At 33.4% G+C, this 144,179-nt stretch overlaps 3 protein-coding genes and 1 pseudogene across 3 annotated transcripts; 2 read left to right on the top strand and 2 right to left on the bottom strand.

The window, feature by feature from the left end:
• The window catches only part of LOC133172243 (von Willebrand factor A domain-containing protein 7-like), a 14,650-nt pseudogene extending 178 nt beyond the window's left edge, over nt 1–14,472 (top strand).
• A 140-nt stretch (nt 14,473–14,612) lies between these two features.
• On the bottom strand, nt 14,613–40,169 carry LOC133171720 (uncharacterized). The gene is made up of 13 exons (XM_061306507.1): nt 40,078–40,169; nt 38,598–38,715; nt 37,949–38,119; nt 37,147–37,329; nt 36,440–36,681; nt 36,066–36,254; nt 35,521–35,714; nt 35,139–35,294; nt 32,660–32,962; nt 16,865–16,942; nt 16,358–16,431; nt 15,652–15,889; nt 14,613–15,508 (listed from the first exon to the last, which is right to left on the bottom strand). The coding sequence occupies exons 1-13, from the start codon at nt 40,167–40,169 to the stop codon at nt 15,252–15,254; spliced, it is 2,295 nt and encodes a 764-aa protein (XP_061162491.1). The 3' UTR covers nt 14,613–15,251.
• A 4,160-nt stretch (nt 40,170–44,329) lies between these two features.
• LOC133171717 (cytidine deaminase-like) lies at nt 44,330–51,817 on the bottom strand. Its single transcript, XM_061306505.1, has 5 exons — nt 51,738–51,817; nt 50,546–50,668; nt 50,229–50,340; nt 48,802–48,859; nt 44,330–46,187 (listed from the first exon to the last, which is right to left on the bottom strand). Exons 1-5 carry the CDS (start codon nt 51,766–51,768, stop codon nt 46,056–46,058), a joined length of 456 nt encoding a protein of 151 aa, XP_061162489.1. The 5' UTR covers nt 51,769–51,817; the 3' UTR covers nt 44,330–46,055.
• Nucleotides 51,818–64,182: 12,365 nt separating this feature from the next.
• On the top strand, nt 64,183–137,363 carry LOC133171718 (nucleolar complex protein 2 homolog). Its single transcript, XM_061306506.1, has 17 exons — nt 64,183–64,269; nt 64,407–64,773; nt 65,492–65,620; nt 65,729–65,840; nt 66,071–66,243; nt 67,912–68,022; nt 68,599–68,712; nt 69,060–69,248; nt 69,451–69,590; nt 72,811–72,922; nt 131,741–131,854; nt 132,102–132,203; nt 132,607–132,750; nt 133,699–133,812; nt 133,918–134,042; nt 134,623–134,703; nt 137,068–137,363. Exons 1-17 carry the CDS (start codon nt 64,196–64,198, stop codon nt 137,321–137,323), a joined length of 2,457 nt encoding a protein of 818 aa, XP_061162490.1. The 5' UTR covers nt 64,183–64,195; the 3' UTR covers nt 137,324–137,363.
• The last annotated feature ends 6,816 nt before the right edge of the window (nt 137,364–144,179 follow it).

Below are 144,179 nucleotides of genomic sequence, written 5' to 3'. Positions count from 1 at the left end.
GAACCTACCATACCAACAGTCACAAGGACAAAGTAGAAGAATATTTCAAATCGGGTAACATCAGTCCTATCCTACTTCATTTATTTATCTATTTATTATTTTTTTCCAAAACAAGACACTGTTTGAGTTTTAAAAATTCTTCTTGCAGATAGTATGGGCTTGTCACACTTTGAGGGAGTTGTTAAATACATTGTGGACAAAGTAAATTTGGCACAAAGGCAATATAGTACCGAGGCTTCTAGAACAATGAACTGTGAACAGATTTTATCAGGTAAATCGAGATGAAAGAGGAACTGTATGTAACAAAGGAGTCGAATACATTTTATATACCATGAATAAAAGCTGAAATTCAAACACTGTATTAATAGGATATATTTACATTCATTGGATAGTTTCTCATTTATTTTTAATAAATACCACTTCCACTTTAAGGAATCTCTAATACTGCCCACTAAAGATTCCATGACAGTTTATACTAATAGGGTGATCTGCCCTTTGGTGTAAAATGGAATAAACTGAAATCTACAGTAAATATCACAAATTGAAATATATTAAAGTATTCTTAACATTATATTAGCTTAAGATAATGTAACTGAAAACGCCATTTTCATGTTTTTTTCACAATGTAAGAAAACAGCAGTGATTTCTGTTAACTATAATACTTCATTGTCTTTTAATCTTTTTCCTGGAGAAATATGGCAGGTGCTGTATGTTGAAAACGAACTACATAGACTCAGTATGTACACATTTAAGTAATACAATTTTCCAAAAGTCCAAAAAATATTTTTCATAGATGTTTAGAGCTTCCTTAATCAATCCATTAATGCTAAATTAGTTAGAACCGGTTTTTCAAGGCAGCCTGCATGTAAGGGCTCTTGGAACGTCAATAAAAGATCATGACTACAGAATTTTACTTCATACGATTATGTTTATATGTTATGGAATTCCATATACGACAGCCAACTGCTTACTGCCAACTGCTCACTGCTTACTGCCAACTGCCACACATATTTGAATACATTTTCATATTTATATTGATATTTATGTGAATTTTCATAAAACCAGGCGCGGATCCAGGAATTTTTTTTACAGGAGGGGCCCACCCCAGTAAAAAAAAATCCAACCCAGAAATTTCTTGACAAGAAAAAAAAAATAACGTAAACTCCTTTCCTAAACGTGAAAAACCTATTTCGGCCGGGGTGTGTGTGTGTGTGTGGGGGGGGGGGGGGGGTTGACATCTTATGCTTCATATCTATGACTTTTCATATCAGCTTAACGCGGATCCGCGTTTTCTAGGGGGGGGGGGTGTTCCAAGGTCACTTTTAGTTGGTTTAGTATATACACTAAATAACTCTATAAATTTACAAATTCCAGGGGGTGGTCCGGACCCAACCCCCCACCCCACCCCCTAGATCCGTGTATGTAAAACATAACTTATTTGGGAAAACAAAGAGATATAAATCTTTAATTTGAGAAGATATTTCACTATAGAAATTAACGGAAAATGGAAATTTATTTTCAAAACATCTTCCCCCGCGAAACAACAAATCCTTTTTTCAGTTTTTATTCATTTCAAAGGTTTTGTTGTCTTGTTACCAATTTCAAATGAGATAACAAATAAAAAATGTACTTTATCACTTTATCAATCTCAAATGTTGAATTTTACATAAGTTAAAACATACGCTTCAAGATTTAAGAGTCATTTATCCATTTATTTGAAAATGGTGATATTTTCAGTCTGATTTCAACTGATAAAATTTTCTACCCCCTTATGAAAGGAGTTGTAAATAAGAGCAATTAACTTTTTGTCACTGGTTTTTAAAATTAGTATTTAATACTAATGAACTTTTCTTTGCATTCAAACAAGTTTTAATGTCCAAATTGCCATTTATATTAAATTAAATGGATGGAAAGTGTAGGCGGGAATCGCGAGTTAGTGTGCGTAGTTCTTACAATTGAATAATAAGAAAAGTTGGCGGATTTAGGAATTTTAAAACTGTAAAGGCTAGGAAGGAGTAAATCGGAAGAAGGAGTATTTCGTCTTAAAAACAAAACATTTAATTTCTGCATTTCGTTGCAGGCAAATAATTTGGTAGCTTTTATTGACGCGGGTAAGGGGGGGGGGGGGTCACATACGACAAAAGAACAAACTTTTAAAAGCGTCTTGATTAACATTTGTTGGTATATGTATTTATACTAGAAATATTACTGAAAGTTATAATAACAAATAACTTTTGCCTAGTTTAAAATATCTAGTAATATCTTTCGGTGTTTCTTTTTACCATAGGAAAAGTATCTATGTGTGGGGATTTTTATATGGGTCATATGTTAATCGTTTTAATGGCTAATGTTTGATCTGTTAGATCTGTAAAAACATTCGTGGTGGTAATGGTGGTGGTGGTGGGGGGGGGGGGGGGGCTAACCACTAAATTTCCAACATATACTATATACAGTTGTTCTCCCTTACGGAAGCGTATTATGGCCACGTAATATTTTTTTTCAAAGTTGGTAATTCCAATTTTCAAGTTGAAAATTCCAACTTTCAAGTTGAAAATTCCAACTTTAAAATTGGAAATTCCGCTTTTCCAACTTTAAAGTTGGTAATTCCAACTTTAATCTTGGCTTTTTCCAACTTTAAAGTTGGTAATTCCAAGATTAAACTTGGAATTACCAACTTTAAACTTGGAAAAGCCAAGATTAAAGTTGGAATTTCCAACTTTAAAGTTGGAATTACCAACTTTAAAAAAATATTACTTGGCACTAATACGCTTCCGTACTCCCTCAATAAAGACGCCTGTGACTTTTTTATAAATTGTCAAGGGAATTATGTTGGGTTCTCTGCCCCCCTCCTCCCCCCGCACTGAAATTGCTTTTCCTTGCCTGAAATCAACTGCTTTTACCTAGAGTAAAAGGCCTTTATGATTTTTATTAGTATTTCTGATATAAATGCATATACCAAGAAATATAACCCAGGATCCTACTAAAAGTCCACCCCCCCCCCATTTTTTCTGACGTTTATACGGTAAGCCTTTAATACCCCCCCCCCCCCAGTCAAAAAATCTATTGAATTATTTCCCTGCAAGGAAATGTGAGAATTAGATGTATTGTATTTAAGAGAGAATACTAGTACTCTTTCCTCCTATTTATTCCTTCACTGCCTTCACAGTTTAACGAGGTTCGCTCCTGAGCTTTTGAGCAAATTTTTTATCTTAACCTATATTTCAAAAATTCTGCATAATGTTTTAATTCTTACAATAAATTTGGATTCTACAATGCCAATTTAACTATATTCAGTTAAAACTCCATGATTAAATTCCATACTAAAAGCATTAAGTGAGGAACTATATTTTGTGGCGGAAGGTTTTTGAGAAGAAAATGATCATTTTTTCTCTTTCGAAGTATTTAAAGTATGCTAAGTTTGGATTCCTATTTTTACATGCAGTCTGCACACATAGTTATTTTGTGCAGTGGACTGTTATATATTGGTCCTAAATTATCTATTAAATAAACTGTCATTAATTCTATCATCATATATGATAAATATAGCAAATATATTGTGATCATGAAGAAAAAAATAGCTCTAATTTAAGCTTAAAATTAGCACTGTTTTAGTAATATCTAAAAATTAACTTCACAGACCCCCACCTTTGATTTTCTTTTCTGAATATATACGATACCTTTAACCATTCTTCTTAAATTCAGTAAAATGTCATTACTTTCAAATGATTTTTTGCTTGTTAAATTTTTAATGCCAGAAAAATGAAAATGTTTGAGTGCAAAAAGGTCAAATAATTGAACATGCGGAGTAATTTGAAAATTTCTTCATTGTCACAAATTTTAATGTGTCTATTTAAGATGAAATGAGACTGTTTTTGTCCCCATTATTTATTTGAACAAAAATTATTGGAGTAGAAACCTTAAAAATTGATTTATATGTAAGACGTACTTACAGTGCAAAAAGGTCAAACTAAATGCTCTGTAGCGCCAAAAGAAGCGCATTGACCCCCATTTTTTGATTTGATTTTTAATAAAGCTATGTGTATAAGTTCTAAAAACATACTTGATAAAAAATTCTCATTACTTTTGATGGCAGGATCCAACCTCCTTAAAAATTCCTGAATCCGCCAATTTTTGTTATTATTGTAATCTATCATAGGATTTATTCAATTAAGCATATTAAAGATAATAAAACAGGCAATATCATCTATGAGCAGTGGCAGTTGGCAGGAAGCAGTGCGCAGTTGGCAGTAAGCAGTGAGCAGTTGGAAGTAAGCAGTTGGCTGTCGTATATGGAAATCCATAATATGTAGACATAAATAGAAACAGTAAAAATTAGAATATCTTTCTTTGTTAATGCGGTATGAACGGTTGCAACCATTGCAGGAAAAAAAATACATAACCCGCTTACGTGGGTCATATATGTATTTTTTCTGCAGTATAGTTGCAACTGTTAATTCCCACATTAACAAACAAAGAAAGCATTTTATTATATTTAAGGATACAAAGCACACAAAAATTGATGCATGGATTGATATATATTTTTGACTGATTTTGAATAGAAATGACATAGATAATAAATTCCTAAAATATAAAGAAATCGTAAGTTTTCTTTGGTACTGAAATATGCGACTTTGTACCGTTTTCTATGTAATTGTATACAAAATTTTGCACACATTTTTTTTTAACATTGTCACAAAATCTAACAAACGTTTTACAATTACTCTGGCAAACATTATTCAGGTCACCTATATGAATATAAATCTTTAAGATATATTGCTGATTTCTGAAAAAAGTTTGTGTTATTTATCCTTAAATAACTTTTAAATATAGATGTAGTAAGTATAGATTTCTATACACATACACGTAAGTAAAGATTTTTTTTTTTTTATCTTTTTCACTTGACTGACTGAGTAAACTACATGTATATATGAAATGCAGTACATACAGTGTACCCTCTGTTTATTGCCCCAGGATAAACTGTTAAATATTAGACCATCGTATTTCTTCAACATAGACTATTAGTCAGCAAAGAATATCCCCTGGAACCAACAGGAAATTGCCACTACTCACAAAGGATTCATGGCACAAGGTTTATCATAAAAAATAGAATAGCCAGGAAGATTTATGTTGAAAACAAAATCCCAGATTTTGATTGCCATCTTATTTTGTATATGTAGGCATATTTCTTTTTCTTGACATGTAAAAACACATTTATTTACCCAGTTAAATTTCACTGTTTAAGGTAATTTCTTGCTCCAGTCCCTGAAATTCAGAATAATTCAGACCTCACAAGCCCCGCCCACTGATTGGGGACCAGTTCGGGATCTGCTGGGGGAGTATTTGTATACCATGCAAGAGTTCTACAGTAACACCAATTGGGTAGAAATGTTCGGCAACACTAGTTGTAGAGAGTTAGGTATGAGGCATACATAGGTTTTTTTTTAATCAATGATACAGAGTTAATTTTATTTTAATATTATCGTTAAAATAAAATTGAATAAATTTAAGTTTTCGTTTAGGTGTGAAAGGACAATTGCATGTGAAAATCTCAACAAAAAAAGAAGCTACTTGTTTCAACTGCAATTATTCTAGAAATGCGTATGTTTGTTTTGATTGACATCGTCCTTTTATTCTTATTCACTTCTTCCTTTGGAATTTTTTTTTCAACGGTATACTAGTATAGTCAATGATTCAACAGGACAGCATGTCATAAAAATATAACTTTACAATCTTTTACAGCCTTCTTGCCAGTTCTTGTGCTAGAAACCTTATACAAAACAAACAGCTTACAAGTGGTTATACATCAGACCAAACCATCGTCAAACCATTCCGTATGTAATTATCTCTGGGATTTTTTTTTTTTTTTTTTTTTAAATATTGATAAAATTCTTTAAGATCCACCATTCCCTTCACTCATATAAAAAATTCTTTAAGAATATAAATATAAAATTTACTTTAATGATAATGATTTTTTGAAAAGAAATTTAACTTGTAATTCAGATGTGAACAATTTCAGCATACATGTACCTTGCAGTGTAAAATTCATTAATCGCAGTGAGAGTTACCTCTCTTATTAGGGGGTCAATGAACCTAAATTTTTGTTTAATACAAGAATTATAATAAACTATTTTTAACAGAAAACTTTCCTGCTAATACTGGTAAGTGTAGTCACGGTGGCCCTAACGATGACTACAAAGATGTTCCCGCGACAGGTGGCATCAACAAGGAGACTTCCAATCCCGAGTTATCTCCCCATTATCATCTGCATCACGTCGCAGGCCAGGCGGCAGTTCAGGCGACATATGATGTTTTGGTCGGAGAAGGTGAATATTTGTGTATAAGAATTAAATGTACACCAATTATTTATAAATAATAAACGACTGTCTTACATTGGCATCACTTTGATACGTAAGCAATATTTGAAGAACCAATGATATATTGAACATGTACATTGTCATCTACATGTAGTACCATACATATTCCAAATGCTACAATATGAACAAGTACTAAACACATTCCAAGTGCTACATATAAAAACGAACTCGTAAATTTACTTACCTTGGTATTGGCAATTTGCAAAATTATTTTGTTTAAAAAATATTCTGATTGTACACACAAGTACTCTGAAGTTGATATTAAAAAGATGCTTGAGTTTCTGATTGACAATATCTTTGTGGTTTTTGGAGACCAGGTCTCCCAACAATCTATTGGAATTCCCATGGGTACCAATTGCGCCCAGTTATTAGAAGACCTATTTTTGTATTCATATGAAGCAGAATTTGTTCAAAATCTTATACTGAAAAGGAGGAAACACTTGCTGTGGCCTTCAACTCTACATGTTAGACGACGAATTGTCAATTAACAATGGTTATTTCCATTCTTATGTCGATACAGAATATCCCAGTGAGCTTGAAATAAGAGATACATCTGTTTCATATTTGGATATTTTACTTGAAAAAGACGTTATTTGTAATTTAACAACCAAGCTTTATGATAAACGTGTTGACTTTAACTTTTCAATCGTCAACTTCCCTTACTTATGCAGCAAAATACCTTCATCACCTGCATACGGGGTTTATATCTCTCATATGAGGCGCCGTTTTGGTATTTACTGCCAAAAAGTGATATCACCTATTCGAATAGGTGATATCACCTATTCAATTGGTGATATCACCTATTCGAATAAGTGATATCACCTATTCAGCTTCTGAATAGGTGATATCACCTATTCGAATAGGTGATATCACTTTTTGGCAGTAAATACCAAAATGGCGCCTCATACTCTCAGTTGATTCGATACGCAAGAGTGTTTCTAAAACGAGGTAAGTTATTGACAAACAAGTTGATGAAACAAGAATATCAGCAGTCTCGTTTAAAGTCGTCATTTCGTAAGTTCTATGGTCGATACAATGACCTTGTCAGCAAATACAATTTATTATTAAGTCAAATGCTGACCGTTTTTCATACTAATTGTTAGGCAATTATTTACACACTGAATTGTCGACGGATTTTTCCGTTATTTCCCGATCATGACAAGGAGCACACTGCGGGTGTGACCGGTAGGCAGGGGATGCTCACTCCTCCATGGCACCTGATCCCACCTCCGATGTTTTAGAGGTCCGTGTTTGCTCTGCTCCAAAATTTGTATTGATAAATGGCCTTTTGAGCTTGAATACTGTTCGTTATCTCCATATATTTCATACTAACTCGAAAACCACATTCCGGAGGGGGGGGGGATTAGGGGAATCTAAACTTCTTTCAGTACCAATTTTTTTCATACCCTACTACATTACCCTCATTTGACTATACTGCAACAAATAGTGTGGGGGGGGGGGGAACCGGCCTTTCAATGAACTTTTTCAATAATAAAAAGTTTTAAAGTTATGTTTGGAAAAAAGGGGGCAGGCTTCCTGGTTCCCCCTTATGCTACGTTCCTGATTATTACCATTCATATTCCAAGTGCTACAATATGACACACATCATTTCTTCACCATCACCCTTGATTGATTGCTTTTGTTGTCATTTCAAGAGTATTTAATGATAATGGCTAAATACCCCAGTACTACTTGTATTCATCCGGTAAGTTCATAAAGTTGTCTGTATGATTATGTCAGTCACGAGCACACATATTGTTTCTTGGCCACATTTTTCATGGCCTCAAAATAATAAGAAGATATACATTATGTTCTTTACATATTACATGTATACTGTGAGAAACTTTCAGAGATTTTTTTGTCGAGTTTCTATTTGTTCCAATTTTTCCAATAACTAGAAAAGACATCTTCTCAGATTCGAACTCATGACCCTCGTAAAACAAGGCAAAAAAGTTTTAAATACCAGCTGTAATCTCAAACCAAACTGTTAATTGTTCATTAAATAATATTTCGAAATTTGGATGTATTTTAGACACAGGCCTGTTGTCTATGATTGGTTTAGACAAAACCCTGAGTCTACTAGGGATGGACTATAAAAATCCTTGTTATAGCTGTCTGTCGCCCGCCCTGTCTATTGTCTTTGTGATAGACGACACGGGATCCATGAGTCAAGAAATACTGGAAACAAGCAAACGTAGCATCTCCATCGTCAACCAGGCTCAGGGTTCTACTGCGCCATTCAATTATATCTTGTCAACTTTCAATGATCCAGGTTTGTTATGTACGATACTGTCAACCACATGAAACAAATCATAAAAGTTTCAAGTCAAAAAGCGGATTGACAATCTTTATTGGGATTGAACAGTAAGATATGCGTTTATTTTGGGAGTTTTACAGTATGACACACCTATAGCAAATACGCTTAAAGCAAAACACCTGATTTAAACAATAAAATGTTTTCATTGGTTGTTCGTACGGGTATTAATGTCGCAGCTGTTGCAGAAAAAATACATAACACGCGTAAGCGGGTTGTGTAATTTTTTTCTGCAATAGCTGCGACGTCAATTCCCGTACTAACAACCAAAGAAAGACATTTTGTTTATATTTATCAGGGTTAGAAACTCCCTAAAATTACAACTCGCAAATAATTGCAAGTACCAAGAAAGTGAACTCGCAATTTTATAAGACTACTCGCAATTTTCATATAAAGTTAAATTTATATAAATTAAATACATGTAACTTAAGGAAAAAGTAACTACTGTACAATGCACAAAATACAACTACAGTGTCACTGTGGCTTTTATTTAAATTACTGATTTAAATCAAAAGCATTGTGTTAAATTCTGTCACATTATAAAATTTTGCTACATTTCAATGCAAAAAAAATTAACTCGCAAGTTTTTGCGAGTTACCTAATTTTTAACTCGCAATTTGGGAATTCTAACTCGCGTTTTGCGAGTTGTATATAGTGAATTTCGAACCCTGATTTATATCTGTATAAATAATCATTTAAAGTAGAATTAAAAAGATTAATTTTTGTATTATTGATATGTACGTCATAGTACGTTTCATTGATGGAACAGGTACTGATCAAGAAATCTGTACAGGTGATATGCCTAGTGTTGTTCATGAACTGATAAACGGCAATGGTTTTCTTTAGAAATAAAGGAGAAATATTCGGTGGATGTAAATATTTTATGAATTAAAGCAATAACTTTTCAAACAAAACATGCAAGATAAGAGTATAATGAATAAAAGGGATTTCGAATTAAATGAAACCTGAAAATAACTAAATTGGCTGGTACTGTGGAATTATTTTAATTCGTAGGGGTCAATGTTCGTGGGCAAGCAGAAACGTTTGTTGTTTCGTGGGGACGTAATTTCGTGGGAAGCTTGTATATACAGAAGATTCAGTGAATAAATATGTTTACAAAAACAATTGTTCGTGGGGATGTAAATTCGTGGATAAGAGTAACATACGGACATAGATGATTTCAGAGTATACCTTGAGATTTGCTGTAATCATGTTTTGCTGTAGGACTCTTAGAATTCAAAAGCCTAAAATAAACCATGAAAAAAGCTGGACAACCCGATTTGTTTATTCAAGAATTATGTTTAATATTTATGTCTTTTTCTTCTTTTTTTTGTATTAAAACATAGATGGTATTTATTCGTATTATATGACAGAAACAAGCCTTTTTGTGACGACAAGCGGCGACGAAATGAAGAAAAGGTTGCAGTCGCTGAGGGCTAATGGAGGTGGGGACTGTCCAGAAATGGCGCTCCACGGAATGATTAATGGTAAGAAAGCGGAATACGTATTTAGTAGTGTTACAAAAAGCCCATGAAACTGTTTATTTGACGTATTTGTACAAAATATATTTCACAGCCATGAAAATCGCCCAGCCCGGTTCATGCGTTTTCTTTTTTACGGATGCTGATGCCAAGGACCCTGAACTCTTGTCTGACGTCATACAACTGATAAATAATCGAAGTCTCCGTCTTCTACAGTTTCTGAGAGGGAACTGTTCTACTCCTGCATCTAGTGGCAGACCCCACCACCTGACGAGAAGATCTACCTTCAAAAATCACGATGTTCATTGCATACCCAATGCAAGTAATCGCCATTTAGGTAAAAGAAAGCGCTGAAAGTACTTTCTAAATTCTTCTTAAAATATTGAAAGTGGATGAGATGGGAATAAATATCAACGAAGAATGTAATCAGATGTGCAAAATACAATGTCCCGTGTGCAACGGGATGGCCCATGTACTTCCTGTTGTCATTGTTGCAATCATCAGTAATGCTACCGAAGCTTACAATAGTCTGGTTCCCGCCCCCGCCACTCCGTTTTTCACTTCGTTTCCCAAAACGAAGTGAAAAACGGAGTGGCGGGGGCAGGAACCAGACTAAGCTTACACATAAAAGAGCCATATATTGCATGCTCCATCGCTGCACTGGTGTATATCAGTAAAGGCATGAAAAAGCATTACAAAATTTGTATAATAACCTTAAAACAATATGTTCATGGTGATTCCAAATGTGCAAATTTAACATTTAATGATATTTCTTCTCATTCAATTTGATTCAATAACGTGTTTGATTTTCCAGTCCTCATTTATATTAAACTTTATCTACCAAAGGAAGAAGAAAACGCTCCATATCTAGGAGTATTTTTGAAAAGATTGCTCTACAGACTTCCTCGCATACGATACAAACTTCACATTCCACTATAGGAAGTATCTTTGGTCAAATAATCCAGGTATGGTTGAACACTTCAATATTATAACATTGGTTGACGAGTTTAAAAGCAAAGCATCAAAGATTTTTTTCTGTTAAAGAAATTGCTGTCGTAAATGTACAATTTACTGTATGAATTTTGTAGACATAAATTCTATTGTTTATTTAAAAATTAATTATAAGTCATTAAAAGTGCTACACTTTTACCGTAGGTAATACGCTTGTCAGATCTATTCCATAAATAATTATATTTGACTGAAAAAAAAATTCAGATATATTAAATTTTCAAAATATGATTGCAGGAAAATATGAACATACAGACACTAGGCGTGAACTCGTTTGATTTGGACGGGGACCCCCAGTCTTTCCCCGTGGATTCCTGTCTGTCCCTGTTCACAGTCAAGCTAGAGGGTTATGGATGTTCTAATGTCGCTCTAGTCCGCCCCGACGGTGAGTCAAAATATTATTCATTTTTAGGTCTTAACAATATACGAGTATACAGTAACAATACTTAAAAGAGAAAAAATACAAACCACAAGCTTGGCAGTGTGGTATCATTGTTACTGATAAATTTTTAGAAGCATCATTAAACCAACAATCAAATAAATCAATATATTCTGTATGTTTTTGCTGTTTCTAGGTTCAAACCAAGTTTTCACGGGAAAATCATCCAAAGACATTATAGACGGAAAAACAACTATTCTTTCTGTTCATGTAAGGACCACATTTCTTAATTTTCAGAAAAAATTCCGTACAATATTGTGTAGATTAAAAAGAAATGTGATCGGCGATAAAAGAATCATTCATTTTTCAGAGTCCTTCTTATGGTATGTGGCAATTGAAGAATTTGGATAAAAACCATTGTCACATCACCGTCTCAGGAAGTGGATCTATTGACTTTACGTATAAAATAATGGAAGATGTACGAGGAGTAAAATATACAATAAGTGGAACTAGTCCTGTTGCAGGTTATTGACCCACAAAAATTATGTACAGTCAAACATCGTTATCTTGAAACCGAATGTCTCGTATTCTCCTGCACGTTTCAGTGAACGTATAGTTAAATATAAAACAAAAGTTAATAATTTTCACTCTTTTTCATTCAGGCAAAAAGTACACGTTGAGTGTATCTATAAAAGGAATACCTACAAATCTCACAACACGTACCAACATCACAGAAATTTACCTAAAGAAATCAGATGGTCATTTGATTGCGTCACTTCCTGTGACAGATTCATGCAGAGGTACCACAAGATCCCTGTTCACGGAAGTCACCCTGCAAGAGGTACTGTAGTAATCAATGAATTTAGGAAATATTTAATGAAATATATATTGCTGTGAAAATTCAATTTTTAAACTGCATTGTACACATGTTATTTTATTTTTATTTTGGAAGCCATTTTACGTAGGAATCAAAGGAATGGTTGGCTCGGAAATAATGACTCGAGAAGATCAAAATATAGTGACGCCTATGAGGGGAACAATTGAATTTGTTCCTTCCTCCGGTAAATAACGACAGTTTGAAAATGATTCCTTTTTCCAATAAATGTATTTGGCAGATTTAACATCATTGCTTGTATTCATGAGAAAAACTATTTATATAGATATAAGTCTCGTAGTGAGAAAATGAATAACCTATACACTAATTAACAGATTCCAAATTACAATTCTTTCTTCATACTATTAAATCCTCCAAATACGAATTTTTTCTTCTGGTCTGTATTTTATGTGTGCAGAAAATCGTATAATTTACCAAATCAAAGTATACTTCAATTATTTTCGTAGACCCGCTTTTGTACAACCAAAAGGTTGCAGTGAGTGTTAGAGTAACAAACGCGGGAATCTCTAAGCAGACGTTCGAATTGTCAGCGACAGACACCGAGGGATTTCTTTCTGACGCAACCAAACACGTGACCTTAACTGGAAACGAGACGAAGACAGTTGATTTTCATCTAACAGCTATCCCAACTGCAACAAATACGTTGGTCTTTTATTTTCATTTCCAATTTGAAAAAAAAGTTATAATTTCATAAGCAAGTTAAACTGAAAATGATCAGTAAACAAATTTATTTTGACATGTAATTGCAAACTTTTATATCAACGTAAGATAGGAGAGTATTTGTCGATAAAGTCAATGCCAGCTATCATCCTTTCTTTTTGAAGAAAACTCACTGTGACTTTGGGAATTGAAGGAGCAGTTTCCAAAATAGAAAAGCATTTAATGGTGAGATAAGCCATGATGCATGAGTTTATAAATGTTGTCTTTATGTATTTTCTCCCAATGTTTAATTTTCTAACAATTGGTTTTTCTTTATATTTGTTTGGTGTTTTCATGTTCGAGCTGGACTGTAAACAAAGAAGCTTTTTTGTAGCTTGGATTTTTCCACATGTTTTCTTTCGTTAAGGTTGCTACTGTAAACCCCCCAGATCTTAGAGTGACAAACCGCTCAGAAAATTGTGAAAAAGAGAGCATGAACACACACAACTGTTCTTATCAAAACTGGGAGGTGGACATCTGTGTTGTCTTCACTGCAAACATGACTCGTCTGTACCCGGTATCCTCTGATGTAACATTTACATACCACCAGGATAGCCGAGACAAAAATAAATATCTAGCTACAGTCAAGTAAGGTTAAGGAGTGACAAGCTACACTGTTAAATAAACAGCAGGTTTTTATTCCTATATTGTTGCATACATCATATTATTTGTTTTAAAAATAGGGGTAACTGTTGTACATATCAGACCTCAGTTATCGCCCTGGATTCCGCTGGAAACGAGAAAACTTTGCCAATAAATTTCTCAGGAGAGCGCAAGTTTATCGTGGAGGTAGACATTAACGGGAGCAGTAAGGTATATATCTGTTATATCACACTTTCAGTATTCCCCAGGAATCCAGGTGTATCATTTTATACCATAAACATCTGCGTTTCACCTAGATTACGTCAGATACTTATTTCCAAACAAGCAAATTACATGTATAACTTGTGATTACTTAGAAAATTTGAATTTTTATAAAAGAAAGACAACTCCTTTTGTATTTTTTAAAATGGTTAATTGATCAATGATAAAAGACTTTGATAGTTAAGTGATAATTTATTTATATTTTTGCAGCAAACCGATAAAAGGAAACTTCAGTCTAAATCCAATTCTTCTACTGCATGGATAGCGATAGGTTCTGCTTTTGCCGCTGCTGTTACTGTCGGTGCAACTGTACTTGCAATCAAAAAATATAAGTCCTTGCAAAACAAAGTTGATTCAGAATTGCTGGATATCATTTCGGGTCAAATGCAAAACGCCAACTCTGACAGAAACAGAAGAAAAATTTTCACATCGTTTTAACTACTAGTGATTTGTCAGTATCTTTTGTCATGGATGATAAACAAATTATAATATGTTATAGGATACATTTTATAAGATAATCTCATTGAACAACGTTATTTATATATTTAATTGCTGATTTCAAAAATACATATTTAGTTAAAATATATTTAAAACAACATTGTGTGTGTTTTATTTTATTGTTTGCAACATATCAAGCAACACTTTACAATAATAGAAATACTAACTTCAACATCAACAAATAATGTATCAATATAACTCATAATGCACATGGTAAATCAGCAAGCACTGAATTTGACGTCATCTATATTCTGTTTATAGCGTATTGTATTAATATACGTGATTTGTTCAGAAAAGCATATTATGAATAACTTTGGAAAGGACTGACAATTTCCTATTGACAGCCAGCGATCCAGTCTGATTGTAACTCTGTAAACTAAACTTTCTTTAAAAAATTTAATAATATTATCACTAATATTCTTCCATGCTTTTCCTTTCAAGGAAAAGTTTACCCTTAGTTATTTGCATATATAATGGAATATTTCAGTGATGCATACCATATGCAACTATAATGTATAGTTCTTTATTTGTTAAGATGCATATAATATGGCACATCAAAATGCATACAACGTATAAAAATAATAATAATAACTGGTAAGGCAAATACGTTTGAAAGGTTACTCAAGATTAATATTGCACTAATTGTAAAATGAACAAAATAACAGTATAACACCCCGAGTTAAATTGTGGTGAATGGACATAGATGAAATGGGGAAGATATTTTTTTATAGATGTTTATCTAAGTTGTCTCGATGTCATCATCAACGTCCGTTACTGATTCTTGTGAATTTGATTTCATGAATAACCACTTAAGAGATGTAAACGCTCTTGTACATTGTTCCATTCCGTATGTAAATTTCTGAGTTTGATTTTTTGTATCCTGTGTCGCAGCACCAGTTGTGACTTTCTTCGCCGGAGTAGATCCTAACTGAGAAACTAACCAGTCAAATGCTTCTTCGATTCCTTCCCCTGTCTTTGCAGAAACGGGAAATAAATCTAAAAAAAAAAATGAAAGAAAAATAGATATTTAAAATTCTTGTCCCTTGATAGTAAAACCATATTCAGGGAATAAGTTCCCCAAGTTATCGAGCAACACCTGTCATTTTATTTCAAATAAGATGAAATATCATTTTACGTACTCCAAACCCTTTTCAGTTGATTCAGCCTGAGTTTTTCTGTGATATCCTCCATAGTCATGACGTCATCAAGATCAGATTTGTTGGCTAGAAAAAGATACACCGTCTGGTTCAGTTCTGGTGACAGATTGGCGGGAAGTAGAATGTCGTGATATAATTCGTCCATTCTTTCTTCGTCACTCCGGTCGAGGACAAATATGACAGCATCTGTACCTTTGTAGTAAAATCGAATCAGTGGCCGCTGTAACCAAAAGAAAAAAAATCAAGATTACGTTATGATTTAAAACAACAAGCACGGATATCTCGGTTTGACGTGTTCGCATTGAATACTTTGTACAGTTTTTCATTGACTTCGGCGCTTACCCTGATACAAAAAATAACGGGTGGATAGGTGGATAACTTTGCAAACTTGATGTCGATTTCTCATTATCTTAGTTAATAATGCTTGTATAGTTGTACAAATTAAATCTCTACATTTCACTTCAAAATCAGCCTGCTTTTTACTCCCTACTTAGTGACTCTGTTCTAAGTAGATCACTTCAAACACGTTTGTGGTTAGACGGCATAAATTGTAGGTCCAAAATGATTTTTAGACCCCGATTTTACTATCTTGAAGCAAATAGATAGTATTATTTAATTAGATACACGAGTCCATGTGGCAGTCTCCACCCTGCGTTCCATTTTCCCTCTTCACATGAATTGTTCTTACCATTTTCTCTCGACAACCAACGTCCCATGCCGTGAACCTTATGTTTTTGTGTTGTATTGTCTCAACATTGAAACCTAAAAGAAAAGGATATACTCAGATAAATGGTTTATTTTTTAAGAACTATTCTGATGAATTTTAAAAATAGTAAGAGGAACACTGGCGTTAAATATGTATACAAACGGAATGTACTTTACTACATGATTCTACATCACGATGTCAAGCCTTTTGTTAATTCCTAAAATACTAGTACTTAAGACACGTGGCCAACATAAAAATTGCATTAAATTTCTTAGCTTGGTGATTTTAACATCCGCGTAACATCCGTGAGAACATAAGAATAACATAATTTTGGATATTTTTAGAAAACTATACATTTTTATTTTTCTTGGTGCATTCTTACTGGCCTTTCCGACATATTTAAATTTGACAAATAAAACTCTTAAATATGATAATTTTCCCAAAATGATTTTTATTTGACAAAGTAAAATATGCCAAAAAGGACAATACCTATAGATGGTAAGGCATCTATGACTTCTCCCAGTTTTATTCTGTACAGCAGAGTAGTCTTTCCGGCACCATCCAGTCCTGAAAATATAAACCGAAATGTTGTCTATGTCAAAAAGTAGGATATCAGTGTTTCAATCGCATATGTATGCATTAATTAATAAAAAGTGTATTTTTTAAATAATTAAGTACAGGGCTCCTGCACATCGATTTAATTCGAATATCTAAAAAATGCAAACCGATTAATTTTCTTTATTCATTAAATAAAATCGAATATTAAGTGTCAAAGTAATATAAGATTTTTTAAGATTTTCAGACTTCAGTCTAATGTTAGCACTTAAGATCATTTCGTTTTCGATTTGTAAAATACAGTAATGAATATCTGCATGCGTAATACTTGTCTACTTGGGTAGTTATTAAGTATATAAGTGGTGCTTAATACATATGTAAAGGGCTTTTTTAAAAAAGCTATGTGGGAAAACCATATCTTTCATAACCTGTTGCCCTATTTTACTGTTCATAAATGCAATCTAAGCAGGCATGGGGAAATCGGAATTATAATCAATCTAAGCAGACATGGGGGAATCGGAATTATTATCAACTAAGCAGACATGGGGGAGTCGGGATTATAATCAATCTAGGCAGACATGGGGACATCAGAATTTATTATAATCATTTATCTGCTGTAACCGATTGAATGTTTTCAATCAGAGTTAATCATAGACAGACATTAGTATCAGGGGGCCCGGGGGATGTTGTTTCTCTCCCCCACTTTTTTGCAAGTACAACGTTTATTTTTCCTATAACCCCCCCCCCCCCCCAAATGGTACGTGCCTGATAAAATTAGCAAAAATCTTGAAAACACGGGATTTGATTACTCAGATACAAATGCTTGCATGAGTACTTTTCGAATTTTCTCCGAATTATTATTTTTTTTCCATTTTGCTCCATTTCAACAATTGTTGACTTACAGTGTAATTCTTTTGCTCATTTCTACAAATTATCCATTTTTATGATTTTTTTTTTTAATATGACTCTCTTTAGTACGTGCCAATGTACGTATAAAATATTCAATATATCGGTATGCACTTCATCTGTATCATTATCATTTTTTAATCTGTTTTCAAAATACTGCAGCATTTCAGTGCATGAATTTTATGCAAATCCTACTTCATTGAAAAAACAATGTGGAAAATTCGTGAAAATTACTTCTGTACAGAATCCCTAATCTTTGATATTTTGTAAGATTTGGTAAAGTGAATACTACAGCTTCCAGGTTAAAAACCCAACTTTAGTATTGTATTTGTTATTATTTCTTCAATATTAAAAAAAAGTTTTTCACAAAATGTTCTGTAAAATACTTTACTTAAAATAGTTTTGTTGTGACTCTTTTCAGTTAGTTCATAGCAATTTATCACAAGTAATCAATTGTTATCAGAAGGCAATTATGATTTTTTTTTCTATGGTGATCATTAATTTAACCTATTACATGTGCTTTTAAAAATCATTTAAAATCATTTTACCATTAGTTCAATCAATTATATATTAAAAATAAAGTAATCGTAATTGATTACATTTCAAACTGATGTTGTACCACTGATGTTGGTGTGAGCGAAATAAATGAACTTGATAAGAACTTGAACTTGATAAAAACCCATTCGACCCTGCTCCTACAATTTAACTTTACACCTATCAGGTAAATCCATTGTACATGTGTTACTCGTGAGAGAGATAATATTTGAATGATATTAATTAACAATACATGAATCTTGACTGGTCATTGTTTATTTATTTAATAAAGGTCTTTCCTTTCTCGAAGTTGATTAGAAGTGATAACATGTTTTTGCCCCCTCCCCTTTTCGCAAAAGTGCGGGTATATTAATGAAAGAAGATAGGCTTTCATATTTCACATGTATATTACTTGTAACAAGACCTTTCAGAATGTACAATAATTTTTGACCTCTTGACCTTAACCTTTGAGTTTAACCTATTCCCCCCCCCCCCCCCCAAAAAAAAAACAAAACAAAAACTGTGGTAACAACTTTTGAATGAGATAAGAAACGGCTTTTATATTCCACATGTGCATTGTATATGACATAACCTTTTCAAATATACTTTGATTTTTGACCTCATGACCTTGATTTTGAAGTTTAACCTACTTTTCAAAAATGTTATCTCTAGTAATCTTTTTGAATGCGAGAAGATAGGCTTTCATATTTCACATGTGCATTACCTATAAGAGTACCTTTTCGAATATATTGTGATCTTTTTACCTCATGACCTTGACCTTAAAGTATGACTTTCTTTTAAAAAAAAATAACTGAAGTAATAAATGCACCTTTTGAATGCGCGAAGATTGGGCTTTCATATTTCTTGTGTGCAATACACGACCTTTCTGAATGTACTATGGATTTAGACCTTGACCCTTAAGTTTTAAACTTGAAAAGACAGGGTATTTTCGTAATTTTACACGCGCCTTGCCTATGTCAAGGTCTGTACAAATGTACTATGATTTTTTTTCATGACCTTGAAGTTTGACCTACTTTTCAAAACATATAACTTGGTTGTAACATTTATACCAGAACATATTATTTCAAAAATATAAAACTTCTTTTTAGCATGATGTACAGACAGATAGTTATCAAATGGCAGTTGGTTCATTGCACCTCAACCAATAACACACCAAAATCGGGGGTACCACCATTCTCTGAAATTTCTTGTTCAGGAAGCGCTATAAACTTTGATGAAAAATAGTTTTAGGACTTTGAGAAAATATTATCATAAGAAGGTGTACATATTGAGTTTATCCAGTTCATTTTCAACATAGGGTACCGGCCATATTCCTCCGAGAAAAATGTTCAAAAACGATGAAGTATTCGTGGACAGAAATCACTGTTGTACTTGCAATGGGAAAACACGTACAAAAAATGTTTTCAGTTACTTTATTTTAGTCCATAATGATGCTAAGAATGCTTTAATTTTTATCAGATTATGTCATTTACTGTAGATTTCCTTTTATTCCATTTTATGTAAAAGGGTGGATCACTCTAACTGTATGAAACTACCATGAAGCTGGAACTCTTCAGTGAGAATTGTTTAGAGCTTCCTTAAAAGTAAATATAAACATATATACAGTGTAAATCAAAAACAAGTATTGATGTTTTCTTTAATTAACCAGTAACATCATACATGTATAACCCATAAACAGCAGAAATAATGTATATTTAGATGAATGTATTGCTTTTATCAAACTTGGTTGAGCCAATGCTTTGTTTTTTGCCGAGCATTGTGGCTTTCAATTATCTTTCGGTTATTTTGATGGCAATATGATTCATTCGTCTTACTGGTCTTTTGTGATGCATTCCGTGGAAAAACAGCTGGTGCTTTATACCTTGTGTAATAAAGCTCGGTATAAGAAAAAACAATCTGGGGAATAGATCTACACACTTTCTCATAAAAGTTCAAGAACATGTTTATATCATTCCTCAGAACGGCCACAAGCATTTTGTCTGAATAAAAACGAATGCGATTTTAATATGTATTGCCACTCTTTTCTTGCGAGAAACGATATCGATATAGCGGAATCTGTGATTATTGCATAATTTCCTTTTTATTTCATAAAAAATAATTTTTCCCAGCTGGTATACGAATGCGAAATGAACATTGAAATGAACATGGGTTATAGACAAGTCACAGAAAATTCTGTTAAATAAACGATAATTATGAATTTACCATTATAACATCAGTTCTTAACTCCACATAAGACGGTTAATGTTGAATCGCCATTGACTTTATAGCCTTGTTCTCAACAAATGGAGCTAAAAATTCTCAAACGTTTTTGATAGAACATAACTCATTTCTAATGATTACTATTTTTATATAATGAATGTCTGGAGCTTACAACTAATATTCAGAGAAAGAAAAAAAAAAGATGATGTACAGTACTGCCATACAGCAGATGAGCAATATAAGAATGGGATGAGCATATGGATAATTTGTTGTGAGCCTAATCTTTTATGTACACCTGATAAATGAGTGTACATTAATTGTATGTATCTGAGTCTACTGCACAAGCAATAGCAACATTCCAGAGACACCAATTAATCACAGATCAATAACTACAGGCTCAGTGAAGCTACAGAGAAAATATCATTTCAAGCTTAAATGACAAGAAGAAACATTCGGACGACTGGTGATGGTGACATTTAAGTATCATATCAAATACTTCTGTACTGGTTTTATAATATACAATGGGATCTTGTGTTTCCTCTCTATTATCACCTTTTTTAAAACACAAATCATAATTAGAAAGTACACAATTCTTCCTTGATAAACTTTATAGGGATACTGCATTTATAAATGATTTACATAACCAAAACTAGAAAACTTGTAGCATTTAATTAGATATTTTAAAACATATAAAATATGAAATAAAATACACATGCACTTTGTAGAAATGTGATTTGTGTAAATATGTGCAGGGATCCTCAAAAGTAATAATATAATGAAGCTAATGTTCATTACTACATACCCTTTACCTAAATTTCAGTTTTTGTTTAGATTAGAATTGCAAAAAGAAAATTTAAATAAACTTTCATGATAAAGTATATAGGTATTCAAGACTCATATAAGCATCATTTTTCATAATGTCATGATGAATCATATGTAATATTGTATTACCAATTATAATTTCTTAATCATTGAATAAATTATAAAACGTACTCACCACATATCAGTATTCGAACATCCCTCGTTTTAAACACCCGTGTCCAAATATTACCCATGAGAAATATATTTAATTAAAGCGTATAACACGCATCGCTATTCTTTCTCATCCTTCCCCATGCGTGTGTTGGCATTTCTAATGTAAACAGAGATGACGTGTTTTGTATTGATTACATGCTTCCGAGAGTTTTGTTCGAGAGCAACTTGAAACGGCGGGAAAATTCAATAACAAGAGTTTGTCATCTGGTTATGAGTGTTGCAAGTAGCTGACAAAATTTGGAAGTATAATAAATTTACCGGAAAAAACAACAAAAAATCAAAACAATGTACGAGAGAAAGAAAGATCCGTTTCATTTTGGATACAGTAAAACTGGGTTCGGTTAAATAATGATTTTTTTTTTATGAATATCCTTGGCTACTTATCACTATGTTCCTTATACAGATAAAATGAATCTCACTTATACGGAAGTAAAATTCGAAATCCCAGTGACTTCCTATAACCGAGTTATACAATTTTTTTTAACCACTTTTAAGAGCCCTCTATACACTGCACACTAGAGAGTGTTGACTTTGTGGTATTTTTATGCTGATAGACTGATCTGCCCTTTGATCAAGAATAAGATAAATTGAAATGTACAGTTTATTTCTTAATTTGTGATCAAGTCAAGCATTCATAACACTTTAATAGGCCAAGATGAATAGATAAAACACTTTATTTGCAGGTATTTTGCCCACTTAAGTAAACAGCAGTGATTTATGCTCATCAGTACTTCATTGTCTTTGAACATTTTTCCTGGGGGTAAATGTGAGGCACCCTATGCTGAAAATGTGATAGATAAGCTCAATACTTACACTTTACACACTATAATTTTCTCAATGTCCAAAAAATATTTCCCTCTAGTGTATAGAGGGTCCTTAAACACTTTTTAAATTTAAACTTTTGAACTGCTGGATAAGAGCTATATTTTCAATGATTTTTGTCAATTATTGACTACTGGTGGATCGAGGCCTAACAATCCAGGGTTCGCCAATGGTCCAGAACAGAGCCCCGTATGGGTCTAAGGAGCGAAGTCACAAAGTTTTGTTCTTTTTTAGAACAGTTATGCGAGTTATTCTAGCAATATTTTTTGCACGATAAAAGCAATAACAAACAACAAAATTCTTTACTAAATTTGGGGTCACGAAAGGAAGCCTTTTTCCTTTAAATCGCCACTTTTGACAATGTTCATAATTGTCGTGATCTGAGTTTTTTTTAGTTTTCAAAATCGTAATAAAATTGTAAATCAGTTGAGAATAATCTGAAGTCAATCATGACCTTAGTGTTGTCAATCTTGACACAAATGTTGCATAACTAGCACATCAACACATATCCTACGTCACTGCATCTTCAACGTAACGTCAATCTCCGTTGCAGAGGTGTTGTTCGTTCTTCTCTGAGCCGATAAAGGTCAGACGACACGATCCTTGATATATAATTTTTCCCAAGAATTTGTCATTGAAGTACTTTAACAAGTTTCCTCACAAAAAATTGAGGTACTTTACCATGCATTTGTGCAAGATACCAGAGGGTGGCGTTTCCTATATAATCCTTTTGGTAATCTTTTGAATTGCCAATTTTACAATTTTTGGTTTACTTATTTTTTTTAAAGACATTTTGTAAACAATTTAAAAATCACAAGAGAATGGCAATTATGAATATTTTTTTTTTTATAAATATTTTACGATGGGATACAAAACGGATATTTTAGGAACGTTCGTCAGACCTTAAAGGGGCCTAGACACAGATTTGAAGTTAATATTTTCTCAAATTTTCTGTATAATATCATGACTTATATGTTTTTATAGAATTTCACACAGAAATATAAAAAAAAAACTTATTTTGTCTGGAAATTATTGAAACTACGAATTTCGGGACACGTTTGACTGACACATCCTTGCACTTTCACAAAGTAAACTTTAATACCTTAATACTTAAGAAATTTTGTTGTGTATTAAAATATTAAAACTATAATCCAGAAAATTCGGAGTGGAAATTTGAGAAAGCAAAACCAACTCACCAGTATTGTCAGTCTGTGCTCAGTGATGTGTGCAGAGTTAAACAAATTGAACACACCTGGTGAAATGTAAACATTAACTATAACTGAGCCCGTGTCCTGTTTACAAACACAGTTTAGAGCAACTCCCAGGAAGCTCATTCTACACTCAAATATAAGTATTTTATAAATGCAGGATTAGGGGAAAATAAAATTTTTGTGAAATTATGACAACTAATAAGAACATAAACTCCAAACAGTTTAAGGTTTACATCTTTGTTTAAAAAAAAGATCCACATCTTTCAGGAAAAGTGTCATTAAAAATTCCTATGTAATTTAACATAAATCTAAGAACAAAAAGCACTGATTAAAAAAAAATCTTTTATTTTCAAATTAATAACAAATACCACACAATCTCTTAAATTGTTCATGAAAAAAAGTGAAAATAAATATTCCTTGCATGTATAACAAAAATGCAATTAATATTAAAAATATACAATTCATATCAAATAATGGCAGTTACAACTCTCCAAATACATTTATTTAATAACAGTACAAAATCAGGTAAAAAGAAGAAAATTAATGCCAATGAATTTCAGTTTGTTTCTAAGTCATCCTCCATTTTTTTAAATAGTAAGTATAACATTAAAAACACAATTGAATGCAATTTGGCTCTGCTTAAAGCCTGCAAAAATATTAAGTCCCTTTTATCATTTTTGTCTTGTAAACTATTACAGTATGATTTTAAGATACCAATCAGAATGTTTACACTGATAGTTTGGACATTCATGTGTTGATGGCAATAAAATGTTGAGCAATGCGGTATGCACCAACTCAGCTCTGTGAAATTTTAAGACCTATTCAATGCAAACACTTACTTCCATTTGAATTGAACAGCATATATATATGCCACTGTTTAATATTGTGCCACACATGGATGTCAAAACTATTGTAAGTCTATACTATTAATGAAAACGTATTTTCAATTATAAGCAAAGTTACACATGTAACAAAGTCCATTTTTAAACTCTCTCAACAAACTAGAAATATATAGGAATATTAGTAATGCAACATTATAGCACAAATTGAGAAAAGTGAGGTCAAGATCAAAGGAAAGGTCAAGGTCAAAAAATATTGATGCAGATGCAGTTGAATAGCTCTCATCAGTATGTATCAGCATATGAAGTTTGACACTAATTTAAGAAGTGAGGTCAAGGTCAAAGGAAAGGCCAAGGTCAAAAATTGTTGATGCAGTTGAAAAGGTTACATCAGTATCTATTAGCATATGAAGTTTGATAAAAATATTATGAATGGTTTCTTTAAAACTGAGCTAAGCACTAATTTAAAAAAGTGAGGTCAAGGTCAAAAAATATTGATGCAGTTGAATAGCTCTCATCAGTATGTATCAGCATATGAAGTTTGATAATAATTTAAGAAAAGTGAGGTCAAGGTCAAAGGAAACATCAAGGTCAAAAAATGTTGATGCAGTTGAATAGCTCTCATCAGTATGTATCAGCATACGAAGTTTGATAACACTATCTTGAATGGTATCTTTAAAACTGAGCTAAAAAATTTTTTAAGAAAAGTGAGGTCAAGGTCAAAGGAAAGGTCAAGGTAAATAATATTGATGCAGTTGAATAGCTTACATCAGTATGTATCAACGTATGAAGTTTGTTAAAAAAATGTTGAATGGTTTCATAAAACATAGGTAATCAAAGATTACGAAGCTCACCTCGACGAATGTTATCTACATGTAAGACAAATTTCACATCATATTTTTTTTCTAGTTAGGGTACATCCCAAGATCAATATCCATGCAAGTTTGATTTAATTATAGACCTGCTCAAAAAACTTTTGACCTGTTTAGTAATCAAGAAAATTTTGGTCAGTTCCAACATCCAAAGCAAGTCTGGAAGTTTTCATCCTTAGATGCACCATCTATGCAAGTCTAATCATAACAGGCCATAATATTATAAAGCTACTCCAAAAAAATTACCCTGGTCACTCATCTGGAAAATGTACGTCAGATTCAGAATCCAAGGCAAGTCTGGAAGTGTCCATCCCTAGATACATCATCCATGCTAATTTGGTTAAAATATGGCTAAAATTCTGGAAAATCTAGGTCAGATCCAGCATTCGAAGCAGGTTGGTTAGTGTACATCCCTAGATGCATCATCCATGAAAGTTTGGTCCAGGTAGGGCTTATAGTTACTTGGGAACGAGACTACTCCTAAATCTAAACCTGGTCTCACATGTGGAAAATCTAGGTCAGATCCAGCATCCGAAGCAAGTGTGGTAGTGTCCATCCCTGGATGCATCATCCATGCAAGTTTGGTCAAGGTAGGGCTTATAGTTACTTGGGAATGGACCTGCTCCTAAAACTTTAACCTGGTCACTCATCTGGAAAATCTAGGTCAGATCCAGCATCCGAAGCAAGTGTGGTAGTGTCTATCCCTAGATGCATCATCCATGCAAGTTTGGTCCAGGTAGGGCTTATAGTTACTTGGGAATGGACCTGCTCCTAAATTTTAACCTGGTCACTCATCCAGAAAATCTAGGTCAGATCCAGCATCCGAAGTAAGTGTGGCCATGTCCATCCCTAGATGCATCATCCATGCAAGTTTGGTCCAGGTAGGGCTTATAGTTACTTGGGAATGGACCTGCTCCTAAAACTTTAACCTGGTCACTCATCCAGAAAATCTAGATCAGATCCAGCATCTGAAGCAAGTGTGGTAGTGTCCATCCCTAGATGCATCATCCATGCAAGTTTGGTCAAGGTAGGGCTTATAGTTACTTGGGAATGGGACCTGCTCCTAAAACTTTAAACTGGTCACTCACCTGAAAATCTAGGTCAGATCCAGCATCCGAAGCAAGTGTGGTAGTGCCCATCCCTAGATGCATCATCCATGCTAGTTTGGTCCAGGTAGGGCTTATAGTTACTTGGGAATGGGACCTGCTCCTAAAACTTTAACCTGGTCACTCATCTGGAAAATCTAGGTCAGATCCAGCATCAGAAGCAAGTGTGGTAGTTTCTATCCCTAGATGCATCATCCATGCAAGTTTGATCCAGGTAGGGCTTATAGTTACTTGGGAATGGACCTGCTCCTAAAACTTTAACCTGGTCACTCATCTGGAAAATCTAGGTCAGATCCAGCATCCGAAGCAAGTGTGGTAGTGTCCATCCCTAGATGCATCATCCATGCAAGTTTGATCCAGGTAGGGCTTATAGTTACTTGGGAATGGACCTGCTCCTAAAACTTTAACCTGGTCACTCATCTGGAAAATCTAGGTCAGATCCAGCATCCGAAGCAAGTGTGGTAGTGTCCATCCCTAGATGCATCATCCATGCAAGTTTGGTCCAGGTAGGGCTTATAGCTACTTGGGAATGGGACTTGCTCCTAAAACTTTAACCTGGGACGCCGACGCTAACGCCGACGCCGACACCGACGCCGACGCCGGGGGTATAGCATAAGCTCATCTCGACTTCGTCGAGGTGAGCTAAAAATGAGTTAAACACTAATTAAGAAAAATGAGGTCAAGGTCAAAAAAAAGGTCAAGGTCAAAAATTTTTGATGCAGTTGAATAGCTTACATCAGTGTGTATCATCATATAAAGTTTGATTACACTAACTTGAAAGGTATCTTTAAAACTGAGCTAAACACTAATTTAAGAAAAGTGAGGTCAAGGTCAAAAGAAAGGTCATGGTAAAAAAATGTTGATGCAGTTGAATAGCTTACATCAGTATGTATCAACATATAAAGTTTGATTACACTAACTTGAAAGGTATCTTTAAAACTGAGCTAAACACTAATTTAAGAAAAGTGAGGTCAAGGTCAAAAGAAAGGTCAAGGTAAAAAAAAGTTGATGCAGTTGAATAGCTTACATCAGTATGTATCAACATATGAAGTTTGATTACACTATCTTGAATGGTATCTTTAAAACTGAGCTAAACACTAATTTAAGAAAAGTGAGGTTAAGGTCAAAGGAAAGGTCAAGGTAAAAAAAAGTTGATGCAGTTGCATAGCTCTCATCAATATCTATCAGCATATGAAGTTTGATAAAAATATCTTGGACAGTTTCTTTGAAACTGAGCTTTGAACAGAGCTAAACACAAAGTGTGACGGAAGGACAGAAGGATGGAAGACGGACATGACAAACACTATATGCCCCTGCCAAATTCATGGCGGGGCATAAAAAGGAAGGTCTATTACCCTGAGATATGAACTATGGGTCATGAACTTCACAGTTCGGTATAAATCTAGCTCCTCAGAGTATATTAATGCAAACAGTTTGTCTGCTAGACGTTCATGAGTAAGGAGGAGAATTTTCTCTAGTGTAATGTACTTTTAATATATGTCCTCTTTAGCCCATCATTAGGGTGTGATGGTATGAAAAGAATGTACCGATATTAGAGGGCTAGCTGCTTTGTATAATCATTCACTCAATTTGTCTGCTAGTTTTCATGAGTATGGAGATAGATTTTTAGTGGTGTAATGTATTTTCAATATATAACCATATACAACCCCCCCCCCCCCCCCCCACCAGGCCTGACTCTTGACCAACGAACTATAAATTTCATGAGGCAAACAGATTGTCTGCTAAATGACCATGTGATTTTCAAAGCTGCAATGTATTTTCAAAACACTACCAACTAATAAGCCCTATCCAAGGGTGAGAACCCTGAATCCAAGGAAAGTTATTTTTTTCAATTTTGGTAGAGAATTAGTTGCTCATCATAATCAGTTTGTTTGCTGATGTCCAAGAGTGAATCAGATTTTCCAAAGGGGTATTTTTTTCTCAATATATGACAAGCTTAGTCCTATTTGAACTTTAGACCCATGTGACAAAATTTTTTTTGACAGGGCTAACAGCTTCTAATCACTATGCAAAAGTTTGTCTGCTGGTCATTCAAGAGTATAGATTTTTTAAAAGATTTCATGAATTTTGATTTAGGCCTCACTCCTTGTAGCCAAAGGGGGCTGGAAATTCCCAATTTTTGTTCCCCCTTCATCCATAGATGCCACCTACTAAATTTGTTTGAAATTAGTTAAGCCAATTCAATAGAGAAGCTGAAATGTTTAGTAGTTTAGAACAATGAAAAACAACCAGAAGGCTTAGCTACAGGAGGCTCATGGTCCACAATGTTCACCTGAAACACTATGGCCATGCTGTTCTTCATCAGCAGATTTTCCCCAATATTTTCTTATGTAAAATTTTGATCTACTATTGTGTATCCACCCTACATTTGGAGGGAGGGGCATGATTTGAAAAACTTGAATCTACACTAAATAAGGATGCTTCTAAATTATTATGACTAATAATGACTTTCCTGTTCTTGAGAAGATGATTTTTAAAGATTCTTACAGATTCCTATGTCAAACGTCAAACTTTGATTGCCTGCTGTAGCCCCACTTAACCCTTGGGGTCATGATTAAAACAAATGAATCTATACTTTGTTATGAAGCTTTCATAAAAGGTTCATCTTTTCTGACCCAGTGGTTCTTGAGAAGAAGATTTTTAAAAGATGCCATTAAATTATTATCTCCTCTTGAGAGAAGCCATGGCCCTTCATTTGAACAAACTTGAATCCCCTTAATCCAAGGATGCTTTGCAATATGTGTGGTTGACGTTGGCCCAGTGGTTCTTGAAAAGAAGTTGAAAATGTGAAAAGTTTACAGACAGAACCAAATATGGTAAGAAAAGCTCACTTGAGCTTTCAGCTCAGGTGACCTAATAAGTCAACTGGTAAAAGTTTTTTTTTTTTTTCTTTTTTTTAAACTTGACTATTTTGGCAGAGGGCTAATTGCTCATGTAAACAATTAGCCTTGAGGTATTAAAGAGTATACAATATACAAATAATCATAATTTGTTCTTTTTGTCTAAGTCATATCAATTACCGGGTACCTGACATATTGTGAACTATGGCACCACTTACATCGATCACCAAATTTCTTAATACTGATTTATAGCTGCTACTTGTTTGTGTTTTTTTCCCCTCATCAAAAGACTCTGGCTATATATAATGCTAGTGCAATGTTTCCTATGACACTTGCTCCAAGGATAAATCCTACGAAGCCTGGACTCTTCAAGAACTCTCCTGCAACACAAAAAATATAAATGTTACTTATCTTCTCACTGTTGCAAAAAATTGTATGATCCTCTCCCCATTCTGGTCGTGGTTGAATGAGAAAAGAATATCTTAAAGTTCATTAAAATATTAAACAATGCCAGTAAAGCACAGTTGGAAATGACCTTTACTGCAACCTTTTGATACCCAATGGAAGTTCACCTAACATTTATTGTATACTGTTGATTGCAACTGTAATCGAAACAGTTATTTTCATTGGTTTAACATGACGTCACACATTCCAGGCGTGATTATTCAAGATAATGATATGCAGTACTTTATGTGATCAAACATCCATGAGTAGGAGAGAGCTATGTGAGGACACTGGAACTTGGCTTGAGATTATGTAACGTTCTTCATTGAGCATCAATATAATTTAGAAAAGAGTAATATCAAAATAAGTTTTAACAGCTGGTAATAACTTTTAATGTTCAATTAAACTCTAACAAAGTCTCTCCCTTGTAATGATATAGAGGTCAAAATAATACCATTCTTTCATGTTGAAATCCTTTTGTCAAACATCTTAAACCTCTATTCAAAGACCCAATTTTTTTACCATACGGTTACCTGAGGAGAGGGAGTGGTCTTAGTTGTACTGGTGTTATTTACCTGGAGAGCTCCAATACTCAAGATGTCAAAAATCCCTATACACATTGTAGTACACAGGAAGTCTGTCTTTGGTAATCAGGATCAACATTCTGTGTTTTTGTTTAATTTTGAGAGAAACTATTATAAATAATTTTTATATTTTAATATAAAATTGGTTAAATCAATGTTTTCATCGTTATCTTTTGAAGGAAAAAAATTTATAAATATCAAAAAAGCACAAGTGAAAACTACAAAGCAATCATATCAATATTTTTTAATCGTCAGTAAAAGAAACCATCATTCAATAAGTGTAAATATTGAAATAAAGAGATTTCATTTATCGTGCGGACAATCCGGCATGTGCCATAACCAGAATATTATTTTATTTTTCTGGCCAACAATCATGTCCAAAGTATTCACCAATGCAATTTCCGGGGTCCGTGTTCACAGATCTGTTCACAGATTTGTATTGTTTGTAGACTTTTTTTTAAAAAAAGGATCGATCACTGTTCGTTATCTTCACCTTTTCCAATATACGAATATGAACAACGATTGTGACATTTCTTTCACTGAATGGTGTAGATTGATTACATACAAAGCGACCATGCGGTACATCAAAGCGTTTTGCGTGTGACCAGGTAATTGTTTCCAAAACATGCAAACTCAGATTATCAGACAGCACAGGTAGCTGGCCTGTCAATCAAATCAGTAGCTATTGTTTTTTCAATGATTGACAGGCGGTATATTATTGATCTCGAATTGGGTAAATTTTGGGGGCGTTAACATAAAATTGGGTGTTTAAAGACATAGAAGAGGCCCATAGGCCACAACGCTCACCTAAGTACGAGGGCTGTTCGGAAATTATTGAGACATTGTGTATATTCTTCTTTCTAATAAACGTCTTTCGGTAAAAATTTGCATATACGTTTGACAGACACTTAGAATTAATAAAAGCAAGAAATATATTACAAATATTTTATTTCTTCTTTTCAATGGTATATTAATGTGTCACTGGTAGGGGTACCCGGCGCAGTCACGAAATCAGTTATTGAAAATATGTAACACCAACGTTAAAACTCCCGGTAAACCTATAGTAAGAGCGAAAATAATTCAAATTATGTATATAATTTTTCAATTTAATTTTGTCTTCATTTTGTGCAAATTTTTAAGAATTTCGATCAGAAATACGGAGACCATTAAAAAATTTCAGCACGGTATAGAAATCTGACAACGACGACAAACTGGATTTTGACGTCAAGGCGGCGCAGCGAGCATACCGAAAATTTTGTGTCGCGCTATGGAGAACTCTTGTCCAGACTATACGACCTGGTAAAACAATAATAATGCCATAAAACATGTCTAAAAGTTTGTTTTTTCATTGTTTTTTCATTTATTCTTACAAATAATTCAACCAGAGTAAAAACAAAAGCTCCGTACGACCTTCAATTATTACGAACTAAATAATGTTGACCCGCGTTGCATAAATCGGTACTGCATGAGGCTAAGTCAACCTGTATATGACACTTCATTTATATTTTACACTGGGATATCAACAGCACACATTTTATTTTTTTTTAAAGAATCGTTTAAGAAAGAGACAGTTTGAATTTTGGAATGTTATATGTGATAACATAGAAGGAAAGGATAAACGCTTCCCAATCGTTTCACATGAGAAAACGTCTCCGGCTGACGTGACGTTAAAATGACGTAACGATTCTGCTCCAGGTCAATAAACATATGCATGATTATAACTTCACCGAACCTTATTTAATTATCCTATAAATTAGAAATTTTGCACATTTGTTTGATTTGTTCTTTATAAAATGTTGACGAATTTTCATGAAATTATCTGTGTCCTTTATGGAGTAAAAGTAAATGTCTCAATAATTTCCGAACAGCCCTCGTAACTTTAGCCCTGCTGGTCTTCAGCAGACTTTTAAAAAGATTTTCTTATTCCCATGAAAAATTGTGACCCCATGTGGCCCCAATCTAACTCTTAAAAGTCTCTAGAATCCATACACCATGGAGATGCTTCAGTATCAATATGAATAGCATGGTCCTGCAGTTATGGAGAAGAAAATTCTTTTCCTGTGTATATGCATTTTGCATATGCAAAATCAAAAACTGATCCATAGAATTATGTATCTTAGTACAATCTGCTTGTATGCCAAGTTATATCGAAGTCAGACCAAAACTGTAGGAGGAATAGCATTTTGAAAAATTTTTTACAGACAGATGAACACCTTACTATTGCATAAGCTCTTCTTTTCTCTGACCAGTAGAGCTAATAAAACAAGCCAATTGTTTACTTGACAGAACACTTACTTAGAGAGAAGCCTACTGACTGTTTTGTTGTGCTATCTACTGGACAGATTGATGTCTGCTGACTAGAATCACTGTCATCAGAATACTGCTCTGAGTTTTCAGTTTGTGACAGTTGCTTGGACTGGAACTTCCTAAGAACACTGGAGTTAATACTACTCTCGGTCAGCCTTGGGGCACTAAAGCTGGAGTTAGTAGTCGACATTGAGCCTCTCTTCTGTGATGACTGAGGTTGGAAAAAGTTTGTCATTTCTGCCTGCAGATGTGAACCTTGATTTACAGAGAACTGGCTTCTTGTCTTTGTTGCTGAAATCATAAAGTGTAATTCTGTGCATCGTAGAAATCAACAGTATTTACATGTTGCTATTTTAGGCCAGAAAGATTCACATATGTATGAAAACATGATAATTCACTGAACAGTCAACTGTGTCAACTGAGCATCATGTGTTTCTTAATATATAAACCTCATCATCTAGAAACAGAACTCTAGCTCCATAAGACATGAATTTTTACAACTTTGGTAAAGAACTTCTTCAGTCTACTAAGCATCTAGTTTGTCTCCAATTTCTAAGGAATAAAACTGATTTTTAAAACATAAACTACCCTTTTTTTAAGTATGATCAACTACCCTAGAATCTGAACCTACATTCAGGATAGACAAATTTCATAATTTTGGTGTAGGGCTCAAAGTAATTTTCCAGCACAAATGCAGTTTGTCAGCTATATTTCCATAGGTAAAGAAGATTCTCCAAATCTGGGACCTGAACCATGGATTCAAAGGACAAGAATTTCAAGGAACTGGTGGAGGACTAACTCCTAAAAATATGATCTACCCTGAGGTTTGCAACCTGGATATAGAGGTCATAATTTTCAAAATATATATAGAAGGCTAACTGCTCTTTATAATCATATTAAACTGAACTCGAATTCAAACACTTCATGGAGATGCTTTAATAGCAATATGACTAAAATGGCCTTGTCGTTCTTGAGAAAAGAATTTTTTAAGGATTTAATTCCTCTATACATGCATAATGTAAAATGTGATACCCGATTTTAGTCCCATCCTAGCTCCAGGATCCATAATTTGAAAAAAAAAATGATTTAAGTGTGGCACTGCTATTCTTAAAGAGATCTTTAATTTCCTATGTATTCACATTAAAAATCTGATGGCCTAACATAGCCCAACACTAAACCTTACTTCCAGGAACCTCAATTTGAACAAATTTGAAAATGCACTTCCTGGGGATATCTGCATAGTATCAAGACTAATCATGACTTAGCCTTTCTTGAGAGCAGAGCTGCCAACATCCTAAAATGAAGAATCCTAAGGAGGAGGTCCAGGGGCCACCTAGGCCTCCAGCCTCTGGATATTTTCATTTGTTTAAAATGATTTTGGTTGTAAGTTAGCATAGAACTGGACAATGACAATACAAGCAAGTGCTGTAAAGACTATGACTTTTTTTTATTATAACAGTGAAAACTTAAGGTGGATATCTATGAAAATACTGGTATTGCAAATTTTTGATGGAGAAAAATGGAAACTGTATGGATAAATAGATAAATCGTAAAGTATATTTTCGACACTCAAACTGTAAGCCTTATGCAAAAATCGTGAGGGTTGGCAGCTCTGTGAGAAGATGACTTTTAAGAATTTTTCCCTAAATATTCATATATATTGATCCCCTGAATGTGGCTCCCACTCTATCCCTGGGGACTATGATTTAAATAAACTTTAATCTGCACTATCTGAGGATGCTTGTGAATAAATATCATTTATGAAGGCCCAACATTTTTGAGAGGAAGATTTATAAACATTCTTTCCTATATATTCCAATGTAAAACTTTGATCCACTATTGTGGCCCCACTCTACCCCCAGGAGCCAAGATCTGAACAAACCTGAATCTATACTATGTCAGGAAGCTATCAAATAAGTTTCATCTTTCCTGGCTCAGTGGCTTGTGAGAGGAATTTTTAAGACTTGATTACTGTATACTGGGAAATTTTTGCCCCCATTTTATTTTTCGCCTGTTTCGCCCTACTCACAGGTGGGCAAATTTGAAACGGGGCAAATTCAAAGAACACAGTATAATTTCTTAAACAGAATTGTAACTGGTAATGGCAACTGGGCGAATTTAAAAAGGGACAAAATTGTTTGCAAGTTTGAAAGGGCGAATATAACACAGGGCAAAAATAACACTGTATGCAGTATTTCCCCTTCCAAGAGGTGTGAATAAAACTTGAATCCCCTTTACTAAAGGATGCTTTGTGTCAAGAATTCAGCGGTTCTGGAGAAGAAGTAAAAAATTGAAAAGTTTACAGTGATGACAACAATGACAATGACAATAATAACAATGAATTTTTATCAGGAAAGCTCACTTGAGTCTTTGGTTCAGGTTAGCTAAAAATGGAAATGCACAATGAAGCACATTAACAGATAGCAGTGTCACTTTAGTGTACCTTTGTTCCTGTGGCTTAACATACCTTGGAATTTTTTCGGTGTTGAAGACCTATTTTGCAGTGAAAACTTTAGTTTAGCAGGACTTATCAATGGTCTTTTCTCCCGGAGGGCTTTAGCTACAGACGAGTTTGAGTAACTAGGAGCATGAATAGAATTTGTGAAGGAGCTGCTGAAAAGTCCTGCAATGACAGCAAAGAAAATGATTAAGGTAATCCTGATAAATTTCAACTACTTATAGTAAATATATTTTTTTTGTCCTTTCATTTTTCATACAAATAATTTGAAATTATACACATAAAATTGTTGTATATGTACTACCTTTCAATTAATAAATAAATGTCTTTGTACTCTACTAAACATATAAAACAATAACACCCATATATTGTGGTTTTAAGGGAATCCTACCATTTTGTCCACTACTTCCAGGCTGTCCCAGTGACACAGCTTCCAGCTCAGACAGTGTATCATCCAGATCAGCCTGGTCTTCCTCCACGACCTCTGACCTCTCCTGGTCTCCAACCTGACTGGCTGAGTACAGCACAGTGCTTTTAGACGTGTCAGAAGGACAAGATGAAGACTTGCTCACGTCCAAGGAAAGCCTGAAAAAAAAAATCATTCCTAATTTTAAAAACACTTGAAAATACTTAATGTTTTTAATCCAAGTCATTTCAGCTGAATCATCAGTCTACATTTCTATACTTTTTAAAAAACTGATTCCATTGCTTTCACAAAAAGTCTGGCATTTTTTTCAAATAATCATACAAATGTACAACTTGATTCACCTAACAGAGAGAACAACATCCTATTTCACTCTCACCATTACATTGATATATACTAATACTGGCTGCTGTTCCTAATTTCACTCTATTACCTTTGTATACTGTTCTGATTTCATTCTAACTATTACCTTTGTATACTAATACTGCATGCTGTTCTAATCTAGATATTACCTTCGTATATTGATACTGGGTGCTGTTTTGGAAATCCTGCAGGATGTACAACACAGAGATGAAACCACTAAATTACTAAAGAGCAGCACAGGCTCAGCCTTTACAATGACAGGTATACCAGTGTTTTCCTGTTGCATAAAGAGAACACTGAGCCACAATGGGATCTGTAAGGTATCCGAGAGAAGGAGTCTGAAAGTAAAAGAAACAAATTAATATTAAGTGTACACTTCCGTCAGGATTTTCCAAATTTCTAAACCCATATCATACCTCTAATAATATAAAACATATCTTGATAAAAATTTTAATGATTTTTAAAAGTTTAAAATTTCAAGACACTATACTTTTGGAAAAGTTTCCCTAAGAGTCATATTTACCTGTTTTTTCCTACTGCGATTTTACCAATGATACTTGATATTAAACCAACCATTCCAATCAATTTCCTATATTCGTTAATGCTGACTACGCATTGTCTTAAATATTCACTGAGTCCTTGATATTCCCCGGGGTTCGAGACACTGCTGAGGTAGGCAAAGAAGAGAAGAAGACTGCACACTGCAGAAACAGCCTCCATGACACGCCCAACTATCACAGCGCTGTGGACAGACCTTTCTGGAATCTGTTTACAAATAGAAAAAATATGTCCTCATATGAAAGTTAAAGCAATCAAACTGAAAATAAACAACAATAAAAATAATCAGAAAAACTATACAACATATGTCTGAATAAATCCACTTTAAACATTAAACAATTTAGATTTTTAATGACACCATAAGTAATTAAGTAATATGTAAAAGCACAAAGATTCTCCCTGAAGCAGTGTTACTGCCCAAGGCTGCCAGCTGGAGTCCATTCTCACACCAGATATGGTGTCAAGTCAAAATATGTGCGAGTATTGTCTGAATGTCCTGTTAATGATTATAGACTCCAAATTGAAAAGGCTGGATGTGTCTCTGGATACAATAAAACACCTGGTGTATGATGTGAATTTTATAATAGTAAGACTTTCTTTGTGTGCACTCTGCTATTCAGAGACCACAGAAATAAAAATTTAAAGATAAAATTGGAAGGGGGGGGGCATTACTTGTATCTGAGAATCATCTGTTGGCAATGGTGAAGTTTCACTGTAAAAATTATCCAATTTCTCCTGCAAAAGTTCATCCTGTTTGAACAGTTCTTTGTTAACCACAGCCTGACATTCTGGGCAAAGTTTATAGAGCTTCTCTAAATATCTCTCAAACTCTGCTACTTCTGTATCAAAGTTGGCCTGAAAAAGATATTCATAATAAAACAAAGGATCCTATCAGAAATTAGCAGAATATGATAAATGACATTGATTAGAACTATTTCTTTAATGATCAAGTACCAATGCTAATCATTTTTCAGGTATCTCTGAGGCCATCCTAAAAACATATTTCAGGACTTTCTGAGGCAATATCCTAAAAAGAAATTTGTTTGTTTGGAAGTCCTGTCTTGGAGTTTTCAGACCAAGGAGGAAGGAAGGAAACTTTTTCTTCAAGACTGAAGTTAACTAAAAACTAGTGAGGAAAAATCTCAATAAACAGTGGACATTATTTTCTGACTTTCTGTAAAAAGTATCTCCCATCAACCAAGAACTCTGTTTTTGCTTAGAGCTGATGCATATCATTTCAGTAGTGCATGTGATAACAGGCCAAGAATTGATTAAATTAAAAAAAAATTCTTTGGTAAATAATTTTTTTTCAGAAGGGTCATACCAATGAGGTGGGAGGCAATTCAAAACAATCAGTAATTTCATTTTGGCCTGATACTGATAATTGCTGTCAAGCTTTTCCTTTGAATGTTTTGAATTCTATATTTTTCAGCTATATGGATTTGATATACAACTTATGTGTTTAGATCTGTACCTCATTCAATGGAACAAAAGCAGCCAGCTGTTTGGTTTTCAACAGCTGATTTCTGGAACACTTTTCACACAGGACATCAGTTTTGCTGATGAAATCACTCTGCACACAGGATACAGGGTGGTTCAGATCTCCATTGTATTGAGTTGGTATTGGTTTGTTGTAATCACCATCCTATGTAGAGCACAAAATAAACATTTATTTAACTTATAAGATCCAAATTTTTAAAAATTTTTTAGTCATTTAATACAAAATTCTCCTCTCATAATACATACTTTGACTTTAAAAAAATGAACAAGTTCTTTCAGCATTCCTAGGATGTGATGAAAGATACTTTGACATGCATAACAATGTTTCTTTCTATCTGCCTGCCACCTTAAGTATAGTAATGTGTGAAGAGGGTTGAGTAATGTTTGTTGGTGTTTTCAGAACTGTGAATTTTATTTCAGAAGGACGTGGACCTATATAACACGGTATAATAAATTTCCTTCTTTGGGTAATCCCTTACAAAAACAATCACAAATACTGATACAGTTTTTAGTCAACTTTAGGCAATAGCATTTCATTGCTAGACAAAAATCAAAGATACCTGATCAGTCTATGATCATCAAAATTGACACTTTATTTGGGACTATAATGAAAATGTACAAACCTTATTAAAACCATTATACTGCTGGCAGGAAGGACAGTCCCAACAATTCCTGTTACCATAAGGAACAACTGTATCAGTGCAACAAAACCAACAGTTCACTCTCACAGGGTAACGAGGCCTACAATATTTGGCAATCATATTATCATAAACAATTCCTAGTTCGTAATTTATTTATTTCTTCATCTTTATTGCTTAACGATTTTGTATCAATATCTGCAGAGATGTAAATAACAGATTTGCAAATGTTCAAAATCTTGCGATATTTCACAGGCACTATTCTTGACTTTTTTTCAAAGTTTGAACTGTTTAAATCGCTTAATTCTGTTAAATGATCAAGGATAATGAATATAGAGGTGTCCCCGAATTGCACATAGAGTCAAGAGAGCAAATTTGGTGCAGTTTGTGTTCACTTTAGATTATCCTTGCAATTCCAGGACACCTCTACAAAATACATTGTTAGAAATCATCATTTTCATTGCTTTCAAGTATTAAGGAGTTTTTGGTTCACTGCATTTTAAACAGCATGTGCAAATTGATAGATGATAAGAGTGGAGTCATTCAATGATTTTCAAGGCTAGATCAAATCAAAATTGGTAGGAAGAATGTAGATACTGATTAAAAGTGTGAATCAAGGTACTCCCTAGAATCCAATGATGAGTGTCTTTGATTTTTTTTATGTACCTGGCACCAAGACCATAAACTGAGAATAGACTTCAGTCAAAATTTAGATTTTGATTATCTTTATTTATCAAAAATGTTTAGAAAGTTGCAGGTTCTAAAAGAAATGTTGTAACAATCATCATGATTGTTAGACATTCCATCTGGAATAGTTTGTTTAACGTGTCAAATGCAACATGATAGTAGATCATATTCAAACGTCATCTCAGGTTGTATGTCATATCAGATGTCCCCTTTTTAAACACTATAAAATGTAATGAACATATTATTGGATCAAAGTTTTTAGAAAAGAGAAAACCTGTTGAAACTTCAAATACTGTGAACCTATTGAAGACTAAAAAAAAAATAATTAGGGAACTTTTAATTCTTGTTATTTTTTTTAGATTGACTTATATTGTGGGTCCGTAAAATTTGAAAAGTTTGGAGCCCACATGGCCCCTACCGTTTCACACATTAACCACAATCTTGATAAAATTTAATTACTTTGTACAAGGATGTTGAATTTTTTTTTTTAATTATTTTCAAAATACATTCAAAAGTTACACTAATTTGAAATTTTAATCTCAGTTTATGGCATTGGAGCCAGATGTAGCATCAGAGGGGTGACTTTTAAAAACAATATTTTTCTTCAGATTTTGGCTGATGTTCATAGAAAATATGATATTTTTAAAAACTGCTAATTTACGCGATTTTTATTTTAAATTGTGCATTTCGACAGAACACCAAGTGACCTATGTCTGTCTCAGCAGAGACATCTGATATGTGGGATAATCGCCTTCAGGGGAAAAACTTCGATATTTACCTTATATACTTATACACAGCAAATGACATGAGAATAATGATCAGGAAAACCGCTAATAATATGAAGTTCATGCTGTAATGGGATTGCTGCATAGCACTGGTGACTATCGTCTATCCGTTCGATCCACAACCACTGACATTAAACCACATGTCAGCGCGAAAAACAATATTCAAGTAATGAATTCCGAACCCGACGTTATTTCCATTATAAGTGCACCAAAATTCGAGAGGGGGGTTGTTACTCTTCATGGACAGACCGCTTTTTCTTCATATATAATAATATATGCATGACTCTTACTTATAACTAGGTAATACGTGGTTCCTGGGGGTGTCTTTTTTGTGGATATTTTGCTATTTAAAATAAAATTTCATGAAATCTTTAAATATCGTTGGGGTACGTTCAGACCCACACCTAATCCGAGATTTCTCTGACTCTAGCTCAGTAGCTGCTTTTATTTTGTGACATGTGCAGGGGAAGCCGGTCGCATCCCCCGCACACGTCACGATATAAAAGGAGGGGGTGAGAGTCAGAGGAATATCGGATAAATCCCCACCCTACTCCGTGTTATCAACATATTTCACCTCTGGACAGTGAAAGTGGTCAGAAATGGTGGTGATGGTGGTGGGGTTGGATGGGGGGTTGGTGTTCTGTTGTATAAACTGAAGAACTGTATTGTATATGATCAAATAATAAAAGATAAAAGATTATTTTTATACCACTCTTTTTTTTATTTTAGGCATACAGTTTTTTTTTATTTTAGGCATACATTTCCAACGCTCGAGACAGCATGTTATTCAGTGCACTCTTCTCCGGCCCAGCATTCATCAGTTCATCTTATATTTACGCCAGATTATTCCAAATATTCTTACTTATTATATGATTGAATAATTCCTAGATCTCTGATTGTCTGAAATCAACATCGTAAAAAAAAAAAAAATACTACGTTATGTTCACCTCAGTGCACATGACCTTCCAGGTGAACACAAGATTTTTTTTTTCTACATTGGAATAAATATAGATTGAAACTTCCAAATCAATACATTTATATTATAGTTCTGAAAATTTCCGCTAAGGCACATAGAATCAAGGGGAAGGGGGGGGGGACTCTCAACGTATTTTTTTTACTATAGTTTGGTATAAAAATGTCTATTGAAAGGCTGTTTGCTACACACCCCTACCCCCCAAAAATATTTTGATACAGTATAGTCAAATCCCTCCTACGTTGATGGACCCTAACCCCTAGCCCGAAATAAGATTTGGAGTTTGGAGAACTCTCTTTTTGGGGCTAGCTTGGTCAAAGATTTTTTTCAGGTAAGTTGTCATTTTTTTTTTCTTATAAAGCCCGTCCCCCTTCTTTAATATCGATTCTATGTGTCTGACATTTTTTTTTTCTACATCGCACCAAAATAGATTAAAAAAAATTCCAAAATAATACAACAGGTAAAGTTGATTTTTACTCCGCTTCTCTCGCTGCATTCGGCTTGGAATAATTTGTTTTACGAGTTTGTATCATTTAATCATTGAATCATATATTAAAACAAATACTGCTGTTTTTAAGGTCAACACGAAGATTTAGCCACCTTCGAAGTAAAATATTCTCCTCGCCCTTCGGGGTCGGTGAATAGTGTACTCTTCAAGTGGCTATTCATCGTATTGACCTCAAAAACAGCAAACTGCATGTACAATAACATGTGAAGTTATTTGTATGTGAAAGTGTGTTACTGTACATTTAGCATGAATTATTTAATTATGTAATGTTACCTGTGGACTAAATTGAGAGTATACACAAGTTAGACAAACAAAATTTACAAAAGCAACTGAGAAAACAAAAACAAAACCAAACTCAAACCAAACACGGGGGTGGGGATGGGGAGATACGCTCTGATTTCGTACTCTAGCTCAAGAAGCAAAATTTATTAAAAAAAAATCTCTACATGGAAAGAAGTCTCTTGTTGTGGCCTTCAGTTAGACATTTAGATATATATCGACGACGTTTTATCAATTATAATTAACACTGTTCATTTTGATATATCCCATAATACACAACAGAGCCCGATACATCTGTTTCAAATTTTGATAGCTTACAACTAAAATTTAGATATGATAAAGTTCAGATAAACCTGATGACTTCGAATTTTCTTCAACTATTGTCAGCTTCCCTATTTTCGCAATATACATGTAAACCATTAGCCTGTATTAGTGTTTATGTTTCCCATTTGATTAGATACGCAAAAGCATGTTCTATACGTATGAACAATTTTTAAATCCAGATAGACTTCTTATAAAAAAGTTGATGATACAAGGGCATTAACAATCTCGTTTAAAGTCAATACTTCACTAATTCTTTGATCAAGACAGTGACCTTGTTTTGCAAATATAATCTATTGTTAGGTCGAATGTTGACTGCATGACGTTTTTAATTCATATTATTTGTCCGTTACTTTCAGACAGATCTAGAATTCTTTAAGGATAACTCTGTTTACCCGATCAAGGCAGAGTTCATGACGAGTGTGACCCATTTCGAGAATTATTTCCAGGTCCTACTTCAGTGTACGAATCGTCCTTTCTGAGCAAATTGAGCAGTTGATTTCTTTTGTGATCCACACCAATCGTCCTATTTCTGGTTATAAGCTGCCATACACTATGGGTAAACCTATGTCGTTGGTATCATTAAAGGGTTTTTATCACGTATCTAAATTTCTTAAAAATGAAACACTATTATATTCTTGAAACATATTATTATCGTTTAATTATGAAATAATGTTGAAAACGGCCGTAATTAGACGATAAAACGCCCGTAATATAGGGTCCTCGAAGTAAAAATCTCCACTAATTAGATAGGGGTCACGTGGTACTGAAACGTCATAGGTGTCAATGGTCAATAGAACTCGTTAAAGCTTATCGTAAGAAAAAAATACATTGAATAGATTTTTACGCTAAATAAATAGAATACACAGTATGGCCGATTGAAATTTTGACATAGACTATATTCCTTTGGTTATGGACGGTCAATCTTTTAGGTATGAACGTCTAGCAGAGAGAAATAACCCGAAAATATGCCGACAATTGGAGAGAGGTCACCGAAGACGAAGCCGTTGACAACTCAGGACTTCAACTAAATAGAACGAATTACTAAAGTTTAACTTCGTAAACATTTATAAATATGGGAATTTTAAATTCTCCTTCATTATTATTTAAATTATTTTAATTAATTATAAATAAATAAATCCTGTATATCTTCTATTAGCTCTAGCAGTGAATATCATGTACTAGAAATGACACTTCTTCAATGGTGCCGTACGCCATTACGAAGTTCACAACATTCCTACTAGATTCTGTGCGACTTTTAAAAAAAATGCGTGTTTGTCATTTATTATTTTTTTTAAAAGTATCTTTCCTTAAAATATTTTATAGGACAGAAAAAAAAATCGTGATCGATCGGGCATAAACGATTGTTCTGAATGGAGATAAATGCCATCGCATTTGCAGAGAAAGGCCCCCCTTTTATTTCTCGACCAAGTCCATGAAATGTGGGGAAAAAATTCTTCCTAAAACCTTTCTTATGCACATTTGTGCACCATAAAGCCATAAATTATACCTTACAAGTTGTCAATTATTCAATTATCATTTAGTTATTTTCTAACAGGTTTAAAAGACACAACAAATGAGCCCTTTTGTATACACAATAAGTACTTCGCTTGACCAGGATTGACACCTATGACGTCAGAGCAATGGCGCGTAACATCGGCGATCAAAATATGCATATTGAGAAATTCAAACTTTGAATCGCTGAAACATCAAAAATATTAATTTTCTAGCAAAGATTTTTAAATATATGATTTTAATAGCATGTAAACTTTGTCATATCAAAAAATTTTGAAACGTGATAAAAACCCTTTAAGTGGAAATTCATCATAGTTTACCTGTTTTGTGTGATATGTGTATATTGTGTATCTAAGGAAAACTTTTTTGTGCATCTTAAAAGTATGGTACATTGTTTTTGTCATAATCATTAAACACAAACGTACGTTGATTACATTTTCTATGAAAAATCCTTTTTGTCAAAAACTTTACGTTTGAATTTAATGTTTTTTAAAAGGTTCATTGTCCGAAAAAATAAATTGACATATTCTTCATTAACTTACTTTTAAGGGGTTTGTCACTAAATCCTTAGATTCAAGATCAAGGTTATTTATTACAGTAAGGGTTGCAACACATTTATTTTATTAAATATCAAATCACAACTCAAAAAGTATGTTCATTGTTTATTAGCTGTATATAACATCAAAATGTACAGAACACAACAACCAGACAACAATAGTAAGCACGGAATAAATGCCATTAAATCCTGATCTGTATATATAATGTTCTACAAGCACATGTCTGTTTGTTCAGTGGATACAAGTTTCAAGTTTCCTTAACCCGACTGGCTCTTTAGAATAAGAAATGCATGTTATTAAGACGAAATATACAGGAGAATGAACGTTAAACTAGTGTTACACTTCAATATTTTTTTTCTTCACAATGTGGCAGCATTCAAAAATTTGACCAAATTTAAAAGAACTTTAACATTGTAAGTACTCAGCAAATGAATTAATGCAAAGACACTGGGCTCAGTACTTATTAAAAAAAAAATCTTAAGTCATTATACAATGGGCATTTAAAAATACATGTGTAAAATGAAATGCAATAAATAATAGTAACTAGCATCAATAGCGAATCGCAACATGAGGTAGCCATTACCTAGTTTGCAAGCTTACATCAAATAGAGTTTATCTCTGCAAACATGTATATTATTTATAATGAATATGAACAAGTACATAAATAATATTCATGTACAATATTTGTGATGAATAAACTTGAGTAAAAAATTTAGGGTAGTCACTAAAGTCATGCAGGTACTGCTCGCGTTGCATTTATTTTGGTTAACATGAAAAGTTCACTCGAAATGCACGTTTTATGCAATGAACAATTGCTAGAATAAGTGAAAATTCATGTATTATTTGTTTTCTGGTTAAAAATAGGCTTTGGACGGTAAAACATTTTTCAGACGCCTGACTCATCGTTGACTTTGCATGCATTTACAAATTAACGTACATGCATGTACTTGCTATTATAACGCATTACTGCACTTTTCTAAAGCCTTTTTCCCAACAATTTTAACTTAACTAAAAAGTTGGAACAAACTTAAACCAAAATAATGCTTAATTGAATCGATGTAAAGAGCATGGGCGAATTAGGCGTGGGAAATGTCTATAGCTTCAAGTGTATAAAAGTAAAATTCAATTTCTGTACCAGGTATTTAGAGCAGTTTTTATTACTGAAAAGTGGCAAGCAAAATTCTTCGGCGGAAAATTCTCTAAGCAAAATTTTTTTTTCTATGGAGAAAAATGCAGTTTTTTCCGAGCGATAAAAATCCTTAGTGTCATTTTTTTTTCTCATAGAGACTGACACATTAACCACTTCACCACACAATACAAAACAGGTACTGGCATTTAAATCATGTTTGTCCCTTGAATAACTGGACTTCAAATATTTTCTCCATATTTTGTTAACCAAAAAATGTATGTATTTTTATGGATACTTTGAAGATATACTTTCCAAAAAATGGAGCGAAGACCCACTCATATGCAAAAAAAAGTGTTACAATATGAAGAAATGATTATCTTTACCCTCTTTGGTTTGTGCATGCTATTTCATAGTAGAATAATTTCAACATTTGAGAGATTGTTGCAAAATGTGAAGATTTTACATAAAAAAGTATACATTAACGTTAACTGAGATATCAAAGAAAAAAAAAATTGCTAAAATTGAAACTAATTTTTCACTTTCTTATTTGTCCAACCATTTTTCTCAGTTTATTCTCCAATTTTCTTTTTCTAATTATTTGAAAAAAAGTCTTGACATAATCTCCAGTGAGCCACATAGCCTCGCAGATGAGTGTATAATACTGATTAACTAGCAATGAGTTAAGTTCCTTATGCCATTTGACTGATTCTTTCCTCCTCCAGGGCTTCTGGTACAAAACCTAAGGGAAGTAATTCCCCAGTCTTCATCAGTTTGTAGGAATCATCAGGCTTGGTCATATATACATTCCAGTCTGTTCCAAACTGAATAATTACATTAGATCATTTATCATACCGTGAAGTGTATACAACAAAATGTATATAATGAACAGTGACCAAATTCACAATCATGGTCACAAACAGTAACTATGAAATCTATTATCTCAATGAATTAAGGAATAACTGTCTAATTTTTTGAATTCATGATGTGATCAATCGAGTGGCTTGCGTGATAATTTGCATAAACGCCGAAGGCGTTTATGCATAAAATTATCACGCCAGCCAATCGATTGATCATCGCCATGAATCCAAAAAATCTGACAGTTATTCCTTATATTTACATGCTCCTGATTCTGCAAATTCCCGTGCTAATAGCCCCGCTTCTGTCTCTATTTGTCCCGCCCCGCACGTGATTTTTTTTTAACCGCGCCTATCGATGAACCAGTAGATTTATGTAGAAATAAAGTATTTTTACAATTTGTAATTTTATCTCGGACAAAGACATTGGAAATGTAAATATTATAATATACAATAATTTTTTCTATCAGTGTAAATTTATGAGATTCTTATCGAGTACATGTATAATGCAGCATAATCGAAATTCGGACAATAGTCTTATTTCAGCAGCATGCTGAATGTCCAAGACACGATTCAGTCACGATATCGATAACAGGTTAGATTTTTATTTTGCTACTGTGTTTCGGTACGTATGAATATTTCTATTTGTACACTGAGATTTATAGATTTTTATTGTCCTGCTTGTTTTGGTATATATAAATATATATAAATATATATAAATATAAATATATATACATATATATATATATATATATATATATATATATATATATATATATATATATATATATATATATATATATATATATATATATATATGAATATTTCTATTTGTACAAATTAGATTTTTTTGCTGCTGTATTTCGGTATCTATGAATATTTCTATTTGTATCAACGTCTGCCTTACTATCGATACCAACGATATAATATCGATATAGAATCATGGTCTTTCAACAGATGGTGGTTATCGATCTTAATACTGTATCTTTTTTTATGTGTGTTACTTGAATACTCTCTCTTTATGAAATTTTCCTAAGTTTCGATATCAACAAGATATAGTTTAGATATCGAGTCGCCATGGTGCTTGTTTGTTAATAACGTCCAGCTTCTGCGTTTCTTTGTACTTGTGTGTATATTTAATTACCCCACCTCTGATGATTTTTCGATGAAATCCTTGCTTCCGATTGGTTGAAGTCTGTCACGTGAAGGGGGTGTATTACCTATACCTAGTCGCTTGAAAATCAATACATGGTTGATGCGGAGTTATCGTTCTTTTGTAACAATTCAAACAACTCGAGTTTACGAGGTTTGCGGGTGTCTGTTGATAAGTAAAAAGTTAATCAACCTAAGTAACGAGATGGAACCTTTTTCTCACTTTACTAAAAGTCTTCGAAACTGTCAGTACGTTATGAAACACTCGCAAAACAACATTACGTCACACAACGTGACGTCATAATGGGCATTGTTTGAGTGATGAAACATATAGCGGAGAAAAACAATTTTACAAACCACAGACCATAAACATTTCATCGGTGGGGTAAATTCGTTACATAGTTTTGTAGTGACAGGGTACGGGATGATACCTGGTTAGTAAATTTCATACCTGGCTCGGCTTCGCCTCGCCAGGTATGAAATTTACTAACCAGGTATCATCCCGTACCCTGTCACTACAAAACTATGTAACTAATAATACTTTCCCTTTACGACTTTTGCCTCGCTGTCGATATCTACGATATTGTATCGATATTGTGTCATGATCGTTCAGTAGTTGCATGGTCACTATCTTCCTTGCTGCTCTGTTTCTTTTTACTTGTGTTTGGTTGAATATTTTCCGTCCAAGAAGCTTGCCCCGCCGTGGATATAATTGATATCGACGATGTCATCTCTTAATTGCTACTTTGCTTCTTTTACCATCTAACCTAAACTCTAATCCTCACCCCAAGCCTAACCCCTAACCCTATCCTTAACCCCAAACCCTAACCCAACATCATTTACTTAACCCTATTTGTGACATCCCAGTTTATTTACCAAAAAAAAAATAAATCTCAATATCGATTACATTTCAACATCGTACTGGTATTGTAAATGAATTCTTTAACTTGAAAAACAAAAGTTACATATTACGATCAATATCGATACAATGTCAACATGGCACTAGTCTTGTATATGGTACTTACTTCGATTACAATATGTACAGATAAGGATGGATATCGATATGACATTGTCGATATAGTCAATATTATTATCGAGATCGCACTCGGTCTTGGACATGTATATAATTATGGTTATCTGTTCTTTTTCTAGATTATTAATTCTAATTCCATTACAGTGATATTTCAATGGTTTTATTTTGCCGCTTGATCAAAAATTCAATCTTTCAGGGGAAAATTTACTTTTATAAGAAGATAATTTAATGAAAAATTAATTTATCATTAAGTTCAACATTCACTCTTCAGGACTAAGAAGAGTTACACCAAAGTATCTAAACACACCTTAAATGCTTGCATCATAGCTCTGTATCATGCATTGTGAAGGACTTGTTTACACACGAGTGTGCCTTACTGTGAAAACCATGGCTTACCTCAACCATAAACTGTCTACAAGCCCCACAAGGTACTATGAAAGAGGTCTTCAAGTCACTAGAAAAAAAGAGGATGAATGGTTTAAAAACTTTTTGATCGTCTCTCCTCGACATTCAGGTATCATTTCATCATGTAAACATTTTTAGATTTTACGAAACTTAAAGTTCTTAATATTTCATATTCATGTACGTTTCTGCATGAGAGAATGCCATTGTATGTATGTATGCATGCTGAGTTTAATATTTCAGACACACTATACAAAAGATTATAAGGATGGTGCACTTGAGAGACTATTAGGTTTTCAAATAGAATGATTGTTCCTTTTGCTATAGTTAAACGGTTAAAAAAAATTAAGTAATACATACATACATACATACATACATACATACATATATATATATATATATATATATATATATATATATATATATATATATATATATATATATATATATATATATATATATATATATATATATATATATATATATATATGCAATTTCGTTATTTTCATCGAGTATTAAACATTTAAGCCGTTGCAAGTCAATACTTGATGATATCCTTTTATCTTCAAAATATTATTTCAAAGATCGTACATAAAAGCTCAAAGACAAATTCAAATAAAAAGGTATATAGCTGGAGCCGCATCAATTTCTAATTAAAGAACAAAAATGCCTGAGAAGATAAAAACAGTCCGTCATATTTCTACTTTTTTAATGACCTGATTATATAACGAGGAATATGAATTAACAAGCAGTTAAATTACATCAATAAAGTCATGCAGTATTTGATAATACTTTATTTTCATGTTGAATCTGATTCTGATTCGCCGAGAACTATTAGTATTTTCAGAAAAATACTATTAACCTCTGAATGATGAAACCACACCCTCCAGCTAGAGAGAACGTAGTAAGTCCACATTGCTTGACGAGGGTGTATTCCAAAAAATGTTGACTGCGCAGTATTTATGCGCATAAAGTTCACTATTATGTGCCTCCATTCACGCTAGTTTTCTTGGGGTGAAATTTTTATTGTTATATATCTTTAAAGTATCTTTAAAAATTGTTTCCTATATAATTTTATACTAAAGAGGCCGATGTTTTACTGAGATGACCAATATATATATATATATATATATATATATATATATATATATATATATATATATATATATATATATATATATATATATATATATATATATATATATATATATAATTTGTATTGACCTTTAATTATTTTTTGGGGGGTGGGGTGGGTTTCGATTGCATCCGCTTTCTTTTCTTTAGATCACATCACGCTCCTCTACAGTGACATACAGGAAATGCATTTTTATCTATCCCTGAATCAATAGGATCTTTGTGTGTGTGTGTGTGCTGTGTGTCAACTGCCACGTTCTGTAAGCACACTGTAACTGACACGTCACCTTGAGATGGCAATGGCTTTGAAACGTCTGTGGCCCTCTGATACCGCCTTTGTCAACGCTGTTCTTTCTGCACATATCGTTAACCCGTAGGAGGCATTCTCCACATTACAACCTAAAAACTTGCATAATCAGTAAACCCTATAGAATAATGTTGCCAAATATTATTTAAACGATTTATCATTACTTTGCATGCATCTTGTACGATATCATTTGAAGTTGTTTGTTTATTCTACAAACATAAGTAAAAGAAAAATGTTATGAAGGGCAAAAAAGATACTCGCACCTTGCAACATTTTATTACATAACTTAATGTTTACCTGTAATGACAGTTCCATCTTCACATAGCAGTGCTGCTCCAACCCTGAATTTACTGTAGGGACTGTAGGATTTCTTTTTCATATCATGGCTAGTCTTAAACAACTTCTTGATGCTCTCTGAATCTGTACAATTATAAGTGGCTGATTAAAATTTTGCAAACGTCATCCAAAAGGAGTGAAATAACCATGTACAAGGTATTATTTATTATATTTCTACATTAAGAATACAGTTTAGCTTCGGTATCTCGAAAACCGATATATCGAATACCATGGACATGTCAAGTGATTTTGAAGTCCCAGCCACATATATTCTTCAAGTATTTAACCTTTGATATCTCAAATCCTCTAATATCTCGGAGTTTTTTCTCGGTCCATCGAGTTCGAGATAACGAGGCTTGACTGTACTTGTATCGGCTAATAAAATAAATCTTAAGTTAAAGCTAGAAATATACGTCTCTTTTGAAAAATTTTTGAAATTAAAATTGATAAAAACAGCGTATTGAAATTACTTAACGTTAACTGACAATTTTATTTTGAAGTCAGATTGAAGTGTCTGGAATGCACATACTGGAATAATTTGTATGTGTTTATCTAAGCTAGCCCAGGAAAATATCCAGCCTTAATTGGAAAAGTTTAAGATCTGCAGAAAGACACGACACGGGGCGCTTTTATTTGACAAAACTGTTCTTATGAAAAAAATCATTGAACACTCAACAAAGTACAAATATCCCCGATAAGTTTCCAAAGAATTGCTCACAGTATCAGGGAACTGTATTGTAATATATCAGGTTAAATACCCACTTATCGGTCTTTTCTGGCAACTGGAGAGGGGGGGGGTACTGTGGATTAAGTATAGTAAATGAATCAGTTTGTCAGAATTCGCATGTGTATATTATATACATTTAATATGCACATGTTAAAACCAGATTTTTGAAATGAATCAATATTTTTATAGTGTTGAGACGGCTTTTCAAATTAACTTTATGAATATTACATCATACGTTTACATCGTCTGTATACGTAAAAATGTGTAGCGCAATTCTTCTATATATGAAAGCATGTTTTTCGAGCTACCACAAGTAGTACAGTTATCAATTCTAAAGAATTACTGCAAGAAATGTTGTCGTTTGATTGAAACCCCAGTCAAAAAGTAAAAAATACTAACATAGACATTAAAACTGATCATGCTTACCTGACATTTTCTCTACTTCTAAGTCCTCCATTCATATAGGTCATCTGAACAACCAATCAGCTTTCAGTATTTGTACACACCTTTCAAAAACGTAAACAAATAATGTTTACATCATGACTTCTCTAGATTGTTTTTTTTTTCATACAAAAGATTCGTCAACTTGCGTGTTTCAGAAAACATAAAAATATAAGCTTCATGTCTGATTTATTTGTGTGCTTGTATCTATATAACTAAGATCTGTATAATTAACAGCCATGCCGATCCTGTCCATCTGTGTTTGTTTTGTGTTTGGTCAGCTGCTGATAATTAAAGTAGCCATGGTTGCCATGGGGATAAGAATGATAGCGATTTAATACATACAGAGATATTGATCAGAGTAGAATGTTTTAGATGCAGATGAAATTCTGCGTACGTTCTGAAGACAACATCAAAGTTCTGCTTTAACTGTCTTCTACACTAACAATCAAGTATCCGCACACCAATAGAGAGACATACACCACAAGGATTTTTATTTCAGTCTACTTTAAAAATATGCTGGTGCACACCTAGATGAAGTCACTAAGATTAATTTTAAGAGATAATGCCATACTTTGTACACAACAGGACCAGACAGAGGACAATATTATTTTTCTTGTGTTCGACCAACTAAAAAAACTGATATTGCGACTTCTATAATTTTGAAATAAGACGCTGCATGATTTAAACAGATGCACATTACCGCACTCTTTATATTTGAATAGAAACTTTCTTTATCTTTGTAAAAGAACAATTACTACTAGGGATGGCAATTTGTAACCGGTTAATCGATTAATCGGTTGGAACGATGGTAATCGGTTAATCGGAAAAAAATAAAATATATTCAAATTTGAACGCAATTTTCTTAAAATTCATTTTTAGAAAGGAAACTTCAACACATAAGAGTTGATCATTTACAGTTTTTACACACCTAATAATTAAGCTTGTCAGGAGGTAATTATGGCTTTCTGGATTGGGATCGCGGCTAATTGGTCAGTTTGTGGTGAGTTAATCACTGATTTTAAAAACATCAAAACGTTCAACCAGACTATCCTGTAATCCTTTAATGATATTCAATAAAACAACGTAGAGCTAATTAGTTTGCCTTTTTTGCCGTTATCTTTTAAATTATAGTATTAGAAAAAGATTGGACAGTGAAAGTTCAGGCATAGTTGTGATTATGGTGTCAATGCAGATTGAACTTGTGTGTGCACTGGAAAATTATCTTTCTCAGGCAAAATTCATGTTTTTCTTATAATTTTTCTTGTCTATTGAAATTGAAATAAAAGATAGGTACATATTAAGTTTCCTGATCGAGATAATAAACAGAATATTCCTAACTTCTAGCGTCTTTATATCAGTCTTCTTGTGTATATGAAAGAGCTACTTGAAAAAATAGAATGTCAAAAAATGTGTATATAATATTACGATTAACCGATTAATCGGTCGGAACGTCTTGCGGTTAACCGATTAGCAATTCTGTAATCGATTGCCATCCCTAATTACTACATTTCAGTTTTTCAAGACAGGTGTCCTAATTTCAAACCAGGTACATTAATTCATACAGATTGTTATGACGTGAAATTTAGCCACATTCTTTGTAACTAAGAGAGAAACAAGAAGAATTGTTTAAGTACTGTACGTACTTACGTACTTGAGAAGTAACAATTAAAGATGAAGGGTGAGTCCAGAATACATATTTAAATCAGTAAAAGACATGTCCCAGAAACCTATATACAAGAGGCGATCAGCATAATAACATGGATATATCTACGTTTAAAAACATTAAAGTAGCCAAAGTATCCTTTCGCATACGAAAGTATTTTAATTAATCATTGAAAAACCTTTCAAATGAAACACGTGTACAAATTAAGGATCTTCCATTTCCACATCTCTTAATATTTATTTAGTGCATGTTCACATTACATATTGTGCATACTGAGTAGTAAAAGTATGTATATGTTATCAAAATAAAACGTGTGCAGCTTTTTTCTGGCAATAAGAATGATTTTCTCTGGTATGTTATCTTAACTATGTAACAAGAAAAGAACCACATCGTAAAAAACTTTTGCATTTGTCTTTGATATTTTGGAATACGGGGATATCCAAACAAATGGCTACATCTTCTATTGACAATTCCCCCAGCATCTTCCCAGCCTATTTCTGAATTGTTTCAATGTGTGTATTTTGTGGAATCATTTTCTGCATGTTGAGACTTCCGGATTTTGATGTCCTTTATCGTTTTACGAATGGTTTTTCCTTGCCTTCACAGATATCTCATACTTCACTAAGTGTTGCCGAAAATGAATATCTTTTTTCATTGTGCATTCATATAGATCTATTCAGCATTCTGGTAGATTTAAATGATATATTGTAATTGTTTATGTATCGCAATTGTATATCACAAATTTCCTTGCAGTTTACAAATTCATGTTGTGAGTTTATCAAATTTAGATCTATTTCTAGAACTGTGTTACAAATTTAACTCAAACTTTATAGACTTCTCATGTAGGGAGAGGGCGAAATAAGTTTTAATAACTTGTGCCCAATCCCATTGTATATATATTACAATAAAATCTCTGTCTTCTAGGCCTACTCATTATCACAAGAATCTTGTCGATTCAAATGTTTCAAGTAACTACTGCAGAGCTGTGGATTAAGTGCAATAAGCATGAACACCTCATTGCATGAGTATACCTTGCAAATAGGTGTAACATGGCACACTGCAAAACCCAATGACTTTCCAAATATCCTCACACAATGTGTAAGCTTAGCCTTTCCTAGGGAAGTGGCGGATTTAAAGGGGGGCGCACCCGGCGCGCACCCCCCCCCCCCTAAAATTGTCACAGCGTAAATCATACATGTAGTTTCGTCGAGAAAATGTAAAAATGTGTACTCGGTAGGCCTAATTTCTACCCTACAAAATCTCTAGAATCCAGGAGCTTCGCCCCCTGGACCCCCATCAGGGCTTCGCCCTGGACCAGCTGGGGGCCTCAAGGCGGCCCCAGACCCCCTGCCTACTTTTGGCGCCCCCTGAGGGCTCAAGGCGGCCCCAGACCCCCTGCCTACTTTTGGCGCCCCCTCTAACTTCAATTCCTGGATCCGCGCCTGTAGGGCTATCCATTTTCTTCTCTCTCGATTAGGACGGACCAATAATTCTCAAAATTCACGATGCCCTTCGTTGTGTGATATTTATTCTTCTCTTTTGTTTTCAAAATCATTTTAAATCATTTTAAGTCATATTGTAAACATGCATGTATTTGTTTTTAATATAATATATATCATATCCTTCCCTGGATGTTCCGATTTCGTTTGCTCTTTTCTTTGAGTAAAAGTGCAAATAACGTTTTAAAATTGAAAAACCGACCCAGATACAGCAAATTAGTTTTTTTAATGTTTAAAAATCTAACGTTTTGTACAAAATGACTCATCTAATCATATTACAAGACATATTTTAGCAAATCAAAACACTATATCGGTAAAATATTTCCCTTTCCTATGTCACAGGAACCCGATAATCAATAAAATACTAAAATACCGTGTGACGGATCAATGAATTTTTCACTTTTAAGTGCGCCCAACATATTTTATTGCAATTAATATATACAATGGGATTGGGCACAAGTTATAAAAAACTTAATTTGCCCTCTCCCTACATGTAGTATCACAAAAATTGAACAAGATGTGTCCAACAGTTTGTATAGAATGCATTAACTCACAGCATATAAATATATACTAGTACTGCTAAATTATTGTCTATACACATTTTATATATTAGGAGAACAATCACTGAATCTGCGAGAATGCTGAATATAAGAATATACAACAGGAAAAAGATATTCAGTTTCACCAATACTGAGTGAAGTACCCCCCCCCCCCCCCCATGTGGAGCATCATGGATGATCGTAGACCGGAACCAGGCTATATCTTGTTCTTTATTTACAAGTATCAGATCATGTGCAAGCCATTATATGTAATGATCTCCAATTTGAGCTTCATGTGTGACGCTTCCAAAGTATTCAGTCTGTATTTCGCAGATAGCTTAACCATACAACAATCGGTGCATAAATTTACCGTTAATGAACGGTAAAGAACTGAAACAAAACAAACCAGAAATCTCTAACGAGACTGTAGCTCTACTTGTATTTACTTAAAAAATGTAGAGAAAGGTAGCACTTGGACTTGAAACTGTGGCAACAGCAATAAATAATATAACGACCCTTGGTTTAATCTCTTTCTGAGTCAAGTTTAATTAAGTTGGACAATAACTGTAGTAAGAGTAACATTTTGAAAGAATTTCACAGAAATTTCTATTTTTAGTAACTATGGGAACACTTCAACAAAATCAAAAACCGATACACAGAATTATTTTCCTTAGTGTACTCTACTTGTTTACCAAGTTATTTTGTAATCGGATTAAAACTGTAGGAGGAGTAGCCTTTCAAAGAATTGTGGTCCCCCGCTTTCGGTGTTTTATGGGTGGGATGCCATAATTTATGGCATATTGTGTTAAATATGAACGCCCTATTACATGTCATTCAAAAGAAATCACCAGTTATTTTTTTTTTGTAAATTAGGTCAAACATGAAGGTCAAGGTCAAGGGGTAAAAAACATAGCATGCTCGGAAACATCTTGTCACGGGTAATGCATATGTCAAATGTAAAAGCCCTATCTCTTTTCAATCAAGAGTGATAAGGAAAAATAACATTTTTGAAAAGTAGGTCAAACTTCATGGTCAAGGTTACAGGGTTAAAAATCATAGTATATTAAGAAAGGTCTTGTCACAGGTAATATACATGTTTAATATGAAAGCCCTTCTTTTCTCTTTCAAAAGTTATGACCAATTTAAAGTAATGTTAAAATTTTTGAAAAGAAGGTCAATCTTCAAGGTCAAGGTCACGGGGTCAAAAATCATAGCATATTTGGAAAGGTTTTATCAAAGGTAATGTACATGTGAAGTGTGAAAGTCCTATCTTTTCTCATTCAAAAGTTATTCCCAATGAAAGGTTAAAATTTTTGTGACAGACGAATGAGATTCAATGTCCCCTCGGTTTCGCGAAAGCGGATGACAAAAATGTACATAAGATAAATAGAAATAAAGATTCACCAGTAAATCAAAAATATAAAGTTTTGACACAAATGGATTTCCATAGAAAAACGTAATGGACGCATTGACAATAAAGGTAATGACAATAACAGTGTTCCATATTTTTAAGAGATAAACAATAGATTTTCTTAATTTACAAATTACAAACATTTCATACAAAAAAGTTTAACTAGGATTAAAATCCGCGTAATAAATAAAAACAGAGCAGGTTTGTGACGGTACATATTGTCGTCGACGACAATATGTACCTACCCTCACTGCACATATTGTCGTCCATCAGTACATATTGTCGCCGTCAGAAAAGTAACACAAGTACATATTGTCGCTGGCGACATTATGTGCCTCACCCTCACTGTACATATTGTCGCCCCACAGATATTGTTGCTTAAAGATTTCTTTTGTTGTTTTTTGATTGTTTTGTGAATGTAATTGGTGTATGAATCACACTGACGTATCTCGTATGCTATTTAATGCAGCGTAATTGTGACGGTACATTTTGTCGTTCTGCTCATATTGTCGTCGGCGACAATGTGTACCTACCCTCACTACGCATATTGTCGTTCATCAGAACATGTTGCATGGCGCTGCACGGCAATGCTCCATATAAATATGGCCAGATAAACCAAAAACTTTAAAAATGGTCATATACACTAAATTTGATTGCCGAAATATGGCTAAAATATTGCCGACTCAGCGTTAAACAATAATAATCAATCCATATATATATGACTAATCATTGCTTTGTTGTTTTTTAGAAGATAATTTCTAAAGAATTATCCCATATATTCCTCTGTGAAACTTTGATTTGTGGCCCCACCCAAGGCCCGGTTAGATTTGAAGATACTTGAATCTGCACTACCTGACGATGAGTCGCCCTCGTGGCGCAGTGGTTAGAGCGTCTGCTCTAGAGTCGCGAAGTAAGGAGTTGATCCTTACGTCGCGGGTTCGAATCCCACTGTGGGACGTGGAGACCTGTCCTTTGGATGAGACCGTATAAACCGAGGTCCCGTGTCGCAGTAGGTGCTGGCACGAAAAAGATCCCTCACTGCTCAATGGCCTTAAGTGCCGAGTACAAGACAAAATTTGCAGCTCTCCACCGGCAAGTGGTGGCGTCTCCATATGAGTGAAAAAATCTCGAGAGGGACGTTAAACAACATACAAACAAACAAACAAACAACCTGATGTTGCTTCCATATAAACAACATTAAATCACGGGCCTACTGCTGTTCTCAATGGTGGATCCAGAAATTTCAGAACGGAGAGGGGGTGGGCGGTTCAGAATTTAAAAAAATTAAAAAGTCATTTGTATGTAAAGGTGTGTTACTGTATATGTTTAGTAAATTATTTCATTATGGAATTTTACCTCTTTACTTAATTGAGAATATATACAAATATTTACATTTCCAATGTCTTTGTCCGAGATAAAATTACAAATTGTAAAAATACTTTATTTCTACATAAATCTACTGGTTCATCGATAGGCGCGGTTAAAAAAAAATCACGTGCGGGGCGGGACAAATAGAGACAGAAGCGGGGCTACTAGCACGGGAATTTGCAGAATCAGGAGCATGTAAATATAAGGAATAACAATCAGATTTTTTGGATTCATGACGATGATCAATCGATTGGCTGGCGTGATAATTTTATGCATAAACGCCTTCGGCGTTTATGCAAATTATCACGCAAGCCACTCGATTGATCACATCATGAATCCAAAAAATTAGACAGTTATTCCTTATATCAAACCTATAGAGTTTACCAAAGCAGAAAAAAAAACAAACTACGGGGGGGGGGGGGGGAGGAGGGGTGCGCCGGTGCTACATCTGTCTGTTTTTTAAGAAGATTTCGAAATATTTTCTCTATATATTCCTATATAAAACTTTGATCACCCATTGTGGCCCAACCCTACCTCTGGAGCCATGATTTGAACAAAATTGATTTTGTTTTTGTTTGTTGTTATAATGTCCATCTCGAGAATTTTTCTTTCGCATGTAGACGTCACCACATACTGGTGGAGGAATGCAAATTTAAACCTATACTTGGCACTCAGGGTCATTGAGCAGTGAGGAATCTTTTTCTCACCAGCACCTCAAAATTGAACTTCCGCTATGTAAAGAAGCTTGCACATAACTATCATCTCTTCTGACCCAGTACTTCTTGAAAAAAAGAATGAAAGAATTTTTTCTAAATATTCTATGAAAAACTTTGATCGCCTATTGTAGCCACACCGCACCCCCAAGGTTCATGATCTGGATGAAACTGAATCTACACTTTATAAAGAAGCATTCACATAAGTTTCAACTTTTCTGACACAGTGGTTCTTAATTGAGATTTTTTTACTTCCCTTGAAAGAAGGCATGGCCTTTCATTGGAACAAACTGGAATCCCCTTTATCCACCGATGCTTTGTGGCAAGTTTGTTTGAAATTGACCCAGTATAGTTCTTGAGAAGCTGAAATTGTGAGTTTACAGACAGAGGGGCGGTCAGACAAAATGTGATCAGAAAAGCTCAATTGAACTTCCAGTTAGGGTGATCCAAAATATCAACCCCAACGACAATTATATCGGCATTGATTGTATAAGAATAGCGCAAAAATATATTTTACAAATAATCATTACTACTGAACAAAAAAAATTAATACATGTATTCAATATCCAGATATTACAAGAAAAAAGAAGAGGCTGATTTATCAGATATCTCAAGAATTTTGGTATCTTGACATATCATAGTGATGTACATTGTACATAAATCCTGGACACAATTTTCTGACCAACAAAGTTTTCTTCCTATAGTATTGCGAAGAATACTGTCTGTCCCCCTCCGTGCGTGTGCTTGTTTGTCTATCTCTTTCTTTCTCAAGTAAATATTCGTCAAAACAATGTATCGGCGACAATATGTACCGGCCTTGACTGTACATATTGTCGCCGACGACAATATGTGCTGGTGCTTGACTGCACATTTTGTCGTCCGTTATGCAGGAGGAAAATAAGGCTCGTCTCGGTACATATTGTCGCCGGTGACAATACGTACCGGTGGACGACAATATGTGCAGTAAGGGTAGGTACATATTGTCGCCGACGACAATATGTACAAAACGACAATATGTACCGTAACGTGTACCGTCACAAGCTTTACTTACAGTGTGTGACAGCAAAAGTCAAAAAATAAACAGGAAGTGAAGTATTCAAGAAAAGTAACTTTGGATTTACAAACAAAAAGATAACTCTTGATTCTATAAGACAGATTACTACTTGATTAAGAAAGATAACTCTTACTCTGAAAATATAATCTAGAAAAATAAACATACATATACATGTTCATAGAATGTTCATAAACATTACATAAAAGCCTGGGCTGGTCTGTCCTATTTTCTCTTCCTGTTACACTTTTAAAATGTATAAATTTAAACTATTTATTCTTCTCGCAGACACGACACTAATTCAGGATCACTAATGGCATTTTTTAAGGGGGAGAAATGTCACTTTCACAGTAAGAGAAAAGAATTGTGGCCCTCTGCTTTCGGTGTCTAAGTGGATGGGATGCGATTATATTTATTATCGGCCCCAGCAGCGGCCGATCTATTTGTGGTTGTGTGTTTGTTTGAATGTTGTTTAACGTCCCTCTCGAGAATTTTTCACTCATATGGCACAGGCACTTGTTTCGGTAATAAATTTTTAACCCATAGTATAATAATAACACAAGGTATCCAACTCCGAATTACACGGAGTACCCCCCTCCCCCAGAATCGCACTCATTTACACTTTCAGAGGAAATACACTGACAAACTGTTTATACCTATGTTTTCTACGATAATTTATCTACACAACCATATATAGCATGCTTGTCTTTATTTTCTTTAGTCTCCGTAAACAGCGTCAAAACTCTGCTCGTCGAGTGGAAAAGTCGAATTCAACCATGAAATGGTATGTGCTAATCCCGCACAGAGATTTTGATTGGCTAAAAACCTGTTTCTAAAATTACATCGGATAAACATCGTAATGTTTTCAGGGAAAATCAGACGTAAACAAGTTCTATTTACTCATACAATATTTAAACACTGGAATTGAATTTTTAAACCCACTCATTTTTTAATTTTGTTCTCTGTGCGGGATTAGCACATACCATTTCATGGTTGGATTCGACTTTTCCACACGGCGAGCAAAGTTTTGACGCTGTTTACGGAGACTAAAGAAAATAAAGACAAGCATGCCATATATGGTTGTGTAGATAAATTATCGTAGAAAACATAGGTATAAACAGTTTGTCAGTGTATTTCCTCTGAAAGTGTAAATGAGTGCGATTCTGGGGGAGGGGGGTACTCCGTGTAATTCGGAGTTGGATACCTTGTGTTATTATTATACTATGGGTTAAAAAATTTATTACAGAAACAAGTGCCTGTGTCATATGGAGGTGAAGGGCTGCAAATTTATACAGGCCTATACTCGGCACTTAATTAGGGCCATTGAGCAATAAGGGATCTTTTTCGTGCCAACACCTACTGCGACACGGGGCCTCGGTTTATACGGTCTCATCTGAAGGACCGGTCTCCACATCCCGCAGTGGATTCGAACCAGGGACGTAAGGATTAGCTCCTTACTTCGCGACTCTAGAGCAGACGCTCTAACCACTGCGCCACGCGGGCAACTACCGGTATGTGGTTGTGTTGTGGGGAATAAGGCGTTATTTTCTCATTGCTTCGTCGGGATAACGTTTATAAAACTTATTAATAAAAGTTTTTAAAAATGCTTAATACTAATTCTAAGTGGTTGTTATTTCATTTCTCATCAGACATTTAATAATTTTATGATTTAATATGGGCATGCGTAAGATATAAAAACAAAACGTATTGAGTTTCCGGATATAAATTACAGTGCCTAGAATAATTAATCGTAAAAAGTTTAAGAACGGAATTTTGTTTTGAAAACACTGTTTGCAAATGACACAATGAAATTTCTTTCTACAGTTCACATTTATTGTTGTGGATATATATCTATCACAATTATCCCGTGACAAAGGGTATCAGCACGTGAAGTTTGTACAACCTTTTTTGTCAGCATTTAGACATTCCAGATACCTGTCTGATGCATTTGTCTTTGAATCAAATTATTAAATGATAATACGTTTATATCCTTTATCTCATTTCGATTTTCATATCCATGAATTTATTTTGATTAATATTTAACAATTGCACGATCACTGAAAATCAAAGTATAAAAAAAAAGCAAAGTACATGTAAGGCAAGTGTAAAGATGTATCATATTGTTTTTCTACTTTGAATTCTACTTTGATTTTTTTTTTCTGTGGACTCTTTCTTGTGAAAACACTTCAAAATGCTAATTATTATTTTTGCGGCCGACTGATGCTTTGTATCAATTTTACTTGTGATATTGTAACTGTCTTCGTGTGTCTTGTCTTGTGTGTGCATCATACAAAAAAGACAAAAATTATTGAATTAATAACAGTCATGGCAAAGATTATAGCTTCTCTACATCAAACTTCAAGATCAGGGTCAAGAGGTCAAATATCATAATATAATGCGAAAGGTCTTGTCACAAGTAATGCACATGTGAAAAAAAAAAATGAAAGTCCTGTCTCTTCTGGAGCATACAGATAATGGACAAGGTTAAATTTTTTGATAAGTAGGTCGTCACGAAGTCAAAAATGATATACTTTTCTGATAGGTAATGTACATGTAGAAATATGAAAGCCCTATCTTATCTCATTCTAAAGTTATTACAAACATAAAATTAATGTTAAACTTTAATGTCAGGGTCACGAGGTCAAAAGGAGAGGAAAAAAGAATATCTTGTAGAATTATGACACCACCAAATCTTTACTGTAACAGAATTTATAACATGCATTTTAACATATATGACGAATATGTCGCCTTATCCTGTTATTCGTGAAAACACTTGTAAAAATAGAACCTATAATTATATTAACTTACTTTACTTGAGTAAGCGTTGTGGCCCACGGGCATCTTGCAACATGATCGGGATCGAGATACAACTAATTAATAACGTTGTAAATAATAACGTCACTTCCACTAAAGGAAAGCATGGTCCTCTCGGCAAAGAAAATGAAGAATAAAAGGTTTTTTCGTTAAAAAATACTAATACTATTTTTGTCCTATTTAACTTTGCGTTCTGTAATAAGTAACCAACAGCCCAACTTCTGTCTTAGATGGTAGTTATCAGTATCAAACTTTCAACTTTTTGACAATCTAATAGGTTAGCCATGACTTTAAAATGTTGGTTTAAATTTCATATGTCGTTGTAATCATACGTTGTTACTCTTGGGAGTAGTCAATATCAGCATCTACTTGGCATTTAATTGACTATAACACTTTTACAATCTCCAGAATAATGTATGCTGAATACTTTATTAATTTATTTATTCATCACAACAATTTCAACTTGGTCATTCTGTATACCAGCTGAAATACTGCTAAGACATTTGTTTCCATGCATACTAAAACTTATTAATTACTTTATTAGATATGATTTTCCATGTGTTAGTTTATATGTCATGAAATCCATCTGAATATATAATTATTCATGTATTGATTTTACAAGCAGGTGAGAGTGTTTTGTGAGTAACATTGCTTGTCTTAAACATCGGCACGTCGATTTACCCAAATGGACCCAAATGGAACCTAAATTTACCCAAATGGAATCCATATGGACCCAAATGGAATCACAAATGGAAATCAAATGGACCAAAATGGAAACCAAATGGAATATTAAATATATATTATCAAGTTGTTACTTATTTAAAATGATGAAAATAATGAACTTACACATGAAGAATATTAATTATTCATTTCTAATATTGTATTCTAAAATACAAATTAATTTTCTACAGTATTCTATACATCGGCAAAATTAGGGGGGGATAGGGCGCCACCCCCATGCCCCCCCCCCCCCCCCCCGGTTCCTACGGCCATGAAAACAATATTAAACTTTAATTTGAAATACTTCAATTTTGTATTCAATGATATGCAAAGTTATTACAAATAGAAAAAAAAAAAATTCATATTTTAAAATACAATATTAGAAATGAATAATTGATATTTTCCATTTGCATGTTTATTACTTTCATCATTCTAAATAAGTAACAACTAGAGAATACGATAATATATATTTAATATTCCATTTGGGTCCATTTGATTTCCATTTGGGTCCATTTGTATTTCCATTTGGGTCCATTTGGGTCCATTTGATTTCCATTTGGGTAAATCGACGCACCCTTAAACATTGTATTTTATAATGCTATAAATTTCATTTTCATTACTTAGCCATTCTTTTAATTTCTTTCTTCAGAAAACTGGCTGATATGAATGTTGATGATGCTGGAGGACCAATAGATATCGCAAATTCAAAAAAGAATGCATCAAAGACTTTGAAAAAGTAAACTTTCTTTGTACACGTAATTGAAAAAAACTCTATACTAGGATTTCGTCTCAATTTTTTTTTATCAACAATCAAATTAAGAATTGTATTCTAGTTGCAAGGTTACTTATTCAATGCATATTACTGTTACACAGAAATGACAAAAAGAAGAAAATACCTGCTAAGTCAACAATAATAGAAGATAAACTAAAGAACCAAGACCCAGAATTCTATGAATTTCTAAAGAATGAAGATCAGAGTTTACTAAACTTTGATGAAAGTGATGATGATTTGGAAGAGGAAGATTACAGTCCTAGTGATGAGTCATCAGATGATGAAAATCAAACAACTAAAACTGTATCTGTGAAGGGTATGAAAGGAAAAGTAGTGGTAGGAAAGAAGAAAGGCACACAGGAAGAAGACCTGGATGATATCTTGTCTACAAGTGAAGATGAGGATGATGAAGAGGGATCTGATGCTGAAACAGGTGGAAAATTCCATAAACTTCCATCAAAACTAGAGGTATGGCCATTTTTTCCAAGATATACCGTACTCTACATAGTATCAAGTGTTGAATTGAAGAACATTATTTCTAGGGAAATTGAATGCTGGTGGAGCAAATGCCACAGGTTTCCAATGTTTACTGGTTTTGTAATTATTTTTACATGAATTACATTAAATAAAAATTGAAGCATATAAGTTCTTTAAATATTCTTTGGTTTTATGAAATGTTCAATGTAAAGTTGCAGGTTGTGAAAGGAAAGTAAACCAGATAAGATTTATCGTGAGAATAATTTCCTTGAAGTTAGTTTATCAACATTATATATATGTCAGGTTGACAGTGATGTTATTAGTTTATCAACATTATATATATGTCAGGTTGACAGTGATGTTAGTTTATCAACATTATATATATGTCAGGTTGACAGTGATGTTAGTTTATCAACATTACATTTGTCAGGTTGACAGTGATGTTAGTTTACTAAATTACATTTGTCAGGTTGACAGTGATGTTAGTATATCAACATTATATGTGTCAGGTTGACAGTGATGTTAGTTTATCCACATTACATTTGTCAGGTTGACAGTGATGTTAGTATATCAACATAACATTTATCAGATTGACAGTGATGTTAGTTTATCAACATTATATGTGTCAGGTTGACAGTGATGTTAGTTTATCAACTTTACATTTGTCAGGTTGACAGTGATGTTAGTTTATCAACTTTACATTTATCAGGTTGACAGTGATGAAGATGAAGTTGATGAAAATGAAGAAGAAGAAGAAGTTCCAGAGTCAAAGAAGGGAAAGATGAAAGGCATACTTGTGACCAGTAAGATGATCTCACACTGGAGCAGAGCACTACAGGCAAGTCTATTCTCATGACCAGTATATATTTTTCCATAGTTGAAGATTAATTAATCTGTTAAGCCATATATATACTGAGCTTTTTAATTTTTAACATTTGCATTTAAGGAGAAACCATCCTCTAGTCTGATAAAGGATGTTGTCTGTGCATTCAAAGCTGCTGTCAAGCAGGCTGGTCATGAAACAGAGGTTAATAAGTACAGGATAGAGGGCAGCACTGGTATGTCCTGTTAAAGTTAAAATTTTTAAATAATGTCCATTTGTTAATATTGATTTATTTCATTTTTTTGTGAAAAAAAAAATAGCAGTTTAGAAATAGATTTAAAAGAAAACTTGAGAAATTGAAAGATCATAAACCAGATGTAAATTATCTTCAAAAATGTGATACATTTGTTTGTACATAATTTGTCATAATACATGTGTACATAGCTTTAATTTTTTTCATTCCAGTATTTAATGGTATTGTGAGACTGTGTCTAGCTCACATGTCACCTGCACTCCATAAAGTGGCCGGTGTTCCTCAGACTACTGACCTACAGAAGCCAGTTATACCCAATCAACAGAGCAAGAAATGGAAGGCTGTTAAACTGGATGTTAAGACTTACCTGTCTCACCTGTTACATGTAAGTTACACTGGATATCAAGACTTACCTGTCTCACCTGTTACATGTAAGTTACACTGGATGTTAAGACTTACCTTTCTCACCTGTTACATGTAAGTTAAACTGGATGTCAAGACTTATCTGTTTCACCTATTACATGTAAGTTAATCTGGAAGTCAAGACTTACCTGTTTCACCTGTTACATGTAAGTTAAACTGGATGTCAAGACTTTACCTGTCTCACCTGTTACATGTAAGTTAAACTGGATGTTAAGACTGACCTGCCTCTACTGTTACATGTAAGTTAAACTGGATGTTAAGACTTACCTGTTTCACCTGTTACATTTAAGTTAAACTAAATGTCAAGACTTACCTGTCTCACCTGTTACATGTAAGTTAAACTGAATGTCAAGACTTACCTGTTTCACCTGTTACATGTAAGTTAATCTGGAAGTCAAGACTTACCTGTCTCACCTGTTAAATGTAAGTTAAACTGGATGTCAAGACTTACCTGTCTCACCTGTTATATGTAAGTTAATCTGGAAGTCAAGACTTACCTGTTTCACCTGTTACATGTAATTACACTGGATGTCAAGACTTACATGTCTCACCTGTTACATGTAAGTTAAACTAAATGTCAAGACTTATCTGTTTCACCTATTACATGTAAGTTAATCTGGAAGTCAAGACTTACCTGTTTCACCTGTTACATGTAAGTTAAGCTGGATGTCAAGACTTACTTGTCTCACCTGTTACATGTAAGTTAAACTGGATGTTAAGACTTACCTGCCTCTACTGTTACATGTAAGTTAAACTGGATGTTAAGACTTACCTGTTTCACCTGTTACATGTAAGTTAAACTGAATGTCAAGACTTACCTGTCTCACCTGTTACATGTAAGTTAAACTAAATGTCAAGACTTACCTGTCTCACCTGTTACATGTAAGTTAATCTGGAAGTCAAGACTTACCTGTTTCACCTGTTATATATGTAAGTTAATCTGGAAGTCAAGACTTACCTGTCTCACCTGTTACATGTAAGTTAAACTGGATGTCAAGACTTACCTGTCTCACCTGTTATATGTAAGTTAATCTGGATGTCAAGACTTACCTGTTTCACCTGTTACATGTAAGTTACACTGGATGTCAAGACTTACCTGTCTCACCTGTTACATGTAAGTTAAACTGGATGTCAAGTCTTACCTGTTCCACCTTTTACATGTAAGTTAAATTGGATGTCAAGACATGCCTATTTTATCTGCTACATGTTTATATGTAATTTAACATTCCATGTTATCTGATCTAGATTACTGCAAGAATGGTTATTGAAAAAATTATTTTAGCTTTTACATTTGAAAATCTTATTTGTAAAAATTCATTTCGATACACATGTAGAAATTTTTTTAAGGTCATTGCAGTCAATTGTAACCTTTTGCTATGGGGTTCCATCTATTGGCATGCATCTAATCTTGTGTTGTATATTAACTTCTAAACATTTCAGCTTCTCTGAAATCATGGACATGAAGGAATTTTACTTTTTGCATGACTACTCGTATAATGAGCAGTAGCCCTTTACCAATATTTTGAAATATTCCAGGTCCCCTGGATTAAGGATTCAGTTGGTCAGAAAATATATAAAAATAAAGAAGCTTTAAATTTGCCTGTATTTTATGGAATTGATATTTTGACAGTTGCTGGGTGAGATGTCAGAATCCGCCATGTTAAATGTCATCCTGAAGCACATACACAGACTAGTGGCCTTCTACTCAGTCTTCCCGAAGCTTACCAAACTTATGATGAAGGTACAGTGTTAGTGCCTGCTGTAGCAGTGTTCTCTTCTGTGTAAAACAGTGACTGTTATATGTCAACAAGCTGAAAAGGGGTGTAATCAGATTGAAGACTATAAGTATGACAGAGCTATAAAAATCTGAAACGTGGCATGATATTTTGATGAGAGCTTGGAAACTAGGTTGGTCAGGTTTTGTAAATGTGGATATTTATGCACTTTGATAATTAGCGAATTGGAAGTAAGAACATTACACATGGGGGGTAATTTCTGTGATACCAGGATTACATATTGTTAAAACTTAATAAAATATGTTTAAAGGCATTGCACAGGGGAATATTTATGCAAAAGCTTTCTCATCACATATTTTAAATAAATTACCCCCATGCATAAATTTCCATGTTTACAGTAATTTCTGAAATTAAATAATATTTGAAAAATAAAATGGACAAGAAAATCGTAAAACATTACTTTTTTTTTCCTTCAGTATTTTAAAAATATAAAGCATACAAAGTTTAACTTGAAAACACAAGATTTTAAGTGGAGAGAATTGCCATTGTATTGTATGATTTAAAATAAAGCTGTCTTTCAGAAAATGATCTCTCTGTGGAGTAAGGGAGAGGAGACCACACGTGTGTTGGCCTTCTTATGCCTAAACAAACTGGTACTCATCTCACAGAAAACACTGCTGGAACCTTGTATGAAGGTAAACTTTTTAAACAGTTGATTTTATACATTTTATCTGGGAAATACCAATTTGCAGGAAGTTACTTATATAAGTATTAATTCATAAAATTTTGTGCACTTATTTTAAAAGCCTTCTCTAAATGATTTGTTTTGAAGAGACAAGAGTATTCTTATGTCAGACAGATTTGATCCCCAGTGGCCAGATAGCTCAGTTTGTAGAGCACCTGACTGGAGATTCAGGGGCCCCGGGTTTCAAATCCCGGTCTGGTCCATCACACTTCTCTCCTCTCCTGTTACACTTAGGTTAAAGGTAAAATTTATTATAGGAAGATAAATCAATATATACTAAATCTGGAATATTTTCAGCAAATGTACATGTCGTATGTGAAGAATACAAAGTTCACCTCTCCGACCACCATTCCTTTGATCAACTTTATGCAGATGTCCATGGTAGAGATCTTTGCTGTTGACCCTGTACAGGCGTATCAGCACGCATTCATCTACATCAGACAGCTAGCCATTCATCTTAGAAATGCCATCACAGTCAAAAAGAAGGTCAGAAAACAGCGAATACATATAAAAATAAGAATGAAATCAAAAGGAAAGACAATCATTTTTTTTTATGTACAATTATTTTATGTAATTCTTATCTCTTTTGAAGATTTAAAACTGATAAATGTACTGGTATTTTTATTAGAACACTGCTTTTAATTTTATAGTTTTGTATGCTTATCTGTAAACAATATATTTTTTCCAGGAGAATTGTCAAGCGGTGTACAACTGGCAGTTTGTTCGATGTCTGGAGTTCTGGGTTCGATTACTTAGTAGCAGTCATCCCAGTGAGGCACTGAGACCCCTGATTTATCCTCTCACACAAACCGTTATAGGAACCATTAAGTAAGATTTCTCCTCACTGTCAGCTATGAGAAATATCAAGATTCAAAAGTATTTTATAGAACATTTGAGCATTGTCCAACACTGAAGACTGTGTAATTGACAATTTGTCTTGATGAAAAAACAGAATGTTTTCAATCCCCCCTGCAGGAACATAAAATTGCCTTTTTCTACATACCGGTAACAGGGTTGTCTCTAAGACCCAGGAGCTGGGGAATTTCCCCACCTATAATGACGTAATTCCATGGTTACTCCTTTTTTTTCTCCCTCATCACCCTGTTAATGGAGGAACCCCTGACCCCCTTCTACTTTTTAAATGCCCCCTGCTATTTTAATTCTTAGGGACGACCCTGGGTAAGCTGTTTGGTAGGTGCTTGCACATAGGTGTAGTTGAATTTCTAAAAGCTACTTAATCCTCAAGGAGCTGAAAGAGAGTTCACCTTATAATAGGGTGATCCTCACTTGGTCACCTCAAAGTTTTTGCCAGATAGTGGTAACAAGAGGTATTTGTTAAAAACATATGCTCCCAAGTTTATCTAAGTTAGAGTCTGGAATGAATTTGACTGAAGTAGAGCTCCCCAAACAGGACTATAAACACTTCTCTCAGGCACATTCTGAACTAAAAATGACATTAAAAACTCATGTAATTATTACTCTGCCAATTTCAGTAACCTTCAGTGATGTGGGATTATGATACATGTAAATCCTCTAATCATGAAAAACTTTTATTTCATATATGAGGATTGACTATCATATCTCATTTACAAAGTCATGGTATAGATCAAAACTTAAAGGTTCCAGTCCCTTGGACCTTGAGCTTGTGTAAGGAGCTAAGTTGAGATCTTAGGAATACTCTGAAGGTGTGAGCAGCTTTTGTGTTTAATACATGTGTGAATACATGTGTGAGTTTATGTTGTCTAACTTGTGGATCAGGCATACTTCAAATCTCAGTATCCTTGACTTTGTTCCAAGAAAATTGTTTTCAGTCAGGATATATGCTACTTTTATGAGCCGCCATTGTGTTAAGTGCACAATTATGTTCCTCCATCACGGACCACACCTCCAGTCTCTTTGACTTTGACCATCCAAATGACCTTGGGTCAGAATCCTGTCACCTTTGTGCCATATATGAGCAAATGTTTTCTAAAATACACTGTTATGGACATACAGAGTCAAGAATTTACAGTCCCTAGCTAGTGTTGAGTTAAAAAAAAGGTCAATTTTGGAATTGATTTCAGCATATCTTGGGAAGTATACAAGCTTTGGGAATGAACACTGGGAGTTATTTAGATTGTTTTCTATAAATGAGGGTTTTTTTCCAAGAACTTTATTTTTTACGTAATTATGCAAGAAGGTTTGCTCTCGAAAATTTCATTCTTGCGTGTATTTTAATTAGTTTAGATTTACATCACTCTTGTTAAAATCAGATCTTTGTTACACTCCGAAATTCTGATAGTCGCTGTACAACGACTATCAGAATGTCTGAGTGTAAAAAAGATATGATTTTAATGAGATTGAGATTAGATAAAACAATAATCAGAATTTGTGAACATATTTTTTGTCGTGCTTATAAATACTAAATGCCTGTCTTGCGAAATAAGGTGTTGTGAATATTTGGTGATCTACTGTAACAGTATATGTGAATAGATATGAAAAGAAAGTAGATTTTTTAATCATTTAGTTTATTTGTAATCATTGGTGAAAAGGGGTTCCCCCATCGTCTCAAGCCACGGTCTGGAGTCCGCATATAACTCTCTCCTACCCGTGGCTACTTGATCACAAAAAGTGTCGTAATCTTGAATATTTACTCCTCTATATTGTGACGTCATGTTCAGCCAATGACAATATTTGTTTCCATCGCAATTGAAATCAACAATTGACATCAACAGTATACAAGAAATGTTTCGTATACTGCGATTTGGTATGGAAAGGTCGCGTCAAAGTTCATCATCCGACTATGCTTTACTCACATTGGTCAATATTTTAATGAGCTATGAAATATTCTCTTCTCATTCAACCATGGCCAGAATGGGAGAGGATCGTACATTTTGGCCATGGTTTGCGACTATGGGGTTCCCCCTTCTCGAGAAATTCAACATCTTTATTTTTTTATACCCCAAGTATATCAGTGAGATTAAAGTGATTTGAAGGCCTGTGATTTAAGTAAGGCTACATTTGTTGACAGATAAAGAAAACAATAAATAACAGTATGCTCACCCCCAGTCTTTGATCTTTGGGGCAGGCATGTTCATTTATGAATGTTCATTTACCAAGAATTTTAAAATACAGACACAGTTTAAGAATGGATATAATAATACAAGTCTTGGTTCATATTAGGTATTTGTGCTAATTAAAATATTTTTTTATGTTTATCAATTTTGTGATATATATGATGTATTGATGCTGAAGGATGTATTTTGCTTAGATAACTTGCGTTAATTTTTTTCAATTTTGGCACTTCAATTCTGGGTATTCATCATTTGAAACAAATATGAAGTAGAAAAATATGAGTTAGTGAGCATATTTTTGAGATACAAGGCATTGAAAATATGGTGGGAAAGCAGACTTCTTGGGATTTTTCATAGACAATAAATAGAAAATTTTTTTCTCTGAAAACTTATGATCTGAAATGAAACTTTTTAGCTCACTTAATGGCTCAAGTGAGCTTTTCTGATCAAAATGTCCATTGTCTCTCCTTGTTTTTGTTGTTGTTAACAGAGTATCCTTGGGTGAAGGGGATTCAAGTTTGCTCAAATGAAGGGCACCACCCTTTTCCAAGGGGAAATAATTAAGAAACAGTAAAAATTGGGTTGGGTCATCTAAAATCTTCTCAAGATCCACAGGGCCAGAAAAGATGAAACTTATATGAAAGCTTCCTGACATAGTAAAGATTTAAGTTTGTACAAATCATGATCCCAGGTTTAGGGTGGGGCCACTATGGGCAATCCAAGTTTTTCATGGGTGTATATAAGAAAAATCTTCTTGAGAACAACAAAGCCATGATCAGTCATATTTTCTTAATATTTTGTTAGAAGACTATCAAAACTACATAGAATCAAAATGCGAATAGATAACAAGTGGCTCATGGTAAAAAAAATTATGCATATTTTGATGGATAAAACCAGAGGAGTTCCGTAAAAATGACAGACACCTCAGCATAATCAGTAGAATACATCCTTAATAAGCAAAGTCTTACATGATCTTCTCTACATTTTTTTTCCAGACTGATACCCACAGCTCGATACTATCCTCTGAGATTTCATCTGATTCGAGCCTTGAACCGACTCTCTCAGGCTACCGACACTTTCATACCAGTTCTACCTCTGGTTTTAGAGGTAAGTCAATGTACCACAAAAGTTGTCATTAATAATGGTTTTATTTACCAATATATACAGTCAAACCTCATCATCTCGAACTCAATGGGATTGCTGAAAAACTTCTAGATATCCGATTATTCGAGATATCAAGGGTAAAATAATTAAAGAATAAGTGGTTGGGACTTCCAAATCACTTCAACATATCCATGGTATTCGAGATATCAGTGTTCGAGATACCAGTGTTCAACTGTATTACTTTAAACTTTTCTTACTGGGCTCCAAAACAGGGTAACAGAAAATTAGAACCTCTAACCAAAAGTCATCGAATGTATACATGTCTGATGTTGGTACATGTATTGATTTGTTTACTCACATTATTGCAGCCCGGAGGACCGGGCTGCTCTATACATATAAGTTTAAGTGTTGGTACATGGGGATTGAGGTGGGAGAAGTTATTCAGAATTAAAGGTTTTCTAAACATTAAAAAGATTGTTAATCAGAATGTTCTTTCCCTTTATAAATTACAAGATACACAATATATTTACTTCCATAAAGTGAATCTGTAAAAATATATACGTTTTTCATATTTAATATATAAAGTTGCTTATCATTTACTATCGAAAAAATGACAGGTCCCTTTTTTTAGAACATCGAATTTTACTTATCGCATAAAAACATAAAAAAGTACTTTACACAGTTCGTGTTTTATATTTTTTAAGTGAAAGACATTTTTGAAAATAGGTGATGCATGTGTCTGGTTTCAAATTATATTTTATGCAGCCAACATTTACTTGAGGAATTGATAAAGTTTAAAAGGGTATCGTTTTTGTTCGATTTCATCCGACTATAAGTTTTCAAAATATTCTTGACTATCGTCTCCATCATTTAGACGCATGCCTTTTCACACATATCGAAGCGGTTTGATGATCAAGACTCATTTCCATTGTTTACTTTATTTATTTCCCGGGCGACAATTGATGGTTACATCAATGTTTTCTTGTTTTACAATTGTTTTACATCATGATGGTGGTATAAATGGTTTATATGGTTGTGCACATTCACACCTTGGTGTATGAAATGGTGTTCCCGTTTCCAGATTTACTGGTTATAATAATCAATTAGTAATAATTATTCCTCCTCCTTTTTTTTTAGGTCACCTGAGTCACTCAGGTGACCTATTGCTATCTCTTTTCGTCCGTCGTCGTTCGTCGGTTGTAAACTTATGAACATTTTCAGCTTCTTCTCTGGAACCAGTGAACCAATTTCAACCAATTTTGGCATATAGCATCTATGGGTTAAGGGAAACAAAAATTATGAAATTCGTGGCCCCTGCCCCCCTGGGGCCTGAGGGGTGGGGCCAAAACCATCAAAATTAAGGCAGTCTTTAAAAATCTTCTTCTTTACTCCTGGACATCAAGCAGTCAAACTGTTGGCATGATTGTAATAAGCATTGAGCCCTCTACTTAAATTGTGAAATTCATGGCCCCAGGGTCAGGGGTTCTGGTGCTAGGGCAGGGCTCTGTTGACTATATAGTGAAAATGCATTATTCCTGAAAAATTCTTCTCCTCTGCTCCTGGGTATTCAGAAAGCAAACTAAATGCATAGTTATGATGAGAAAGTGTGTCTCTTCCAAAATTGTGAATTTCATGGCCCCTGGGTCAGGGGTTCTGTAGTTAGGGTGGGCCTCTATTTATTATATACCCTATATACTCGCCTATAAGACGGATTTTTGGGAGTTAAACTTTGGTCCAAAACTCTATGTCCGACTTATAGGCGAGTTATAAAAAGATTGGTATTTTAGAAGGTCAGTCCCTCTAATATAAGCTTGAAAAATAAAACCGACTTATAGGTGGATCACCTTATAGGCGAGTATATACGGTAGTGAAAAATGTATTAATTCTTTGAAAATTTTCTTCTCTGCTCTTGGGTATTAAACAAACTGGTACATAGTTATGATGCACAAGGATGCCTCTTCCAAAATTGTGAATTTCATTGCCCCTGGGTCAGGGGTTCTGGTGTTGGGTGGGGCTCTATTGATTATATAGTGAAAATGCATTAATACTCTGAAAATCTTCTTCTCTGCTCATGGGTATTAAACAAACTAACTGAGTTCATAGTTATGATGAGTAAGGATGCCTCTTCCAAAATTATGAATTTCATGGCCCCTGGGTCAGGGGTTCTGGTATTAGGGTGGGGCTTTATTGATAATATAGTGAAAATGCATTAATACTCTGACAATCTTCTTTTTGCTCCTGGGTATTAAACAAACTAACTGGGTACATAGTTAAGATAAGCAAGGATGTCTCTTCCAAGATTGTGAATTTCATTGCTCCTGGGTCAGGGGTTCTGGTGTTAGGGTGGGGCTCTATTGATTATGTAGAGAAAATGCATTAATACTTTGAAAATCATCTCTGCTCCTGGGTATTAAACAAACTAACTGAGTACATAGTTATGATAAGCAAGGATGCCTCTTCCAAAATTGTGAATTTCATTGCCCCTGGGTCAGGGGTTCTGGTGTTGGGTGGGGCTCTATTGATTATATAGTGAAAATGCATTAATACTCTGAAAATCTTCTTCTCTGCTCATGGGTATTAAACAAACTAACTGAGTTCATAGTTTATAATGATGAGTAAGGATGCCTCTTCCAAAATTATGAATTTCATGGCCCCTGGATCAGGGGTTCTGGTATTAGGGTGGGGCTTTATTGATAATATAGTGAAAATGCATTAATACTCTGACAATCTTCTTCTCTGCTCCTGGGTATTAAACAAACTAACTGGGTACATAGTTATGATAAGCAAGGATGTCTTCCAAAATTGTGAATTTCATTGCTCCTGGGTCAGGGGTTCTGGTGTTAGGGTGGGGCTCTATTGATTATATAGAGAAAATGCATTAATACTTTGAAAATCTTCTCTGCCCCTGGAGATTATTTTAACAAACTAAGTGCATCATTATGATAGGCAAGGATGCCTCTTCCAAAATTGTGAAACATATTGCCCCTGGGTCAGGGGTTCTGGTTGAAAGGGGGGGGGGGCTCTATTGATTATATAATGAAAAAGCATAATATCTTTGAAAATGATCTTTTCTGCTTCTGGTTATAAAGCAAAGAAACTAAGTGTATAGCTATGATGAGCAAGAGTGCTTCATTCAGAAATTTGAGTTTCATTGCCCCTGTTTCAGATGTTCTGGTGTAAGGGTGGCTCTATTGATAATATAATGAAAATACATTAATTCTATTAATTAATCCTTATTTATTTTAATTAATTAATTAATTACTCCTTAGTGTTGAGCAGATAAACAAATTGCATAGTTATGATGAATAAGGGTGCTTCTAACAGAAATTTTAAAACTTGTGGTCCCATCCCAGGGTCAGGGGTTCTGACATAATGGGGGTGGGGGGTGGGGGGGGGCTATTGATAATATAGTGGAAATGTGTTAATTGTTTGAAGTGCATAGTTATGATGCTGAGGGTAACTCTTCCAAATTTGTAAATTTCTTGACCCTGGGTCATGGGTTTTGGTGTTAGGTGTAGGACTGTGTTGAATCTGTAGTGAAAATGCATTATACATGTGAAATTCTTCTCTGCTTTTGGGCATATCAGAGGCAAACTGAGTAAAAGTTTTAATAAGCAAGGGTATATTTTCCAGATTTTATTTGGTCAAGCAATCAGGTCCTGGGCAGGGCTCTATTAATTTTTTTTCTGAGAGAAGTTATTCCCCTTTTCCATTCACCTTTGATAATTAATCACTGTATTTGAAAGGTTAATAGAATAAGAGAATTATGCTAGAATTTTTATTTTATAATACAAAAAGAGTTTCTTAGTTTTAATGATCAAATAGACCTGTAAATAATAGATAAATAAAAATGAGACAAAAATATCTTATTAAATGTTCTTCAAAGACCAAGACTGGTTAATGTGAGAGGTTATATTATGGCGTTAAAGATGGTACAGAAGCACTAATAGTTTGTTGATAGTCTACATTGTGAAAGTGATGAGAGGGGGACAGATTAGAACTTAATTTATGAGTTGTTACTGAATATTAGACCAATTATTTTGTTGATCCTGATCTTCCTACTTTTCTTGCTTTTGGGCAACAAAGCTTCATCTATTAGTTGATTTTATACTCTATGATCCTCTCAATTGTTGTATTATACTCAGGTGACCGTTAAGGCCCTCGGGCCTCCTGTCTTTCATTAGCATTTTATTGAGAAAAAGGTTTATTCCCACTTGGCCAACATTTTGAAAAATCCTATTCCCACATAGCCAACATTTTGATTTTTACACCTGAGTGATCAACAGGCTATAGTCTGTTTTCAGGTATATGTGCTTTACCTGAGAATTACTACCTTTGATAAAAATAGTGTAAAAATAAATTCAAATGAAAACTTCAGTCAAAACATAGCAATAAAATTTAAATTTAAAAAAAATGAAGCTCTAGAAAAAAAAGAATAAATTTATATAAATGTAGTAAAAAATAGATATAAATCTGCATTTTTTTAAAATTAAAAATTGAATATTGATAAAAGAAAATATTGAAAATTAATTAAGAAATAAAGTATTTTAAATGATACCAAAGAAAAGTGTATATTACATTGTAGAAACAATTTTGAATATTCTAAAATATATTTATCAGTTGTGATTAAAAATATTTATCTGAGTATGTAATATTCGACTGTGATAATGTAATGAACACAGTAATAGAATCTTTTGATACAAACTGATTCATTATCTGATTTAAAAAATCAGCTTAGAAAATTTCATGCTTGATATTCACAACCCTGTCTTTTTAGGTCACCTGAGTCACTCAGGTGACCTATTGCTATCTGTTTTCGTCCGTCGTCGTGCGTCGTCCGTCGTCCGTCGTGTGTTAACATTTGAACATTTTAAGCTTCTTCTCTGAAACCGCTGAACCAATTTCAGCCAATTTTAGCATATGGCATCTATGTGTAAAGGGAAACAAAAATTGTGAATTTCATGGTCCCTGCCCCCCTGGGGCCTGAGGGGTGGGGCTAAAACCACCAAAATTAATGCTATCTTTAAAAATCTTCTTCTTTACTCCTGGACATCAAGCAGTCAAACTGTTGGCATGATTGTAATAAGCATTTAGCCCTCTACCAAAATTGTGAAATTCATGGCCCCAGGGTCAGGGGTTCTGGCCCCAGGGTGGGGCTATATAGATCATATAGTGAAAGTGCATTATTTCTTTGAAAATCTTCTTCTGTGCTCCTGGGTATTAAATAAAGTAACCAAGTACATAGTTGTGAAGAGCAAGAGTGCCTCTTCCAAAACTGTGAAATTCATGGCCCCAGGGTCAGGAGTTCTGGTCTTAGGGTGGGGCTCTATTGATTATATAGTGAAAATGCATTAATTCTTTGAGAATCTTCTTCTGTGCTCCTGGGTATTAAATAAAGTAACTAAGTACATAGTTATGATGAGCAAGAATGCCTCTTCTGAAATTGTGAAATTCATGGCCCCAGGGTCAGGGGTTCTGGCCCCAGGGTGGGGCTATATAGATCATATAGTGAAAGTGCATTATTTCTTTGAAAATCTTCTTCTCTGCTCCTGAGTATTAAATAAAGTAACTAAGTACATAGTTGTGAAGAGCAAGAGTGCCTCTTTCAAAATTGTGAAATTCATGGCCCCAGGGTCAGGGGTTCTGGTGTTAGGGTTGGGCTCTATTGATTATATAGTGAAAATGCATTGATTCTTTGAAAGTCTTCTCTGCTACTGGAGATTATTTAAACAAACTAAGTGCATGATTATGATAGGCAAGGATGCCTCTTCCAAAATTTTTAAATATATGGCCTCAGTTTTTGGGGTTCTTGAGGAAGGGGGGGGGGGCTCTATTGATTATATAGTGAAAAAGCATTAATTCTATGAATCAGTAATTAATCTTATCTGCTCCTTAGCGTTGAGCTGATAAATAAATTGCTTAGCTATGATGAAAATGGGAGCTTCGAACAGAATTTTTAAATCTTGTGGTCTTAGGGTCAGGGGTTCTGGCATAATGAGGGGGGGGGGGGGCTTTTGATAATATAGTGGAAAAGTGTTAATACTTTGAAGTCCATAGTTATGATGATGAGGGTAACTCTTCCAAAGGATGACTGCACTTAACGCCGGGTTTTGGGTCTTTTTCGATCGCTTCTGTTGCTTTTATATCATTATCTTATTTCATTTCTATATATTTATGAAAGAATCCTGTCAATTTCGAGCCGAATTTAAATATTAAAATGATCTTGGACTGTGATACAATAAAATGATTCTATGTTTTCTGTCCTTACTCTTTCCAAATATAGAGAATTTACACTTACCTGCCCTTGATTAAACATTAGGTATGCATGAGAGGTGGAGCTAATATTGTAAGAATGGGTCTAAAATTAGACTAGATAAATAACAATGACATGTATTAAAAAAATACGAGATCACTCTTTCCCATTCCCACTTTATTCTGTATGGCACAAGTACACTATGTTCAGAGGTTTCAAAAACGAAATTAACAATATGAGCGAGGTCCATGTAAGTAAAGAATCTTTTAAATCAATGCCTAACAATTTAACGTGTTCGAGCACTTTGTCCTAGTTAGCACAAAACATGCTACTTTACAAGTCACGTGACGGAATTTAGTATTCACAGACTTACCTGAGGTAAGAAATCACGTGGTGAATTATAATATTCAACATGATACAGCCCTTGGTTACAATAGAGAGAGCGAATGTAAGAAGAAGCAGTTTTTTCTCGTTTAAACCATGAGCGCATGTTTGTCTATTAATCTCCTTTTGACACAACATTGTTAATACAAATATACAACTACTGTTAAACGGAGAACAATAGACAAACATGCGCTGACTATGTATAAAGTCAGTGAAAAAGTGGGCGTCCTCATTATCGAACGGAGATTCAAGATATTGTGATGACCCCCGCCTTAGAAAACAGCTTCGTACTTCGTAAATACGCACTTTTATTTAATGTAATTACATAAAGTTGTAGATTAGATGTTGACCATTCGTGCAATTAAAAGAAAAATGCTTGTTTTGAAAGTTTATTTTGTCACAATTTTCGCATGTCCTTAAGTGCAGTCATCCTTTGTAAATTTCTTGACCTTTGGTCTTGGGTTCTGGTGTTAGGGTAAGGCTTTGTTGAATCTGTAGTGAAAATGCATTGTACCTGTGAAATTCTTCTCTGCTTCTGGGCATATCGGAAGCAAACTGAGTAAAAGTTTAAATGATATAAGTAAGCGTATTTCTACCAGATTTTTTAACATCTGGACCATTTGTCTAAGCATTCTGGTCCTGGGCAGGGCTCTATTTATTTGTATTCTACTGAGAGAAGTTACTCCCCTTTTCCATTCACCTTTGATAATTAATCACTGTAAATAATATATTTGAAAGGTTAATAGAATAAGATAATTATGCAAGAATGTTTATTGTATAATTCAAAAAGTACTTTCTTAGTTTTAATAATCAGGCAGAGCTGTAAGTAAAAGATAAATAAAAATGAGACAAAAATAACTTATCTTATTAAAAGTTCTTCAAAGACTATAAGAGAGGTCAATGCTAGAGGTCTTAATATGGGTTTTAAAATAGTACAGAAGCACAAATAGTTTGTCAATAGTCTGCATGGTGATAGTGTTAAGTGGGGGACAGATTAGAACTTAAGTTATGAGTTGATACTGAATACTAGACTATTTTGTTGATCCTGATCTTCCTACTTCTCTTGCTTTAGGGCAACAAAGCTTCATCTATCAGTGTATTTAATTTCTAAATTGTTGTATTATACTCAGGTGACCATTAAGGCCCTTGGGCCTCTTGTTTAACTATATATGATTCTGATAGGGCCTATATATTATTTTATATCATAAAAATGAAATTTTTTTTCTGGGGGGGGGGGATTCCTGTCATTTTGCTTTATTTTTACTCTACCATGGAAAATGTTTTAAAAAAACTATAAATTTACTGAAGAATTAATGTTTGTACATTTTTTTTTTTTTAAATTTCATATACAGTTTGTATATTTAATTCTATGTTGCAGCATATTATGTGTTTTCCATTTAAACTTAAAATTTTAGGCTGATTCAAGTTGAGCTATAATTTATTTAAAAAGAAGAAGGATATAATGATTAATAATTTAAATATATTCAATGATCGATTTTTGAATATTTATTTTATAATAAATATATTTAAAAACGTTTCTCGCCAAAGATGTTACAAATGTGACAAAGAAAATTAAAAAAAAAAACAAATTGTGATACTACACAGCAATAAAGAAGAATAAAACTGTTAATTATTAAAAATAATTAATTAAATCACACTGTATTTAATATATCAATTATTATTATATTTTTAAGAAAAGATATTTTTGTACTTGCACTGAAACTCAATTCATTAAAAAAATATTACATTCATCATGGTGTTCTTATATGTACATGCTACAAATTAAATAAATTATTTTATTCGGCTTATTCATGTAGCTTAAAACAGACTATAGCCTACCTGTAATTTATTTCTTTTGTTCTCAGTCTGCACCCCATTCCCACTTAGCCAACACACATTTACCTGTGTTTTACCTGTATTTTTTCAAAATGTTGGCTAAGTGGGAAGACACCGAGAAAAAGGTAATAAAATCCTTCACATTGTTCTAATCAGTGTTAGTATTTGAGATGTTGGCAATAGTAAGAGTTATCTTTCTTATATTGCTCAACTTTAGTCTTAAGTGACCATGATGAGTGAGAATCATGCAAATTTCATTCAGTTTTTATGACATATTGGCTTCACAAGCAGTGAGTTTTTAAACAAAAAAAATTATCAATTGAGAAAAATGTATATATAAGGCCTATTAGAGTTGTTTAACTTTGAATCAGATGGTTTTATTCATTTTCCCTTGGTAAATTTATCAGTTCCTTTATGAAGGGCTAATTTAAAGTGACCCTTATCAGTTTTTGAAAAATTATGTCACATGCTTAAGTACAACAAATGATGAAACTTGGACCGAGATCACATGACCGTCACAAATAACTTAAGAAGCATCTGGATGTCATCAATTTAGATAATCATTACATCACACGAGAAAGCAGGTGGTGTGAATGGGTACATAGAATCAAGTCTAAAAATAAAAGGCCAGAAGATTTGAAATTTTCCCCTCATGTGATGTATTCACTTTTGCCAATATCTTGTGACAGGTACACAGGTACTGCTGGTCATGATGTCACAGGGTGTTACATATTGACATTAATTAAAAAAAAAAAGTACAAAGATTAGAGATTATGTATATGCTGCTTCTTTATCTCTTTTTTTATTAACCGCATTAATATGTGAGTTCAAGGTGTCCTCAATTATCACCCTGTCACGTGCATTCTTATACATGTACATGTATCAAATAGTTCAGGCTTGTCAAAAATAAACTTACAGTCTTGAACTGATTTTGAAATTTAAAAAATTATCAAAAAATAATAAAAGAATTAGCCGATTAACTTTTTTTTTCCCATTTGGAATCATATTTCAAAATTTTTCAAAAGAGATGTTTTAAAAATCCAGTATAAAATAAAATTTTAGTTTGGCATACTCCTTCAAATTCTATAGGTTTACAATGATTCGGGGGAGGGGGGGGGGTTCAACTGTGGTACAAATGTATTTATATTGGTAAAGATGCTGCACATTTAAGATGTTAGTGTATACTTGTGTGTTCCAGATTATGTTACTACTTCTGTATAATGCTGCATATAGTTCTGTTGTGGGAGTGATCTTGGCTGGTGGCATTCATATGTTACAGATTATATACAAAGGATATTTCATGGTCAATCTAAACCATCCTCATATTGCATGTCCCTGAACATCACAGTAGCTTCCCCAATTTCCCTTGATGCATTGTTATTCTTAAAGAGGTCTACATTAGTTAGAAGTACATGTATCTCTGCATCAGCTTGGGAATGATTGTATGTAGGAGGGAGTCGGCTATAACAAATTTTCCTTAAAAAAATATCCTTGTACAATTTGTGCATGAATAAAGGTACATCAAACAAAGTTTAACCTGAAGCATGGATTGTGAGAGGAAATCATGCTACCATATTTATTTTTCAAGGATTCAAAATACAGGATTCTATAGAATGGGTTTAATCTGATGATGAACTTTAGTTTATCAGCTAAAGTGCAAACTGATTCATGTTTTAGCCAAGTTAAATATTTTCTCTGGGAAAATCTTCCATGAGAATTTAAACACTTCATGTGAAAAAATGTATATTGTTGGCAAACTTAAAAAGAGAACCTGAACCAGCTACACTGCACAGAAAAAAATCATATCTAGAGTAAATTGAAAAGAAAAGAAAAATAATAAATTTATCATGGATGAATTGAATTGAACCCTTATACATTTTAAATCTTAATTATAACTTAGAGAAGCCAGAGTGTTTTGTACATTTTTTCCTCGAGATCAAATCCTTTGATCAAAATACTGTAATCAGTTTAAAGTTGTTTCTAGAGAGAGAAAAAAATAATCAAACAAAGTTGTTTGATTTAATTTGATAATTAATAAGAAAAGTTGTTTGTCAGGACTGCTGAATATTGTCAGAACGTTTTTACATCTCACATATTGGTGCACAGAACTGCCCATATGTTGTTGATTATTTATTGCGTGATGTCGTCAATCTAATTCTGTGTATTGGTAGGTACGTAGGTGTGTTAATCTGTATACACAGGGTAACAGCTGTTAATGTTACAAAGTGTGTGTATACCATGTAAAGGTGGGAGAGAAAAATGCTACAATGCTATCAAAGAACTGTATGATAATCAGGAAATCAAACCATACATTTTTTTTTATCCTAAAACAGTAGAAATATTTAGTTTAATTTGCTCTGACATTTCTGCCAACGGATTAGGTTTTGCTCAATTAATTATTCTTCACAAGGAAGCAAGAAAAGTGAATATTTATTGGATAAAATCTGGAGTTTTTACTCTTTTCCATTAGACATCATTTTTCACCCACAGAATGGCAATTTATGTAATAACCAATGATTTGAAATGTTTGACATGAAGTAAAAAATATAGGGTCATTGTTTTGGACTCTGTCTCTGTTTGTAATAAATAAAATGATGTGTTCTGCAACTTAGAATTCTCATGCTTCCCATTTAAAGTAACTACAAAATATTGTATTTTATTTTCGTGCATTCGTTATTTATTATTTTGTATTAATCATCTGTATGTTCTTGTAATCTCTATATACTATTGTAAAATGGTGACAAGATTCAAATAAATGAATCAAATTAAGTTTCTTATTTACCCTTTCAATTGTGGATCAAGTCCTGAATAAAAAGGTGTGTTTACACTAGCTATGCCAAATCCTGTTTTTATCACAAATTTTTGTGGTCATGCAGCTTATAGATATAAAATACCATTGAAAATTTACCCCACCTTATGGTTAAAAGCAGTAAACATAAATAACTGTATAATTTAATAAGGTGCAGGCAGACATTTAGATGTATATTCATTCTGAAAAGTTTTCATGCACAACTGTTTTTGTACCTAGATATCTTATAAGGGTATGTCATTCTTGTCAATCAGGCACTGTAATGTCTGCAGGGGTAACTGTTGACATATAGAGGAGGTACCATGCAGACACAAATTACATTGTTTGTATTCTAATGTTCATTGTTAATGTAGATACAAATTAATTTATGTCAAAAATCTCTGTAATTAAAGTACTGCATTCAACGTAGACACACTTTCAAGGTTATTTAAGAAAATAAAAAATGTGTTGGGGTGTAGGTCATATGACTGAGAAGATTTATTATCACAGAAAACATAAACTCTCCCAGGGAGAAATCTGTGCATGTGGTTCATGTACTAGAATTATTTATAAAACACTGATATCAAACAATAATGTTTTATTTAACCAACTCAAATATATATGACATTAAAATGTTGACTTGCTTTGAAAGGTAAACTTTGTTCTAGTAGAGTTTTCATTTACAGTATAGTGCCCACCAAAAATTGGTGAATGGTTATCCATTTGTCTGTCTGCTTCTCTGTTTATCCAAAAATGTAACAATGTTCAAAACTTTTGAAAATAACCAATATATATACATTTTGTATATGAGAGACTTTGAGTCAGATTTAGTCAGTCTCAGGAGTTAATTTCAGGTCAAGATCATATGTATAGACCAGATTATCTGTCATAGCAGAAGCTTCACAAACAAATTTTGTTCATTTTTTGGTGATGAATCAGCGGTATGTGATGGCATATCAAACAGCATTTTAACATTAATATCAAGCAAACCTGCTATAACATATGTGTGTACTATTTTGACTAACCCTTTCTGTTGGTATCAGGACAAGGTCTAACTTTGCAGGATTCTGGTGTATGCAGTGCATTTTATCTAACTCAGCACCTGCATGTTTATATTGTGATGACAAATTCATATAAACATGGAGGTTTTAAAAATATACATCAACCTGCACTGAAGAACGGACAATGACACTATAGACTTCTGCTTCTTCATTCAGAAGTCAGGAATTGGGTAGAGTAACTCAACCAGGAAGTTTAAAATGTCTGCATTAAGGAGGATCTTCTTGTCTGACTGCACAGAGAACAGTTGTTTAAATTCGGATGGCCTAGATTTGCTGATTAAATGGTGTCTTTACATAGTCCTTTTGGGAGGTGTTTAGTTTCTTCAATGAAAAGCTTTCCCACAGTCCCAAACATTCTTAACATTTTTAACACACCGTCTGCAGGTTTCTTTATGCATGACTGAATTGCAACATCTCATTTAAGCAGAATGTAGAATGTTCAACAAGCAGTGCTGAAATTTAAGAATTTAATATCCTAGAGGGACTTGAACATTACTTCTTTTTCTTTTTTTTTGAGAAAAAAAAATTGTTTGATTTAGTTGATTTTTAAATAGACTTAACTTTAAAGATTTCAGTTGATGGGCTTGCAAATTACTGTGTTGTTTGTTATTGCGTGATGTCTATTTGTACACATATCATCTCAGAAAACTAAAACCTCCAGCTTTGGTCAAAGACCGATCACATCTTACTAATAATGCACACGTCCGGACATGTAATTGGACATATCTCTCTTTCTGCTTGAAATTTTTCTTCAGACTCTAAGGGTTTGAGGGTTGTTTTTTTTTCTTTCTGACACTGTGGTCATCTTTAAAATCTTTCATACAAGTATCCAATCAAAAACAGACAAAAGAAAGGAAATATATTTGCATAGTTTCACTGAAAGTAACTTAAGGTCATTATAGTAATTAATTAACTGGGTTGTGAAATTAAAGTGCCAATAAACACCTGCATATTATCAAAAAATGTAACAGTTTAATTTCTTGAAAGTTTGACCTTTTCTTACACATCATATTAATAATTTTATGCCATTTCAAAAGGTCAGTCTCTGGAAAAAAAAGATGAGTTTATCATTATAAAATCAGCATTATGGAAATTTTGAATTAATTCTTAGATGTCAGATTCATCAGGTTATGTAGTGTTCATTAAATAAAACTATTAATATAATTTTATTGATCGAGAACGCTCTGTTTTCATTTCTTCAAGAGATTCAATCTTTATTCATGGTTCATTTGTAGCATCAAATAATCAAGTAGCATGTAATCATTACATTTATATAAATATGATCCTTAGATAATTAAAATTAAATAATCTTCATGGTTTCTTTGAATTGATGCCAAGGTCTTGCATAAGACTTGTACATTATCAGAATTTACGTATGTTTTGGGAGAGAAGTAGGTTGGATTAGTTTTGAGAAGTTTTTTGAGTTGCGGCCAAATCCAGTCACCTCAAAGTTTAGGTCACCTTAAAAATTCAATGGCGAATGTTTGCATGTGAAAATCAGTTTGTGTTTTTATCAAAAAATAAATCGCTTAAATAAATATGCATTTTTGATGTTCAATTTACTAAATAAAATCATCAAGTATATATAAAAATCTTCCATGTTAGATGTTTGTAATTTTATGTAATATACTTTTATATAATTGGTTTGATTTAATTGTAATTGGGTTATTATTCATTTGCATTATTATTACTATGCTTCAGTATCAAGATGTTGGATTTTTGTCAGTCATCAGTCATTAAAATCTTAGCTTTATTCAAAGTAATTAGTGCATTTTAACAAATTAACAGATATGAGTGTGATCAAAATAGTTTAAACATGGTATATCATGTAGAATTCAGGAAAGAAAAACATTGCCAATGATATCATCAAACAGACTATTAAATTCTCAATAACATGTACTCTACCTAACAATACCCTACGAAGAATGTGATAACACAAGCCAGAAAAAATTCCAGTATCTATTCCAGAAATCTGTAGAATCCTCATGCCTGATTGTTTATTTTGTTTTGTATAATGGTATGTTACGTGTATTCAGTCAGAGATCCTACCCAATGAAATGATCTGTCAGAGACATTGTCTTAGTTCAGGCAAATTCCAGATCTCCAGAACTACAGTCTTTGATTGTGTAACACAGAAAAGAAAGTCATTGAAACTTCTAATTAGTCTAGGAACTTCCTTTTTACCCTTTTGAGAAGTGCAGTAAATCATTTGTTGAACTTTATATATACAGAAAATGAATGTAGAATACATGCACAGTAATAGATATTTAACTTTGACTGAAGATTGAAAAATTTGGGATTTTCAGAATATCATTTCATAATAATTATTTTCTTAATATTAAAATTAATAAACATGTTAATTCTTTTATGTAGGTAACTAGTATTAATTGTAACGGGGACCGTTACAGATGTTCCCCAAACGCTCCCCAAATTCCTTTTGGTGTCTCATTCCCTGTAAGCTTCATTAAATAAGGCAATGAAGTTTTTTCACGCATTACACGTGTGCGCACGGGCATGCATGTACAAAATGACCATGTCAACTTGTCTACACTTTTAATACATCTAAATATTCAAATTTCATTAAAAGATAAAAAAAAAATCGGCTATATTAAGTATATCTGTCATTTTACGCATTGCACGCGCGCGCACGTGCATGCATGTCCATGATGACCGTGTCATCTTGTCAACACTATAAATATATCTACATATTTTGGGTATCAACTCATTGCATCAAAAAGTATAAAAGTTACAGCTATATCAAGTATATTGGTCATTTTAGCATTGCATGCGCGCGCACATGCATGCATATGCATGTTGACAATGTCGTCTTGTCTACATTTATAATATGTCTATATATTCTGAGTATCAAAGCATTACATCAAAAAATGTAAAAGTTATGGCTATATCAAGTATATTGGGCATTTTACTCATTGCACGTGCACGCACGTGCATGCAAATGCATGCATGTGCGCGCTGATCATGTCATCTTGTCTACACTTCTAATATATATTTATATTCTAAGTTTCAAGGCAATTCATCAAAAAATATACAAGTTAAGTCTATATCATTTGTATAGGTTATTTCAATCAATGCGCATGCGCGCACGTGCATGCATGTGCATTCTGACCATGTCATCTTGTCTACACTATTAATATATCCTTATATTCTGAGTATCAAAGTATTTCATCAAAAGACATGAAAGTTATGGCCAAATCAAGTATATTGGTCATTTTACTCATTGCACGCGCACGCACGTGCATGCACGTGCGCGCAAAATGACCTTCGTTCCGCAAATCTACATAACATTCCTATTAACCCTAAAAAGGTTTCAACTCAATCGGATGTATAGTTTCGGAGATCACTCACGGACAAAAAAGTACCCAGGAAGAAAAATAATAATAACTAGATGCGATCTCGTTGCGAGCAACGAGTGGGTCTTCCGTCCGATTTTTGATAAGATGAGATAAGAATTTGACTGAGACTTTCGTTCAAATATAATGATATAAATAAATTGTTAAGACGATCAATTTTGCTTCAGTAATCTATAACAAAATGTTGATCATTAAAGATTATAGATTACAGACTTTCGGCCCGTCTTGGTCCCTATTTTGAGGGGCCAGCCCTATTTTCTTGATATCTTCTTACAGCTCTCATGATTTTGAACATTTTTTGTTCAACAACTATTCTACATTTTTTTTTCGTTTCCGAAATATCTGCAAAAGAAATAATAGGGGCCGGCCCTTCAACTCCTTAATGGGAACGTTCAGCAAAAATTGAAAGGTAACATATTGTTCAGAACGTTATTGTGAACATCTTTTATTCAATATTGCTTATCAAGATATTTCCCACTTTCGAGATATAAAGCGTCAAAGATTTAGCATTCTGGCCCCTATTGTCCCCTTATAACGTAACATATGATGCCAACAACGTTATATAGTTAAGGAGTGTGAAGTTGATCTATTCTGCCTTAGTAATGTATTACAAAATATTGATCGTTTAAGAGTTATTGACGAAAGACTTTCGGCCCCTATCAGCCCTTATTTTGAGGGGCAAGTCCCTTTTTCTTGATATCACCTTAAAGCTCTTATGATTTTGAACACTTTTTGTTCAACAACTATTCAGAAATTCTTTTTCGTTTCCGAGATATATGCAAAAGAAATATTTAGGGGCCGGCCCTTCAACTCCTTAATGGAGACGTTTAGCAAAAATTGAAAGGTTACATATTGTTTAGAACATTATTGTGAACATCTTTTATTCAATATTGCTTAGCAAAATATTTCCCACTTTCGAGATATAAAGCCTCAAAGATTTAGTATTTCTGCCCCTCATGACCCCTAATTATGTAACATGTGATTTGAATAACATAATATATAGTTGTAGTTTGCTCAGATAAACATTTTTGCTGCAGTAATATTTTACAAAATATTGATCGTTAAAGAGTTATTGATGAAAGACTTTCGGCCCCTGTCGGTCCCGATTTTGAGGGGTCAGCCCCTTTTTCTTGATTTCACCTTAAAGCTCTTATGATTTTGAACATATTTTGTTCAACAACTATTCAGAAATTCTTTTTCGTTACTGAGATATATGCAAAAGAAATATTTGGGGGCCGGCCCTTCAACTCCTTAATGGGGATGTTTAACAAATATTGAAAGGTTGCATATTATTTAGAACATTGTTTTGAACGTCTTTTGTTCAACATTGCTTATCAAAATATTTCCCACTTTCGAGATATAAAGCGTCAAAGATTTAGCATTCTGGCCCCTTATGGCCCCTAATTATGTAACATATGAGATTTTTATTATAATATATAGTTGTAGATTGTTCAGATAAACATTTTTGCTTCAGTAATGTATAACAAAATATTGATCGTTAAAGAGTTATTGATGAAAGACTTTCGGCCCCTGTCGGCCCCGATTTTGAGGGGCCAGCCCCTTTTTCTTGATATCACCTTAAAGCTCTTATGATTTTGAACACATTTTGTTCAACAACTATTCAGAAATTCTTTTTCGTTACTGAGATATATGCAAAAGAAATATTTAGGGGCCGGCCCTTCAACTCCTTAATGGGGATGTTTAGCAAATATTGAAAGGTTGCATATTATTTAGAACATTGTTTTGAACATCTTTTGTTCAACATTGCTTATCAAAATATTTCCCACTTTCGAGATATAAAGCGTCAAAGATTTAGCATTCTGGCCCCTTATGGCCCCTAATTATGTAACATATGAGATTTTTATTATAATATGTAGTTGTAGATTGTTCAGATAAACATTTTTGCTTCAGTAATGTATAACAAAATATTGATCGTTAAAGAGTTATTGATGAAACACTTTCGGCCCCTCTCGGCCCCTATTTTGAGGGGCCAGCCCCTTTTTCTTGATTTCACCTTAAAGCTCTTATGATTTTGAACACATTTTGTTCAACAACTATTCAGAAATTCTTTTTCATTACTGAGATATATGCAAAAGAAATATTTAGGGGCCGGCCCTTCAACTCCTTAATGGGGACGTTTAGCAAATATTGAAAGGTTGCATATTGTTTAGAACATTATTTTGAACATCTTTTGTTCAATATCGCTTATCAAAATATTTCCCACTTTCGAGATATAAAGCGTCAAAGATTTAGCATTCTGGCCCCTTATGGCCCCTAATTATGTAACATATGAGATTTTTATTATAATATATAGTTGTAGATTGTTCAGATAAACATTTTTGTTTCAGTAATGTATAACAAAATATTGATCGTTAAAGAGTTATGGATTTAAAACTTTCTGCCCCTTTTGGCCCCTAATGTGATGAGTCAGCCCTTTTTTCTTGATATCATATAAAAGATCTAGTAATTCTGCACAATTTCTGTTCAACGTGTTTTAAGAAAATATTCATAGTTTTGAAGATATGATAAAAAATGTCTCGAAAATTCACTCCTGATTCATGTCCTAAATTTTGACCCCTACCGAGCTTCCATACTAGGCACTTCCAGAAAGTTTGAAAACTGAGGTGCACAACTAGAACATGTCCTCTGTTATCACTGAAAATATCAGCACTCTAGCTTTTGTCGTTTTTGAGTTTTTGTGTAGACAAAATGGTCACTAAAAATTCGATTAAAGGGCGATAACTTCCGACCGGAAGTGAATTTCCAAAAAATAAAAAAAATGAAGAAGGTTTAGATCATGATACATCATCTCTGAAAATTTCAAGTGAATCCATCCAACCATCTCTGAGAAATCGTCTGCACAAAATTTGGACAGAAAAAAATAATAATAATAATAATAAAAGTGAAAAAGAAACAATAGAATAATAGAAGGGTCTTCCGTTGAAGACGGAAGACCCTAACTAGATGCGATCTCGTTGCAAGCAACGAGTGGGTCTTCCGTCCGATTTTTGATAAGATGAGATAAGAATTTGACTGAGACTTTTGTTCAAATATAATGATATAAATAAATTGTTAAGACGAACAATTTTGCTTCAGTAATCTATAACAAAATGTTGATCATTAAAGATTATAGATTAAAGACTTTCGGCCCGTCTTGGTCCCTATTTTGAGGGGCCAGCCCTATTTTCTTGCTATCTTCTTACAGCTCTTATGATTTTGAACACTTTTTGTTCAACAACTATTCTACATTTTTTTTTTCGTTTCCGAAATATCTGCAAAAGAAATAATAGGGGCCGGCCCTTCAACTCCTTAATGGGAACGTTCAGCAAAAATTGAAAGGTAACATATTGTTCAGAATGTTATTGTGAACATCTTTTATTCAATATTGCTTATCAAGATATTTCCCACTTTCGAGATATAAAGCGTCAAAGATTTAGCATTCTGGCCCCTAATGTCCCTTTTTAACGTCAAAGATTTAGCATTCTGGCCCCTATTGTCCCCTTATAACGAAACATATGATGCCAACAACGTTATATAGTTAAGGAGTGTGAAGATGATCTATTCTGCCTTAGTAATTTATTACAAAATATTGATCTTTTAAGAGTTATTGATGAAAGACTTTCGGCCCCTATCAACCCTTATTTTGAGGGGCAAGTCCCTTTTCCTTGATATCACCTTAAAGCTCTTATGATTTTGAACACTTTTTGTTCAACAACTATTCAGAAATTCTTTTTCGTTTCCGATATATGTGCAAAAGAAATATTTAGGGGCCGGCCCTTCAACTCCTTAATGGAGACGTTTAGCAAAAATTGAAAGGTTACATATTGTTCAGAACATTATTGTGAACATCTTTTATTCAATATTGCTTAGCAAAATATTTCCCACTTTCTAGATATAAAGCGTCAAAGATTTAGTATTTCTGCCCCTCATGACCTCTAATTATGTAACATGTGATTTGAATAACATAATATATAGTTGTAGTTTGCTCAGAAAACATTTTTGCTGCAGTAATATTTTACAAAATATTGATCGTTAAAGAGTTATTGATGAAAGACTTTCGGCCCCTCTCGGCCCCGATTTTGAGGGGCCAGCCCCTTTTTCTTGATTTCACCTTAAAGCTCTTATGATTTTGAACACATTTTGTTCAACAACTATTCAGAAATTCTTTTTCATTACTGAGATATATGCAAAAGAAATATTTAGGGGCCGGCCCTTCAACTCCTTAATGGGGATGTTTAGCAAATATTGAAAGATTGTATATTGTTTAGAACATTATTTTAAACATCTTTTGTTCAATATTGCTTATCAAAATATTTCCCACTTTCGAGATATAAAGCGTCAAAGATTTAGCATTCTGGCCCCTTATGGCCCCTAATTATGTAACATATGAGATTTTTATAAAATATATAGTTGTAGATTGTTCAGATAAACATTTTTGCTTCAGTAATGTATAACAAAATATTGATCGTTAAAGAGTTATGGATTTAAGACGTTTTGCCCCTTTTGGCCCCTAATGTGATGAGTCAGCCCTTTTTTCTTGATATCATATAAAAGATCTAGTAATTCTGCACAATTTCTGTTCAATGTATTTTAAGAAAATATTCATAGTTTTGAAGATATGATAAAAAAATGTCTCGAAAATTCACTCCTGATTCATGTCCTAAATTTTGACCCCTACCGAGCATCCATACTAGGCACTTCCAGAAAATTTGAAAACTGAGGTGCACAACTAGAACATGTCCTTTATTATCACTGAAAATTTCAGTACTCTAGCTTTTGTCGTCTTTGAGTTTTTGGGTAGACAAAATGGTCACTAAAAATTCGATTAAAGGGCGATGACTTCCGACCGGAAGTGAATTTCCAAAAAATAAAAAAAACGAATAAGGTTTAGATCATGATACATCATCTCTGAAAATTTCAAGTGAATCCATCCAACCATCTCTGAGAAATCGTCTGCACAAAATTTGGACAGAAAAAAAAAAATAATAATAATAATAAAAGTGAAAAAGAAACAATAGAATAATAGAAGGGTCTTCCGTTGGAGACGGAAGACCCTAATAATAATAATAATAAGAAACAGAGTAAAAACAATATGTTCCCAAACTTCGTTTGGGGAACATAATTAATCAGAATATTTTTTTTTTTTTGGTAAAATAGCTTGTGTGTATATTAATACATGTCCACAACAACTTAGTAAAAGTTGATAAATTAGTTAAAAAATTAAGTTCTTGGAAATGCACATTAGAACACGTAGGTCCTAGAAAAGAACCAACACAATATGGTAGGTCTGTGCATGCTGGAGATATAATCTCCTGCCAGAACATGTAGATCTTTGGTTCTTGTATCAAAGATAGATAAATTAACAAATATTTGTAAGGACCAGAAAGTTCAGAACTAATGGCAGTATTAGATATTAATTTTCAGGTTTATACACCTGTAGTTCAGATTTTTAGCTTTTTGGTACTTCAAGGAAATGCAATAAATCTTTCTTTATGGGGATCTCATTTGAAATTCAAATTAGAATCAGGGAAGTGTCTTAAAAGTTCTACTATTACAGATCGAGTTCATCTGGTGTGAGAAGATGCATTTTTTTTTAATTAATGCATGCTTTTTAACCTGCTATTCTTGACTGTTGATTTTCTGTATTGTTGATGTTAGTTTGTTTTTGTAATTATCGTTAGTTTGATAGATTCCATCCTCTAATCTGATTAATTTGATTACATTGAAGGTTCAAAGGGAGGTTATGTATGGGACTGTTAAGTCCATGGATTGTCTTTAATCTCACTAATGTTTGTATGCGAACAATATTAAGTGTCTTAGGATTTGCGTACAAATTAAATTCCATGTGGTAAATGTTTTGGATAATGAACCAGAATTTCACACCTCTTTTGGCAGAGATTTTTATTTCTCCGTCAAATTATTATATATTTATATAGTGCTATAAATTTTTGCTTTCAAGAATGAAGGTTGTGTTTTATATGGCATTTGTGACAAAGTCTTGTTTGATACTAATTTTGACATTAGACATCTGTCTTAATTAGTGTGCGATCCCTTTTTCTCTTTTTGCGTTACAAGTATGTTTTAATGCATTTACATAAGGTAATCAGACTGATTCATGGCAAATGTTTTTTTTAATATGAAACAATGCTTACAATTTTTATTTTTATCTATTTTTATATGGCAGGTGTTTTTTCTGTCAATATGAGAAGGACATGTAATTTTTATTATTGAATATCCTAATCAATCTTGTATCCATGAACTAAATGCTCTCTGGATATTGAATCTGATTCACCTTCTCTTCCCAATTAGCACATACTAACGGCATTGGGCCATGTGATAATTGGTTATTGAAAATATACACATAAACAAAAGCCATGAGGCTTTGTTTACAATTTCCTTGCTCATGAAAACATTCCTCAGATCTAAAAATAGCAGAAGCGATAAGTAGCCCAGGGGCTGTAATTCCGTAATGTACTTAATCGTTGGCCATTTGTCAGTAGACTAATATATAAACAAAAGGTCTTTCATTCACTTGGTACCATTGCCAAAAATATCTTAAGCCATGTTTCTGACAAGCTGAGCTTACTCATGTTCACCTGTTTGCCAGAGAATGGAATGCGTAGAAGTTTAGAGGTGTGCGTAGAAATTGAATGATGCAATGTGAATTTATGTTAATTAGCTAAACATTGTGTACACTTTACGAGAATGTGTATATTTCCTCCTTCTACAGTGATTGATTAGAACCAATTAAATGACTGTAGATTAATTAAAAGAAAATAAATGAAAAACTATATTTTTGACAATTAAAAAAACCCATATCAACTTGAGTTTTTAGAAATTCTGTGATGAAATCATAAAAACAGAGATGCTAGGTTTTTTTTTTTTAAATTATAAAATAAGTTATGGCAATTTCATGTCCATACATTTCTTTTAAAGCAATAAAATAGTACAGACAATATAAAAGTTGGTAAATGAAGCACCTAATCACTGTCTTTGGAGACGGATGCTTTTAATGTCATGACTGAGTCAACTTCTACAGACCAGAATGCATCATCACTAACATGTGGATTGAGTTATATTGATCTGTTGATGGATAATACATATTGGCTATCCTGGGTGAACTATATTGGTCATCTGTTGATGAAAACCACTAGTCATACCAATTACCTGCGTTAGCTATGACCAAACACCTAATTGTGAGAATAATACAGAGTAAAGGCCAGTAAAAGATAAAGCCCACTCATCATCACTGTGCACCACATGACCTTGAGATAATTTCATAAACGGTCTATTTTGTGTACAAACAATTTGTTTGGAAACCCAAACAGTTGCTGTATTTTTAATACCAGTAACATTTTTTATGGCAATGTCACAAAATACCTATTTTTACCACTTATAATCCTTATTTCTTATTTATTTTTTACCACTTATAATCCTTATTTTTGACCTATTTTTACCACTTATATTTGTTATTTCTGACCTATTTTTACCACTTAAAATTGTTATTTCTGACCTATTTTTACCACTTTTAATCCTTATTTCTGACCTATTTTTACCACTTTTAATCTTTATTTTTTGCCTATATACCACTTTTAATTTTTATTTCTTACCTATTTATACCACTTACAATCCTTATCTCTTACCTATTTTTACCACTTTTAATCCTGTTGTACCACTTATAATCCTTATTTCTGACCTATTTTTACCACTTATAATCCTTATTTCTGACCTATTTATACCACTTTTAATCTTTATTTCTTACCTATTTATACCACTTTTAATCCTTATTTCCTACTTATTTTTACCACTTTTAATCCTATTGTACCACTTATAATTCTTATTTCTGACCTATTTTTACCACTTTTAATCCTTATTTCTGACCTATTTTTACCACTTCTAATCTGACCTATTTTTACCACTTTTAATCCTTATTTCTGCCACTTTTAATCCTTATATCTTACCTATTTTTACCACTTATAATCCTTATTTCTTACCTATTTTTACCACTTATAATCCTTATTTCTAAATCACAGTTTGGATGATGCAGAATGATAAAATAGTTGAACTGTTTATGTTCAAACCTACCATATTTATGTTTATATTGCTAAGAATAATTAAATCTTTATTTTTAGTAAAAATGTAGCAGACTTGCTGCATGAAAATGCACAAATAGATTATAATAGCTAGGTTAAGAATATCTGGAATTTCATGTCCTGCAAGGTTTCAGGGGCAAAGGTGGGACTTAATTGCTAATATACTGAAAATATATACTGTACTTTAAAACCTAATGATTTTCAGCTTAACACTGAGGCAGCTGGGTCCTTAGAAACATGCATAGTTTTATATAGTGTTTGTGGGAATACCTTCAAATGATTATGAAACTGTATTGTTTCCATGGTGACATTAGATAACAGTACTTTATTTACATTTATTGAGGGTACATATGCTCTGAGATGACTTCTGGTCGACACTAGTCATGGATTTGAATAGTGAAGATCAGCTATATCATGTATAAGACAGGATGATAAACGGATAGCTCACATGCTGTGATATACAATAAGACGCTTGGTTTATTTTGTTTTATCGATGGCTAATTAGAAATTGGACAGTTATTGTTTCTGTTTTGTTTTCCATTTCATTAAAATACAGATGTACAAGTAGTAGTCATGTGTTCCATAACGTGAAACATTACATAATGTGAAACAAAGTTACATAACCCTGAAGTTTCTTTTCTTTTTTTTAAGAAATATTCAATTTGATAAATATTTAACTTTGTGAAAATTCTTCTGAATTTGGTTGTTGATGTTTATACATGTATAAAGACAAATTTAAAAGCAGCTAGGAGAGACAAATTTTAAAAGAAATTTAAGTTATAGATTCAAATGCTTAAATTCTGTCAAAAGCATTTGGGAGAAAAATTATGACAGATGCAATTAGAATCCAGCATGATTTGATTTGAATACTATATTAAGACTTATGTCAAGAATTTCTCATTCTTTTGTATGAGACCCTTTGACACTGATAGACCTAGATGTTTTGTTGTTTTGTCGAAGACCCCACTAGGCAGACATACTGCTTTTTGATGAACAGGGTAATCACTGCGGTGCTGTGCTTTATTCCCAAGGGATAAGAAATGGGCCTACTGTCTTGAGATTTGATAGGTTCTAATTCCAGGCATAATTTTTCTGCTTAAATATGGCTAATATTATTCATGAATTACTTGTCTGTTTTTCCATTTAAGGATGACAGAACTATCCTCACAAGACCTCAGATGTCTCGTTACATCAGACCAATATTATTCTGCATCAAATGCCCTATAATCATTGCATGCCAGCGATTGATTTCTCTGTCTCAGTACTTTCATCGTGCTGGTTAATTCTTTTATCAAAATGATGTCTCTTTGCTATGGTAATGTTACGACAGATTCTTGTACTAGGTGTAGTTTCCACTAAAATCGGTAACCAGGTGACACAATTCAGATTAAGTTGATCGTACTTTTTTTTTCCTTCAGGCCAACACCTACTGTTTTTATACACATTTTAATGTATTTTGATTTTCTTTATTTGACTAAGAGATAGACATGTCCACTGATTTCTGCCAGTAAAAGTAGGCATTTGTTGGTAAATTAACTTGTGGTCATGTGATATGTCCATGCCTCATGACAACTAACGAATATAACCGATTTCTCCAGCCGAATGACCTTACCTTGACTCTAGAAATAGCACGACTCTTCTCATTGTCTTCATCAAAAAATGCGGGCAATAACACACACACATAAATATATAATATATATATATATATATATATATATATATATATATATATATATATATATATATATATATATATATATATATATATATATATTTATTTATCAAGTCATATTTTCTCCTCTCTTCTGAAAGAAAAGAAAAATAATGACATTCTTTAAATAACTTCTATATGGATAAGATTTTGCAATCATTTCAGATGTGTAGAATTCCTGGGATTCTACTAACTTTAAATCTTACTATCAATATTTGTAAACTTTAACACTACCATTGACCACCCACAATAGGAGAGTATTTGGTATTGGTGTAGAGGATTGTGCTACTTATAAGTCCAGTAATGACCAGAGAAAACAAATAAATTCATTCTCCCAATTGTCGGCTAAAATTAAATTATTTGCCCTAGAGATAAGTTTGACTCACTTCCAAAGAAAAAAAAGTATATTTGTTGTTTGGTTTTAGCAGGACTAACTAAATGTTACTGTTAGGTGTAGGAGTAGATATAATTAGCCATTTAAAAATTTAGGACTCTCTCTCATGAACTTAAAAATTCAAAGTTCATATGAAGTTCATACCTATATGCTTTTATAATTGGCATCTTTAAAATATGCTAAAGACCTAAAAACAAGTGATAAAATCTATTTCTAATTTTAAATCAATTTTCCCTCTTCTTTTATAAATCTTGCACCATGGACATTTAAAAGATTTTTTTTTTGATGTATTTGTTTTCTTTTTAAAAATAGTTTTTTGCATAGCTGAATTATCATTTGTAAAATTAGCATAAAAAGTGATTACTAATATTCACATGTTCATATCAGGTTGCAGGTGCCCCATCACACGTACAACTGTATGGGGATGCACGTGCTGCATGATAGATATTGTGTTTTGATTGATATGTAAAATGCTGTGCTTGGTACACACAGTTATAAATATTATGATGATGATGAGTAGAAATCTGAAGTGATTACATGTACTACATTAAAGGGTTCATGGCAAGGTGTTGCGGGGTGTTTTGAATGTTTATATTAGGGTACATGCAAAGGTTTATCTCAAGGGTCTTGTTTACATTGAATCAGTTGTCCACAAATTTGTTCCAGAAGTTATAAACATAAGATAGGTCAAATGTCACACATCAAAGCCACCAAATGTTTGATTTAGGTCGCTAGAGGTCCAGTAATCCTTGATGTGACTGGGACCTCTCCTAAATATTGTAAACAGTTCTGATAAGTCCCGAATGTTACAGGTGCAATGGAGTCTTCATTGTCTCCAACAGCATATGTCATGACTGTCAATGAAGAATTTTTATTTATTTTTTTGTCATGAAAAATCCAAAATATTTTGAAGAAAATTATATGTGTCCAACTATTGTTGCTGAACTACATAATTGACAGCCTATACCAAGATAAAAAAGTTTAATATTAATGAACTGTATTTATAATTAATGTGTGTAATAGATCATTTTACACATTTTGAATTCAAGATTAGTGATATTTTCATCACCCTATAATCTAGCCATTCAAATTCAATATGACATATTTTATTAATGTAGCATATATTCAGAGAATTTTCTGAATGGCAAACTAAGATATGAGAAATTTCTGTCATGGAAATAGTGAATTAATTTAACTCGCATACTGAAATAAATATAATGTATGTTAGAATTCAATGTTAACAAGTTTCTTACTCAATACTGATAACTATGAACTAGTTGAGAGTCGTGGTGTATGTTGTCACCGTATTCCTCATCAAAGGGGGGCGTTATCTGGTGAGGGGTTCAGTACAAGGTAGAGGTTATCTCCAGACACTTGTACTTTGTTGATATCATTTGACCTTTACAATGGAAGATACAGTGTAAACAAAGCCTTACATGTAAACTGATGGCATTGCATGTGTCCACTCAAGGTGTTAAGTGTTTATGTATGGAGCAGAGTGTTAAGATGCCCCACTTAATATGTTGTTTCGGAAAACGTGAAGTATTTCAAATTCAAATACATGTATACGTTAAGCGTTCAGTCTAATACCTTGTGACTACAGATTCACAAATTTAAAAAACTAATCTCATGTATGAAAAAACAAGCCCCACTGGTCTGAAAAAAAGGACTATATATAACATATGGTTTTGTATTGTCAATAAAGTTGACAAAAGTGACCCAAATGGCCTTGATCATTTGAACTGGCTTGAGATAGTTCAAAAAGATTTGTGATGATAAGTAATGTTGTTGTAAGATTATAGACATGAGAAAAACAATTACTCAGTAAACATAATATGTGATTTAAGGATGTCCAGCATTATCTATATCATTAATGCTGGAGAGGATAAGCAATAACTGTTACTTACTCATATGTCAACTTATTCTTAATTTTTTTTTCTGCTGCAAAAACTCTACTGGTCAGAGACCAGAAGAGCTTACATGTATGCAATAGTAAGGTGTCCAGTGTCCGTCTAGCTGTCTGTCTGTAAACAATTTTTCAAAATGCTTACTCCTCCTACAGTTTTGGTCTACATGTATTTTCAGTATAACTTGGTACATAAGTAGACTACACTAAGATACATAATTCTTTTTATCGTTTTTTTTTATTTTGATGAGCAGTGTTGCCATATGGTATATAAAAACAGAATTTTTGTGAATTTCTTTCATAATGCTACTCCTCCTACACAGTTTAAATCTGATAACTTTTATATAAACAAGTAAACTACACTAAGGTACATAATTCTATATATCGTTTTTTGATTTCTTTGAGAGGTGTTGCCATGGTTAATAAAAATAGATTTTTTTGTGAAATTCTTTCAAAATGCAATTCCTCCTACAGTTTAAATCTGATTTCACTATAACTTGGTACACAATTAGACTACACTAAGGTACATATTTCTATATATCAGTTTTGATTTTGATGATAAATGTTGCCATGGTTACTAAAAATAGAATTTTTTGTGAATTTCTTTCAAAATGTTACTCCTCCTCTACAGTTTAAATTTGATTTCAATATAACTTGGTACACAAGTAGACTACACAAAGATACATAATTCTATGAACACCTGTGTCAGTTTTAAATTTCTTTGAATGGTGTTGTCATGGTTAGTAAAAATAGAAATTTCTGTGAAATTCTTTCAAAACACTATTCCTCCTTCAGTTTTAGTCTGACTTCAATAAAACTTGGTATGCAAGTAGACTATACTATGATTCTATAAATCAGTTTTTGATTTTGATGAAGGATGTTGTCTTGGTTACTACAAATAGACATTTTTGTGAAATTCTTTCAAAATGCCACTCCTACTACAGTTTTTGTCCAGTTGCAATTAAACTTGACTCAGAAAGGATCATTATTTTATTTACTGCTGTTGCCAAAGTTACAAGTCTAAGTGCTATTTTTTCTCTACCTTTGTTAATTAATTAAAAACCAGTAGAGCTACAGTCTTGTCAGAGACTTCTGGTTTCCCTTTGGTATGGTTTTCAATAAATGCTTATTGTATGTCATTACAATCTCTAAGTTATACCTTTTTGCTGCAGTTTAAGTTTCGCTTGTATATATAATTACCTTTATTTTCCCTTTTTGGCACCAAATCACTGGTGCTAGAATCTGTGTTTAAAGTAAAGTATGCCATGTGATTACAAATTAAAAATATGTTCACGTTTTTTTTGTAATCTGCAACTTTATCAGAAGCAAGAATATAGCAAAAATTAACTCCTCAGGTTATTTTACCCCAATACAGTATGTGGCTGTTTTGAACAAGTCAAACATATCACCACAAAAAATATCCCGTTTACAGTATTCCCAGCTGAAGTTCATTCATTCTATTGACGTTTAGTAGTAAATGTAGGAAGTTCAATGTTCTTATGTAAATTGTCCCATTGTCTTTATAGGTGTAATTAGTGTCTTACTGAATTAGTATTTCAGGAGTATGATGTTGTCACTTATATGTATTTCTGCTCGTCAAAACTATAGGGCAATGCTCTCTCAACTTAGGTCAAAATATATTTAGTATACAATAAAGGACTTGTTTTATAATTGTTTGACGAATTTGTAATGGTTCGCTGCAGGAATGACGATGCTTAAGAGGGCTGGGTGGTTGTGGCCATTTTCAGACTATATTTATCTCCTTTAGAAGAAGAGCTCCATATAAAGATATACAAAAATGATCAAATTTTAAAACTGAAATGAATGAAATATTTCTTTGCCATATGATAGTTGACAGATTAAGATATTCTATCTAAAAAAATAAGTTATATCTGCTGGTTAATTTATTGACCCCCCAGCCTCATTAAATGCCGTAATCGTTTACATTACGACTTTGGAACACGGTAAATAGTTCCAGTGATGTTAACAGTTTTATGCTCAAAGTGCTTTATTGCAATAGAAAAAAGTGACAATGTTGCATATTATATTGGTATCTAAATTGTGCAAGGTTTTAAGAAGGACGTACACACAGTTACCCTTCAAATGCCAAAGATGACAAAGCTGATGTTCCTTTGCGAACAAACGCTACCCCTTTCACTAACATTGTTTTGCAATAAAAGGAGATGAATTCAGGATTTTAAAAGTACCTTTGACTAGGTTGAATATAAGGAACAGACCAGGCCATTTAGCAATAAAAATATATTCGAACATGAGACACGTTTTGATGAATGGAAAAGTTTGTTTGACGTAATGGTTAAAGGTTCGTAGCAACCACTCAACATTGAGTTAACAAAAAGTATGACGACAAGGAAATGTATCTTGGTGTGTCTGTACTTTATAGGTAACAAAAATATTCTTGAAAACGATTCGGTACAAAGTCCTTTGGTTAAAAAAAAAAGATATATGGTACGTACTCAATTCAATAGCTTTTAGCAAAGCGGACACGGTAACTTAGAAAAAAAGGGTGGGGGAATCAGAACACGGGTACAATTGCAACTGATCAACTGTCCGATGATCACACTCTAAATTCAAGAGGATTTATCTCATAGAATTATTTATTAAGATTATCCTGATTATATTATTTCCTGGAATGAGTGGACCTTTTCTTTTAGTATAGTTTAATTTTCTGCAAAATACATGTAGCTTGTTCAGACCATGTTAGTTCGATTTGATGCCTGATAGCAAATAAGAAACGAAGAGAGAAGTACACAGACCTCTAGAAAAACGATACGAAAATCATTTTGAGTACTTTGTGAACTTTAGTATATATTTCCACATAAGTGTTGTAAATATCGGTCATAAGTGATCCCGATAAACTTGCGTGGATTTGGTGATCTTGAAAGAAGGAATACAAGAAGAATACTCACCCTGTACCGATATTACAGACCTTCGGTTCTATATTTAACCAGTTATTTAAACTATAAAAATGTAAATATATAATGTTATTTATGTTTCTGATTTAACGTTGTATTAATCTGACCATCTAATAAAATTATAATTGGAAAAATTTGAATTATATCGTTTGTACATATTATGCTGAAGAAAAGAGAATAATCGTAAGCTATTTTTGCCAAAAAAATCAAAAAGCTGCGTTAAAAAAATGTTACACCTAAACGGATGCACATAAATAAAACGCACAGGTTGTTGACTTTAATGTACACAGTATTTACGTAATTTTATGTTGTCTAGTTAAATTGTAAATGTCATTGACCATTTAACATCTTAATTTTTGTGCGTTTCTCAGTTTGAAAAAGTGATGTCACTTCCTTTATGTAGTTACTGTACACACGACACCCATTCCCTTGACTTTGAATCAATTTTGATTGTTTAACTTTTTACTAAAATAGTAGAGAATTCTCTTTTAAAATAGCTCTGTACACACGACACCTATTCCCTTGACTTTGAATTGATTTTGATTGTTTAACTTTTTTACTAAAATAGTAGAGAATTCTCTTTTAAAATAGCTCTGAATAAAAACTGACGAAACTATGACTATTCCATGGGCGTTTGTGTGTGTCACAAAGTAACATGGGGGGGGGGGGGGTTACATGTATTTGATGATGCATCAAACAGCAGCTATTATATAAAGGCTTGTATTTAACAAAGTAACCTGTTCAAAGCTACATCTTTCAGTGTTCTAAATGTTGGCATGGCGGGTGTAATTAATTTTTTTGAAAAATAAAGTAAGTGTTACGGATCAAAGGAATAAGAACCGGACATCAATTAGACACAGCAGTTCTGTCAGATTTTAATCACACTCAGAATTACGCACTAAACAATGTACGTATTCGTTCAACATTCTTGTCATTTATCAAGACAAATAAGTGCAAATGACATTTTAGGCAGGGACTTCGTCAGTAGTGTATTTTTTTACGTTTTAAAAAAAAAAGTTTGATAAAAACACTGAATTACACTTGTGTTAGTCCGAAGGCATCAGTCTTGTCCACGTGATGGCCGGACGATGAATGACGGTGGTCACTGTAAGTTTTACTACCTGACCGAACGTCACAAAGATAGCAATTCAGCTAACGAAGTTGACACAGTAACCCACATTAGTAACTAGATCAGTGTTTTTAATTGACTGATTCTGATTGGGGTTTTGTTTTTTTTACTCGTACCTGAAATGTCGATTTTTTGGTTTTGTTTCATTGGGGGGGGGGGGGGGGATATACATGGATGGCGTTTGTATGTACATGTACTTAAATGCATAAAAAGAGAGGGCTAATTCATCTACAGTATAATTATAGAATTCTTTTCATTATAGCATATGTACGTCCTTTGTTTTTCATTTGTTCTGTACACCTACACCTCTAAGTAATCGAAGCGCCTTCTATGGGGTGTAATGTCAATTAATTGAGCTGTCTTCGTACATTCTCTTGGTAAAAAAAAAATATCCGTCTGCTCTGGTAAGAATCTGAGACAGACGAGGATAAACGCTCGCTCTGTAGATCTGTCATCGTCTGCTGGTTTGGAACATTCAAAAAACATCAAGAATGTGGTGCGCTTGCAACTTTCCACGAAAATATCGTTTACAGTGTAAAAGAGCTAGCGTATTTCATTTGCTTGGTGCCTATTGATACGTGTGAAATCCGATTTCTGCAAATGAAAATGACAATTGTTAGATGAATCTAACTAGATTAATATGCAATAAAATATATATAAACTTTTTTGCTCCAAAAGTACCATTCCATGAATAACTTCTCTGAGGGAAACAGATAAATGCACGCCTACGTCATTTCCTTTTACTAGTTTAAAGGTGTGTGTGGGTGTATGTTTTTGCACTAAAAAATCGATAAGGTTGTACTATACATTATTTTACCAAATTATCTTAGATTATTACGATTTTTTGAAAAATATATCTTTCATGTGCTGTTCTTCTGTGAACTCTTTCGTAATAATCTATAACTTTTATGTAGGAAGAGATGTGCGATTTAATTGGTCTCGCCGGAATGGGAATGTCTAGAAACGTTGGGACCATTATTGCGTGTTGCTTTTAGCTTTACTATACTCGTAGTACGTATTGGTTGTAGTGTATTGGATCGATAGGGCTTCAGTTTTACAACATCGCAGACATTATTACCTTATAAGGAGAGAATGTTATCGAACATTCCAAGAATATTGATGCTGTAGACCGACGCCCTGTCTGGAATATAGCCCATCATTAGGCGACGTAGTAAAAACATAGTATTCTGGTGACCATTATTAGCTTTATTTTGTACCTAGATCGATCATGTATATTTCGATTAAGAATCACAATTTTGAATTTATTTATTTTTGAAGAATAAATCACTTTTGCTGTTGAGAGTCTTCTCAATAAAAGGTGCTGTCCAGTTTTAGTTTACATTTGTATTGATTTAGATTCAGAATTAGACATTCTGCGATTTTATTTTATCGTTGTTTTCTTCAGCATAAAAGTACTGTGTGGTTTATATTCAGTTTTAAATTTGTTTATAGTATTTTATAACCCAGTTGAAATCTGCATTCGCCATGTCTCTAAAATTGATAATTTGACTAGGAATAGTTGAAGCAGGGCGTTGTTGCTTCAGAGATAGTGTAATTTTGTAAACAGTCTTAAAAATCTCAGAAAGATTTATCAGAATTATAAAATTTTGAAGAATGTTTCAAAATCTTCTCATATTCGTTTTCATGTGAAGCCAAAAATAACTTGTATGCATCACGATAGTATGGAATACTAATGCAGTAAAGGTTATTGCCAAATCGAGACAAGTACGCTTAGCAGTATCTTATCCTAAAAACCAAATACTTACGTTTATTCATTTCTTTTTTAATGTGATCAAAGCAGTAATGTACTGTTGAATGAAAATTTGTAGATTGTCGTTTAATTGCGATTAATTTTTGGTCACTGCACCAAATGGAAATCTGTTACCTGATCGATCAATAATCGTAATTAATGAACGTGTGCAAATATTTTAGTGCGGTGCAAACTGCGTATTTTCTACAGTGAATGTACTAAATTACTTAACAATATTACCAATTCAGTAAAATTGTAATCAACGTTCCATATATTTCCACCGCTTAAGGTTTTCAGAAGATAAAACATTTGTTTTGAAAGTTTATTTAAAGCTATTCATGCTTTTTTCCTGGCAGATTGCCCATTAGGCCATTCAGAGGAACGCGGTCAGAATCGATAATTGGGTATGGAAAAATATTGAGCATTAAATTTTTAAAAGGTTTGACGTCACTCGGTAACAGTGCCCTTGTTTGGGGAAAGCGGGTTGTCAAAGCTTAAGAGGACCGGGGATTACAAAGGTTGTAATGAATATATTAGAGAATTCCAGGCACTGGGTCAGACTAAGTCTGAGTAAATAATATATGTCGTTTGATAAATGTCTAGAAACTATACCCTTTTTATTCCATTTGTGATCAAAACGCTGATGTTTGGTCTTTATAAATAAAGAAATTCAAAAGGAGCTGTGGGAATTTTTCCTCTTTTTTTCTTTGTATTTGGCAAAGTGTTTTGGTAGTACGGTGGGGTCATGAAACTTTACAAGTAGATAGAGAGATCTACGGAGACTGTCAGATGTATTCTTTGAATAGCCTTGCAACTAAACAGACGTAGGCTACGACAAATTTCGACACATGGACCGGAAACTGAAGTATACCGATCAACTAAAAATAAACAATCGAGTCTGTGTGAGTAGGTTGCTGCACTGTATACCCAATATTCCCGCCCTCTTATCAGTCCAAGTTCGTGATATTTTCATCTAATTTACAGAATATAGCGTGTTTGCGTTCCATGCAAACACAGAATGACTTTTTTTTTAAATTCTGTAATGATCCCAAGGGAAAAACCGATTTTGGCGCCAATCTACTGGAATGCAGATTTTGGTATATCGATTTGTACTGGTATTAAAGCATATTTTTACTGGTGTTACGACATTCAGTTATCCTTGATTTTAACAAAAATGTACAATTCGTTACAACAAAATTTTTTGTTTCAGCCCGCAGTAAGGTTTAATGACTTGTAAAATGTGGTGATTTCAATACCAACTCAATTTTGGATCTTAACTTTAAAAAAAAAAAGCATTAAATAATCTAGTGAAATAAACACATACAGAAAGAGATATTTCTCAAAGAAAAAGCAAACTTTGTTCATCGATCCTCGGGGGCCACGTGGTTTGAGGAGCTGCCGACCGGCCGTTGAACTCTGACGGTGAACTTGAAGGGGAGGGGTGATCTGCATGTCAGTGACGGTACACGCCACTACATCAGCATAATTCTCTCAAATATTATTACCGAGGCGTTGGTTAAATATTGAAAAATATAGATCTAAAAATGATCTTTTGTTCAAGGGTTCTATGTAAAGAGTAGTATTTTAACGGGTAACATGCAACCAAAGATAATCAAATTCATGTACAAGAAACAAGTATTTTTCGAAGAGTATATGTAAGAAAAAATATGTAATGAATATGTAATGTACATGAAATGTTTTTAACCTTTATTGTCGGAGCAGAAAACAGCTTTCTCCTAAGTGCTTGTTTAATGATACATTTAAAACAAAATGCAAAGAAATTTTTAATATTTTTATTTATGTTATATGCTGTTTTTACTGCATGAGATAAATTTTTGTAGAGAAGTCATCTATATTATTTTTTTATTTATTTTTTTCTTTGTTGTGCATCTTTTATCGGGATTGAAAATGTATGCAATGACTTAAAAATTAATAGCAAGCGTGATAATAATGCAGTTACATATATACAAGGAGATGTAATATAAATGTCCTCTTTACTGGACAATATTAAGCATTCTTGAATTATAGCAAGTGGGGTGTCTCTCCAATGCTGATGAAGAGTCAGTCACCTCCGTGTGATAATGCTATCGATCAGGATCACTTTCTTATTCAGTGGTCGCAAACATATATTTTGTCTCCAGTCTAGCATTCTGTCAATCTTATTACAAAGCTTTGACTCTTACAAAAAAAAGTTCATCAAAAGTTCAGATTCAAGGATATTGTATTAAATGTTATATGTAACGCAGGTCGTAAATAATATTTTATATGTGGAAATTTAAAATAGCTATTTCCTGTTAATGTGTGGTTGGTTTTCCACACAATATCGGTCAATTTGTTTATAATTACTACTATGTACTGTTCATCTCCTTTCTTGAGACAACTTTCGCTTATATTTACTTCCGATAAAACTTCATTTGAATTCCAAGAAGAAGCCTTCTTTAGAGCTCGGCTTTTCAATGAATAACTTTTTACTTGAATGCTCTGATTCGAGTTTATCAATAAGTTTATCAGGCAATCAACTAAAAACTTATTCATTCAACCAAGTTCCAAGAATCTTCATGTTGGAATTTTCCAAGATAAATCTGGAGCATTATCTATCAAACACTGCTATCTTTCAACTTTGAAGAGATTCGTGTGAATCATGAATTCAATTTAAAAACTTGCACTATAAAACAAAAAAGATCAGAGTTTTTTTCTGTATCGTTTATTATACAAGTTCATTCTCCAGGGATGACCCAAAGAGATAACAAGTTATGTTTCAACAAGAACACATTGCATTGTTTGGTGCATTGATGATCATGTTCCCATTCATTCAAAAATTCAAACACGGGTCGCATACTAGAACGGCGTTGCCCCTAACAACCATCTACCCAATAAGGTTACGGTACATTCCCGCCATTTTTCCATTTGACTGGTCAAGGAGTAAAAGGTTATCTTTTAAAAACGTATAATTAAAAAAAAAAATCAGCAACTATCTTCTCATTATGATTATAAAGTTGAGGTTGTTTTCAACCCCCATTGGAAAACGCAATGGTTAGAACACAGCGCACCGAGTGTTCTAAAAATAGTACCTTTATCGTATCAATGAATATTCAACAGGGAAATTTACCAGCTAGAGTGAGCTATCGATCTTCCGCATGCGACCCATGTTTAACAACATCTAAGGTCAATTTCAAACACACATTAAATTACTCATTTTCTCTTTCATACAATAAATAATTTACAGTTTCTCTTTCTTATATTCGTGAATTTAAATGAACAAAGGATGAAATGGAAAAGATTAAATTATATCAATTATTTACATAGATCTAGTTCTCGCTCTCCAGATAAACTCCGAATACAGGAATCAACATACATCCCTCGTTGATGTCAATTATCTGACTAAATTAACATTTTTCACCGGAATGTTACTAAAATGTCAACCACTGTAACTTTAATGGATTTGAAAAGTCCAGTGTTCTGCCTTCGCCAACACTTCGAACATTGTGGGGATTTTTTCGTCAAGTTAAACCCATATGATTGTTTCCTTGTATCGTCAGTGATCGTTCTGGCTTTACCGCTTTTGGATAAAGTTTTAGTCTTGGCATCACATTGAAACGGAAACTGAACACTATGGTATGTGTTTTCCGTTTTGCCATCGTAGAAACTTTTCGCCACATCATCAGCACGTGGGCTTCTTCTGAGAACATGGGGAACGTATCCTCGGGTTTGGCACATTTTGAAAGTTAAATTATAGTCCATATTGTCGTCAAGATTTAATTTGGATGTTGATCTTGTCGACAGACTTCATTTCCGACTCACATATACTGACATTTTCACTGTTAGGTTCAGATTCGCTGACGCTAGAGCTGTCAGACTCGCTATGAGTGTAAGAGTCATTGTCTTCTTCATCGTCACTATCCTCGTACTCCTCCTCATCAGGTCTCTCCTGAATCGGATCCAAGTTGGACATAGCAGAGATGGTTCTCTGACGTTTTCTTTGTTCCAGAGTCTTAGGCTTTCTTTTGGATTTTCCACCCTTACTCTTTCCCGTTTTCTCTTTAAAGAATCTGATGAATGAACTGAAGATTCCCCCTTTCTTCTCATCTTTCACATCAAGATCGTCTCTTGAATACAACATTCTCTGGATAGGACTTGTAAGTCCAAGATTGGGAAGCGAGGCAGTTGCACCCAGTTTAGAATCGCACAAAGTAGGCATTGAAGTAGTTCCATCAGTTCTTATGGTGTATGTGTATGTAGCACCACTCCTGTCCTTTAAGGTCACCAAGTAGGTCTTCATCTTTCGCTTCTTGTCACTTTTTCCAGACTTTGCTTGCTTTTGTTTGGCCAAAGCTATAGCCTTTTTATGATGTTGTCCAGTTACGAACGGCATATAACCTCGGGAAGCGTTAGGAAACATAGCCATGTTAATTCACTAAGTTGTAGTAATTTCAGAAACAAACGAAGTGTTTGTAAATAAATACTTTAGTCAGACTGGGATGATGCGTTTTCTTCGAGCGAGCAACACAAACTAAATCTATCCACGTGTTGCCGTTGTAATTGTATTCCGCCAATACAATCTAGGACAAGAGACCGTTCTTGGCAAAGTTTCAATTGACGTCTGTCTGGTATCTGGAACATTCCATTAAAATTTGAGGGAGAAATGATTTCAGAAATCAACATATACAAATAAACTCCGCGAGGGAAAGCAATGAAACAATTCAGTATATGAACATTTTAAAATAAATAAGAATAAATTTTACGTTAGTTTAAGAAAAGTAGACTTAATTTTGGTAGTTTTGTTACGAAACATGAAACCATGTTTTGAAAAAATGTACGCTATATGGACGAGTCCATAGAAATTTGGCTCAACGCCAATCTCGTGTATTCGCGCCTTGGCAGGCAGCTTTGTTTAGTCACATGGTTTGGATTGAATCTGGAACGTTCCATTTGGCAAATATAGGGATGTAATTGGAAGTAGCGTTGCATGTTTTATAGCATTACTTTTGATTTGAAGACCAATAAAAGATATACTATGTACATTTACAATGTTTATAAAAGAAAAAGTATCCTGTATTGTATAATTTTGTATTTTCTTGAGGTTTTTTGACCTAATACATTGTAAACATTGACGAGTAATACAACTTGATTACCCTAAGTAAGAAGTAAACAAACCACGTCCTTATCAACTTGAATGGAATGCCAATGGGATTGTTGTAGTGATCAACCAATCAGATTAAAGAATATCATTCAAGAGGAAACGTCCCGTTGTCTGTAGTAACCCGTGAGGTTAGTTTCAATCTATTGATTTTGGCGCGCTTGTTAAAACCTGTGTACAATAAAAGCACGATGTTGAGAAAAGTTTGAAGTTTTATTACCCGTTCGTATAAGATTGCACCTAGTGACTGGCGCGTCTGTAAACCTTGTTCAATACGACCTTTACAAAATGTATATGTTGTGTATTTTTGGTGGCAAAAATACTAAAAAAAAAAAAAATACATATATAATATTTATTATGGAGCATCGGAATTAAAAAAAAAATCGATTTGAGAGGCCAAAGATATAGTGTCCACTATTCAAACAAATTAATCCATAGACAATAAAAAGACATCGACTTAAAAGTGTAAAAAAAAAAAAAAAAAAAAAAGACATTTAGTGATAAATTGAAAACGTCTCTGGGAAAAAAAAACAAATAAAAGCAATTTATTACATTTGAACGACATTCTGTTTACCAAGTTATTAATAAAACAGGTGTTGTAAATAGAGAGTACTTAGCATGCAATAGTACTGATGGAGGTACCTTTTTATTGGGGGGAATTTCCCACTCTCAACATAAAAAAATTCTATTGGACAATCACATCTGGTAGCAAATGTTTTTAACTTCCCAGTTCATTTAATAAATAAATAACAAGTAAATTATAAGGAAACAGTTATTAAAGTAGGAAAGATAATATTTAGTAATACTTGAGATGTTTACAATTGCTAAACACTGCAAATATAGTCATTGTTCTTATGGGGAAGATTTCATTATTCATATGCAACTACCAAGCACTAAATGAAAATCATGTATTCCAATATTTAACCAAATTTTTGATAAGGTTTTATTGTTGTTTTGCAGAGAGATTTTTTCTTTCTTTTTTTTTTCTTTTTTTTTTTGGTCTAATTATCTGAAAATCAAACACATTTCAGCAGACTGAGGGATGGTTAGACCACCGTGAAGATTTTCCAAGTAACTTAGATTTAAAAGTTTAGACTGTATGGGTGTGATTAATGATGTTTAATTAGACCCAGAAAAGCCAAACACTCCAGAACTCAATGTCTGGTTTGCTCTTTCTTTCATTCAAGTTTCTCTCTTAGGATAAGAGCTGCTATTTTAGGGCTTAATCAGATATGATGTTGTGTTATTTGAAGGATATTTCAGGGTGCATTTTGAATGTTTTTGGCAAAATTCCTAAACCTCTTTAGTGATAATCACATGCTGTGTGTGCGGTGTGCATTTATTTCTCCTAGCTGCACAAGAATGCATTCTGGTCATGGGACATAAAACAGTCTGTATTAGTCTATGTAAGTTTATGATATGTTCAAAGTTCTAAATAGAGAACCCGGTGAAAATCAAATATTGTCACTCATGGCTTTGATGAACACCCTTACATGAAGTAAGACTCTGTAAGAAGTATAATCCCCATTTCCTTCTTCTTAAGAAAGATTATGACAAAAGTTTGCTAGTTAGGCAACACTGTGATTAAATAAACAAATACTTAAAGAAGACCAAGGGATGGGCTTTCAAGATTTTTTTTCATATATTTGTAACAACTACATACTAGGAATTAATGAGCAAAATTCAAATTTTAAATGTCCGTTTAAAAGTGTGCAATATTAAAATATGCCAGCATCTTCATGTAGTAAATTAGACCCTTAATGCCCCAAGGGCTAGGGAAGGGGATAACCAGTGGGGGACGCATTTCCTCATAAGAGTAAAGTGATTTCTGATGGTCAGTTTTTATTAATATTAACGATGATCTTTTCCTCCTCTTGCATTTTTAAAGAATAGATGTATTGAAAGTTTTTAAGTGATTTCTAATAAAGATAAAAAAATGTAAGAATGATTAAAATTCATATTTAAAAAAAAAAAAAAAATAGATGGATAAATAAATCTAATTTGTGTCTTTGCCATTTAAACATACAGTGTATATGCTTCCCTGATTTTTAATTTTTTCAAGACTTAACATTCCCTTAATAAAATGACATAAATATAGTAACAAACGTGACCAAAGATCTGTTTGTTTACTTTAGAAATTCCATTTAAAGAATGAATCCAAAGTTTAAATATCAGATAACTAATAGGCTTATTATTAGTAAACATCAAGTGAATCCATTAACAAGTTTTCATCTTTGTAATTGAATTTCATTTTGAATTTTTGAAGAGTATATGATCTTTAAAAAGCAAAATGTTATTTAATATTATTGAATTGGTTATCTCTGTGTCATTAAATCTAAACAATTTATCTGGATCTCTTGTTCTATAATCTTATCAGGAAAAGGCAGGAAGACACTCGAACTTAAAGCTTTTTTTGAAAACTATTTCATGTGATCAGATTAAGACTGTGAACAATAATGTGACCCCCTTTTCCAAACTGATGTAAACAAGGCTGTGTTCCTGGAATTCTGTATCTGGGATACCTTCCGCTACAGCTAAAGGACCTCTTCCTATAGACACTTCCTACTAACGTCATCAAGATTATCTAATGCCTTGACAGGGGACGGTGGAGGAAATCTAAAGACGGATACACTAAAAGCATGCTCATAGCTTACAAAATGTCACTGTAGGAAATACAAAGGTTTTACAGACATTTCACATCAGCATTGTCATATCTTTATAACAGATGCGACTTATTTCAAAGTACCTGTATTCTAAGAATTCAACTAAAAATTGTGGATCTAAATTAACATAAATCTCTAAAAGAGAACAGTAAATCTGATGAATGGGAGTTAAGAGAGAAACATTTTTTGCAGAATTTGCTTCATTTGCCAATGAATCTATAAAGATCTCATTGAGAATATGAAATATATTTCATTAATTGTTTATTTGCATATTGTCCTATTCAATTAATGTGTGGATGACACTGTCATATGAAAGAACAATTACATAAAGCAGTAGATGTTTTTGCTTCAGCAACCAACAACAAACATTCCTTTCTATTTTAACCACTTACCAGTACTTGGATTTGTTTTTTTTTAAAGTACATGTAATAGATGTTCGTTGGTGGGGGGGGGGGGGGGGGGGGAGGAGGGGTTAACAGAAATAATGATGGGATCAGGATAGAAATTTAAGCTTCTCTTAGGAAAAAGTGTTAATTTTGGAGACAAATTTTGTTAATTTTTCTGATTGAGGCAAATCCTCGAAAAGCATTTTCAATCGAAAAGACTTCAATTTGTAGAAAGTGAAAATTAATCGCTGACTGTCTATATTTGTTGTTGGAAAGGAATGACTAAATTTAAAGTTATCGGATACATGGGTTTTACATAAATGTTCTGTACAGACTGATATTGAATAGTAAGACAATAAGAATATTCTGGTGGACATGGTTCACAATAAATGTATGACAATACAAGCAAGGAATACAGAGAAATGCCAAGTATAATAGACAGAAACAGTAAGTATATATAGCATGCAAGGACAATTTCAGACAGTTGTTGGCTGATGGAAACAGAATCTAGTACTCAAGGTCACTGCCGTCTATTTTGATAATATGTTTATCTTATACTGATGTAAGCATAATGTTGGTATTCCTTAATGTTTTACTCTAAAAATAATATGCATGAAGATATATATATATATATATATATATATATATATATTTGTATAACTGCCTGAAGAGCCTAACATGGCGAAAGCGCTTGCAGAAAATATTTTGTGATTTTTTGGATTTTTATTTTTAATATATATATATATATATATATATATATATATATATATATATATATATATATATATATATATATATATATATACATACATATATATATATATATATATATATATATATATATATATATATATACATATATATATATATATATATATATATATATATATATATATATATATATATATATATTCTCCTGATCATTTCATTTATATATATAATTGCCTATTAAGAGATAAAGTCAAACCTGTCATAGCAACCACCTGTATTTAGCAACTTGCCATCATATGCAACCACTAGTGACCATCGTTTTTCATGCCAAAGCAGTATAAGACCCTGAAAACAGTGACTTTCTTCCCAGTGTGTTTGATAACAAAAGTAACAAATATGCTCACTTTTTGTCCCTAATGCCCACACTTTGCAGGAAGATTTTGCTTGGCATCAAATAGAAACTTATTAAAAAATAAGAATCATTTTAAAAGTAACTATAGATTAACTTTGAAATGGCTTCAACAAGAATTGTACAAAATTTGTGTATGTTAAATTTTTGCATAAAAAGGTCTTGCATTTTCTTTGTGATTATTGTGGTGTTTTGTTTTTTCCCTTTCTTGCATAATCTTGCCATGAGTAGTTTTTAACCTTCACAATAACATAAAAGTATGAAGCATGATAAAAAAAATTGTTTAGGGATTTTCTTTCAGAAATGAATTCAAAATTAACACCATTAGGAATAAAAACAATTTGTACAAACGAATATTTTTATTGAATATATTTTACCAAGAAGAATGAAAATGATTCAAAACTTATGATGATCGAAGGATGGGAATCGATCAGGAAAACAAGTTAACAAGTATATGCATTTCTATTTATAGTATTCATGGATATAGTGTGAAAATTGCTAGAATATAATTCCCTGTGTAAGAGACTATACATATCATATGTGAGCATTGTAGGATTTCCCTGTTTAGGTCACTTGATACAGGTTTGACTGTATCTGTTACCCTTGAAAAAAATTTATGAAGCAGTTTGCAACAAATTTTGAACCTTAATTCATAATAGATATACACCTGTAAATGTATTTTAAAAAATACTCTATGGGTATTTATCAGATCTTGGTCATTAATTTTTTTCTGAAAATTTTCCTTGGTTGTATCAGTCTCTTCATGGTCATTTCCTTTGCAAGTTCTTCTCTGAATAATAAAGTTTCAAATTTTGCTGACTAGGTTCTTGCATGAATGTAAATGTGTGAACGACCGCAAATACATTATATTTTTTGTCAAGTTTAATAATTCCTTTGCCAAGAAAATATAGGTAGTCAAGCTTCTGTTTTTGGAAGAGGTCAAAAAATTTATCCATTGACTTTAGATGACCGTATTGCTGAACTTGAGAGAGCTGGAGGACCGCTCACATCAATGCACTTCCAGGTGTCAATGACTTGATAGAATTCTATCAGGTTTCACAAACTTTGAAGCAAATTCAGGTGCACAACTTAAGGGATAATGAACCATCAGGACTCCCCATTGTTAAAAAGGGCAGACATGTTCTTTTTGCCTTGACCTGGAGAAGAAGATATTCGATTGGCTGTGTTTGACATCTCTTTGTGATGTGATTGGTTGCAAAGATACAGATATGTTTTCCCAGATTTTTAAATGAATAGTTAATGAACACCAAGGGGTCGTAGTACAGTAATGTAGGAGAGCTGAAGTATCACATTTGGTTATTGACCGCAGCAGTTTTGTTTACAAATGCAAAAAACAGAACGTTGCTTTGTTTTGGAAACAACTAGAATCTTTACAGCATGATATGAGGAGTAATAATTGCTATTTTATGTGTACCTTGTTTTTACGTGACACTATGAAACATATACCAGATAAGCATGAAAAACAAAGCTAAAGTTTTATTCACCAGCCATTGCCTTCCATGTATTATGTAGTTTCTGGTGCATTTCTCTTTTTATACCTTTCCCATTCCCAAGAGGTTACACAGATGTAGGGTTTTTGCTGATCACAGGTGGTTACTTAAGGAAAACGATATTGATAATTTTTGAAAAGGGTGTGTTGATGGCTGAATTTCAATGAAAATTTTTGCTTTTGTGGTTAGATTTTTATCATAACATTCTCATGCAAAGTCTAATTTTGTTGTGAATTAAGGATTTATTAATTTGTTTACGTATATATGCTTGTTAATTAAGGGACTATACCATGATGTCCCCAACTCTCAATACCCATCCTTAAAAGATCTCTACTCTGTTTTTGTTAGTAAATGTATCCCACTTTTATATGACCTGCTGATGATGTATAGAGTTAGTATATAGCCTCTACTCAGGGGTCAGTCCTAAGTCATGCATTTCTTATTATACAGGTGTAATAGTTTGTGTATTAAAAATGAAAATCTAAATGATCCAATGTTTGAAAGTCTGAAGAAATTATCATGAAAGCAATTGCCAAAGGAGCTGTTACATTTATAGTTTATTAAAGATAAGTCTATTTTTATAGAATAATTTCTTGAATTATTTTAAAAATGCTACATCTTCCTTCTTCCTTTTTGTTGTAATTCCCTCATTTGTAAATTAGAATACCCATACCTGCCTGGCCCTAACTTACCACTGTCAAATCGGTGTTCAAAAGGGAAATGTTTAAAGAATGTGTGCCAGTAAACTTCAAGTCTGAACCAGTAACTACAATGTCATTGAGACTTTTGTTTTTGTTTTTTTTTTTCCAGAATTATGTGTGCACATGTATCTTAGCAACTATGACATAACCGATTCCGTTTTCACGAATTTTCAGACAAATTTTCAGACAAATTTAAGATGTATCCATTAAAGCATTTTTTGTTTTGTTTTTTATTTTTGATGTGTAATTCATTAAGTAGTTGATTTTAAAATCTGATTGGTTGTTTCACTCTATAAGTGAAGTGCCTCAGAACAAGCTCTAAGCCTCTATTAATACAAACTTTATTTCAATGAATGAAATGGAACATCAGCTGTCATTTGATAAAAATATAAAATTTCATTGCCTTTTTTTCCGCAGCATGAGATAAACATGATTTTAATTCTGAGAGTTGAAGTATCAAAGAATTAAAAAAAAATTGGCATTGCGGCATTATATGAGTAAGAGGATTACTTAGTGAAACAAAAATCATGGGATGCTGAAAACATTATGTCACCTCATTAAGAAATTAGGATAGTTCTTCAAGTGCACAAACTTACAAATGTGTTGAATGACTAATGCGTGCATAAAGTGTTTAAAAAAAGCAACAGAAATTTCAGAATCAAAAAAAAAAAGAGAAATATTGAACGTAATCTATTATTGATGTTCCTCTCTCTGTTCTTGTTGACAAAGTCCAGGATTAGAAACTGCACTCAGACAGACTGTTGTTAAATATGCTTGTATAAAGACTACATTGTCATTATCCTGGTTCTAACAGGAAATGCACCTTAATTACAATGTGTATCTATAGCTGGGACAAGCTTTACACATCCATAATCAAGTAGAAACCTAAGGTTTCATCTTATGGAATTCAGAGAATCTGAGAGTTTATTGTTGGTTTTGACAGTAATCACTTGCATGCATGTTCTCCTTGGTCATGCTTCTGAATAATTTGTGCATTCTAATGCCTAAATATTTAATCATGAATTCAATATAGAAGAAAGAGTTTTCTACACCTTTTTCTCTTTCAATACCTGTATTGTTATACATGTATTCTAGTGCATAACAGAGTTTCTCTGTCTTCTGGCAAACATTCTGATATAACATGTCATTTCACTTTTGATAATTACATGCATTTAGTACGAATTTTTCCTCAGCTAAATGTGAACAAACTCCAATTACTATTGAAGTATAAACTGATGAAGAATGAACAAAGTAGAAACATAAGCAAGTCATCATACGATCCTTATTAATTCAAGATGTTCAGATGGTTAAAATATGGAATGGAAAATTGAGATCTTACAATTTGTATTTGATAAAATTTGAAATCAGTAAAATGCAGAACACATCCCACAGATGTGGTGAACAGATTTGTTAAACCACCTATTAACCCATAGAAAATGAACAGATGACTTCAAAAGAGGACATTTTTAACCTCTAAAAAAGGGAAGCATCTTTAGTAGGTTGTTGCCCACCTGTTTGCCCCTTGACCCATGTCTAGTAGCAGGTGAAAGATGTCTTGAGGTTTTGTGAAGTCATTCAATCATTTGCAGATGCTCAGTTTGATTTGTGCATGCATGAGCAAATAACTGCACAATATTGGATAATTTTTTGACACATAGAGTCAATCAGGTTATGGTGGGTAGGCAGTAATTTTTATAAGTTTTATCAATTTCTTCTGTGTGATAATCATACACCTATATTTCCTTAAATTATTGATCAAACATTGATTCAATGAATGTCATAGCCCCATATAATGTAACAGTGATCTCTATAAAATTTTCTGCAGTAGGAAATTTAAGTGGTTTAAATCAATAGTAAAGAATATACTAATATTCTAAAATGTAGATTTTTCATTGGATTGCTAGTTATTGAAAATTCACGCTACACAGCAGGAAGCATTCTCTACAACAATGAGAAAATTCCACAACAGGAAACGCAAGTGCAAAATATATAGAGAAGAAATTGATATTTATACCCACTTCCTGTTGGTAATGACATGCATTCAAAAAAGAAATCCTTCTGACTATTGATACCTAATATAGTATTAGTGTTAATAGTTTCCTTATTTTGAAAAGTTTTTGTTTACATTTTTATGTTTATTTGTAAACATAACACAGGGGTTTCCTCAAGGAACTAGTTTTCCACTAACAAAGTCGGAAATCCTATTCAATGTAACTTTCCTTGAAAAAATACAGTATTTTTTTTTTTTTACAGCACTGAAAAAACACATATATATATATTGTCCCCTCTTCTTTTTTTTTAAATTGTTTAAATATGTTTTTTTTATTTATTTATTTATTTATTTATTTATTTATTTATTTATTTATTTATTGAAACTGAGTGAAAATTAATGTAAACCTTAAAAATTTAAGAGAAATAAAAGTTTTTCTTCAGATGGTTTGATTATGAATGAATGTAGCCTTTGGCAATTGCACTTATACATACATGTAAACCTTCCTACATTGTTCTATAGGTTCAGTTGTACTTTCTGTGAAAAGCAAGCTTTTCCTCTTAAATCAGTTTTTTTTTTAAATACATGTACTTCTAGATTGTTTACTTAATTTGTACATTCATTCAGTAAATTTACTTGTATAAGATATATTGATTCTTGGTTGGTTCTCATTATTTTAGTGCATAATTGGTATTTTTGGTTGAATTATTATTATTAATTTTGTTGTTGTTGTTAAAAGCTATTTCACAAATGGAAAACTTCATTGATCACAAATTTATAAGAAATGTCTCTTTCAATATTGAAGGGGTATAGTGATTTCTTTTTAAATGACAGGAAAAGCAGTTACGTTTGTCTGGATTTATTCTCATTTATATGTCTGCATATTCTGGGTGCTAGTATATTTACCTAATACATGAACATGCATTTTCAAAAGGAAATTAAAAGTTTGATCTAAGATTTCCATTGCTTTTTTCTGTGAGAATATAAATAATTATTCATTCTTTGTGTGATGGAAAATTTTAGGTATATGATATGACAAACATCCTCTCTTCCTCTCTAATGTGGACCTCTCCTACATGCAAGGCATTAGGGGGGGAAATGGAAATAGAGAAAAGAATTACTCTAAAGAATTACGTAGAAATTGATGCTGTTTGTGTTTGGGCATATTTTTCTAGATTGATCTGTCTTGATTTAAAAATTTAGAAAAGAAATTTGATTTAACATATGCTACATTTTTAATTCGTTTTCTTAAAAGTATATGAAGTGATAATCATAAATATTAAAAATAAGTTTCAAAGAATATTGTTCACGTAGTAGATTATCGTGGTTTTTTGCAGTTGTTTCGTACCTCAGTTTTTAATTAATTTTTTTTTAATTTAAAAAAGAAACAGAAAAATTAGCTATTCTAAATGTTGACAGGTATTCCTTGAATGTGCATAGACTTGCAAAGTCCTTATACATGCATGTAAATTGATAATCATGTACTATTTTAAAACTAAGTTTCAAAGATAATTGTAGAAAATTGTTCACATGGTAATTTGACATGACTTTTTGCAGTTATTTTATATTTGTTGATTTTTTGTTATTAAAAAACAGAATATTAGCTATTCTAAATGTCGTCATGTAATGTTGGAATGTGTATGGGCAAGTATTGTAACTTGCGGAGTCCTGAAGTTGAATTAGTCCAGAAATTTACAATTCACACTAGGGGCATTATAAATATTCATTTAACCCTATTCTTTCGCTACTCCAATTTCTAAAAACAGCAAAGTACAAGGAGTTTTAAGTGCTATATTCATATGTACTCAAATGAAATACATTCTTGATATTTTGAAATGCGTACATAGAGTATTTCAAAAAATAAATTATACTTTAGAAGGTATGTATTTGAATTTACATATGTGCCAGCTTATTCTGCACACAAACAACAAAAAATTCTGTGATTGATATAACTTGAATATATATACTTGTTAAGTACATCAAACTCAATAATTCAATATTCATTCTTGCATCAATTCCAGCAGGAATGATAAAATTTCAAATTAAATAAAACTCTGACGCATTCATCTGTCCAATAAAGTGGTACACGTGTGAACGGGATTGGTTAAACAATGTCGGTCTCAGTGTGATTGATGCAGACTATTTATTTACTTTTTTTTTTGTTTGTAAACACAGTGTTTGTATACTTTTTTAAAAACCGGATCTTTTTTAATTGTCACGTTAGTATGTCAATATGTCATGTGCTTCTCCTTGGTAAATCGCCACGTATTCACTGAGGTTAATGTTTCGATGATTCAATGATGTCTGAAAATTTACTGTACGTCAGACAAGGAAAAAAAGAGCCATTTTAAATTTTATTTCTGTATTAAACCTCAAAGGTAAAATGCAAATCAATATAAAAGTGTAGTCAACTTCAACATTTTTTTTTAAGCTTTATGATAATGGTATGAAGATTAATGTTAAAATTCTTTAATGAATGGTGATGATGACCAAAGTTTATATTCGGGAACACCCATTCATTGCACTGTAGATTTATCAAAGTATTTTGTATGAATGAACAGGTAAATTATTCGTCAGGTAAGAATGCCCTAGTAAAGGGCACATAATATGGAACTTTGTGGTGGCCCATCCCAAAGGAGTGACGAAAAATAAGTTCTGTGTACTCGAGCGGTGTGTTTTGAATGAAATAAGAGCTGAAGTGGGCAGTTACATCCCCTAAACAGTTTGGTGCTGTTTGAATGATATAACATGTAGGCTAATAAGTTCTTAGTAGATAATAAGGTACCTTTGAATACAAAGGATTTACAGGACCCTTAAGATTTACACTAAAGCTCAGGAAGTTGTAATAAATGCATACATTTTTATGAGTAATTTGTTCAATCCAACTGTATACTTTGATATACATGTAAAAAGTTAGTTTTTTAAAAAACTTTATTATAACAGAATTCCATTTATTTCTTAGTGTTAAAATTTTAATTTTTTTTTTTTTTGTTTGCTTGATATTTTCATTCTAAATAGGCAATGTTCTAGATTTACACAGCGTACTTGTGTGAATGTAAATTACGTTAGTGACATTGCTGAAAGACGCCCAGTCAAGGAACATGCTTCAGTCATGGAAATACCATACAAAGTTCACAGGGTATGCAAAGATCTGTATTACATTAACAGTATTAATTAACCAACAAACACAATAACATAATTCATATAAAATTAGAGATATGCTGGTATATTAGAATTACATTTCACATGATTTTGTCATTCATAACTAAAAATAGATGTGATTTATAACATGTGTGAGGAGTTGTAAGAAATTGGGGTAACATACCCCAAAATATGCCGTTGTTGGTCATGTCTGCACCAAATGTCATATAAATATGTCTTTACTGTCAGGAGACACCCTGTGCCTATAGATACATTAAATTAATATTCCGAGTTGATTAAAATGAGATGCACTTTATATTTTATTAATTGAAACACATTAACATTGAGTTTGTTTTTTTTCCAAAAAAAATTACCAATCTGCTGGTTTTGAAAGTCATTGAGATTTGTGTCACATTTGATGGATTGATCTCTAGCTCTCTAGTGACAACGGTGGGGGTATTGCACTCCATGAATTCAGTTTTAAAGTCATGTCTGCATGATTGAACTGTACTAGAACATACATCATGGCCAACAACTTGACTCTTGTTTATGTTTTTTAACCCTTGTGTGTGTTGTCCTTGTATCAGAAAGATGAGTCTTAATTCACTGTCTCTCTGGCTGTAGATAAAGAGCGTTTTCCCAGAATTCCCTCTCGGTATCCACCTGTTATATGTTTAACTGTTATTGTTGATACTAAGTCATAGTTCACTATAATTTACAAAATGTCAATAATTGACTTTTCCAAGAATCCAGAATGACCTCCTTACAAACAATGGGCTCTTCTTTATAATGAAATGATTGATATTAAGTCTTATAATGTTCCCAACTGTAAGAGGATTTGTAGTTAATTCAAGAAATCTCACACTATTTATACCTTCTCTTCCAACAATGAAAAGATTGAAATTAAGCCACTATTTACTATAATTCATAATCATCAATGAATTTCTGGGAATTAAAGAAATGTTCATTACCCTGACCGGGTCATATCTGTCACTTCTATGATGAGTCTCAGGTCCTCCAAGTGTTTTATGCTCCTCAATCCAAACCGCAGGTGGTTGTATGTACACAACAAGTACTGTAAACTCAATGGCATGAAGAATGAAGTATATAATGTGTACAAATTTTAGTATAATTTCAGTTTTAGAAACTTGAAAATATTTACAATTAAGTTAAAAAAAACAAATAAAAAACAATCTTCTAAAAAATAAGAAGTGTGCAGACTTTGCACCCCTCCTTCAGATTTACTGTTTATATAAATTGCTATTAATTTAATCTGATAGACTTTAATATTTAATACTTTTTTTCGCTATTACAAATTGATGAAGGTGAAGGCTGCTTTAGATTTTAGAGATGAAAATTGATGATGCTTTGTCTAAAAAAGACTTATTTTTATCTTTATTTTTATTTCTAGTGGCTGACTGCATTTCTAGGAATATCCACCATGTCTCTGGTTCCCAGAAACGATACAAATTTGATTTTCATTCATCACACTCTCTGGTTTCATTGCTTATAAATAGCACATTCTTTTTATCAAATCTATAAGCTTTTTGTTCACTGAAGCACTAACTTTCTGTATGCATAAAAACTTATTTTAGTATCTTAGGTTTAGCATGGAATGTCTATTACCAACAGCTTAGTTAGATTTATGGAGGAAATTGTCATAGCTTTGACAAATGACTTCACACTGCATTGTCTCTCATTAAGGTGTGTCATCCGTGTCCATGGCCCCTGATTAGCCTGCTGACCCAGTGACTCTGTTGTTCAGGTGGAACTAATTTACACATGGTATTTATGAAGGACTTCACAAAAATCTTTCTATTTTAGGAAAGAGAGTATAGTGTTCAACTCTGTTATTTCTAAATATAGAATGAGCTCCTTTAAGAAATTAATCAACCATGCATGAAGATTAGCCAGGCTGAACATGCATATGTAATCAGTTGTAAAGATGGGGAAAGTTAGACCTCTTAGTTTTCTTCCAGATGGCCCCAGAGATGACCTGAACCAAATTTGTCTACTAGCTTCCATTTCTGGAGCCATAAACCCATCAATGGTTGGTGGCTCAAATATCACTTAAGTATATTACATTTTTAACCTTGATCAGTTATACTGACCGAGTGCCTTTACTGCACCCAAAGCAGGCTTTGTCTGGCATATTGAATAACAGTTTAAAGTAATTTTCCCCTCAATAGCTTACAACCTCAACTGGTGGAATTATTTCACACCATGCATTAATTTCAATGGTTTTCCTTTGAAAGAATGAAGTATTCTATAATAAATATGTTGCCATAATAAAGTGCAAACTGCTCAAGACTTCTGCAGGGTAAAAGTCACTACTTCAGACAAGAAAATAACAAGGTTAATCGTAATTGGCCAGACAGACCACCCACTGATTTATATCATGAGAATCAAAAGTCTTAGACAGATTTTAACCAGCAGTTTGGGAGGGACAGTTTTCCAGGTCAGTAGGAATCAAACAATAATTTCAATCCAGCCATGTCTTCTCACGAAATTCTTGTAACATTTCTTTTAACTTCCTTCCCACTCAAGCATTCTTATCATGGATTTCCAAAGATTAATGAGCATTTTAAATGTTAATTTCTTTAATTACTACAACAAACTTTATCCCCACCTTGTTGTGTTGGCAAACAAAAGGCATCACTTTGCTGAATAAGAAAATGTGTGCAAAAGACAAATACGTTAGTAGCATACAAAACCCACGTTTGTATGCTAGCAATTTTGTTGTGTCTGGATGCCTTCATTATGCCTAAATATGTTTTTTTTTGGTTGATCATTGTAAATTTCTTGACAGTGTCTTAAAAAAAACTAATTTATTACTAGAAGCAAATTTTCTTCTGTTGAGGTTTCATAATAACGGTTTACAGAAGTTACCTCATTATGTCTCATTTGTCAAAATATTTCCCTGTCATGATCTTAAAATTTTCTCGGAACAGGAGTATATAAGTTTTATGACAGTATTGTATCCTAGAATAGATAGTCATATTTAAAACATTTGTTTTTGTTTTTAATTCCTAATTTAAGCTTCAGAGCTAATATTAGTGGGTTTTGCTGCATGCATGGATATCTGGAATGTTGGCATTATGCTTTATCATAAAAATGTTTATTCCACGTCATAATTACGTCAAAAACAATAAGTGATGGCAGCTTAGATTATACATAAAGCAGAATTCTGGTGTCTATTTTATTTAGCCATCTTAATTTACAGGCAGCTCTCTGGAAAATGACTCACAAACAAAATATAATTAATAATAATACCTGCAATTTCTGCAGCCTGGGTTAAATTACCTCATTCTACACTGTACGTAAATACTACATAAGGCTGAGTTTTTCAGAAAATAGGACACATGTTTATTGTTGTTTTCATGTTAAGGTTTCATCCATGCAAATTAAAGGCTGAAGAGTCACATAATTTATCATTGACCAAAAACTTATAATTTTCTCATATTTCTATCTGTTTGGAGACAGTCAGGCAGTGCATTAGCATTTGTCTGACAAACGCGCATGCAGGGCCACACCATTTGAGCTTTTTTTTCCAGCAGTTCAAAGCTACACAGACCTTCATTACCTTAATATGTCTGATATCAATCTCTGATGGTCTCACAATCTGCTATGCAGTGTTAGTAATAAGATAGAACTTGAAAATATTGATCTTTTAACGTCTAATTCCCTAATAGCAATCTCTAGAGAAAAAAAATGCCTAACCTTGACTGACTTTCAATGTTACAGTTAAAAAGTATATTATTTCCACAGGCTGAAATGTGTAATATATGTTATTCTACAGTAAACACGAATGGGTAAGATGACAATAGTTATTATGTGCTTGTGAATATAATGACTGCATGTAACATATGTCCTTCATGATGTTGTGCTCGACTTCATCTTTTTTGCAATCTCAAGCTACTTGAAAAAATTAAAACTAGAGTTTTAATTTTGTTTAGCCCCCCCCCCCCCCTTAGAAAATAGGTATTAATTAGGGATTTATGTTTATTATTTAAGGAAATGTCTGTGTACCAGATGAAATTAATGAAGAAATGTACAGTTTCTAATATTTTTCATTTATGATCACGTTTTTTTTGAAAATTCATCAAACTGAATAGGAAAGGTACTTAAAAGTGATCATGATCCATTGACATGAAATGACTCTGTTTTTAGTCTGGATTCTCTTTGCCTACAAGCAACACAAGTCATTTCCTCTGTGCAACATATGACAGACCTCAAAGTTTTATGACTTAACACAAAGGTTGGCCATGAACATATTTTTTTTTCATTTGAACCTCGAACTTGAATTTGTTTCTTTCTCTTTAATGTATGTCAGTGGGCCATTTTATTCTGATATCAAACAGAGTGAGATTTTTGTTATATCAATGTCTGCACTTAGATAAGTTACTATTTTGTTGTAGTTTAATTCACATGAAACAAACTGTCTGTTATACCTACACATAGGGCAGCTAAGAATACAACTAAAAGCCATGTTCAAGATTTGCTGAATTTAAAATGTTCTCTCAAAGGATTCTTGAGTCAGTTTATGAAGTTTCTTACAAAGAGGAGTGAAAAAACAATGAAAGCAAACTCAACACGTATATTTTATATTATAAGCAAGATTTTGAGGTGTAACCCTCGGAGTTGTTTATTATTTCAAATAATATTACATTCAACCTTTCTTCTTTGATTATACCCATGGAACTAATGTGACTCTTCTTTGTAAGAAGGTGTAAAAGTCAAAGTACATGTATAGGTCATTAAAGGACAACCTTAAACTCAGGTTGATCATTTACCAAGTTAATTAACTAAGATTTCCTGGCTTTTATCTTACAAGGCTTGATAGATGAATCTAAAATCAGCTTTCTGTTCCTATTTTAGACTTCTTATCTTCTGTGTAGGAATAGGTGGAGATTAACATACTACTTAAAAGGGGAGTGATCTCCATCTATATATTATATAATAAAATGGTGCACTAAGAATATGTAAGAAATGTTTGATACCAAAATAAATCAAAGCTTGATTGTAATAATAAATTGACTGTTTACATGATAAATTAGTGCAGACTGGACCATGCTTTAACTGTTACTTAATGCAAGATTGACAGTTTGACAAATTAGTGTGACTTGGTAATTTAATGAAAAATTTCCATTAGCTTTTATCAAGCTTTTGTCACAGTGAATGTTTTGGCATTCATGTACTTTAATTAATTACAAAGCATATTTTCAGGTATAACATGAACCTATGCAATAAATCACAGTTGTTATTATACATGTTTTTTTTTTCTCTCACTGGTACTACAGGACTTTGCACTTTAGTGTACAAGGAACAGGATCTGACCTCTAACTAGCATGTACTGCTGCTTGTGATGTTTATATACTGTTGTCTTCAGCATTCTTGTGAACTGTACATAGTATACTAGACATCATTCTGAAGTCGGAGCTACCTGGAATTACACCTATTTGACTATAATCAGATAGCAGTCATTTTTTCTAGCATCTTTATAGAAGAGTACATGAATTCTATCAAGTCCGCTACTTACTCTGCAGAAAAAAAAGTAGCAAGTGCTAGACATACTTGTAAATGATTTCATAATTTTATCACTTTTTTTTTTTTAAATCGGCTTAGAAAATTGGCTGTCTCTGGTAGGCAATCTGTACAGGTTGTAGAGTATATGGTTTATTTCCATCAGGAATGCCACAACAGACTACTAGGACATTTGTGAATGAATTAATATAATAAATTATGGGAGTCATTTTTCTGCTCTGTTGAGTACGTAAAGTGATGCAGGATTAGGGCTTATCCTCTCTAATTGACCTTTACTCTGTATGTACTTCTACTTATGTGTCGTTTACAAGAGTGGGTTTAGATACAATTCCTATTTTTCCATTTCATTACACAAGGATGCTCATAGTGATATATATATTAAATCATAGCAATAAGATTATATAATCATATGATTTTAAAACATTATATCACATAATATACCAGAAGTACACATGTACATTAAAATATATTGACATTGAAGCATTTCCTTAAAGGTGATTAAAATCTCACCATCAGGTTATCTTTAAAAAAAATTAGATGTAAAAAAAAAAAAAAAAAAAAAAAAAGTATGCTTCTTGCAAGAAAAAAATGCTGTTTTAATTAAATTTCATACACGGTAAGGTTGTCCAAGTCTTGGTTTGATCATTTCTTTGATTGCTAATAATTGATATTTCCTAAACGTCCTGAAACATGCATGACTGGCTTTTTTAAACATCAAATGCAGGAAATGTGAACTAACTTCAGAAAATAACCTGACAGCTTTTATAGTCATTTCCTTCACACTTGTCAAATTCTGATTTAAGTTTTTTCACAACATTCATGATCCAACCATTGCAATTGTAGCACTTCAAATGCCAGTCTATAGCCTGGAAATAGAACTGGAAAGCTATTCTTGGATGGCAACAATTCTTTTTCTCATGCCACATGCAAATGAAAAATATGAATTTTGTGTAGGGAGACAAAATAAGTGCAGGGTTTTTATTATTATTGGGCAGCTTCTGCAGCTAAAGCAGACTATTAAATTTTCCTTTCACAATTTTTTTAGTTATCATTTTCTTTTGGGTTTTTTTTTTTTTGGCCTTTGGTTTTTATCACATAACTTTCTCTTTTTTTTTCATCAAAGAGATTTCATTCTAAAACATTTTAAGTCTAAGCCCCTGTTAATTAAAACACAGCTGTATTGCAGTAGAGGAAAACATATGGGAAGGTACAGAACTTCTTGTGCTTTACAAGATAATTTAACAGGTTTGTTTCTACAATTCTTTTGTTGCAAAGCAGCAAGCAAAAGCAATCACTATCAGGGTTTATCGCAATTTGCATGACCTCACATGCATGAAGGAAATTGAATCGATTTGATCATCTATCAAAGTGCCTCACCGAGAAGGCACTGAACGAGTTCATCCAATGGGTGCAACGTCTGACCCACTGACACAAATACCAGGCCACATGCCCTTATGTCAGACACACACATTTTAATAAGGTGAACTGCCTTATGCTTCTCAGCTGTGTTGAATTTTCTGCCAGTTGATGCAAAAGCGAATTGTTTATGCTCACTGAGCTGAAATTAAGGCTCGGGTTCTCTAAGGTGCCATGTCATGGTTAAAAGTGTTTATTTATACATGAGATGATTCACTTGAAAATGATTCACACATATGTTAGATTACTAGTAAGATTGGTGCATACTTGAAATATTTGTGAAAAATATATGCACACAGTTGTAGCCTTTTAATGGAAGTTGTGATAGTGCATAGTCAAAGAAGGCTATTGATATTTTTCCATTGCTGTGGTAAAGATACTGGAAGATTTTCCCAGATAATACTCACTCAGAAGTCTGCAGTTTTGAACATGACAGAAAATTAAATTTCCCATCTCATGCAACCTGTCCTTTTTGATGTTGCTGTTTTTAATTCTTTGATGTTTTTTTTTTCTTATTAAGAAAAAATAACATTAAAAGCTACACTGGATTCTTTTTTTTTTTTATAACTTTAAAAATGGTCTTTTTATGGCATGGGTTTAGGTAAAAACAATTATTCTTCCAAAAAAAAAAAAAAGCTAGCAGGTTCTGTGAAACTGGTTCAGTGCAGATCTTGTACATATTCCAGTATATTGAGCTATAATTAATCTTCAAACTAGCAGATGTCTTACAGAAGGTTGTGATAAACTGGTTCAGTGCAGATACTGTACATTCCAGTGTATTGATTGAGCTATTTTAGTCCCCAAATATTTGTCTTATTTCTAAAACATGTCTAAGTCTAGATGTCTACCCTGTGAAGTTTTATGGAACTGTGCATTGATAGTCAAGTTTTACTGTACTTTATAATTTGTGATCACTGCATGAAAATAATTTTTCGCCAATACTAGAGTATACAGACAATATTAAATATTTCTTTCATTTTAACCAATATATATATAGAGAGAGATGTTCATAATTATTATTAAAGTCATATATGGCGTATTTTTTGATAACTTCACGTAACCAAAATTAAAAAGATCTCTCTATTTGTTTTAATTACTTTATATAAAGATAGGACTTTCCTGAAAATTACACAATTTAAATCAATTGTGTTTCAAAGATATTAAAACAATAACCAATTTATTTACCGACTCCACATTTACGGTAAAGAACAGATAAATTTAAAGTCAATTTAACTATAGAAACGTGAGATTATTCAAGCCCAAAACCTGAGAAAATTTTAATTTGAACATAAATAACAAATATCATGATCATTTACACTCAATCTTGTATTATTATTTTTCAAGATATTATGCCATATATAGCTTTAAACTTCAATTTCATCTAAATGTTCATTTCTAAAGTTTTGAATGTTGCAAAAGTTTATATCTGTAAAAAGATTGTAAGTCATTTTTGGTTTAATCTTGTTTAAAGTATGTATATACAAAATTCTTTTTTTCTTCAAAAATGTGTGATGTTGAAGGACCTAATTTACTAATATACAACCACTGGAAGGAAATGGCAAATGTAACAAGAAAGGTAACTCTGAATTTGTTTTCATTCCAGGTTTTGGAACAAACTGACTTTAATAAGAGACACAAGACAGTGAGCTTAAAACCATTCAACTTTGCTTGTATGCTTAAATTCTCAAAGGCACAACTACAAGAGAAAGCATTCAAGGTAATTAATAGAAAAAAAACATAGCTTTTTACTAACCCCCCCCCCTTTTTTTTCAAAAAAAATATTTAAAACAAAAAAAAGAAAAAAAATCTTTTGTTACATGATGAAAATAAAGTATTGTTTACACTTCTGTCAGTGTAATAGATGAATGTATCAGTTTTGGATTAGCTATATTTAATATCAATTTTTACAGTGCAGGAAAAAATAGATTAGTAGAAATGAAATTAATAGAAATGATTGATTTCAGGATGGCCTGATTGACCAGTTATATGAGATCCTATTGGATCAGTTACACATCCATGCCAGCTCTATCGGTTTTCCTGAACTAGTTCTCCCTGGGATAATTCAGGTACGAACCGCTTCTTCATGCTAGACAGGGGGATTAAATCAACATTGTGAAAGTCAATGTGATTTAACTGACAAGTACAGAAAACCCATTTTATGATTTATGAGCTGCTAAGTATGAGGTGTACTTTAGCTAAAGGTAAATATTGTCTTTTATGTTTGTACAGTTCCAGGCAATTTTCATAAGAGTGCATGTGTACACATACGTAATAAGTGCATATACATGCATAATCAAGTGTATATACACATACATTATAAATGTAAATATGGGCATAATTAAAGTGCATTGGGTTAACGGTATGCATGTGAAATAGTAAATCACTGTATATTTGGATATACCTTCAGTTATATGTTCAATAATTATATAAGTGCAATTATTAGATTAAGATTGTTAAGTCTTTTTTTAGCTAAGAGATTTCATGAAGAAATGTAAGATAGCAAACTACTGTAAGCAGATCAAGCAAATTGTTGAAAAAGTGGACGAAAACATCAGATTTATCAACAACAGACGAAAGTCCACTAACATACAACTGTCAGATACAAAGGCTGTGGTACGTACATCATCCAATCATGTTTAAACTAAAAATATGACATAGCCACATTTCGTAAAATGAAGATGAAGACAGAGAAATGCATTGAATTTAAATCAAAAGTGAATTCTTTAAGATTTTCCACTATTAATCCAAAGTAACACAAAAAAGAGTATTGTTGAAACACTGGTTATTGATACGTCATATAAACAGGTAAATTTGCCTTAAATGATTGCCCATGAAATTTTTTACTTGAAGTTCATGTGAAAAAAATCACTAAAAGAAATTCAGTTTAATTCTTCCATCTGAATTTTATATGCAGAAAACAAGTGAAATTTGCATGGATTTTTTCGTAAAATTTCACATAAAGGACAAGATAGGCTGTGGTTTCTTTCAGGCCCCTGGTTTAAGGTGTCTCTTAGAACAATACAGGTGTTCATAATTAAAAATTATTGTCATCCCTGTTACAAACCAAGTGTTGATTCTAAGTGATATGAGATATGCAGAGATTACGGGAAAGTCACAAAATTGGTCAATTTTCAAATTTTATTATTTTTATTCAAATTTTCATCAATTTTAAAGCACATTTTGTTTAGTAATCACAGAGCACAAGCTTGCCTATGTACCAAATTTATATATATTTTTCATGCCAAACTGAAAAGTATCTGAAATTTAATGTACAAAATTCCATCAAAATTGAGGAAATTCAGTAAAATATTCTATTTTGTCACCCTCTTGTGACCTCCATGATTGATTTGAATCAAAATTAATGCTAATTTAGAACAAGCTTTAATTGCAAACTATCACAATTTAAACTGTGTTTTGATTTTAGATCAAATAAGGGGTCAAATTCGACCCTTTCCGTACCTTAATTGTCCTTTCATGTGAAGGTCACACAAAGACACAGGGCACATTGGCTATGTATATGTGTGTATATGTAAAATTAAATGATGTTTATTTTCTGTGTAGGAAGCATGGGGGAGAGAATGCAAAGAGGCTGGGACTCCCCTGGGTAAATTTTACAGCAACTGGAGGAAACTACGCGACAGAGAACTGCAGCACCAGATAGCTCAGAAAGACCTGGTACACAGCTTATACAAAGCTTTTACAGATAAAGTACAATAAATAGAGAAAAAAATATATAATTTCTAACTCTTAATGAACTGCTTTTACTTTGTTGATAAACAGATTGTTGGAGTGGATGAGATGCCTAGAATAGAGAGAGATAGAGGCCCAGTCAAGGCATCAGAAGAGGATAAGAAGGAATTCAGTGCGTTGTTTGATGAGGAATCTGATAGTGACGATGAGACCAGGTAAATTAATCGCAAAGTGCTCAAAGTAAATATGTAAATTGAACAAACATTGCTGGATTGAGGTTCACTTAATAGAATGCCATGTGAATAATGGGAGAAATATAATCAACAATGTTTGTTTGACTTAATCCCATACCTCCAAGCACTACTTTTCCAAACTCACCTGGGGTCCATATTGAACATTTTTAATCATATGCTTGTAGTTTATGATTATTATAATTGTATCTTTCAAGATTTTCGAGTCATTACAACCTAAAAAACATGCCTAGGTGGGGGTGAGACAAGACAAAGATCAATTTCTAATGCCTCCTAGCTGGCAATCCAGGAGTATAGAATTAAAGAACATAACATTTACTGATAATATAAATCCTACACTCTTGTTACCACCCACTAAGCATCAGCTATTGGTTGAACTATCATAATATCATAGTAAAATTTGTGTCTATGTATGTATGTACCTGTAGCAAGTGCCTAAGAGTTTTATTTCTCTTGACCTGCATCATTGTAAATCTTGAAATTTGAAGAAAGAAGCTTTACAGAGTTTAAATGTTAGGAATTTATGATTGTTGAAATCTTATAGGTTCCTTCCAAAAAATGAAAGACCTGCTAAAAAACAAAAGACAAGTCATGGAGACAGTTCAGACGATAGCCAGGACTACAGGTATGAAGACAAGTGATTCCATAAAAAAACAAGAGGCCCATGGGCCACAACGCTCACCTGAGTCTATATGGCCCTGCTGTTCTTTGTCAGCAGATTTCTTCTTCTATATATTCATACGTAAAGCTTTGATCAATTGTTCTAGGCATAACTTATCCCCAGTTGCCATGTTTTGAATGAAATTGAATCTAATTTTTCTGAGGATGCTTCTATATTCATATAACTAATCATGGTTTTGCTGTTCTTGAAACAGAATTTACAAAGTGTCTGCCATCCTACCCTGGGGGGTAGGAAGGGAGGGGGGTTCAAGATTTGAACAAACTTGAATCTACACTACCTAAGGATGCTTCCATATCAATATGACTAATTATGGCTTTGTTGTTCTTGAGAAGAAGATTTTTTAAGATATTTCTTATATATATTCTTTTGTTAAACTTTGATCCCCGATTATGGCCCCACCCTACTACTGGAGGATGCCTTGAACAAACTTGAATCTACAATACTTGGGGATGTTTCAATATCAAAATGACTAATCACGGCTTTCCTCTTCTTGAAAAGATTTTAAAAGATTTTTCCTATTTATTCCTATGTAAAACTTTGATCCCCAATTGTGGCTCCACTCTACCCCCAGGGGTCTTGATTTCGACAAATTTGAATCTATACTACCTAAGGATGATTCCATATCAATATGACTAATTGTGGCTTTGTTGTTCTTGAGAAGAAAATTTTTAAAGAATTTTCCTATATATTCCTATGTAAAACTTTGATCCCCCATTGTGGCCCCACCCTACCCCCGGGGGGGTCATGATTTGAACAAACCTGAATCTACATTACCTGAGGATGATTCCATATCAAAATGACTAATTGTGGCTTTGTTGTTCTTGAGAAGAAAATTTTTAAAGAATTTTCCTATATATTCCTATGTAAAACTTTGATCCCCCATTGTGGCCCCACCCTACCCCCGGGGGGTCATGATTTGAACAAATTTAAATCTACACTACCTGAGGATGATTTCATATCAATATGACTAATTGTGGCTTTGTTGTTCTTGAGAAGAAGATTTTTAAAGAATTTTCCTATGTATTCCTATGTAAAACTTTGATCCCCCATTGTGGCCCCACCCTACCCCCAGGGGTCATGATTTGAAATAATTTAAATCTACACTACCTGAGTATGATTTCATATCAATATGACTAATTGTGGCTTTGTTGTTCTTAGGAAGAAGATTTTTAAAGAATTTTCCTATATATTCCTATGTAAAACTTTGATCCCCCATTGTGGCCCCACCCTACCCCCGGGGGTCATGATTTGGACAAACTTGAATCTACACTACCTGAGGATGATTTCATATCAATATGACTAATTGTGGCTTTGTTGTTCTTGAGAAGAAGATTTTTAAAGAATTTTCCTATGTATTCCTATGTAAAACTTTGATCCCCCATAGTGGCCCCACCCGACCCCCGGGGGTCATGATTTGAACAAACTTGAATCTACACTACCTGAGGATGATTTCATATCAATATGACTAATTGTGGCTTTGTTGTTCTTGAGAAGAAGATTTTTAAAGAATTTTCCTATGTATTCCTATGTAAAACTTTGATCCCTCATAGTGGCCCCACCCTACCCCCGGGGGTCATGATTTGAACAAACTTGAATCTACACTATGTAATGAAGGTTTCCCATAAGTTTCAACTTTTCTGGCCCAATGGTTCCTGAGAAGAAGATTTTTAAAAGAAGACACCAAATTTTCACTTATTCTTAATTATCTCCCCTTGGAAGAGGGCATGACCCTTCATTTGAACAAACTTGAACCCCCTTCACCCCAGGATGCTTTGTGGCAAGTTTGGTTGAAAATGGCCCAGTGGTTCTGGAGAAGAAGTCGAAAATGTGAAAAGTTTACAGACGGACAGACGGACTACAGACAAAATGTGATCAGAAAAGCTCACTTGAGCTTTCAGCTCAGGTGAGCTAAAAACCTTTATTTTTTATTACATGATAATGCAGTCTGGTTTTCTGCATTCTTGATGCTGCAAGTTGTTGATAGACATAAGTGAAATCCTTTGTGTTAATTGGTCTAGTTTTCACAACACAGACTGTTTAATATTTTGTAAATATTGATATTTAGTTATTAAAATGCCCCCTGCATGTTTAACCATGTCTGTCACATTAAGTTTAATTGTATGAGATCTTTACCAAATCTACTTAATATGAATTAAATCTTATGTAATATTGATAAACTTTATTAACACTATATATATACATTGGTGTCTGCGTACTTCCATAGCCAGTGAGGAAGCTTTTTGTCCAGACAACCTTTTGTAACATGTTTTTCCAATGAGAAATACTATACCTGTGTTTTATCTTCAGTGACTTTGACAGTGATGAGCTTGAAATACTAGCCAGATCAGGGGATGAAGACTCAGATGAAGATGGTGAAGAAGATGCTGAAGTTGCTGATGAGGTAGATGATGTTGATGATGAGGAAGATGATGTTGAGATTAATGATGAAGATGAAGGAAGTGAAGAGGATGAAGGCGGAATACAAAGTAGTAGTGATGAACAAGATGACATTGATGAAAAAGAAGATATTGTTCAGAACTTTGAGCTATCAGATTCTGATTGACAGTATAAAGACTATTTTAAATAAAAGGATGGGATTTTCATGGTGCCTATTTATTGATGACTTTGGGGGGGGGGGGGGGTGTTAGGAGGATGGAATGAAACTTGTTATGAAAGAATGACAAAATGCAAATTTTCATTTTTTCATTGTTATACAAATGTGGTTTGAAAATGGGAATAGAATATAAACAAATTATGAATAGCTAGTTGACAAGAGGCCCATGGGCCACATTGCTCACCTTAGCACTTTGGTTAGGAAAAAGCAGAAATCAGTTCAGTATTGAAAAGTTTAAATATAAAAGCGGTCCCAGTTTGGGGGGGGGATGATTTGAACAAACTTGAATCTACACTACCTAATAATTCTTCCATATTTCTTTAACTAATCATGGCTTTAGTAAATTTTTCAAGATTTTTTCCTATATGTTTGATCTTCGATTGTGGCTTCGCCCTATCCCTGGGGACTTGATTTGAACACACTTGAATCTACACTACCTGAGGATGCTTCTGTATTAATATGACTAATCATGGCTTTGCTGTTCATGAGAAGAAGATTTTTCCCATGTAAAACTTTGAATACCCATTGTGACCCCACACTAGCCCCCAGGGTCATGATTTGAACAAACTTGAATCTAAATTACCTGAGGATGCTTTTATTTAAATATGACAAATCATGACTTTGCTGTTCTTGAAAATTTTTTATTAATGATTTTTCCTATGTATTCCAATGTAAAACTTTGATCACCCATTATGGCCCCACCCTACCCAGGGGGTCATGATTTGAACAAATTTGATTCTACATTACACGAGGATGCTTCTACATAAATTTCAAATTTTCTAGCCCAGTGGTTCTTGAGATGAGGATTTTAAAAAGATGCCATTAATTTTTCACTAATTCGTAATTATCTCCCTTTCATTTAAAGAAACTTGAATCCTTTTTACCTAAGGATACTTTGTGGAAAGTTTGGTAGAATTTGGCCCAGTGGTTCTTGAGAAGTCGAAAATGCGAAAAGTTTACAGACATGGACGCCGGACAAAATGTGATCAGAAAAGCTCACTTGAGCCTTCTGCTTAGGTGAGCCAAAACACAGGTGTATGCTCTGTGATTTTTAGCTCACCTGAGCTGAAGGCTCAAGTGAGCTTTTCTGATCACATTTTGTCCGTCCGTCCGTCTGTCCGTCTGTCTGTCTGTCTGTCCGTCCGTCTGTAAACTTTTCACATTTTTGACTTCTTCTCAAGAACCACTGGGCCAATTTTGACCAAACTTGGTACAAAGCATCCTTGGGTGAAGGGGAATTTAAATTGTTAAAATGAAGGGCCAAGTCCCCTAACAAGGGGAGATAATCAAGAGAAGAAAAAAATAGGGTGGGGTCATTAAAAAATCTTCTTCTCAAGAACCACAGGGCCAGTAAAGCTGAAACTTATATGGAAGCATCCTGGGGTAGTGTAGATTCTAAATTGTTCAAATCATGACCCCCGGGGGTAGGGCGGGGCCACAATGTGGAATCAATGTTTTACATAGAAATATATAGGAAAAATCTTTAAAAATCTTCTTCTCAAGAACCACTGAGCCAGAAAAGCTGAAACTTATGTGGAAGCATCCTGGGGTAGTGTAGATTTTAAATTGTTCAAATCATGACCCCCGGGGGTAGGGCGGGGCCACAAGAGGGAGTCCAAGTTGTACATTGAAATTAATAAGAAAAATCTTTAAAAATCTTCTCAAGAACCACTGGGCCAGAAAAGCTGAAACTTATATGGAAGCATCCTGGGATAGTGTAGATTCTAAATTGTTAAAATCATGACCCCCAGGGGTAGGACGGGGCCACAATAGGGAATCCAAGTTTTACATTGAAATATATAGGAAAAATCTTAAAAAATCTTCTTCTCAAGAACCACTGGGCCAGAAAAGCTGAAACTTATACGGAAGCATCCTGGGGTAGGGTAGAATCTAAATTAGTCAAATCATGACCCCCGGGGGTAGGGCGGGGCCACAGTAGGGAATCCAAGTTTTACATTGAAATATATAGGAAAAATCTTAAAAATCTTCTTCTCATGAACCACTGGGCCAGAAAAGCTGAAACTCAAATGGAAGCTTCCTGGGGGTAGTGTAGATTCTAAATTGTTCAAATCATGACCCCCAGGGGTAGGGCAGGGCCACAATAGGTATATTAAAAGGGGGAAATCTGGTAAAGAACAGCATGGCCAAAGTTACTCAGGTGAGCGATGTGGCCCATGGGCCTCTTGTTTTTCAGTATTGTAAAAGATGTATCCACATGAAAACATTAGGAACATATCATGATGAAGAGTACAGTAGTATATGCTGGTGTCATTATCGTGCCTTCTGGCATCTCTGATAAGATACTAGTACACACCCACACATATCAAACGTGATGATGATGAAGATAATCCACTGTCAATATGCCTATTGATGATTTCATATGGCTCTCATCTATACATCTCTCTAAATGAAATTTGATGGGAAAATTAGATAGCTGTTCCAATTAAGGACCATCGAAACACTGCACAAAGAAGAAGTTCTGAGTTATCTGCCCTTTGAAGAATAAATAACACAACCTTTTTAGGTCACCTGAGTCACTCAGGTGACCTATTGCTATCTCTTTTCGTCCGTCGTTGTGCGTCGTCCGTCGTTCGTAAACTTTTGAACATTTTCAGCTTCTTCTCTGGAACCAGCAAACCAATTTCAACCAATTTTGGCATATAGCATCTATGGGTGAAGGGGAACAAAAGTTGTGAAATTTGTGGCCCCTGCCCCCCTGGGGCCTGAGGGATGGGGCCAAAACCATCAAAATTGATGCAATCTTTAAAAATCTTCTTCTTTACTCCTGGACATCAAGCAGTCAAACTGTTGGCATGATTGTAATAAGCATTGAGCTCTGTACCAAAATTGTGAAATTCATGGCCCCAGGGTCAGGGGTTCTGGTGCAAGGGCGGAGCTATATAGATCATATAGTGAAAGTGCATTATTTCTTTGAAAATCTTCTTCTCTACTCCTGGGTATTATTGAAACAAATTGAATACATAGTTATGATAAGCAAGAGTGACTCAACAAAAATTGTGAAATTCATAGCCCCAGGGTCAGGGGTTCTGGTGCTAGGGTGGGGCTATATAGATCATATAGTGAAAGTGCATTATTTCTTTGAAAATCTTCTTCTCTACTCCTGGGTATTATTGAAACAAATTGAATACATAGTTATGATAAGCAAGAGTGACTCAACCAAAATTGTGAAATTCATAGCCCCAGGGTCAGGGGTTCTGGTGCTAGGGTGGGGCTATATAGATCATATAGTGAAAGTGCATTATTTCTTTGAAAATCTTCTTCTCTACTCCTGGGTATTATTGAAACAAATTGAATACATAGTTATGATAAGCAAGAGTGACTCTACCAAAATTGTGAAATTCATGGCCCCAGGGTCAGGAGTTCTGGTGCTAGGGCGGGGCTATATAGATCATATGGAGAAAGTGCATTATTTCTTAAAAAATCTTCTTCTCTACTCCTGGGTATTATTGAAACAAATTGAATACATAGTTATGATAAGCAAGGGTGACTCTACCAAAATTGTGAAATTCATGGCCCCAGGGTCAGGGGTTCTGGTGCTAGGGTGGGGCTATATAAGTCATATAGAGAAAGTGCATTATTTCTTAAAAAATCATCTTCTCTACTCCTGGGTATTATTTAAACAAATTAAATACATAGTAATGATAAGCAAGGGTGACTCTACCAAAATTGTGAAATTCATGACCCCAGGGTCAGGGGTTCTGGTGCTAGGGTGGGACTATATAGATCATATAGTGAAAGTGCATTATTTCTTTGAAAATCTTCTTCTCTACTCCTGGGTATTATTTAAACAAATTAAATACATAGTAATGATAAGCAAGAGTGACTCTACCAAAATTGTGAAATTCATGGCCCCAGGGTCAGGAGTTCTGGTGCTAGGGTGGGGCTATATTGATCATATAATGAAAGTGCATTATTTCTTTGAAAATCTTCTTCTCTACTCCTGGGTATTATTTAAACAAATTAAATACATAGCTATGATAAGCAAGGGTGACTCTACCAAAATTGTGAAATTCATAGCCCCAGGGTCAGGGGTTCTGGTGCTAGGACGGAGCTATATAGATCATATAGTGAAAGTGCATTATTTCTTTGAAAATCTTCTTCTCTTCTCCTGGGTATTATTTAAACAAATACATGGTTATGATAAGCAAGGATGCCTCTTCCAAAATTGTGAATTTCATGACCCCTGGATCAGAGGTTCTGATATTAGGGCGGGGCTCTATTTATTATATAGTGAAAATGCATTTATGCTTTAAAAGTCTTCTCTTCACCTGGACATATCAGAGGCAAAAAGAGTAAAAGTTTTAATAAGGAAGGGTATTTTTACCAGATTTTTGAACATCCGAACCATTCAAGTGTTCTGGTGCAGGCCAGGGCTCTATTAATTTGTATTCTACTGAGAGGAGTTATTCCCCTTTGCCATTTACTTGTGATAATTAATCACTGTAAATAATGTACTTGAAAGGTCATCTTCGCTAGCCAAGGGTTTCTGATACGCTACTCTCCTCATAACCCTTGGCATACGGTGCTGACAAAAGACGGGATTGTTTTCGTCACGTGATCACGATTCTTACCAGGTTCGCACAGATTGCGTCATCGACAGAAATAAAAAGCGTATTAAAAAAAATATAATGTTTTTAAAGAATAATTAACAAGAAGGTATTAAGTTATGTTAATTTGTTATTAAACATGTTAAAATGCAAATCTACATCTTCAGTATAGATTCTTAATCACATATTTTGCACGTAGCTTAAGATATTGGATGACACCATATAGCTATTCATAGAATGGCATGTTATCTTACGGATCGTTGTTTACTTGCGTTTTTCATTCCCGATATTAAAGAGTCAAGATATATCCCGAACGCAAATATCGTCATTTACAAAAAACAATTTCTGATTGGTCGAACGATGTCGATCAACTCCAATCACAACTTGAGAAAAAAATCCCAACTTTTTTTAACACCGTATGCCAAGGGCTTATGAGGAGAGTAGCGTATCAGAAACCCTTGGCTAGCGAAGATGTTGAAAGGTTAATAGAATAAGAGAATTATGCAAGAATTTTTATTGTATAATACAAAAAGTACTTTCATAGTTTTAATGATCAGGTAGACTTGTAAGTACATGTAACAGATAAATAAAAATGAGACAAAAATAACTTGTCTTATTAAATGTTCATAAACGACCAAGAGAGGCCAATGTAAGAGATTTCAACAATGAATTAAAAGAGTACAGAAGCACTGATTATAAGTTTGTTTATGTACTGTCTGGTGAGAGTGATAAATGGGGAACAGATTAGAACCTAATTTATGTACTGTTAATGAACACTAGACTAATTATTTTGTTGATCCTGATCACCCTATTTTCCTTGCTTTTGGGCAACAAAGCTTCACCTTTCAGTTCATTTTATACTCTATGAATCCTCTAAATTGTTGTTTTATACTCAGGTGACCATTAAGGCCCTTGGGCCTCTTGTTTTCAGAAATAAGCAATATATCTTATAGATTTATGTTCATATAGGTAACCTGAGAACATTTTTCTTGAGGGAGAATGACAGGTACTCTTTGTTGAAAATGAAATAGCTTCAGAACTGTAATAGCGTTATGGTTTCATAGTTCTGCAGCCTCACTTTTGCGAAATATAACTCTCAAAGTCCAAAAAAGAAAAAAAAATGTAAGTTGTAAAGAGGGTCCCTAACAAGAATGTTGAAGTACATATGCTTAGGAAAAGAAAGAACACATATTTTTCAGAAACGGTCATTGTGAAAACGGTAAACCATTACATGAAGACACACAATATATGTAAAGGTTATAGGCCGAAAATTGTCCATTCTGTGAGAAGAAAGAATTGGAGGACCATTAGGCCCGACAATAGTTCTTTCTTCTCACAGAATGGACAGTTTGAGGCCTATAACCTACTTAAAACATTTACTCTGTTGTGTTCATAATGCACATGTACTCTCTTAGAATTGTTTCTCATCCATTGTATTAAGTAAACATTGTCTACTTACTGGACTGTCTTAGGTAAAGGTTGCTGACAACCAAAAGAAACTTACATTCTTTGTAATTGTTAACTTAGTGGACAGTTACAGGTAAGTGCTAATTTTAAATAAACGAATTAAGAATATTTAACCACAATGCTATGAGATTCCAAAATCATTTTCTTGTGATTGTCAATGTTGAAAGCATGTCTTCTTCCGAGGGAGAAAGCATATTTCTGACGCAGATCATATTCAGATAGGATGAGCAATCTACTAATAATACGAATGTCATTTCTGAAGTGATCGTTGTGGATTTTGAGCTTAGGATTGTCAAGATAAGGAACTTTGAACTCCCAAGTGGATTTTTTTTCCCCAAATATTTCTCAACTTTTGACCAAGGTTATTCAAGGATGCAGAAAAACAAAGGGAACGTAGAAAGATCTTAATCAAATCAACAATATTTAGATGATTCAGCAAAGGTTTTTTGCAGAAAACGGAGAAATGTAAATGGGCAATGACTGTGTTCTTTAACTATCAGGGAGAATGTTGCACAGTACCCAATGTTGATGTTTTCATGCTTAAGGACATCACGATGTTGGGTGCTAAAGAAATCAACAAGATTTTTTTTTTCATCGCTGAAGTCAGAAACGAATCGGACAAAGGCTATTGACCAAACACCCTTGCATTCCTATAACAGAAGAGACGATGTGCTCCTGCAGAGAGTGAGCAAAATTATTCGGAATTCTATTGAGAAAGAAGTAGCGATTGATTCTTGCCAGGAAGGCATTAAAAAAGGAGAAGTGATGTC

Source organism: Saccostrea echinata, unplaced genomic scaffold (assembly GCF_033153115.1).
Source record: "Saccostrea echinata isolate AGI-Se365-2 ecotype Australia unplaced genomic scaffold, CSIRO_AGI_Sech_v1 ptg000054l, whole genome shotgun sequence".
Taxonomy (NCBI): Eukaryota; Metazoa; Mollusca; class Bivalvia; order Ostreida; family Ostreidae; genus Saccostrea; species Saccostrea echinata.
The sequence above is the reverse complement of the archived record's forward strand: the minus strand, read 5'-3'. Positions and strand labels throughout refer to the sequence as shown.

Coding starts and splice junctions, on each gene's coding strand:
- LOC133171720 (XM_061306507.1), bottom strand. CDS start 40,169: ATGCAGCAATCCCATTACAGCATGAACTTCATATTATTAGCGGTTTTC. Junction 16,943..32,659: donor GTCAGTAGGCTTCTCTCTAA/GTAAGTGTTCTG, acceptor TTATATTTTCAG/GACTGGATGGTGCCGGAAAG. Junction 16,432..16,864: donor AGATGCCTTACCATCTATAG/GTATTGTCCTTT, acceptor CTTTTCTTTTAG/GTTTCAATGTTGAGACAATA.
- LOC133171717 (XM_061306505.1), bottom strand. CDS start 51,768: ATGGAGGACTTAGAAGTAGAGAAAATGTCAG. Junction 50,669..51,737: donor AGAAGTAGAGAAAATGTCAG/GTAAGCATGATC, acceptor ATAATTGTACAG/ATTCAGAGAGCATCAAGAAG. Junction 48,860..50,228: donor AAAGCCATTGCCATCTCAAG/GTGACGTGTCAG, acceptor CTTTTTTTCTAG/TGACTTGAAGACCTCTTTCA.
- LOC133171718 (XM_061306506.1), top strand. CDS start 64,196: ATGAATGTTGATGATGCTGGAGGACCAATAGATATCGCAAATTCAAAA. Junction 65,621..65,728: donor ACTGGAGCAGAGCACTACAG/GCAAGTCTATTC, acceptor TTTGCATTTAAG/GAGAAACCATCCTCTAGTCT. Junction 134,704..137,067: donor GACGATAGCCAGGACTACAG/GTATGAAGACAA, acceptor TTTTATCTTCAG/TGACTTTGACAGTGATGAGC.